At 37.1% G+C, this 144,179-nt stretch overlaps 2 protein-coding genes across 2 annotated transcripts; one reads left to right on the forward strand and one right to left on the reverse strand.

Annotated features, from left to right (window-relative positions):
* Positions 1-26,614: 26,614 nt before the first annotated feature.
* On the forward strand, positions 26,615-83,544 carry LOC145683485 (cytochrome b-c1 complex subunit 7-like). Its single transcript, XM_081754819.1, has 4 exons — positions 26,615-26,675; positions 58,012-58,071; positions 64,507-64,679; positions 83,355-83,544. The coding sequence occupies exons 1-4, from the start codon at positions 26,645-26,647 to the stop codon at positions 83,430-83,432; spliced, it is 342 nt and encodes a 113-aa protein (XP_081610945.1). The 5' UTR covers positions 26,615-26,644; the 3' UTR covers positions 83,433-83,544.
* Positions 83,545-110,187: 26,643 nt separating this feature from the next.
* Positions 110,188-135,084, reverse strand: LOC145683993 (cytochrome b-c1 complex subunit 7-like). The gene is made up of 4 exons (XM_081755761.1): positions 134,985-135,084; positions 119,998-120,057; positions 112,686-112,852; positions 110,188-111,024 (listed from the first exon to the last, which is right to left on the reverse strand). The coding sequence occupies exons 1-4, from the start codon at positions 135,016-135,018 to the stop codon at positions 110,947-110,949; spliced, it is 339 nt and encodes a 112-aa protein (XP_081611887.1). The 5' UTR covers positions 135,019-135,084; the 3' UTR covers positions 110,188-110,946.
* Between the last annotated feature and the right edge of the window lie 9,095 nt (positions 135,085-144,179).

The raw sequence follows: 144,179 nt of genomic DNA on the forward strand, positions 1-144,179 counted from the left end.
CACAGCAAAATAGCCTATCTTCTAAAACACAGCACAACACCACACAAACTCGTCAGCGCGCGGCTAACTTCAGTTGTTGCTCTGCAGGAATCGGAAACAACACAACAACGAAACGCGACGAACTGTTCTTTTATGTTCCTGATCAAGGACGCATGAGCCAGCAGAAGTACCAACTCACTAGGGTCATATCATATCGTGACCCTTGTAGCTATCAATCTAAAGAAAACAACTAGAGGAAATTTACCCGTAACAAATGCTTGCTTTAACTAAATAATTTCTTACACATATAAAAATTGTAATAAAATCGAATCAATATCAATAGGAATTACAAGACAAATTAGAAAATTTCGCAAGTAAAATGTTTTATATATTAGAAATATTTGGCATAAATTGAGTGATTATCGAATATTTTTCTCGAAAAAAAAAATCAGTTATTTGATCACATTTTGAATCTTAAGTTAATAAAGTTGGTGCCCCTGGTAAACATCTCGCTATTGGCTATTTCTTGTTGATCATATGAGAGGCATGAATTCATCTTGAACGTTCCCAGTTCACTGGGGGTCGACCTGCAAGTAGAAATAATAATAATAAATAGATAAGGGATATATTGACTGGTTTAAAAGATGACTCCAATGACTTTATTGTTAGATTAGTAAATAGTTGCTTCCTGTGGCTAAAATCCGGTATGAAAAACATGCGATTAAAAAATGACAACCAATCAACTCATATTATTCTAACACTCCTTAAAGCATGACTTTCACAACCCATATAAGATACTTGATCCAATTTGCATTCACAAACCGACTTTCAAAACCACTTATCTTTAAGCAAGCGTTTCATTTTCCAAACGCTGAAAAAAAAAAAAAAAAAAAGATATCTATTCATATTGGCACATATAACTACACTGCAAAGGAGCTCTATACTAAATTTATGAAAACATTTGCTATGCTAAATTAATTAACTTTATGTTTTAAGCAGGGACAGGATGTGGAATTGTGGAAGGTTGGGAGAATGCTTCTATTTTATTATTTTTGGAAGAATAGTGCCCACTAATAATTTACTAGCATGGGCGCCCGCACAATTTTTTCAAGAGGGGACAAGACGCACGCTCTCTCTCTCTGTCGCGCGCACACACACACACACACACATATATATATATATATATATATATATATATATATATATATATATATATATATATATATATATATATATATATTTAAAGGTAACGAAGAAAGTTCTGTCACTTTTTGTGGAGGTCTGTGTTCCATTGGCCCTCACACCATGAGTTGAATGCGAATGGAGATAAGTGTGAAGGTCAGTTGTTGGTATGGGTATAACCAACATATTACCTGGTTGTGGCAGTTCAGTTACACCGTGAGCTTGCGTAAGGACAGACTGTACATAGGACCTCCACAGAACATCATAAGGGCGTGAATGCTGTATGAGTTCAAACTAGGGTGAAACGCCGTTGCAGCGGGGTGGAAGATATGCCAGGACTTTGGTTAGGGTGTCGTGTCTACGCGGACAGTGCAGCGGTGGTTTAACAAGACTAAGGACAGTGACGAAACATTTGAAGATGCTTTATGTGCCGGAAGACCAACACATGTACAAAATGAGGATCTTCAGGCAGCAATTGAGGCGAACAGTGGCCTGACATGCAAGGAGCTGAGACTACAATTCAGCAGGGACGTAGCTAAGGGGGGCCCGAGGGGGCACCGGCCTCCCCAAATCTTGGCTTGGCCCCCCCAAATATTTATGTAAAATTATGGTATAATTTTTTTTAACCGACAATAAATGAAAAAAATATTCATAGTAAACTGAAATTATTCATACTTCTAAGAAAAGGTTATTTTCTTTAAATCGATTTATAGGCTATTTCTTAAACGTTAAGTGAATGGTAATAAGAGTATAAGATCAGTAACTTTGGGCCCTGGGCGTCATTTTCGTTAACACTGGGGGGTTCTTCCAGCCCTTAGAGTGATTCCAGCCTTATAGTCGCCTTGAGATGCTAAGGGCTAAAAATCTATACGAATGCACTTTTTATAACCAACTAAGACAGAACTGAAAGGTCGATTTGACTCAAAGGCTACGAGAATCCCTCTCCCCCATTGCTGAATTTTGCAACATAGTATTTTATACTTTAATTGTTTTACTAGAAGGTATTGAGTGTAGATTTACTTTCGTATATTTATTATATTTAACAACGATTCTGCCGAAACAGATGAGAAACTATTTAGACCCCCTATACAGTATGTACTGGCGCTGGCAACAGGCTGAGCAGGAAAGAGTCTATTTTTGTACTGAATGTGGAGTGCGCAGTGTTAAGTTTGCTATGTATGTGTTCTTGAAATTAAGTTAAATATGGAGAGGTTTATAAAATCTGGATATTTTATTTCACATGACTGAATACCTGCGAGACTGAGAAACACTTGACGAGTACCTTCAGCGAAACTGATAAGGTGCATGTTGTTGCTGAGGAAAATATTCATTCGGACAATGTTGATAAGGAAGAAGCTAAGGAAATTGCTAGCACTTCACAACAAAACATTCATGTGAATGACTTATTTTCAGAGGTCCAAAGAAACTGGAGAGATTTTGGATCTACAAAACCACGCATCTAGAGAAGTAATAACTGCCCGTCGCGAGTGCTTAAAACGTATAGTGGCGATTGTGATCCATTTAGTTCGACAGGGATTAGCTTTACGAGGCAAAGATGAAGATGACAACAGTTTAAATAAAGAGAATTTCTAGTAAATATTCAAGTTGTTACGACGTTTTGAACCTTTTATAAAGAATATGCAGCGCCAGGGAATACCACTTATTTGTCCCCAGAAATTCAAAATGAAGATATCTTATGCTGCGGCGAGGAAATCATCAATGTCATTATAAGTGAACTGAATGCCGCTGGAAAGTTCAGTGTTATAGCTGATAAAACACGAGATATTAGTGTTTCTGAACAACTTAGTGTTTGCGTGAGATATGTGAAAAATTCTAAAACGGTAGAGCACTTTTTGAAATTTGAGGAAAACAATTATCGAAACTTTGGCTTCTATAAGTGTTAATAAGGACTCAAAATGCATTGGGTAAGCTTACGATGAGGCGAGCGTTATGAGAGACCACATAGGTGTTGTGCAAAAGTTATTTCGCAAGTCTCATCCCCTCGCACTGTATATCCATTGCTATGTGCACCAGTTAAATTTAATAATATTTAATAATTGTAAAAGTGTGTTCGTTCGAACAAGCAAATACCTTTTGATTTATTGCAGACTGTACGTAACTATTTCTCTGTGTAAAAGCTTATAGACGATAAAGCAAGCTCAGATAGCGTTAGGTTTGGAGCAATCCAGTATACCTGGCCTTTCAGACATTCGTTGGTCTTCACATACCGGTATTTGTTCACTGAACGCTGTAAAAAAAGAATTATGGAGCTATAATCTCTGCATTAGAGGGTAAGGATGCTAAGAAGACTACTGAAGTATTGCGAACAAACTGAAATCATTCGCAACTGTTTCATGCTTGATTGCTTTAGCAAGATTGTGGGAATTATTAGTGGCCTGAATAATTTTCTACAAGGAGAAGATATTATCCTAGCAGACGCCCAGCTATCTATTTGTTCGGTTGTTGGAGCCATAAAAGAACTTAAAACAGAAGAAAATTCATTGTGTCTCTACACTGAAGCATTGGAGTTTGACACACAAAATGGTGAAGAATGTTTTAATCAACCAAAGAGCAGAGAAAAGCGAGATAATAGTATTATAAAAGGTTTTCTGGTTTCCGTTAGTATTCCGAAGAGATACACTATCGGGTAGTATTTCACTATCCAAAAGTACGTTTCAGAATCCTAAGGTACTCACGAAACAACTTGTATAGAAGGAGTTTGGCACCTTACATATAATTTGAAGTACTCACCAACTACCTTGTTGCAGAAGTACCGGAAGATTCTGAAACTTGGATATTTGGATAGAGCATATATTAGTTTCTAAGTGAAGTCTTGACCCGACTACGGTAGGTCCCATAGTTTCGGAGCTATGGACCTTTAGTTCTTTTTTTATGGTTTCGAGTGCTTATAACTCCGAAAGGAAGCATTTGTGCACCCAGGTTGGTCTATACTTTTTGTCCTATCTTTGCGTCAGAAATTACCTCCCAAACGTCGGCGTTGTTTTGAAACACCCGATATATATATATATATATATATATATATATATATATATATATATATATATATATATATATATATATATATATATATATATATATATATATATATATATATATAATTTAATGTGCAAATATGGCCCCCCCAAACTCAGAACTCTGGCTACGTCTCTGCAATTCAGTGTGAATGGATAAACCATTCGGCAGCATCTCCATCAAATTAGGAAGCACTACAAGTTGAGTCGATGGGTCCCACATGATTTGACTCTGGGCGGGAAGGCAACGCGAGTAGTCATGTTTCTTTGCTGTCTCGTCTGAGAAAGGAGCCATTTCTGGACAGGGTGTTGATATGTGATGAGAAGTGGGTCCTGTACGAAGCTGCACGGCAGCGTCATTATTGGTTAGCATCCCATGAACCGTTCGAAACATAGCCGAAACCAGAACTGCACCAGAAGAAGGTCCTCCTGTGTGTTTGGTGGACTGCTCGCGGCATCGTGCAACGGGAACTGCTACATAGTGATCAGAGCATTAATGGAAATGTGTACTGTCAGCAGTTGAGAAGTGTTAAAGAAAAACTTAAAACCCTGGAGTCAGCATTTCTGAATCGCAAAGGGGTCCTCCTGTTAGAGGACAACGCTAAGCCCCACGTGGCTAGGATGACCCGGGACATAATTATACGCCTTGGCTGGGAAACACTATTGCGTCCGCCATACTCCCCGCACATTACACCGTCCGATTATCATCTGTTCCATTCCTTGGCAAATCACCTTAGAGGACGCCAGTTCAAATCCCTAATAGAAGTACAAAATGCGTTTGATACGTTCTTCGCTTCACGGCCCACTAAGTTCTACCACGATGGAATCCATGGCCTTCCAGAACGTTGGCAGAAGGTCGTAAATGCTGATGGGGACTATTTTTGATCTTCGTGGTGTCTTAGGTGACATATCGTATTCGAAGGTGGTGGGTAAAAAGGCGAAGAAACTTTCTTGGTTACCGTATATATACAGGTGCGAATCCTAGGAGAGGGCTATAGGTGCTATAGCCCTGCTTGACGCTCAGGTATACATTGGATAAACTGGGCTTAAATCCTATTTTCTTTACACTGGATAAAGCGGCAAACTATGGTTTTGCCCCTGCTTTGATCATGTCCTGGATTCGCGGATATATATATAGAATGAAAGTCTAGCTTAGATGTCAATTTTCGAATTTGATAATTGCCGGAATGAAACTCAACAAAACTAAACTTCATTGTTATCAGCGCCACAGCTGCAAAAGAAAAAACTAAGTGCGAAATTATCGTTTCAACTCAACTGATGGATACTACCATTCGAAATACTTTACCATTGCATTCATCAGACTCAATATAATTATTACTGAAAAAAATATAAAACATCATACGGGCCAGGGGAGTAAGTTAAAATCTTGGGGATGGTCTCGACTAAATTTTGTTACTCCTAATCATATATTCGAATGTTGACTTTAAAAGCCAACTTTTGTCACCAGGAAAGCCTATAAACGTTAACTTTTTTCGAAAATCCAGGGAGGGGCAATTGCCCCCTCTTGCCTCCCTCTTGGGCGCCCATGTTTACTAGGGCTATTTTTTTCCTAACAACTAATATTGTAATACTAGTGCAAAACTTTTCTATATAAAAAAATACCATTGTTCTGTAAATACCATAAAACCACTTCAAATTAGAGGAATCAACATTAGTATTTGAAAATTGCTCCTACTATTATTCTAGTAGTTCTACATCACCATGGTGGGGTCGCGGCGGCTCAATGATAAGATATTCACCTCTACCTGGTGCATGGGGTGCTTGGTTCGATCCCAGCTTGCGCCAAGTGGCCTTTGAGGTGAACAAACATTGTGTGCGTGGATTTTCTAGGGGTCCTTCTATTTCATCTCACTTTCTTCATTCTATCATTTCATTGATTTCTCATCACCATCACCTGTAGATTTTTTACATCACGATGCTTTACGACTTGTAGAAAACACATTACAAGACTAGTAAAGAGAAATAGGCCCCTGGAAATGAACAAAGTGACACTATTGCCATTAGCTTGGAAATTAGTTACAGTAATTCATATCTTGTAATTAAAATGTACCGCCTATTAACATACGTATTCATGCGTAATTAATAAGTAAACTAGTGTTTAGTGATATCCCTAATATTACATAGTTTAATAATTATGGATGTTCTAATTTGTGAACTCTCTGCATCAAAACATTCCAGTACAAAGAGTTTCATTGCATACTAGTTTCCTCTTCCCAACATAAACACTTCGGATATTATGATTTTGCACAGTTAACAGAAATGTAGCCACTAGTGCTGTCGAAATCGGTTTTTGAAAAACCGAAAACCGGTTTTTGAAAACAGTGAAATTTCATAAAACCGAAATGTCGGTTTTTGCGGTCTCGGTTTTCAAAACCGCTTTTGCGGTTTCGGTTTTGAAAACTGCATTTGCGGTTTTCGGTTTCCAAAAAACCGGTTTTCTCAAAAACCGAAAACTGCGAATGTCACAAAAATTCGACAGCATTAATATCAAGTAACGACGAGAAAACAGCAAAGAATCTTTCCCATCTTCGGCTCACAGTTGCCAGATGGAGGGAAATTTCCCTCGGCGTAGGAAAAAAATGCTCAAAATTTGGAGAGGAGAAAGAAGATATTTTTTCTTAAAATGTCTGAAAGTGTAGGGAAATTCTTGTTGAGTATACTTTTACAATTGGCAGAATAAAAAAAATAATAAGTTGCAATTTCTCACAAAAGAGGCACGGCTATCGTTATTGGGAAGTAAAAAGATACAGAATAATATATGATCGGTGTTCCCTTCACGTATGAACTATTGCAGGTATCTGTTCCTGTTCCTGTTCCTGTTGCGCCAAATATGACGCAGAGAGCTTGCCTCCGTCTTGAAGAAGACCTAGCGGCAATTTACAGAAGTAACAACAAAACAGAAAGATAGGTCAAAGAGGGTAGAGAATAAACTCTCTGAAATTTAAGAGATAAGCGGTTGTCAAGAGAGAGCACTATGAACTACAGGAAAACATGCGAGTTGTAGAGAGGTAAAAGAGAAAAAAATTGAGAAGAGAAATCGGCGCCGTGAATAGAATAGAATCCAAATCGAAAGGTCCCAAACCATAAGTTGCATACAAGAGAGAGTAGAACTGGGAACGATAGAGAGAGTAAAGAGGACATGAAAAAAACAAATGATTACCTGTACCAAGGTCCACCCCACAGTCACAGCGGGGAGAGGGACGTTGACGGAGGCGATAGAGGTGAACGGGAGTAGGTGCGACACGAAGACGGCGTTGGAGTAAGATATGGATTTGAAAGGTGGAGAGGGATGTGGAAAGAAACCAAGGAGGGGAGGGGAGGGAAGAAGGGTGGTGCCAAGTAGCCAATACCAAGTAGCTGTAGGACTTTGGGAGTTATAATGTTTCCAACGCTGTAGATGACGAGAGAGGGAATGGGAGCGGTAAGAGGAGGGGGTGAGTTTGAGAGAAATCGGGTGACCAAACAAACTTCCAACACGTGCAGCGCAGTCCGCTGATTCATTGCCCACGACACCCACGTGACTTTTCACTAATAAAAAGAAAGTAGAATAGCCATGAGTGGTACGTAGAGCTACCAACGATTTGATCTCTAAAATAATACGGTCAGTTGTAGAAGTCCAAGGGTATGATTGTAATGTGAAAAGAAGGGATTTGGAATCAGTAACGAGACATACTATAGCATAAGAATGTTGAAGAGAGTGGCGGAGGGCAGCAGCTACAGAATAAGCTTCGGCTTGAAAGATAGTAGTAGAAGGAGCAATTTGTAACTGAAATGTTGATTGAGAAAAGAATCGTAGAAACCCGAACCGACACAGTCACGTGATTTAGAGCCATCTGTATATAAATAGCGGGTGTTGGAGGGGAAGTGAGAAAGCCAGGCATGGAAAATAGAAACATAAATGGGGTATCGGAGACCAATCGAAGAGGGAGGGTAAGGGAGAAGTTCGATATTGAGATCTAAAGGTGAAAGAAAATAATCATACAAATAAGGCAAAGGAGTCCGAGATCGAGAAAGTAGGGGAAGGAGAGAGGAAAGAGCGGTATAACTGTAATAAATAAAGGGGAGGGAGGAATGATAGGGACGATGATGAGATGAGGTATGTAGGTATGACAATAATTGGAGTTTGGGTAGGAAAACAGTGGAGGTCCTGGGGAAGCGAGAAAGGCAGAAGGTATCACTAAGGAATTTAACATATATTGTTAGAGGAGGAACACGTGCTTTCGTAAAGAGAGCTGTGGCGGCAGTAGTGGGTGGGAGTAAGAGGGAACGACAAAGAGTGCTATATTGTAGGGATTGGATGGTTTTAATACGTTTGACAGGTTTCGGGGAAAGGAGGAAAATGCCATAGGTAATCATAGGGAGGAAACTTGACGGAATAGGGTAAGAAGGTGACGAATGTCAACACTCCAACGGGAGTTACTGATTATTCGGAGAAGATGAAGATAACGGTCAGTTTTAGTTTGTAGGTATCGAAAGTGAGGAGTCCAGCGCAAAGAGGAATCCAAGTACATGCCCAAATATTTAACAGATGTGACCTGAGGTATTGAAACTCCACGGATGACTAGTTGGAGAGGGGAAGTAGAACGTTTCCGGGTAAACTGCACTAGATGTGTTTTAGTCCAGTTAACTGCAAAATTATATTTATCACACCAAAGGGTGAAGGATGTGAGAGCCGTAGTAAGAAGGTTTGAGGCGAGGGAAGGAGAAGAGGCTGAAGTATACACGACAATATCATCTGCAAAGCACAAAACACGAACAGTATTACCAAGATGACGGATTTGACGAGCGATATATAAATTGAATAAAAGGGGGGCTAAAACAGAACCTTGAGGAAGGCCTTGGGAAGTAAGTCTGGAGGAAGTATACTGATGACCAATGCGGATGTAAATAGTACGATTGATGAGCAAATTATGTATTATACGAATGAATTTAGGAGGAAGACTTAGTTGCGAGAGTTCGTCTAAAAGATAATAAAAGGAAACAGTATCATAAGCTCGTTCAAGATCTAAAAACACTGCAAACAGAGATTTACGTTGAGTGAAAGCCAACCAGATATCAGAAACCAAAGTAGTGAGACAGTCGTAAGTACAGCGCCCCACACGAAATCCAAACTGATATTGGGACAGAAGATTATGATGTTCCACAAACCATTGTATTCGATTTTTAAGAAGATGCTCGAAGACTTTTAAAAAACAGGAAGAAAGAGCTATAGGACGGTAATGATTAGCTACCCCAGGGGTTTTATTGGACTTTAAGATAGGAAGAACGACATATTCCTTCCAGAGGGGAGGAATATGTTCAGTGGTCCAGACAGTGTTGTATAGATGTAAAAGCTCGGATATAAGGGGAGGAGGCAGATGTTGAAGGTGACTAAACGAGACGCCGTCTTTACCGGGAGCAGTGTATTTAGGTTTTAAAAGGGCTATGGTTAATTCACGTAGAGAAAAGGGCGAATCCAGTGGCGTAACAGTAGGATCTTGAAAGAAAGGAGAAAACCAAATGGGAGGTAGCATAGTCGTAGCCGGGGCTAATTGGGCATGAAATTGGGAAACCCATGAGGAAGAAATATGTATTCCAGATGTAAGGGAACGAATCGGACGAGTAAGGGAACGATAAAAGAACCAAAGTTTAGAAGGTTTAGTACCGAAAGTAAGAGTAGAACAGAAGCGTCCCCAGGCTAAACGACGAGAAAGGCGGATATGACGTTTAGCAAGAGCTTGGGCACGTTGGTAAAGAAGAAAATTAGCTGTGGAACGGGTGCGAAGATAGGTTTGCTGAGCATGGAAACGTTGATTTATCCATTTTTGACAGTCAGAGGTCCACCACGAGGGAACGGAACGGCGAGGAGGAGGAGGGGAAATAGTAGGAAGGAAGCGTGAGTGGCGGATGCTAATAGCTATTTTATGGCGAAAATGGATTGCTTGGTAGTGGGAAGAGGTAGAAGGCGGTGTTGATGGTATGTTGGAGGATAGTTTGATAGTGGGTCCAGTCTAAAGAGGTGGAGAGGCGAGTAAAGGAGGGAGGAGAGGGAGGTACAGCCGATGACAAAAACGGAGAAGGGGGTGGGGGAGGAGGCGTGGATAAGAAGTGGGAAATGATCACTGCCGAAAGCGTCAGCGAAATCTTCCCAACGGATGAGTCGACTGAGTGAAGGAGAGCAGAGAGACAGATCAGGAGCGGAAGGAGATTCGGAGGGACGGGAAATACGAGTAGGGGTGCCATCATTTAGAAGATAACAAGGGGAATGAAAATAAACATCATACAATTCATTACCGGCCGTATTGGTGAATGTAGCCCCCCAGAGGGGATGATTACAATTAAGATCTCCACCAAGATACCACTGAGAGGGTAAAAATTGAAAAAGAGAAATCCAGTCAGAGGCTAGCAGATGAAGGTGAGGATGTACATACATATTAATGAAGGTGTCAGAGCCAACTCGAACAGCCTGACAATGTATCTCGGAGTGTTGAAAGGGGGTGGGAAGGAGAAAATACGGAAGCGATTTACGGATTCAGATGGAACTACCGCCGTAGCCATCAGCACGAATTTCATGAAGCCAATGATAATTAGAAAGGAGACGGGGAGAAGGAGTTTTAAGCCATGTTTCCTGTAGGAATATAATATCAGTTGAAAGTAGGTACAGAGTTTTTGGAGAGCATAAATCTTGTGAGTACAACTACGCAAGTTCCATTGGAGTATGGAGAGAAAGGCTACAGTTAAGAGTTGCATAATGAAAGTGAAGGTAGGGATTTTAGGACTTGTAAACAGGTATTCAATTCGTGGGAAGTAAACTGTGTCGGACGTGTTTCCAGAACTTGAAGGATAGTCTTAAGAGCACTAGAGAAATGGGGTTGAATACCACTCAGTTTGGTAGGAAAAGAGGAAGAGAAAGAGGAGATTCGAAAAGGTGAATGTAAAGTAACATCTGATTTAAGAGAAGTGTGCGTGGGCGACGAAGGCCTTGAAACAGGTGGTACCCGATCCTTAGAAGGATTAGAAGGGACGTGAGCAAAAGAGCGTTTCTTTCGGGGTGTGTCAGGAGAAGTAGAACCAACAGTAAAAACGGGAGGGGGTAGTTTTGCAGTATCTGCAAAGGATAACGGGAGGCGAGAAGGAGGGGGAGGAGAAGTAGAGGAATGTGTAGGGAATTGAGGCGAAGGAACTGAAGAGGGTGAGGTAGTATGCACGCGATGTTTGGCTTCGTGAAAAGAGAGGTTTTCCAGGGCCATTAGCTGATTGATTTGGATTTGGAAGGTCCGTTCGGGACAGGTACGGGATGTGGCAACATGCGCACCAGAACAATGGAGACAGTGAGGTTGTGCTTTACAGACAGATGAACTATGCCCCACTAAGCCACAATTGGCGCAATGGTGGCGCCCTTTACAATTTTGAGAATAATGACCAAAAGCACTTATAACATTGTTTCAGTTGGGGTATATAAGTGGCCACCGGAAGGCGCATGTAAAAAAGGGTACAATAATCGGGCAGAATATTGGTATTGAAGGTTGAAACAACTGTACTAGTAGGTGTTTTCGGAGATAAAGAAGAGGGTGTAGACGGGGGACGGGGAGGAAGCGCGGGGGATGGAGCCTCCTCGACCGCTGTAGAGGGAGGGTGAGAACTCGGATCAGGAGGAGAATTGGTACGAAATATACGCCTCATGTGCGTGATTGTAGCGGAACTCTTGATATGTGGCAGAAGATCAGCTTCACTAAGAGATAGGTCCACATTACGGATAACATCTTTGCGGGAAACTTGATAGTTAGGCACATAGGTTTTCCAGTTGTTGGCTTGTAATATCGGATTTGTAAGGAAGAGGTTCGCTGCAGAACCAGTATGAAAATAAACTTTAAGTAAGCTACGACCTACTTGTTTTAGATCCAATACGTCTGCAACACCATGTGTATGTAATAAACGACCCAATTTCATAGGATGTTGTCTATCAATACTGCCGGAATCCGTAACATGAACAATATAAGGACCCAAATGATGAGCAGCATAAACATTATTAGGAACAGCAGGTGCAGAAGTTGAATGATTTTCTGTAGAATCGATCACCATAGCATTAGAAGAAGTAGGAGTAGTAGTCGTCAAAGTGGCCTGGTTAGGCGCAGAATCATCGGAAGTTGCCGCCATCAAGGCGGAAAACAAGACTATAGAGAGTAGATAAGAACACTACCCAAAAAACTGACAAGGGAACACAAGGCACAGATACAAAGGACACCAATGTATATAACACACGAGGTCAAAAGTTCAGCACTCGTTGAAGCACTAGCACGAAAGAAAAATCAAACCGCACTCGAACAAAACTGCTGTCAGAATCTTGCAGGTGTCTGGGACTTGCGATAAGAAACCAGTCAACACATGCAAAACCACAACATTCACATTCATCGGAGTGGCAACAAATCAACAATAAAATTGTGTATTGCGATCTAAATTTTCTTTCTTTCTTTCTTTTTTTTAAGAAAGGGAGGTGGTATTTGTTGTTAACAAAAAAAGAGTGGCAGTACTATTTAAAAACAAGGTGAAAGAGTAATGATAATATAAAAGATCTCAGTCTAAGTGGATGAGATTTCAAATTGAATTTCATGAGTTGCATGTGTAGTGATCTTAAATAGGGATATACCTTATTTTCTATTTAGCTTAGTGTTGTCATACTACCCAATTTTTGCGGGTACCACCCGATTTTCAGTTCCATATTCGTCCCTCATTTAAACGTATCTTAATCACGAAAAACCACCCGCTTTTTGGGATTGGAGAAAAATCTAAGACGACTTAGTGGATTAAGTGTTGGTATATTCAACGTAAACCGCTACACCTCTGACAATCTTAACCCTGCAATACACATCATTGGTTAAAATCCCATGAACCAGATCCAAAATAGCTGAAACCACCAATGCAGCAGAAAGTCCTCCTGTGTGTTTGGTAGACTGCTCGCGACATCGTGCATCGGGAACTGCTACCGGCTGGAGAGAGCAGAACATCAATACGACTATGTACTGTCAGTAGTTCAGCGGTGTTCAAGAAAAACTCAAAACCTTGGATTGCTAAGGGGTTCTCCCGTTACGGGACAACGCTAAGCCCTACATGGCTACAATGACCCGGGGCACCATCCTACGCCTTGGATGGGAAACACTATTGCATCCGCCATACTTTCCGGACATTGCACCGTCCGATTATCACCTGTTCCATTCCTTAGACACTCACCTTAGAGAACTCCAGTTCAATTCCGTAGTAGAGGCGCAAAATGCACTTGATACCTTCTTCGCTTCACGGCAAACCAAATTCTACTGCGAAGGAATCCATGCCGAACGTTGGCAGAAGGTCGTTGATACTGATGGGTACTATTTTTATCTTCCAGGTACGTCTTAGGTGACATATCGATGCTCTAAGGTGATAGGTCAAAAAGCGACAGAACTTTTTATACATACTATATAAAACTACTGTATAAGTTCTAGTATCTCGTGTTCGGGAAGTCGGAATGTCAAAATTCCTTCAGATTCGTGTTCCTCGTGGTCTACTTTACAAAATATATAAAAATCATGTTGGGTTCAGTTTGCTTCCATGGTCACTTTATGTTCGAATATCTCGAGTTCCGACATTCGAAATGTCAAAATTCCTTCAGATTCGTGTTCCTCGTGGTCTAATTTACAAAATATATGAAAATCAGGTGGGGTCCAGTTTGCTTCCCTGCAGCCGAAAAGTACATTGGAAGTGTCATCAAAGAAGTAACTAAAAAAAAAAAAAGTGCGAAGGATCCCAGGTCAGTATTTGTAACACACAAGTTCACATCAGTACTTACGGTTTAGAACCCCCCCCCCTTTTCTGATTTTAAAATATTGCAACCCTAATTTAGCTGTGACTTGTACAACCATCGAACTACCCCTTTTTCACAGTGCTGCATATATTACCATAATAGTCTTGGAGCAAATAAAAAAGTTAAAACACAGACATAAATCAATACAATTGTCTCGATCGATAGATGCTTTCACAATTGTTAAAAGGTGTAATTAAAAACATCAAACATTGTTTCTGCTTTGAAAAGGACAAACATGGTTTCGCTTATAAAGCCGCAAACACGGTTTCGGGCGGCTTTCGCTTTCGAAAAGAGCTTTTGCGGTTTCGGTTTCGGTTTTCAGAAAACCGGTTTTCTCAAAAACCGAAAACCGCAAATGTCACAAAAATTCGACAGCACTAGTAGCCACCATTGGCGTACCTAGGATATTTTGCTGAGAATTGAAGGAACGATCGTCTGTGGTCCAACGGTATTCTAGAAGGACCAACAATGTTCTAGGGGGGCTTGACCCCATCTAGTTACGTCTATGGTACCCACGGAGAGGTAAATGGAAGCTCTGCTTCCCAAATTGAGTTCGTCCGATATGTGTTTATTAAATATATTTAATACTTAGAGCAAATGAAGAATATTTATAACAGAACAGGAAAGATTTTTTTAAAACCACGTAAACAGGTACTACATTCTTTTTAAAAATAATTAACATCTTTTCAAAGGCAATAATTATCCAAATACTGATTGATTATTCATTCTGTTACTCTCATTTGCCTAACTATATGCACACAGTTGCCAATTTACTCCAGTGTCCGAGTGTGACTTTATTTTTCTTCGAGTTTGTTATTATATAGGTGTATTTCTAAATTTATCGAATGCTCTCGGTAAGGTAAAGCATACATATTACTTAAAAGACTTGCATTATATGGTATGAGGTAAGGCGTGTAGTTTGTTTCAATTATATCTCTCAAATTACAAGCAAATTGTTGAGATTTACACTCAAAAAGCTGAATTTCGACCACCTTTATTAGAAGAAGTCACGATGCTCGATGTTGGCGCCTTTGCTGTTTCTATTGTGTGTGAATGATCTAGCACTGGGTATCACGGCATCCAAATTGACACTATAGGCAGACGAGATAAGTATTTTGGTAACTAGAAAAAACAAGAATTCGCTGAAAGAAATCAGTAAACAAGCATTAGAAGAAGTGTCAACGTTACTTTTCTTGTTCACGATGTCAGCAAAGGGCTAGCAGCCGTTAGAAGGTTGCGCCTTCTATGCGGCAAGAGATTTAAATAATTCACTGGATCTCAATAATTTTCGATGGTCTAAGGGATGGTCGTAAAGCTGAAGCAGGATATTCTATTTTACTTTCGTGAAAAGGGATTTAGGAATCACTTTAGTGGGTTTCTATTTTACTTTTAACAGTTTATCTGAAACATGGGAGAACAAAGTGAAAATGAGAAACACGAAGCGCACTGTCACAACACAGCACATAGGTGAGAGTTAGTAGAGCAAGTGAAAGTTATCTTCTGTCCAGGGGCAACTCTGGATGGGCAAGACAAACGGGTGCCCTGTTAAGACATGAGGTTCTTACTGTACAGAAAATGAGGGTGCTATATAATGAGGAACGATCGATGATGAAAATGCTAAAACTGCGTTCAAATCCAGATGATCAGGAGGGAGAGCATATCGGTAAAGTGCAAAGAGTTGCGACAAAGGTGTGTCCACTAGTTTGCGAGATGAATTGTACGGAATGTCTGCTTGCATTGTAGTGAGGAGTAATGGATACCGGGACTCGAATCTGCTAGTAATATACTTCGACCGCAAACCTTCAAGTTGAAATAGAAGATTAGGAAAAGGCATTACTTCATAAAGGTCTTGAGTAGAACTCAGAAGTTTTATTCTATAGGCTATCATATGGCATGTCTTTCAAGTATTTTCGGCTTTTCATAATAACGCTGAACTGCGGCTATCCATGCAATGAAGTCAGGACTGGTCGTAGGAATACTTTGTAGATGTTAAGAACAGTATTAGCGCGTGATTCCCAAGTAGTACTAGTAAGACGTTCGAGAAGATTAAGCCTATTATATACTTTCTATATTACATTCTGAAGGCGAGGGCGCCAGCGTTACTGAGCAACAATTGTCTATAAGTATTAAATGTCAATAAATCACATGTTACTGCTATTCATCACAGCAGGAACATTTCGAATATCCTTGACTTCTACTTCGGTAACAAAAAGATAACACACCAAAAATTACGAAGGATTGCGATTGAATGTAATCTCACTTTGGAAAAACGTCGCCTCTGCTATGCAATAAGTACTCTTAGGGAGAGAATATATCTGGAAACAGCAAAGGCCATATATTGCGCAACCTATCATACAGTATTCAAATATGACATATGTTTTGGAGTAATAATATCTTTCCTCCCGTTATTATTTTTGATCACAATATTTCCGAGCACAACTTGTAATCATATACTAACTGGCGCAAATACCGGGGGAATGAGGAGGACGCATCCCTCCAATCTTGGAACTGGGGAAGGGACTGTTCCCCCAATAATCCGATTTGAAATGTGTTTGTTGGAGAGAAATGTGATGATTTGTGTACGATTGCCACAAAGGAAAGTGAGATGAAATTGATGTCCCCCAGAATAAGCCTCAAATCTGCCCACCTCATAATGTTGAAGACAACTCTGCTCCCCTGATCCTCCACAGCATTGTTTTTCAACTTCATAAATATTTTGAACATCGCTTAAAAAAAAAAAAAAAAAAAAAAGATTATGGGAACGATCTTACCTCCCCCCCCCCCCCCAGGGTTGAAGACTGATTTGCGCTGCTGCTTATACTTGATTTTATCTACATACATTTTAAGGTCGATGTGCTGCCTGATACACCGTCAGAATAAAATCGTATTTTCTTGCATAGCCTCTAAATTATATATTTTCAAGTTTAACTTGTTCACGCATATAAATAGCTGTATTAGCTCATTCTGTGGTTATTTTTAATTTTCCTAATCACATATTCTAAAGCGAAGTTGATAAGAAACGGGGACAATGCATTTCTTTGTTTCAGATCGTTAAAAATACCGGAAGATGAGGCACACAGCTTCTCTTTTATTCGCATTTATTTATTTATTTATTTATTTATTTATTTATTTATTTATTTATTTATTTATTTATTGAGGCACTAAGACACACCTCCACTAGCTTTTAAAGCTTCTTGGTACTTCTGAATTGTTCCAGGATACTGTATAGTCCATCTATTTTGGCGAATGATGCGAAAAATCTATAATAAATTGGTGAATCGTCATATCATATTATTATTTCTTCTATTGTCTGTATGATGTACGTAGAATATTTGGTACAGTATAGACCTCCGCAGCAGTAGTTAATAGTTTGGCATAGTTAGGAATTGATCATTGTCCAACGTAGTTCATTAGCCAAGCAACAATTTCCCATCATTTATCCAATAACTTCGACCTTGCATTGCCATCCAGCTGCAATTTTACTTCTTTATTAGTGATAGGTTTTGTAATTGATTTTGTTGGTAAATGCTCGGCACAGCGGTCAATTGCAACATAGAGCCAACGTTCTACGGTTGGACCTACTGTCTGTACTGCTATGGCTACTACATTAACAAATTAGCAATGCATTACGACAGTTAATTTATAGTGACTAGTATTTTAAGCTCTTATTTCATGAATTATAACTTAAGTCATAAATACCACAATTACTACTAGTACGTATCAGATTACAGTATGCATAAAGGGTACATGGCAAACACACTATTTCACATTCATGCCACGCACATGTTTTAAGATCGAAATATATGTAACTTTTATATCGTAAATTCACATGAAATCATCTTTATTCAAGACTGAACAAAAATTGATTTATCTTTAAATATCTGTTACTACAAAGATTCGAAAAAATAAAATATTTCATTTTTACGTCCCACGATTGTGTCGTGTAAGCCAAATGGTACGGTAATGATAAGAATGAATCAAATGGTGGAATTAAGAAAGTGGGAGGAAACGGGATAACTTCTGAGAAAATCCACTCAACAGTGTTTGCCAACCACAAAGCTTACTTAGCGCGAGCTTAAATCGAAGCAAGGACTTCACGCACCAGAGATGACTACTCTACTACTGAACCACCGCGTCCCCCTACAGAGATTCGAAATAAAAATGTCGATAATTAAATAATAACATGTATTTGATGTTGCCTGTGAACAAATTCTACAAATACATAGATAGCTAGTTAAAGTCTTTTTATTTATAACGTCTCAGTTATGCCCTTTAGGATAAAGGGGACAAATGATTAATGGAAGTGAATGATGATGAAATTAAGTTTTGTGCTCCCTCATCAGGAATCTAATTTGGGAACATGTGCCAAACTGACGCTCACTATCTACTAAAAGTAGAGGGAGGATTCAATTCATTCCCTTACATTATAAGACGTTCTTGGTGTGCGTAAGGAACCCAATATACCTGCTTTAGTATTCTTTGCATTTTCTCCTTGTTTAAACTTCGCAGTAACCGGTATTGCGATAAATCAATTTTCAGAAATTCTTCTTCTCTAGCTAGATAGATATCCGTTGTCTACAGTATCGTATAAAGATATATTTATGTAATTTCACACGCTACCTGTACCGGACAAAGGCAGGTGTTTTCTACAGGGTACCTATGACGCAGGCCCGTAGCCAGCCCGAAAATGTAGGGGGGGGGGGCTCGGTGGAAGTTAGGTTGGGCCGATCCAAAAATATTAGTTCATCGCATATTATAGTTGATTTGCAAGCCTATCGTGAAAATTTTAGAGGGGGACAGTAAAAATTTAGGGGGCCTCCCCGTAGACCCCCTAGATACGGGCCTGCTATGATGTGGACCAATGCAATTGCGTTTTCTTTTTTGCGAAACATTCGAAAAATATTTCTTTTCTTGATATCTTCAAATATTGAAAAATGTTTGAAGAAATGTATTAAGAGATATTTTGTATCAATGTTTTATATTTATTTTTGAAATTAAATATAAAATCCCTATTTTAGTGGAAATTCCACTCGCCATAGAAACTACCTTTACGTGTAATGTAATCTTCAGTCCCTTCTGTAAATGCACGGAGATTTACGACACAGATATTATTGTAACGCTAAGTTGTACGACACTCTGCTATTACTAAATATGAACTGACAAAGTTGACGGAAACAGTCGTTCTTTTAGAAAAAGTGTTCCGGGGGACACTGCTGGTACTATTCTCCGGGGGAGAGCAGTGCCCCCCCAAAAACATGTCTGGAAGAAACACTGGACGGAAAGATACTGTTCTTAACGAATGATCTCATGTCTAAGATAAGATATGTGCTTGGGTTTCCCCGTAGAAAAACGTTAACATATCACACCGGATCTCAGTTGCAAAATGTAATTTTAACTTCTATGCTGACTATCGCAAATTACATTCCAATTATTGCGTCGCAATGACGCAACCTTCACAGAAGATAGCCAGTTGAGATTTTAATCAGAGTGGACTTCCCCTAAGTCCCTCGCTTTAATCCGGCCCTGATTTCGTATATCAGTCCGCATTGCACATCGACCTGGGAAATATTTTAGCAAGAGAGTTAAGGCCCGTATCGTGGGGGTGGTCAAAGAGGGCTGAGCTCCTGCAACTACTTTTATCCCTCCTGGAACTTGTTTTTTTTTTTTTTTTTTTTTTTGAATGCATATATGCACAGTGAATTGAAGTTAACCTCCCCTACCTTAGTGTTCTGCCTATACCCTGACGGAGTCCATTGAGAACATTTTGTTCGTGTCTCTTCACAAATCCTTTTTACGACATAACTAATGAATCAAATAATGCCAAAACAAAAGACCAAATCACACATAAGTTTTCGAGAAATTTGCGAACCACAACGCAACGGAAAGTATGCTTTAAGAAATTATAGGGCGTTATTCGGTAACGGTTTACGTGAACGCAAGCAAAATTTGAGTCTTAGTTTGCGATATTTATATTCATATTCATAATCGGTATAACAACGATATATATATATATATATATATATATATATATATATACCGGGGTGTGATTCATTAAGAACGTACCAGGTAGAGATGCAAAAAAGCCGGCTTTTTTGAATCGATGGTTTTTTTCACATAAAAAGCCGGCTTTTTTGGAAAAAAACCGAGAATTTTGGAAATTTTGGCTTTTTTCATTTTCATGATTTTTCTATCCAAATAGCTTTCTTATAGTATATTCTATAGTTAGATAAGATTTCCACGACCTGAATGCCATATTTAGCTCTGTAATTCACCATCAAGATGGATGGAGCACATATTTTGTTGTGCGAATTAAAGCTAACATGAGGAATGTAGTATTTGAGGGCAATTTTACAGGCTATTTAACTTTATTTTAACTTTTGAGTTATCGACATTTTTTCCTTCTCTAGGTCATTTTAATTTGTCATCCGTGTTTCATTTCTAAGAGCTTAGTACTCCAGCTTCTAGCACGAAAGTTAAGCTTACGTTTTTCTATATATCCGTCAAAGCATACGTTTTTCAATATGTCCGTCAAACCGTATTTCCACATTTCTGTTATACTGTAGTTGTGCAATGATTTAGCAATAATTTTTCAGATACAACTTTGAATACCAATTTATACAAATAATCAATAGCGGATTTAGAAAAGTACTTTGGGAGGGGTTTCTCTGATTGTTTCGTTTTCTAAAACGTCCTAATTTTATTTGGGAGGTGCTCGAAGTTTATGAGTACAGGCATAACTAATATTTCGTTTCGTTTATATGTTTAGCAATAATCTTCCGAATACAACCTTGAAGATCATTTTATACTGAGAATCAGTGGCGAATTTAAAAAAGTGTTTTGGAAGGGGTTTTCTTACTACTAATGTTTAGTTTTTCTAAACATTCGTAATTTTTATTTGACGGGAGCTTAAAGTTTATGAGTAAAGGCATAACTAATAGATATTTCGTTCGTTTTAGACATTCCACAACTTTGGGGAACAGGCTTCAGTCCGAAAGACCGATCCTCTAACCTTCGCAAAACTGTCACTGCTGGTAATTAGTAATAATAACGATTTAAAAACAATAAGAAAGGAAGTCGGCCAACTCCTACACTCCTTGTCGGCCAGTACACGCACTATTTCTACATTCTCAGATGGAATGAAGGAAGGCTTTGTCAGAATGGTTGAATGCTGGGTTGAATCCCGGACTTCCCGATAGAAGCGCAAAAGCCAACCACTCAGTCACGTTTGTTGTGCAGTTGTATTTAGCTTAACTTAAATATATTCCGTAGTCTTTTTTTTTTTTTTTTTTTTTTGGAAGTTCCGTAATGATATGTTGAATCCCTCTTTTTAAAAATTCAGAAAACTTGAGGACTGGGTAAACCGTGATGGTGGTCAAGGGCGCCCATGTTGTGGTTTCCAAGGAGGGGCAAGTATAAGCGACGTTTCAAAAATAGTTTCAAATTTTGCTGTAACTAATGTAAAAATCCTATTGGATTTTCAATATTCTGAAGTACATTTTCCTCTAGGGGGGGGGCAAGCGCCCTCTTAACCCCCCTGATGGGCGCCCTTGATGGTAGTTATAAAAAACTTGACTGTAGAATTTCAAGAATATACAGAACCAGATGTGCAGCCTTTAATTGTATCATATAAATCTAAGTATTTCTCTTATGTTTTATTTTAATTTTATTTTGTTTCAAAAAGAGGGTATGGAATATTTTGAAGTAAAAATACTACATACAATTTTGCTAGTTATTTGTGTATTTTTTAAAAGAAGTTTTTACTCTTAGGGTTGGCTTGTTTACACCAGCTGTTTTTTTTAATAACTGGTTTAAACTAAAAAAATTAAAACAAAAATGCGAATCGTGTGAACTTCATGGTGACGTTTCACATGTCAAACCATCTGCATTAGTCTTATTTCCTTTTCACCTTTTAATCAAGGTGTCCCATGTTCAATTCTCGGTCGAACCACCACCCTTCTTTCATGTGTAAACCAAGTACTCTTTCGGATGTCACTTTAAGCGAAAGTCTTCTCCTTGATAACCTCGGTATTACGTAAGGAAGTTAAGCCTAAACATACGAAACGAAACCAAATTATATTTCTGCATGCCTGTTGTTTTATAAAGAAGCGAAGTTTGCTTAAATATATTGATTAAAATTGGTAAAATTTATCGATTGCCTACTTAGCTTCCAACATTAGCTTGGATTGGACTTTCAATGATATCTACATACTAAATTTGTAATTTAATACCTCAGTTTTAGCGTACTGATTATAATACGTTGACCTTTAAATTTTACATGCAAATTAAATTTTACAGGATTTTCCGTTATTGTTTTACATTTAAAAGAATGACGGGATTTTCCCGATGGCTAGGGCGGGAGTTTCTCAATTTAAAAAATTTACTGACCGGACTTCTTTAAGCTTATGGGACCTCTTCCAGCATAACCCCGTTGTTGAATAATAACACCAAGGCGAAACAAACTTATTTCTGTGAATATGTAATATAAATACATAAAGCAAAATATCTAAATCAAAAAACCTGGTTTAAACCCCAAAAAAGCCTGGTTTAAACTGCTCCCCAAAAACGGGTTTTTGGCATTTTCAGAAACAACCATGGTTCTTGCCAACTCTGCTTACTTTTGTATATAGGAGGTTAAAATGTGTTTATTATATACATTGGTTAATCTTTTGGAATTCATAATGTAAAAATGTTGAAGTAAAATTGTTTAAAATGTCTTTTCGAAATTCATGGTTTACTTTCGAGGTTATTATCGGCATCAACCACTAATTAAATGACTTTCTGGGTTATAGAGAAGCGAAACAGTCTGCTTTATCGATTTAAAGCAGAATTTTGAAAAAAGCCCAAAATTTCCCAAGCAAAAAAGCGAAGCAGAAAAAACCGAGTTTTTTTCCAAAAAAGACGGTTTTTTTCCGAGCCCTTGCATCTCTAGTACCAGGCCTATATCGCAGCTAATACTGCACGTAGAGCCTTCAAACAAAAAAATGCATCACCAAATCGTATGTGTAGAATGCAATAAAAATAGTAGCGAGACCAGTGGCGTCTCGTGAATACCTCCAACGGGGGGCAACTTCAAAATTTGAAATGGAAAGTGGTATAACTGTTGGAATCGTTCGAAAGGACATTAAATGTCATGCAACTTTTAGAGGACAAACTTTGTCATATCCTTTCCCATTTATCCGCTAGAGGCGTTGTTGCAGACTTGTATCTGACTACCTGTAGGAGGCCTTTATCTCAGCTAATAATGCACATAGAGCCGTCAAACAAACGATTGAATTACCAAATCGTATGTGTAGAATGCAATAAAAATAGTAGGGACACAAGTGGCGTATCGTGAATATTTCCAACGGGGGTCATCTGTAAAATTTGACGTGAAAATCGGGGTTGGTTGTGCCTCCATTGAAACAAGCGCACAATGGGAGAAACGACGAGAGGAAACACCTTGGCATATTTCTTCCTCGTTGGCAGCAACACGGTTGCATTACTAGGTGAAAGTCGGGTGGTGCGATGGTGTTTCCTCTCGACGTATCTCCCATTGCGCGCTTGTTTCAATGGAGGCACAACGGTATTCACGGTATTCAATGGTATGAACGAGACGCCACTGGTCTCGCTGCTATTTTTATTGCATTGTACACATACGATTTGGTAATGCAATTTTTTTTGTTTGAAGGCTCTACGTGCAGTATTAGCTGCGATATAGGCCTGGTACGTTCTTATTGAATTACCCGGTATATATATATATATATATATATATATTTTTTATATATTTTGCTTTGCGTTGCAAGCCGCAAATTTTGTGCAGATTGATATGGAATGAGGCCCATGGTGATGAATCTGTACAATTAGTACTCAATATTGGTTAAATTCTTATTTTGGGCAGTACATTTTTAATTCTGGGCGGAATCAGTGACAGCCTATATTTGTAAGCCTAGCTCAAAGCATAGTTGCGTAAAAGGCCATTTAAAAAATCGAGGAAGAAATGTCTGAAGGAAATTAGTAAAAAATACGATCCTTTTTGTGATGGAACGTCAAATTAAGTATATCAGGTCTCCAACCAAGGGAAAATATATAGGGCCTTATGCAGAGTCGTTGTAACGCGTAATTAATGCTATACTAAAGAGTTTGACTAATATGTTTCCTGCAGTAGTCATGCTATTAGTATGACGCTAAACATACTTCAAAACGACTCTACATAAGACCTATAAGTATTTGTGGTATACCGTTATCTTTCGAAACTTTATTATGTATAATTTAGAGGGGCAGAGAATCAGGAGAATTATAATGATATAGGGCCTTATGCAGAGTTGTTTTGACGTATGATTAGCGTCATACTAAATCCTTGACTACTGCAGGAAACATATGTTAGTCGAACTCTTTAGTATGGGACTAAACACGCGTCAGAACGACTCTGCATAAGGCCTATAATGTTTATCTACATTGAGTACTTAATAATAGTTTTGTAAGTAGCCAACGAATTCGCTTTAGCAACATGTGTGGTGGTAAAGAGTTGTTGCTGCATAGATATTTGTCTGTAATTAACATACTTCTTACATACTCGCGCTTTTATTGGCAGCCAATATTTAAGTGGATTACCTGCTGGGACCGATGATTTGGTTCTTATCCAGCTCTCTCGGAGACCAGATAATATAGTGGGAAACGACTTATACCATGAGGGTTGATGTTTCATGATGGTCTGTGCACCTACCGACTGCAACGGGTTCAAACCCTGGTTGCGTTTCTAGTAAGTATCGTCCTTCATATCTTCGGCACTGCATAAGCACATAATTCACAAAACCAAAACTCAAGAAAATTATCAGGAAATGTGAGCAAGCACGAAAGTTTTCTTTCTCAGAAAGGCCAAATATTCCTGACAACAGTTTTATATAAGCAAAACCCAACTTTGGCAAAATCATTATTTTTGAACAGTGATTCAGGCCCGTATCCAGGCGGGGCACCCCATAATTTTTTACTAGCCCTCTAAAAATTTTCGCGATAGGTTTGTAAGTGGTTGGATCGCTCCCCCTAACATCTACCGGCCCCCCTACATTTTTGGGCCGTCTACGGGCCTGGTGACATACAGAGGGTGCTGATGGGAGTTCAACGTCTCCCGGAACTTTTAGGAAATCAACATTGGAATTGAAAAGATGTAAAATGTAGGTAAAAATTACGAATATTTCTTCATAATATTAAATATTTTCGTTACTACTGTACCGGTATGGCTAGAACATTAGAACTACCCATTATGAACATTTCACTTATTTTCTTGGTTGCTATTGTAGAAATAAAAAGATTAGGAAAGGAAAATAAAGCCCTCATTCTCCATTATTTAAATATAGGTAGAACTTGTGTAGTTTCAGGACTAAAGCAATTAAATATGGTGTAGTTTTACTGTACTAATCACAGATTGTAAAATGTACAGAAAAAATTGGGGAGGAAACCTCTAATTTGCCCATTTTATGTCGAGTGAGGATGTCAGCCCACGTCCCAGAAATTAGTAAATTTGAACACCGTGCATTCATAAATACCTCTTCCTAAAGAGACTCTCGCCGAAGGAGATCCACAACGACCTTGTCACGACATTGGGGGACAAGGCACCATCGTATGCCACTGTGAAGAAATGGGAAGCGAACTTCAAACGTGGGCAGTTTGGTCTGAATTATGATCCAAGGTGTGGTAGACCAATTTCAGTGACCTCTCCCGAGAAGATTGACTCCATTCACCGGATGATTCTCGACAATCGCCGAATCCCGCTCGAACAGATAGAGAACACATTGGGTATTAGTCATGAACGGGTGTGGAAAGTTATCCATGTAGACTTGGGTATGAGGAAGGGCGTGGCAAAATGGATTCCAAAACTTTTGAACGCAGATCAGAAGCGTGAACGGGTGGAGGCAAGTAAGGCAGTTCTGTCCCGGTTTCAAATACAGGAACATCCGCCTTATTCGCCTGATTTGGCTCCATCAGACTTTTATCTCTTTCCTAAATTGAAAATGTTTTGAAAGGGAACACATTTCAATGGCGCTGATGACGTCATTTCTCAAACGGAGGCCTGGTTTGCAGAGCATTCATCCGACTTCTATTTGTCTGGCCTGCAAACACTGCTGCAGCGATGTGATAAATGCATTGCACTACAAGGGGAATATGTTGAATAAAAGCACCAAGCTTTGCTTCCTATCTACTTGTATTCTTGGTGAGGCTGATAAGTTATCAGCCCACCCTCGTAGATTTAATAAATGGTCTAAATATATGTAATATTTTCTTTCTTCGACAGATTTTTCAATTACATGAAAAAATTCTAGCACATTATGATAAAAGATTAATGAAGTTCAAATAAGTACGTAATATGCACTTAACAATTCCAGCCCCCTACGAAAAAAATCTACCTACACCATTGCTTTTAAAGATAAAATTATATAAAATAGCGATAATTATATGATATAGAGCTCATTTCCAGCACAGAAAACATCTGATTTTAATTAAAAGATTCGAACGAACCCGCTTTAACAGCAGACATTGTAATTAAAATACCAATAAACGAAACTTCTTTTATGACACGTAACAAAATTCTCTGATATATACACTGTGAAAATAACTAATTGTGTAACCTGTAGTGAACATGGCGCAGGTGGCGAAAGGCGGTGTCGTTCGTAAGTAAATATGATAAAGTATGTGATTTAACTTGTTAATTTACACACTTAAGAGACCGTATTACTAAATATCAAATTACCACTTAAATAATCAGAATTATATTTAAGAACCTCCACGAATATTATTTATATTCTATACGAGTGTATGATCTACTGCACACTAAATAACAAAGTGGCTTTCAACCACAGCACGCACATTTTCATTTGCATATGGTGTCGAAACCGATTTTCATTCGTCTCACAACAATTTCATGAGGATTACATAGAAATGAACAATTCTTGAACTAACTATCGGCTTCGTAAGAAATTAACCGTTATACGTGCCAGCGGATTAGTTTGTTTATTGAAGTTTAGGCTCCTTTCAGCACCGAGGCTGTATGAGATGTGAATCTACAAATTAAGGTGGAATCCGAACTACGTTAACGCGTTCAATGTTCTCCCATCGGGAATCGAACCCGCGATTCAGTGGATTAGTTACTTAATCTAACGAGATTAGTTACTTAATCTGACGAGTCTAAAATGTTAAAAGTTAAACAATCACTAAGCTAGTAAACGAACGTTGTTGAAACTGATAGTAAGTAGAGTTGCCAATTGAAAGGGAATTTGGCTTGTGTGTATATTCAAACGCCCCCCCCCCAGTTCTTTGTCACCGGAACTGGAAGAGTCACTACTATTACTACTACTGCTACTACTACTACTACTGATACTACTACTACTACTACTATTACTACACTGCTACTACTGATACTACTACTACTATTTATACCAAGAACAGAACCCAACCAAACCCTGCGGGGCTTCTAACCCGTTCCTACTACTACTACTACTACTACTACTATTATTATTGATACTAACTACCACTACTACTGCTGCTGCTGCTACTACTACTGCTACCGCTACTACTATTACTACTACTACTACTACTACTACTACTACTACTACTACTACTACTACTACTTATACTAAAGCTTCCTTACCACAAGTTTTACATCTTAAATCTTTATAACATGCGATTCCGATTCATTATGAACTAGTATGAATCGTTAGAATCATTATGATTCGTTAAAAATCACTGGGGGTAGCGGGCAATACTCAATCGGGGAATTTTCTTTCTGCAGGGAAATTAAGCTCTTAAATTTATGGAAAAGCGGAAAATAACTTTTCAGCCCCGTACCGTACATATAAGTGGATTGTAATCCCTTGTGTATAAAATATATCGCTTGTTTATTTCAAGAATACCTCAAAATTCCTAACTTTTCAGGAGAAGCGTTTGAAGTTTCGAAACGCGATGGAAACAAATGGGCGCAAGAACGACACAAAGTGCTTTCTAGCGCCCAGTTTTGGAATCACATCTGTGAAATTTTTACCAGAGATAGACGTCAAGAGTAGCCTTCATTTTCTGCCCATAAGTCAATAAGGGCGATTTTTGAGTTGGGTTCTTGAAATACAGGCGATATGTTCGTGGTATATTTTATATTATTACATAGTGCTACGTTGCCACATTTCGATTTTTGACAAATAGATAGCAGTCTGTCGTTGCGTAAAAAGGCAAAAATCAAGAAGTATGACAGACGTTTATTACACCACTAAATGCATTTGTTTGAAATTTGTTAACGGCAATGCGAAAACTCCATCCGCTTAAATTTTTGAATCCCGATATTCTGTAAGCAACCTGAAAGATGGAACTGAAACGAAGCATTTAATACATTGCAGAAGTAGTATCTTTTCTTCGTAACCATAGAGTTGAGCACTTTATGGGTTTAAAAAGTGAAATAGCAAACACTGATTCTCTAGTAAGAATAGATAAATAAATAATAGGCTAATTGTCCCTTTTTCGAATAGGGTTTTGCCATTCGTCCCGAAAAATCGAATCTGCGTTCTAGCGTCCCAAAAATATTTCTCGGAACGCTCAAATGTCTCGGATTTCAGCGAAGAAGAAAGGAAGGGAATATTAAAGTTTGTTCTATTTTTTCACAGGCTTAGGTATATAATTATTCTTGTAAATTATTCATTGCAGCTTTGGAAAATTCAAGATTACTAATAAAACTCCAACTGACCAAAGCAGTATATATATTTTAAGATTATATATGTGTGTTACAGTTTCGGCTATGTAACACAAATATATAATCTTAAAACATATATACTGCTTTGGTCAGTTGGAGTTTAATTAGCAATAATTATTCTCTTCAACTTCTACCCATCATCAGAGGCTTCAGAATCTCCATAAGGTAACATGTAAAATTTAATTCGTAAATATCTTACAAAATACTGCACTTAGAAACTTGCAATTTTCTATACGGATACCAAAGAGCAATACAAAGGAGGTGATTATCTCAATTTTAAACTTAATGACTTAGATTAATTGTAATAATTACTTCCGTAATTAGGTAATCACTATTGCAGGTAAAGGATCAAAAGACCACTTTCATACTTCACAAATTATTACAGGTGAAATTCTTTGAAGAACATATGCTGGGGAAGGATGCATTGTGGCAATTTGAACAGCGAAACTCATGTCTATCCCTCCATTTTCATAATCATTTACGCCTTGAGCAGTTTCCCTTACCACTCCCCACCCCAGACGTGTTTCTGTGGTTAGAATGGATTAATTGTATGCAGGGGTGGCAAAAACCAAGTTTTCCTTGTTTGGTTTTTGAATAACTACAATTTGGTTTACCTACTCCTTTATATATTTACCATACCCGTGTGTGCACGTGTGTGAAAAAAAAGAAAGAAAAAGTAAAAGAAACAACTAAAGAACTGCTTGATGGATCATCACCAAATTTGGTCAAAATATAGTCAAGAGTAAGGAATTTTATTTGTCATTAAAACCACCTACCCAAACCGGAAGTGATTTAAATAAACCATTTCTGGTTTGAACTTTGATCACCATAGATCGAAAACGGCAATATGTAGTGAGATCCGGTTTTCTGCTTCGTAAGAATATATTTAATCTCTATTATTAACTCTACTACAACCTACAATGGTTCAAATCAACTATAATTTCTGTTTTCAATAAATATTGATCTATATACAGCAAAAACGGTAAAAAATGGATGAAAACGGTTTCTTCCAATCGAGCAGCTCTCAAGCGTCTCAGGTGTACCTTTCATCTCCTCTTGTGATCTTCAATTGAAAGCTCGGTTTCAATAGTGATCTCCATAGAACAGAAATGAAGCGGGTTTTTGCTTTCTGTTCAGCTTTCTAAAAATAACTATTATATTCTGTTTTCCAAAAGATGTGGAAATCAACTACTTCCGATTTTAACTTTGATGGCTATAGAATAAAAACTGTAATAGATAAGAAGCGGTTTTCTGCAATTAATTAGGCGTCCCAAGAATATATTTCGTATCTAGTCTAATCTCTCTATTAAAACCGGAAGTGGTAGAAATCTACTACAATTTCCAGTTTCAATATTAATTATGAAAATATCGTACTGCAGAAACCAAACTCTTTTGCGTGATGTACACGTGGCACTGCTACTTCTTTTTGAACCATTTTCTTTACCTTGTGGATAATCCTGGCCTCTATTTTTTAAATAATAAAATAAGTCAAACTCGAGGTCATATGTAAACTAGTTTTACAAATGATTTACCAGTAGAGCACAAATTATTTACTAGTCTGCCCATTCATTACTGTTCAAGATTACTGTTCAAGCCAAACCGAGTAGCGTGTCTGAACAAAGGAGTGAGTTAGGGAAGCTAATACATAAGATTATTTGCATGAATAAAACCTACTTTAGATTTGTAATAAGGGATAAGAAATTTTAAACATCTGAGAGGTTATTTGGTTCACACAATTACAGTTAAGAAATTGATAAGGGAATAAGATAGATTGGGCTAGAGCCTAAGTTGGGATAAAGCGGGAAGTATAAAACACATTTTTGTAATGAAAGTCTTGATTCTGAGCGAAAACAGCTAGTTGACCTTTGACCTCGAGTTAGACCGGTTTGCGGTCACTTCTTAAGATTGAGACCGAGATCAGTCGAATTAGCACCCTCAAGTTGCAGTTATTCATTTTTTTTTTAAGAAGGGGCCATGGCCACAAAACTTTTAATTTATTTAGATTACATATGGATAGAAATAAGTTTTTTCTAGCCCGTTCTTATGTAACAGGGGGGTTATGAAGGACGGGACCTACAGTTTAAAGTGGGTTACAAACCATTACTCGGTTTGAATCGGAGAGAAATTGTCCTCTAGCTGGGCTCAAACCTGGGACCCTTGCCTGATTACAAAAGTGACAATTCTACAGACTCATCCACGGAGAACACCTGATAAAGATATATTGTACTGATCTTGCATGTACTGTACTTGTGAATATTTTAAGAATCACTTTACAAGAAGAGAAAAGTGAAATCAGTACAAAGTACAGAAGATATCACTGCTCAACAAGAAATTGTTTATCTTGATGTTTTTACATTTACCGAATGATTTTCACGTGCTAATTACGAATCTGGTATTAGTTTTCCTCAAATGTCGATTGTTTGGAAGGAATTTTACAAAATCGTCTTTGTTCAAGAACGCCATTTTAGAGGAAGAATTTCAGCCTTTACTTCGGCTGTCCATAGATAGCAACACAGAACAAACTCTTGTGGATTAATTAGTAAGTTCCGTTTCGTAACATACGCGATCTATGACTACAAATTTTGAATACAGCATTTATTTTGAATGAAAATAACTGTCTGGAAAAAACATAATTTCTTATTTTTTCCCCGTACTTTTACAAAAAATATTAACTTTTACTTAAGTAAAGTCAGTAAATTTCTATATGATTCCACTTGGATAGCCAACTGCATAACTGCATCTTATCTTTCACCGTCATCCTATTTATTTCATAAAGCACCTCAATACCTATATACTCTTTCTTAACAAATAAAAGCAAAAAGTTTCCTAGTTGCACCACTTTTATATGTGTTCTTTTCTGCACTCATTTTAATATTTGCACTAATCTTGTGTTTAGATTTTTTTTATTAATCTTTGTTTTTGATAATTGCATATAGACCAGCATCAAATTCTTTAAACAACAGTGTACTAAAATCTGTGCCAAAGAAAGGGCGTAACCCTCTAATGGCTAGGGTTAGAAATATTCTTTGAAATGAAATAAATAAAGAATTTCCAAAATCCATAACCCTTTACTATTAAAAACAAAACAGCTGCATACAGTATTGAGTAACTATAGTGGTAACTATATTATATCAGTGGCATTTGATTTAATTTCACTAGGTGCTGTGTGGAAGATAAAATGTCTACAAGTAGGTGTTGTAAAATGTCAGCAGACTCATTTTGTTACGTTTGTGGATATTACATAAGCCCAAAACAACTGAAACGTAACATTGTGCTTGGAACAAAGTTCTGTGTTGCATATGAAGCTTACTTTCGAGTGCCCGTAGGTGATCAAGACAAATATTAGGTTCCGCATGTCTGTTGCGGTAGTTGCCGCTCTACATTAGAAGGTTACGGGGAACCAGAAAGTGTATGCCATTTGCTATTCCTCGAATTTGGAGAGAGCCTACTAATCACCATAATGACTGCTACTTCTGTTCAATTGACGTGACATACTATAAAAACAGAAAAAATAGGAGAAAAGTAGAATATCCCAGTTTACCTTCATCCATTGCTCCAGTTCCACACAGTGACGAACTTCCTGTACCAAAACCACCAGAGATATTGTCATTGGAAGGAGAGCCAGAGGAATCTTCCGATCTCGATATTAGTTTTTCGCATGAAACCAGGAAAAAGGAACCACATTTGCTTAATCAGCAAGAACTTGATGACTTGATAAGAGATTTAGATTTTCCCAAATCAAAGGCAGAACTTCTTGCTTCACGTTTAAATGAGTGGAATTTTCTCCTTCCAACATGTAAAATATTAAAACATAAAAATATAGGAAAAAGCATAAGACTTTTTCACAATTCTTTAAAATGGAAGGAAGTTTGTATTATTGTTATGACGTTAGTGGTCTATTTGAAGCTATTGGTTTACCACATCAACCAGAGGAGTGGCGTCTTTTCATAGACAGTTCATCTAGAAGTTTGAAGGCAGTTCTTCTGCACAATGGAAATGTGAATCCTTCTGTACCAGTTGCACACTCAGTCCACATGAAGGAAGACTACGAAAACGTGAAATTATTGTTGGAAAAGACTGAGTACCAAATATATAAATGGGATACTTGTGGAGATTTTAAGATGATCGGTTTTCTTCTAGGTTTGCAGAGTGGCAATACTAAATATTCGTGTTTTCTTTGCCTTTGGGATAGCAGAGCTGCTGACCGTCATTATAAGATGTGACCAGAAAGGAAACATTTACTTCCTGGCACTCACAATGTCATACATGAACCTTTAGTTGAAAGAGAAAAAATCTTACTGACACCACTCCACATAAAATTAGGACTTGTAAAACAGTTTGTTAGAGCATTAGATCCACATTCTGCAGCTCTTTCTTACATAAGACAAATGTTTCCACAGTTAACTGACGCTAAAATCACAGCTGGCATATTTACTGGCCCACAGATACGTGTGATACTTCAGTCTGAAGAACGTCAGAATAGAATGACTTGAGAGGAAAGAAGTGCTTGGGAAGCTTTTAGGGCGGTAGTGCAAGGTTTTCTTGGTAAAAATAGGAGTGAAAATTATAGGGAGTTAATAGATTCTTTGATTGACCTATATCGCAATTTGGGTTTTAGAATGTCGTTGAAATTGCACTTTTGTTTTCCCATCTTGATTTTTCCGTCCAAATTTGGGAGATTTGAGTGAAGAATATGGTGAACGCTTTCATAAAGGCATTGAACAAATGGAAAGAAGATACCAAGGGCGTTGGGACACCGCGATGATGGGAGATTAAATTTGGACATTGACATCTGATGACAAATCAGCTTCGCACAAGCGAAAAAGCAAGCGTGCTCATTTTTAAAAAGTTCTGCATTATGTGTTTGTAGTGAAAGTCTTATATATTTTTGCTAAGTTTTTTGTTTATTTTGTACGCTGTGTTCGTACTCCATAGTGACTAAGTTAATTTTGCATAATTTCTTCAGTGAAGCATATTGTAAGATAGCAATTAGCTCTAAATTTGTCGATAAAAATCAAAACCGGGCCAAAACTGCGGCTTAAATAGCCTAGCCATTTAATATTCACTTCTGCGTACGAAAAGTGTTAGAAATGTAATATATTTTAGTTGAAAATAGAGGTTAGGAGCTATTACACGGAAATGAAAAATGACTTTTTCATTTTTCTCCCCAACATTTTGTGTCGTCTCGTGAATACCAATTTAAAACTTATAGAATCAATTTCTGATCAAAAATTATTTGATGTAATTTGACTAACTCTACAAACAGTGTTGCCAACTCCAGAAATAAAAATACTTAATTTTGAGGGAAAATTAAGAATTTTCTCAAAATTTGTTGAATAAATTTTCTTTCGCATGTAATATTGCAAATAAACTTACACAGTTTAAAAGGCCTGTTCCTTTGCTTAAATAGCAAGGCATAACCGGTTGTGTTAGGGCAAATGGTTTCTTAGTTATTATGCTTTAACGAAAAATGGAGGAATAATTCAACAAATTACCCGATTTCTAAGGGTTAAAGACGAATTTTAAGGCGATTTTTGACATTTCAGGAAAACTAATGTTATGCACGTTATCAGTACCACCCAACGATATTAAAAAAAGAAAATAAATCAGATAAACATAAAGTTGGTCAAAATTTGTTATTCAGTGCATACTTTATTCCTCCAAGTTAGTTCACAGAGTCAAAAATTTAGCGACCTAATTTAATTTGCATATAAATATAAGAAGTGAATAAAGATATGAATCAATTGAGTTCACTCTGGTTCTGAACCATTTATATTATTTTATTGGTTTAAATCAATTGTTTGTTTAACATACACATACAAATTCTATGAACTTCAATAGGAAAATAATTTAGGATCTTTCGATAATTTTGGATAATTTTAGCACCAGTCGAGCTAAAACTCGACTCGACTCGAAACACGAGTCAAGTTTAGAGTAGAGTCAAAGGTAATTTTCTCGAGTGGAGTTCCGAGCCGAGTCACTGTTTTTGACGTCGAGTTTCGAGTGAGTCGAGTTTGATAAATGGCTCGCTCGTTCAGCTCGTTTTAACTCGTTTTGAAATAATGGCCTGATTAGACTGGAAAGCGAAAGCCATGAGAAATGTAAGCATTAGTGTGGAATACTTTGTGTTGCTCACGACAAGGAACACTACTCGCATCTCGTCTCGTCTCGATAACGAGACGACAATATTTTTTTATTTTTTATAACGAGACAGCCTCAAGTGTCATGAGCATCAATATAAGTATATACTGTAGCTCTTACTATCAAAGCTGAGATCTGTACGTTCGAATTTTTGAGCTCAAGCAGAAGCCCAACCCGAGTGGTGATGTCAATCGGCTCGGCACTCGGTTCAACTGAGCGAACAACTCGAGCCGGCTTGGTTCAGATGAGCCATCGGCTCGGCCCAATTGAGCCAACTCAGTTGAGACGAGCCGTCGACTGGGACAATTGAGCTTTTGGCCCGAGCTTGCTCGGTTGGGATGAGCTACCGACTCGGCTCAGATGAGTTACCAACTCAGCTGAGATGAGCCATCGGCTCGAGCCAGCTCCGTTGAAACGAGTTCATCGCCTCGGTTCGACTCGGCTCAACTGAGCCGTTTGCTCGAGTTGGCTCGGTTGGGTGAGCTGTTGGCTTGGCTCACTTCTCGGTTCGGCTCGATAGTGAATGAGCTATGAACCAAGCCGCTCGAGCCACTGACAACCCTAGACCCGAGCCGAGCAGTTTTGAACATGTTTGACCGGCGCCCTATAACTTTTAACAATTTTTGGCTCGAGCCTGAATACTTGCTTCTCCGGAACTCAAACCCAGATCCTCGTGAACAATGTCCTTGCCTCCTGAAGACTTCTCGGCGACCGAGATCGGAAGTCAACTAGTTTTTAGCATACAGGTACACCCCCGCCTACTTTCCTGGTTATACATGATGTTATAATAATAATAATAATAATAATATAAGTAGTAGTAGTATCATTGACCTATTATCTATGTTGGATACTTAAAAATAGTAATTGAAACTACACACGACTCGACTCGACTCGAAACTCGACCTGAATTCGAATCGAGTTGGAGGAATTTTTCGAGCCGAGCTCAAAAATGTCTGCTTCGAGTCGAGTCGAGTTTCAAAGAAAACTCACTCGTATCCATCCCTACAGTGGAATAGGTATAAAGTCCGTGACCCGAGGTCTCGCTATGTATATTCACAGGGTGTTCGAAAACGACATCAAATTACTTAAGGAAATTAATCCTTACACGAGAACATAAAATGAAAGTTACGGGTCACCGTACTAAAAACATTCTCGCTTAAATTTCTTAGGTTAAATCATATTATGTTGCTGTCAAATACAACAAAACTTTAAGGCGTTTTCGGAAAACTCCAAAATATTGCTCGAGTTGTTGCTTTCTTGTACCGTTACGACCAATTTTCTGTGGACAATATATCTGAAATAACGCAACTGTGCACCAAGGTTGGTCTATAGGCTTTTTCATGTTTTCATCCGAGGATTCACATCCCGAAGTTACTTCCTGACACCATGTGTATATATTATATTTGCTTATTTTCGAGTAACAAGATCTAGAAGTGTTCGAGGCCCTAGTTCCACTTATATTTATTACCATAATGAAAACTTTAAAAAATCGTTCACGTAGTCTAAATTATAGTGACACTACTATGTCCGTTCTTCATTAGCTTGGTTGGTTTGGTGGGTTTAGAGTTTAGTTTCCCTTTCTGTACCGATGTTATAAGAGACGTGAGCCTTCACTGGAATCCGAGTCCTTAGTGATCTGTTGATATTTCAAGGCTCTTCCGCCGGGTATCGAACCCGAGATCTGTGATCCAAAGGTGCGCGAGCTAGCCACTAAACAGACGAACGGGAAGGGTTATTGTATTTTTTAGAATGTTACCTATGTATGTTTATTCACGGGAAAGTTGGTTCATCGGGTTCAATCCATCGTTTCAATCTGTAGAATTTAGCTTGAAGTAAAGTTGATTTTTTTTTATTACATCCAGAAAAATATGTGTTGAATAGCTAATGTTGCCAGAAAGTAGAAGTAACTACCTGTCACAAATTTCAAATCCCAGTTACTAGAGGGAATTCTGTAGTTTGTATCCATGCAAACGTCTCATACAAACTTAGTGCTGCAAAGGAAAGCTAAATTTCAACCATGATCTGTATCAAATTGTTGATCCTCCTCTTCAAAGTATATACTCTCCCCTATTTTCTACTGTTGAAGCAGTGTTATTACAAAGAGTTGGAACGTACTAATATGAAATTAGTGGTTAGCAATAATTATCTAACTAGAGTTACTACTAATGAAGAAATTGGCGTTCTCTACCTGATCTTTGTTTTCGCAGTATACATCATACAGCATGAAATCGCAAGAAGCAAATATTTCAAATTGTCTTGGAAGCAAATATTCTTTCTTTGTAACATTTACAGAAAATCTATCCGCTCTGCAGAAACGGAAGAAAGAAATGGGATGAGGGTGGCACCCCGCGGCGTTCTACCACACCCATTGGAAAAGAACTTAAGAGGGGGAGGGAAATACCTGCCTGTCAGCAGGACATCTGTTCGCGAAGATCACATTGGAACACACAACCTTCAATATATAGTCCATTACAATGTTACTTTAAAAAGTTCATTACTCTTGATCTACGTCATTAAGCGTGAAAGTGAAACAATCATTTCATTTCTATTGCTTTTCTGTATACATATGAAAAATTTTAAGTTGTTACGTACCATATTTCGTTAGATATTCATGAAATAAAGTTTACATGTTACCTTATGGGGACTGAGAAACCAGTGGCAAAAGGTATAACATCACCTTAACGGGATGATCTACCTTTTCTCGGCACAAAATTTTTATATTGGGGGGGCCGCGGTGGCTCAGTGGTAGAGCGTTCACCTCTGGTGCTTGGGGTCCCGGGTTCAATCCCAGCCCCCGCCAAGTGAACTTTGTGGTGGACAAACACCGTGTGCGTGGGTTTTCTCGGGGTTCTCCCGTTTCCTCCCACTTTCTTCATTCCACCATTTCATTCATCACTCATTATCACCGTCTCCTTTAGCCTAACCGGCATAACCGTGGGACGTAAAACTCAAAGATTTCATTTCATTTCATTTTTTATATTGGACCTTATGGGGAGAACATGGCTACCGAATTTCCTCAGTTTCTAAGGAACTAGGTATCTCTAATGGGAAAGAAAAATTTTGCAGCATTCTACAGAAGTTTATTAACAAGTTGAAATACTTAAATTGTATATTTGTCTGCTAGTTTAGCAGAAATAAATTATTAAAAAATAAATAAATTAGTTTCTTTTTATACAAATTATATGTCTAACTTTGGAACCAATTATGGTAGAAACATCAACTTTTTTTGTTTTATTCCTTGAGAAGAAACGATTCTAATAGTTTTAATCACAACCATATCTGATACGCCAATTAAAAAATAGTATTTTAATATAAGTATTAAAGTCCACCTGTCAAAGTTTGACGAGGGTAAGTCACGCCCCACTCTAAGCTTGGCCGCGGAAAGGGCGGGGTTGGTGAAATGGAGGAGGAAGGGGGTGGATGTCTGAATGAAACAGGTTCTCGACCAGTTTCTGAGATTACCTGTCAGCTGCCAAATACTGTTAGCTTTATAGAGTTTGTCTCCCTCAATGGTTCCATACTAAGAGACTGGACGATGTGGTGTGAAGTATACTCTTTTCCCCGTTACCTCTGGATGGAAGTTCATCAAGATGCATTCTAGAGTGCGCGGGAAGAACAGTATATATCAGAAAACGCTGTTATTTTGGGGATTTTTTCCCCTTTCGGACAAATATTATAGCATACAGTAGTGGCGAAGGGAAGGGGGGCAGAGGGGTGCCCCGACAGGATTCCGACAATGTAAAGTCCAGGCCCCCCATATATAGGTGTCCGTAAAAAAAATGTCCCGTAAGTTTTTTTTAAAAAATAATGTCTTGGGAATATATTTCAAATTTGAGGTGTTTTCCTGGTAGCCGTCATTTTCCAATATGGCCGCCGCCCTACGTAAATCTCTCTCTCTCTCTCTCTCTCTCTCTCTCTCTCTATATATATATATATATATATATATATATATATATATATATATATATATATATATAAAAGAGAACGCACAAATCCTTTGTTCCCTCATCACGCTAATACGGCTGAACCAATTTCTTTCATTTTTGGGGGGTTATTAGGATTTGGACCCTAGATGGTTTTTATCATATCACTTTAATTTTTAATTACCAGTGTCTTGAGATAATTGACCATTCAAGTGTCCATAACGTACAAATCCTTTGTTAGTTCATCATAGGTAAAAATAAACGTATTTATATGCAACCCGCATGACCGTGTCACTCGGCGGGTTAACATAAATGACAGGCGATATAATGTTAACATTTACTGCAATCTACTATGGTTTTTATCATATCACTTGAAAGCGAAAAAGTAAAAATTATCTAAGTAACAAAGTTTATTGCGTTCCGGGGTGACCGCAGCGAAGCGGGGCGGGTTAACATAAATGACAGGCGATATAATGTTAACATTTACTGCAATCTTCTATGGTTTTTATCATATCACTTGAAAGCGAAAAAGTAAAAATTATCTAAGAAACAACGTTTATTGCGTTCCGGGGTGACCGCAGCGAAGCGGGTTGAACGCTGCAGGCCTATATATATAAAGAGAGAGATCGTGAACCAAAGCACTTAGAAAGATAATTTTGGTGTCAAACTATAGGCTTCTGAGTCCGATGAATTTAAATATGGCATTGTTTATTGCCACTTAGAAACCTTACAACCTGGCAACACTGTTGTCTAACGATTAACTGTACAAAGTTACAAATGCGTATACGCACGCATTACTCTAGGATGTAGCGTACTTCCTCAGGACTAAACAAAACCTACTTTTTCTGGTAGCTGTCATCACGACAAGACATATTTTACATGGTAACATGAGAGAACATTTGTCTAAATCCAATATGGCAGTCAATATGATGGCTAATTACTAGGCAACCAAGTAATGGACTTATTCAAATGCCTGTCAGTCCTAATTGGCCTAGAGCCTAGAGAATGGGAGAAAGAGGCAGGATACGGTCTCATTGAAGAAGCGTCTCCTGAGGGGGCGAGGGAAATTTAAAATACTCCATTTTTTAATGAAAAACACGGTTTTGCCTCCTTGTCCGCAGACAACACTGCACACCAAATGCTTTATAAGACTCTATAAGACATTCTCTAAATAGCCCTGTTAGATCCAACCTGTATTGTGTGTAAACCGTGCATTTTCACGGGGGAACAGCGGAGCAAAAGCCCTGTTTTTTGTGATATTTCTGGTTTCTCGTGCTTACTTCGCTAAGACTAAGCACTGTAAGCCAATCTCCAATTATCCTATAGCAGTGTTAATTTCAGATGATTTCCTCCGGAGGCACCACGCACAGGGAGGAAAGCGACTAAAAATTGCGTGCTCCACAGTAATTTTGCGAAGATCTCAAACACCCGAGGGTGAATTTCGTAGCTCTTGGGAGAATTCCCCCCCCCCAGAATCACCCCTGAAATCATCGCTGTCCTAGGGAGTTGAAACAAGAAGCAGGATACGCAAAAAAGAACAAACTTTCAGAGCATTTAAAGTTTAGGCTCGTTGCGCTAAGCGCCTTCTTAGGACGAGGATATGGGAATTGAAAAATGCACGTTTTCTTTTATTTATTTATTTATTGAAAAACATGTTTGCCCTTTTTTGTCCCCAGACAACCAAGCAGACGACACACACCAATTGTCTTATACAAAAATGTTGCCATGATAGCTCCTATAAGACCCATTTGGAACGCTGTCCATACTGTGCATTGTTATATGGGGACAAGGGAGCAAAGCCCTGTTTTCTTTGACTTTTTCGTTTTCCGCGCTTACCCCGCTAAGACTACGCACTGTCAGTTAGTCTCGATTTATCTTAAAGAGTTGAAACAAGAAGCAGGATACGCAGAAAAGAACATACTTTCAGAATGATGACGTCCTATGGGTGGGACCTACAGCTTAACGTAGGATCCGAACCACTTGTGTCTTCATCGGGAATCAAACAAGGGACTCCTTGATTATAAAGGATGAGTGTAACTATTCATCCACGACACACACATACATAAATACAAACATATATATATATATATATATATATATATATATATATATATATATATATATATATATATATATATATATATATATATAAAATATATATATATATGCAGAAAACACTGGATAGATTTCCACATCACCCGAGGGGTACTATCCATGATGCGTTACCTTTTTATTTTTACAATGGAAGGTTCCTCTGTAGGCATATGAAACCATTGATTTGCAGTTTCTGTATGCAAATTAAGCTACTGAGACTATTCACTAATGACATCCATGCACTTATTTACAATATTTACATTAGAATACGAGTAATATTTTGTAAACAGTACGTTATTGCAAATGTTTACTGTGATGAATTATATATGAGTAGTACAGGGGAAGAATGACGAATATCACATTTTTAGTAAGGTTTAGTTGTTAGGTTTAGAATTTTTTTTTCCTGCACCAAGATATATAACATGGGTGGTAACAATAAGTTGTAATCCACTCGTGGATGTACCCATGAGTGAACTACAACCTACGTTCACCATCCATTTTATATATTTTGGTGCGGAAAAAACATTTTCTGAACATAACCAAACCTGACTGAAAATGTGGCTTTCTCATCGTTCTTCCCATGTACTACTTATATTTGAGTGATATATGAATTTGTATATTTACACAAAGTGACAGTTTCTCACAAATAAACTTATGCTTAAGAATGCGTTACACTGCCCAGCACATACTTACAATATGCTTTATATTTGTGGCCACTAAATAGTTTTATTGTTACTGACACCGAGGTTCACATCACTACTTCCTTTGTACCTTTTTTGTGGATTGTCATCTGCCTTCGTGAATGGCCTCTTTGCTTCCCTGATTGGGAGCCCACGAAACACACGAGAATCAGCGAGCTCTGGTAGTATACATTTCATATAAAACCATCGCAGTTTTGGCACAAGGTCATTGAGGAAGTCTTCATTACGTTCTATTGTTGTAATGGCATAATTTTCATTCTGATTACTTGGTATCTCACTTGCTACAGGGATGAACACGAAAAGATCACACTTCTTCATTCCAGCACAAAGCATTTGCTGTTGAATTTGGTAGTAGTACGTGTGGTTTTTTGGGAGAAAAAAATTTCATTCTTGCGTAGCCAGAAGGATTTTATTTTTTCGCAAACTTCAGCGATACTTTCGCAAAATCGTGCACTGTAAGGTTCACGAGATACGGTTTCCAAGAGATATGGTTCTCCTTCATCTGGATAAACGACACCATCAGGACTTGCCCCTAGGAAGGGGTTTTGTTTATCTATGAATAGACCACAAGGAATAACAGAGACTCCTAGAACCTGTTCATATTTTCTTCGTGCTATAGCCTCGTGTGCTTTCCCCCAATTTGTCGCAACAGTGTTATATTCCTTAGGATACACCAGGTCCTTCACTATCTTTGCACAACTAGTGTTTTGTTTTCGCAAACAATCCTTTTTGAATTTGATGCAGTAATCCGGATTTTTCTTTCCTCAAACCAAGTCTCACAAGTAAACCTTACGTTTGGGTGAATTGAGTTGCTGACTGAGACACATATGAGAAAGTAGTACTAAATGTGGTCAGTATTTCAGTGAAGTTGTAGGTGCGAAGCTCCAGGGGTTTAGGAGATACAGCTACCAGAACATCACATGGAAGTACAGAATAGTCTTCATACAATTGGAGGTAAAAGCTCTGTAAGACTTCTTGTAACGACAAAAGGTGAATAACAAATATATAGGTACATATTAGGACTAGGGGGAAGTCATATAGTAAGGGTATACCTGACGGCGGCCATCTTAAAATCCGCCATTTTGAATTAAGGTTAAGTTTTTAAAATAGGAATAGGGTCATGTGATACATGATTTAAGGCGCAAATTTAATCAGAAGAACAATGGTGACCTTAATTTTGATTTACGCGCAATTGGTAAAAAGTTACAGGGAAATTAAATATTGTTGCAGCATAGCCTATGTATTAGTCCTTTACCCCACCTTGTAAATTTTGTGTTAATGATGATAATTAAATGAAAAGCAGGTGGATAAATATTAGGTCTATGGTAAGAGTTGCCTTGATGGCGGCCGTGTTCAAATCCGCCATTTTGAATCAGACAAAAGCTTTAAACAAAACGCATAACATTGACACCTTATTAATAGCAAATTTTACCATAACTCCAACGGTATAGCCATTTTTGATTTATCATTAATCAGCACAAAATTAAATGGATCGCTCCTTACGACTACTGCTTTGACGGAATTGTTAACGACAAATGTGTCAAGTGTAACTCGATTGCCTTTGTCAGGTGTGCTCACTGTGAGCAGAGCATTTGTGCAAGTCATGTACTCTTTTCTGAACTGCATATTGATTGTACTAGTTGAGGACTTCTTTGGAAGAAAGAACAAAGTTCAATTATGACTCAATTCCTCTTTGGTCATATTTCCTTAAATTAGCAACTTGTTTATGCGATAACAAATGTTGGTTAATGATAAAGCAAAATTGGTTATACCGTTGGATTTTTGGTAAAATTTGCTATTAATAAGGTGTCAATATTATGCGTTTTGTTTGAAACTTTTGTCTGATTCAAAATGGCGGATTTGAACACGGCCGCCATCAAGGCAACTCTTACCATAGACCTAATATTTATCCACCTGCCTTTCATTTAATTATCATCATTAACACAAAATTTACAAGGTGGGGTAAAGGACTAATACATAGGCTATGCTGCAACAATATTTAATTTCCCTGTAACTTTTTACCAATTGCGCGTAAATCAAAATTAACGTCACCATTGTTCTTCTGATTAAATTTGCGCCTTAAATCATGTATCACATGACCCTATTCCTATTTTAAAAACTTAACCTTAATTCAAAATGGCGGATTTCAAGATGGCCGCCGTCAGGTATACCCTTACTATATGACTTTCTCCTAGTCCTAATATGTACCTATATATTTGCTATTCACCTTTTGTCGTTACAAGAAGTCTTACAGAGCTTTTACCTCCAATTGTATGAAGACTATTCTGTACTTCCATGTGATGTTCTGGTAGCTGTATCTCCTAAACCCCTGGAGCTTCGCACCTACAACTTCACTGAAATACTGACCACATTTAGTACTACTTTCTCATATGTGTCTCAGTCAGCAACTCGATTCACCCAAACGTAAGGTTTACTTGTCAGTTAGGCTTTGATCACGTGTTTGTTCCTCAATTATCTTGATTCTTTCACTACTGACTGCCACCTTCCGTTCATAGTAGTCCTTACAGGGCCGGATCTGACACGCCGAGTTCTTTTATACAGCCCGCGAAATAGTCCGTTATTAAATTATCCGATAATTATTTCTTCTGAAAATGTCATATATTACCTTTTACAGCCCGTGACGACAGTAAGATTTCTATGATTCGGCCAATCCCTGTTCCTACTTGCAAATGCCTGATTTATAGCATTTACGCTATTAGTAAGCGCTACTGAGATCAATAAGAGTTGAATTATATTTTTGCGAGGGGCGCATTGTTATAGCATGTTTTCTAACGCACAAAGGGATGTTCTGAATGGGGGCAGCTATGTGTATGTTTAGCCAATGGAGCCATTTGTATCTTCGTGGCTTTGCACTCTAACTCCAAATAATAATAATAATAATAATAATAATAATAATAATAATAATAATAATAATAATAATAATAATAATAATAATAATAATAATAATAATATAACTTTTGCCTCCTGAAAATAACCAGATGGTAAAGTTATGGTCGATACATTTTTGGAATTCGAAGGCATTTTAGAATGCTTGTCTATCATCTGGCTATCAGAAATAATTGATCACCATTTTCTCTACATATCTATAATTTTCTTACAGGGTAGAAACGCCTCCTCGGAAGAGAGAGAGAGAGAGAGAGAGAGAAAAGAGAGAAAGTGGCCGAACTTGGGCTATTGAACGTGAGGACAGGATGTTTACATTCGCATTGACACCTGCTGTGAAAACGGTCCCTTCATATCTCTCGGGACGAAAACAGAAGAAAAGGGTGGGCGCGGATGCCTTACCCTCGTCAAACTTCTTGATAGGTGGACTTTAATACTTATATTAAAATACTATTTTTTAATTGGCGTATCAGATATGGTTGTGATTAAAACTATTAGAGTCGTTTCTTCTCAAGGAATAAAACAAAAAAAAGTTGATGTTTCTACCATAATTGGTTCCAAAGTTAGACATATTATAATTTGTATAAAAAGAAACTAATTTATTTATTTTTTAATAATTTATTTCTGCTAAACTAGCAGACAAATATACAATTTAAGTATTTCAACTTGTTAATAAACTTCTGTAGAATGCTGCAAAATTTTTCTTTCCCATTAGAGATACCTAGTTCCTTAGAAACTGAGGAAATTCGGTAGCCATGCTCTCCCCATAAGGTCCAATATAAAAATTTTTGTGCCGAGAAAAGGTAGATCATCCCGTTAAACGAAGCATTCGTTTCATTGGGCCAAAGAAAAAGTTTTACTGCTCAATCTTCTTGTTATCCTTAGTACTTTGTTCAATCTGCATCTTGCTTCTGAAATATTTTAATCAATAATCACTGACCGATATTTTTGATATTTTTCTGCTGACTATTCAAGAAACAAATAATCGTGAAAGGAAGCATCATACCTTGAATGAGCTAAAACAGACTCTGAAAGCCACGAAACATAACAAATCCTGAGAATTCTTTTTTTTTTAAGTGCTTACCAGGAGGATGGGGTAAACCATCTGCTGATGTTTGCTTAACTAGGAGGAGAAGATCATCAAAAACGACTAAAAATGTGATAACGTAATACTTGAACAACTCGATCTAGTGGAAGAAAGTAAATTAGCATATAACACTTCTTTTCATTTTAAGCATTTCAAAGATTCATAATTTAATAGTGTCCCGGATTTACATTTTTGAAATATGGCAACTCAATTTTCGAAAGAAGAATAAAAAGAGAATGCAAATGATAATAACGTAACAATTTGGATTATTAATGATGCATAACTTCTGAGTAATTGGAATTATTACTACATATCGCACAAATAGGGAAATTATCACATACTTCATGTTTTATGAACAAGTGATAATAAACCCGTTTTTTTTGTTTGTTTATCGATCATTAGGCCTGCCATATTTTTTTCATGAGAATACGGGACACCTTCGATCTCCCCATCCAACCTTTCCAACTCAATCCAATTATTTTTTCTCTCTTTCTTTCGTTCCCTGCAATTAATTGTACGGAGTGAAGATATGTACAGTGTGAAGATAGGCAACCCAAATAACACCCGCTCCAAGAATAATTATGCCTGGTAGAGTAGCTAGAACAGCAGCATGAAGTATGCCCCACCTGTTAAAAGAACTAATCGTAAAGGTTTTTGTGCAGGAGTGAGGAGAAACGCTGGCTGATGAAATGACAAAAGGGAGTGTTTGGATACTTATACTCACAGTAAACAGCACAGACCCGTACCCACGGGGGGCAAGAGAGGGCCGGCCCCCCCAAATTTTTCTTGCCCCCCCTAAAATTTTCATGGAAGGCTTGCAAAAATCTCGATTAATGCTATGTGTAAACACTAAGAATAAAATGCAATATAAAAGAGATTATACCAAGAATTTTTCCATTTTAACTATTTGATGAACACTTCTAAACATATTTTAAAGGAGTTAAAGTGTTAAAGTTTATCAGTCTTCTCGAAAATCGATATGAAATGACACAATACATATTGAAGTAAGTTTTTACGAAAAGAAGGAATACGTTCATAATACTTCATGCTACAGTTGTAATAGCGATCTGGGAGGTAGTAGACGAAGTGTGTAGTGCTTGCTGCAAGCCAAATCATAAAAACAGGAGCAGGAACAAAGAGTTTATCTTTTGTCGATTGCAGTAACGGCGGTAGGTTATTGTTATTCTATTGTGTAGTTGTAGTCAATACATGCATTGCAAAATCTTCGTCAACAGCAAAACTTAGATTAACTGTGGAACAATTAGTTGTGGATTGAATTAAGAGCTCCGAGCTCCGTTGAAGGCGATTAATTCTAGTAGGGTCCAAATTATTGTGGTGTGATATGTAAAACAAGAACTGTGGTGGAACATTCACCGAAAAAGTAATGGTTGCAAAGACTTTCATATGTTTGTTCTCGTAGAAGAATAAAGTTAAGCTAAATTACCCAATTAGATGAGTAACTGAGGAAGTGAACATATTTAACGTTTAAGTTTAAGGTTTAAATTCCGGGTTGTGGAGCCAGGACCAGTAAAAATTTGCAAGATTTAGAGGAGAAATTAAGTAGCAAAATGTTTTGTATTATACTTGGGGTGGGGGATCCCGTGGAAGTAGCTAGTTTTCATATAAAAACGTTGTAAATTGGAACTATTTCTTAGTCGTGTACGCGTAATAATGTAATTCAACATGAAAGAATCAGTGATGCTTTTACTCGATACTAGATGGGTGTAGCGTTTTACTTACATTGAGAAAAATCCGTTCTCCGGACAGTGGTATATTGTATATGCTAATATACGGAATCCTCTTACTTATTACAAAAATCAGAACGGAAAATACGTTATCCGTATGCTACATAGGCACTGCACTTAGGTGTTACATCATGCCGTTGCAGGATGTCTGATGTCTAACAGTCTTCATTATATTACATACATTTATACATACTTGTATATACATACATATATACGTATATGTTACCTTCGTCAGCTATATGTTATATATATATATGTCCATTTGTATATAAGATCCTGACCGCCTATATTGTTTCATACGGAAAATATGTATAGATGGAACACTTATACAAAAAGTATTATAAAACATGCGTTTTCAGTTATACGCTTGCTGTACGTTAAGTCCAGAAACTACAGGATTTACAAATGTAACCTACGATATTACGTATGCCGCATACGTTTTTTTTCAGTGTAGCTTTGAATAACATTATAGTATTTTTTTGCTGTTTTGGTATGTGTCTTCTTGGTATAGTGTGCAGGTGGTTGCTTTTTCACTAGTTTTTGTTTTATGATGGAACCCCAAAGGTGGTATAACAGATACTTTCCTCTGGAAGATATAACGTACGATATGTTTGCACGACTAAACTTGCAATCGTTGACGAAACAAGAAAACATTGTAATCCATCTGTTTTCTCCTTCTATATTACTAAGAATTCTTACATCGTTTTCACAGTACTCCAGCATTTCCTTTTGCAAATTAAATTGTTCTCCCAATCGCACACGTTCTTCGTGTCATGCTTCCAACAGGTGTTTTTCTTCAGTACTTCGCGATTCAAGGTCGTAGTATTCTATTCCCGGATAGGGTCCTACGTAATTTTGATTTTACAAAGTATTAAACAAATATGGAAATCTCCCTTCTTTAAATTTCCAGAAAGGCTTAATGTCTTCGGGATTTTTGATAGCTTCACCCCGAGGAAAAGATAAGAATCCCTGAAAATGATTTTATTATAAATAGAAATACTAAAAATCTTTTGACCCTGAATTAAGGTTTTTGGAATAATATGCTGGGATTCAATGAGAGATCTCAAACAGAAGATGCTGCCAAAGCACGAAGCATTATGTACCACTACTCAAATCTTAATAAATACGGGTCTATCTAGTAAAATATGTGTAGTAAACTCATCAATAGTTTGAAAAGAAAACGAATGATTACCGTTCTCATCACCACATGTTTTGCAGAGCTCATCAATGTTTTTGTTTATTCATTCATCTCAAACATGTCGAAGGTAAACTAGGCAAACTTCATGTTCCCACTCCTCACGCTCATTTTCCGGCTTGAGCGTGGTTTCTACGTCATAAACAATATAAAGAAACCTCTTGATATGAGTTGGTTTCAGTTTCTTCACATAACATGAGTGACATTCCTATACATGTTCACGACATGTACTAGAAAAGTATTCACCACATGTATGATGCGATTTCCGTCTTAAGTCATACAGGGCATTTGAGTTGGTGCAAACTTTAACATATTCACACACACACTTTACAATTGTATTACCTTTTAAGTGATTGTTAAAACATTCACCCCTAGTAAAGTATCTGTTGCATGCATTACATTTCATTTTATACATGTTAATATCGCGCTGATGACAATGTTCACAAGATGAACACACTACTGCGCACTTATGTGTACGAGTTATTTCAGCATAACCGACTGAACAACGTAAACAATTTCTACTTAAAAATTAAGTAATGCTTTTAATTGGTCGAAAATGACCAATAGTTCCCCTTTCGTCATAATAAATGTAAATGGGTTTTGCCCCCTGCTAATTTGCTCGTTGTACTTCTGTTTTTGGGTAACGTACTCTAAAGTCGCGTATCGTTTCCGGAACTTTTTTATAAATAATAATTTGATAGTTCAGACTCAAACGTTTTTGAAATAATTTAACCTCATTAAAATCACATCCATTTTTCCCTTTAACGCTAACACTTGCATGCGTGCAGAGGGCAAGAGCTCTTTCTTTTAATGTGTTTCGATCTGGGTCTGTTAAATGGCTTAAATTTTGACGGTTTTCAGTATGCTTAGCTATGCCCCAAACAACACTCTTTGGCAAACAGTTTGTCCGTATTGCTCCCTGAAAGATCTACTAAATGCTGAACTAAAAATTCGTTCAGGGGTAAATATTTGTTCAGTGAGGAATTATTACTTCTACTTTTTCCAGCACCAAACATCACGTTTACTATCTGAAAACGAAACAGGATATGTTCACCTAAAAGAAAGTCTTTATTACTATTTAACACTAGTAATGGAAGCTAATATGCGAATGTGCAGAAATATCTTTGCGGCATCTCCATGGAACATACATTGCCTTGTTATTCTTACTATTCGAGGAATCAATGTACATCCCAACAAAATCGTTAAGTGTCGCATCAATAAGTACACTATTGCGAAGTTCATTAGGTTTTCAATATAGGCCGCAGGAATTCTGATGTCTTGATTTCCCCTTGGCCTAACCGCAATTTCATGTCCCACCAAGTTAAACTTAGTGAAAATTTTTCTGCTTTCACGCACCATTTCGAAGTTACCTTACTTTCCCCTGTATTTTGAATATCTCTTTGTGCGCTACGTTCCACCATAGTAAAGTAGCCAGACGTCCCGGGCCATGGAGACCTCAGCCCGTAATCCCGAGTATCGAGTGAATATTGTGCACTTGATTGTTCTATTTCCTCAGCTACAACATTCACTTGATTTTGTCCAATTTCAGATAGTTCATTAAACAAGGCCTCCACATAGATGTTCCGTACTCATCACGAATCACAATATCGGAATTTTGATTCATATGTGTACCATCTGCCTCGCTAAGTAATTGTGCATTAATAATTTTACCAATTAAATTAAAATCTTGAAGTGTATTTTCCAAGGGTTGACTTTCTTGGTGGACCGAAGCTACGGGATTCTGAACAACACATGGCACCACATTATTAACCGACATAAATCGCGAACCATAATTACAAAATTTGGCTACCACCGCTGCATTTATCCTATCAACTTGTCCCTGATTAAAGTAATTTAAGTGTACAAATTTTCATGTACCCACTGGTACATGACTTGTTCACGGAAAAATCCATGTGTAAACAAATCAACAATATCGGCATTAGACATTACGTATTGTAAGATTACAGCCTGATCGTTTTGATAAAACTGAAAATGAGTCGAAAGCAAGCCTTTCAGTTCCCCGTAGTCTCTGGCGTTGCTTATCCATGATTCGCCACCAAGTCTCCAACACACGTTCCTTAATCTGCAGGCCTTCAATAACAACAGCCAGGTAAATCTCATCAATTTCATTGAAGTCGTTTACCATCGATTCGCCGAGAAATTCCATCTGTAAATGTACATAAAATAATTTTAAGTATTTTACAAACAAAATAAATAAATACAACATAAGCAATAGAATTTTCTTGAAAAATCATCAAAACAGCTATACTGTGCAAATATTAAAGTTCATTCCTTTAAAAATTAAAAAATCTTAATGTTTTCATCAGCTTAATAATTAAACTTGAAAAAATATAAATGAAAAATAATAATAAATACATGTTCGCCAAAATCGTTATACATAAATGAATTAAATACAAATAATTTTATTTCATTCTTAATATTTTTTCATTATTCAAAATACTTACATATAAAATCTAATAAGTATAATTTTCAAACAGCAAATCGTTTACATTAATCTAAATATTTCTTTCAAAATCATCGTTAATGACAATTCAATCTTAAATGATCGTTTATGTATAACATAAATTTACTTACGATTTAATCTGCTAACTGGTGGAAGTTTCAAAAAAATTCTTTTGTGCTTTCGGGGTTTTCTATCGCTACTTCTTGCGCTCTCTCCTGTTAAAAATCTTCTTTATGTATGTACAACTGCAACAATACAGTTGATATTATTAATTTCTTTTTGTTATGCTGCAATAGTTCTTTTTTGTATTAACTTTGATGTCTTTTCTATAATAATAATAATAATAATAATAATAATAATAATAATAATAATAATAATAATAATAATAATAATAATAATAATAATAGCTGAAATTTGCACACATGTTTACAAGCTGTGTCAGCACAAACAAAAAATTCCTTCCATCACTGATAAAACTTTTTACAACAGTGGGGGAGAAAAGCAAAGAAATACCGCGCCAATGAAAATACTGACGATCAGGGGGAAAATACCGGAAGAAAACAACAATCTTGATCACGTCAATCAAATAAATTTTACTAATGGTAGGGAACAAAGCTTAAAAATCCGCTTTTCAAAGAATTGTTTGATAAAGGACACAAACAACAATCTTTGTGCCGCCATTCAAAAACTTTACTAATGGTAGGGAAAAACAAATTATTTCTTCGCAATTTTTAGTATTTCCGGAACATTTTTACAACTATTTTTTAAACGTTCACAAATAGTGTTCTGAGTTTGTAACAAACGAATTATTTTTAGCTTCAAAATCTAGTATTTTCGGAATAATTTTACGAGTGTTATAAATAACACGAACTTTTGTACGTTCACACTATGTGTTCTTATAAGTTTCTATAAGAAACGAACGATTAAAATAATCGCAGCATAGCTGCTCTTAGGAATTTACGTAGTAAAATGAACGAACTAAAATTACTATGCAAATGATCCAAGAATATACAGAGGTTCCATAGAAAGCATGGGAATAAAATAATCACGCGTATAATATTATTGGAATACAATCATAGATTGTTCATCGAGCTTTTTACTATTTCAGTTCAATTTTAGTACGCTCACATTTTTAAGAGTATTATTGTAAACAATACGAAAGAACAAATAATATTACGAGCTTTTACTACGATCACAGTGTTCTTATGAGCTTCTTCATGAAGCGATCCAAATAATATTCCAAAGGAATTTTAATATGATCACACTCTACGAGTGTTCTATTAAGAAAAATAAACAGTTTCTAGAAGAAGTGATCCATTAAAAATAAGAAAGGACAGTAAGATTGTATTCATATTACAGTAGTTTATCACCGTCAACATTTTATTTCGAGTTCCATAAAATTATAAAACTGTATTAAATAACCGCATTAAGATATACTACGTCCTGTATTATGCACAACGTTCACATTAATACTAACTGCTAATAGGTAGGTATCCCGCCCACTGTACCTACAATGGAGTAATATAATTCCGATACGAATTAATATGCACTGTACATATTTGCTATACGTACCACACTTAAAAATCAAACTAATATAAAAATGTCGGGACATTTACTAATTCATACGATACGTATACCAACACGGCTATTTCCACTACGGTTATTTCCAATACTTCAATACGTACCAGACAAACACAAATATTTATTTACCGTGAAATTTTAACGTTTCCTAAGTATTAGTCAGTACATATGTTCACCACTGCACATGTCCTATAGTTTATGATATATAGCGAATAAAACGTAGTAAAATAAGTTTGCCGTAAATGAACCGCTAAGACTAATACAAAATGCTCTTCATTACCTACCACTACACATATTTCCTATACGTAAACACAAACAAGGTATAAAGCGTGCTAATATATGGTTGCTGTCAAAAAATAATCCGTTGACTTTTATACTCACTGGTAGCCATTATATTTATCTACCAATGCACGTATGTCCTATACTTCATGATATATAGCGGATAAAACCGAGTAAAATAAGTTTGGGAAAAAATCAGCCGCTGAGACTAATACAAAGTGCTAGCCAGCCATTGTGTGTACGTGCAATGGCATACTAATATATGTATAGTGTAAAATGAGCACGTAAGCTTAATACAAAGTACTAGTCGGCCACTGCGTATATTTCCTCTACATTATTACGTACAACGCAAAAATGTTAACATTTATTAATTTATACAGCCCGTATGCCAACTACTGCGCTTCTGTGCTGTTTTATTCCATACAGCGTATCAATGGTGAAACATTTTCACATTCACGTCAATACTAACTGACATTCGGTATGTTTGTTATGCATTGTTCATATCTGCTGCACTTCAATACGTATAACGCATAAAAACGTGTTAATATAAAATGGCGAAAAAGTTTCACGATTACTAAATGCTACCCGGGCACTGTGTATACGTACAATGGTCTACTAATGCTTTATTATAGTCACAGATCTATACTTTATTACATACTAATATAAACCATTCATGCCAATGCTAACTGACATATCAATACGTACAACGCATAAAAATCAAATTAAAATATACCAATACTAAGTGGTAGCCTTCATGTATATATCATCTACCGCCTCTATTTGCTATACATAAACAAAATCGGACTAAACTACATGATAGCCATCAGCCATGCCAGCCACTGCACGCCAATGCCTGTATTATGCAAGGTCGCCATGTTTTCTTTTTAACATTACACCTAGTGTATATTATGCAATCGCTGACTATTCTTTCTTATGCAGTACGTTTACTGATCATCCATAGGAACTAATGTATACTGTGTACATGGTACCACTCGCTAACATCAATAGTGTGTTACCTACTGCGCTTACTATCCGCTATACGTCTATTTTCCGCATCCATAGGAACTAATGTATACTGCATACAACACAGCATGCCTTGATGTTAGCTATTGCATTTATTAGGCACTGTATATTTATTTTCCACAATCGTAGGCAGTATTCTGTACTGTGTATAACATAACATGCCTTGCAGCTAATGCTGTATCATTCATAACGTTTACTAAGCGGTGTGCATTCATACGGAGTATTATATATTGTGTATAACATAACGCCACTTGACGTTGACAACCATCGCGTTTACTAACCCCTGTGCATTCATATGTAGTATTCTATATTGTGTTTAACATACAATCCCTTCCCAGTGTCATCCTTTCCGTTTATTAACCTCTGTGCGCCTATCTTAAGCATCTATAAGCAATAATGTAAGCTGTGTATAACACAGCACCTCTTGCCGCTGCCCTTTTGTTATCCAATGTCCTTACTAAAGGCTCCGCATCTATTTTGCGCTTCCTTAAGCACAAATATACGCTATATATAACATGCCTTGCCGCTGTCTTCCATTGTATTTACAATGCACTGTTCACCCATACGCAGTATTGTATGCTATATATAGCACAGCATCTATTAGTGTGGTCATTTATTGCCATTATTACTCACTTTTCACCCATACGCAGTATTGTATGTTGTATATAGCATAGCTTCCATTGCTTTGCACATTTATTGCCATTACTACTCACTGTGCAGTCATACGCAGTATTGTATGCTGTATAAAGCACAACATTCATTGACGTGGTCATTTATGGCCATTACTACTCACTGTGCATAAAACTTGGCAATGTTGGCTATCTTTGTTTTCAATCTGCGATTTTGCATGCCATAGGCGGTCCAATAGCGGTCATTTGCACAAATATCTCCCACGCACGCTTCAGCATAAAACGTTATCTAATAAAACATAATACGGTGTGCACAGGTGCCGTACCACAGCCATATGCGCAATGCCGGCGGTATTCACCGCGCGTAGGCGGCTTGCATATGCTTCATCACGGAATTTCCGCGTGCCACTTCTAATTTTTACACAACTATAATGGCGGATAGTTGTGTTCACGCAAAAAATTACGCTATTGCACCTACCGTCGCGCTCCGTACACTGCTTCGACAACTGTTTTCGTTAGTGAAACCAACTCAGCATAAAGCCATCATGTTTGTTTCTCGTACACAAAGTATATTCCGCATATCTCATACTTATGTAATCAGTTTACTGTGAATCAAGTGTAGTCCTGTGCTTTTTTCATTTCAACGTGTGCTGTTTCTGCTATACATTAGTATCAGCTACCGTAATGTAAAGTGTGTTAACCCGAAAATTCAGCAGTGTGTTCTGCCAAAACATAATCATGTCGGCATTAGGCGAGTAAAATGTTTCTTTTTTATTCTATTCACAATGTATAAATGCATTATGTTATTACTACTCATAAACTCGGACAAACGGACTAACACAGAGACAAATACAAAGATACATGTATGGTCTTCAAAGTATAACCAAAGTATCACCAAACACTACAATATAGTAACTTAAATTTCATCAAATACCATAAAAATACGTTACATAGTTCTCTCAATACTGCCCCGGTCCTCCCACATTCTCATTACACCCATCATCATTCAGTTATTTTAATCATACGTCTCCCGTTAAAATCAAAATAATAAATATAGTATACCGCAGCTTATACGCCACTGGTACTCCTTTTTTCCATTCTGTTCCTGAATATTTAAATTATTCAATCTCATTTTTAAAACTACTATATCTATGTAATTCAATACACCATTTACTGAATGAAACAAGATTAAAATACTCATTGACGGCCATATAATCTCTTCTAAAATGCCATATCAAAACAACAACTGGGGGCCTCACTTAACAGCAAATCCCCGCTGACCACTTTGTCTTCTAGTGCTAACCACCTTTCGCCATTACTCTTTGATTAACAAAATTCCCTCCTATTGACCCGCCTACGGTCACTTTTCCAATCACATCTATTCCCAAAGATCACTGTTATCTTGACTGTCTGACAAGATTCCTTCCATCTTAAAACTAGAAAAGTTCTCACAATATTATCTTACAAAAAGAAGAAATAAATTCATTTCTTTTTTAAAAAAAAATAATAAAGCAACACTCCATCCTATAATCACAATATAAGCTGTTAAGTTTCTAACCCAATTTTTGTATGCTAAACGATACAGATAAAGCTCTTTCTTCTTCTAACCTTTCCTTTTATCCTAAAGTGCTTAGCTTCAATACCCTTTGCAGTCCTATCCCCAACACCAAAATAAACATTATTTTACAAATATATCCAATAAAGGGTGAAAAGGGTATTTATCTTATTATATTTTCAGTATTCGCTACTTCACAAATATATCCAATAAAGGATAAAAAGGGTCCCCATCTCATCTTATATTTTTAATATTCACTTAATATGCAAAAGTTTCTTACCTTCAACGATGAAACACAGCCTTCAAATCAACAGAATAAACTATACAAAATATAACCACAGACAACTCAATAATCGTCGACACAAATCAAAATTACGCCGTCTATATGATTACAAGTTATTTATAAAGGGATATTTTCCACTTAAAATCAATATTAAGTTGGCTTCTTATCCAAAAAAAAAAAAAAAAAAAAAAAGAGGAGCGATTTATCTTCTTCCATTGCAAACTTACGTGTTTCAACCCACGTTATCCGAAAACTTCCGCTTCTCCACGCCAAACGAAATCAATATCTAATTAAGTTCCCCTCGCTTATTATTCACACTTTTAGATAATTGGTCTTCCTATTTGATAGTATAATCATTATCCAAAACTTCCCTTTGCCCACGCAAAAGGGAGTTATCAATAGGAGAAAAAAGAGATCATTCTGTTTCTGACTATCAAATCAGCCTTTCCGGAACTCTACTTCAATTAAAAGTATCTTACTCGATTAATTATCATACTACATTGCCCTCTAACAAGCTTGATACACATATCAACATTTCCTGTATCCGCTATTTATATCTACTCCAGTTCCGCAAAATAATAATTATAATTAAGAGGGAGTCACAGTGATAATTTTAACTGTATAATAAAGGTCTTAGTATGAAATCCACAGGGAAATCAACCGGATTTCCTAGATACATCCATGTCAATATCTACTGACGCTGAATCGACTGCAAAAATTCTAATGTCGATATCTCTGAGGGTTTTTGCTCTATGAAAGTCAGTATTGAACCCGGAATTAATAATAAATCTGAAACTTCTGGCTTTAGTAATGTGTTGTAGGTTGTGTGCAGACACTGAGTCATTTGAAGAAAACTTTGTGCTATCCGTTTACCGATTTTGTTCTATAGATAAATTTTGAAAACGGAAATGGCTAATTTGAACCATTTCCGGTTTGAATAGGGAGTTAACGGAGGAGAAGAAACCAATTCTTGAGGCTAAATTGATTACAAACAATTTCTTCTCGATATCTCTCATTGTTTTTCATCTGATACCTGTCAGCAAACGGAGAAAGCTGTTCTATAAGATTTCCGACACGTACGCACAGCACAGTTTGGAAATCTAAAAATTGTAAGAAACAGCGAGAAACGTCTTTTTTTTTTTTTTTTACATGGATTTGGCGTCTCAAAAAATGAGTTTCATCTCGGCTTTTATCTCCCTATTCAAACCGGAAGTGGTGGGAATCGTAGCGTTCCATTTCAACACTGATTACCAAAACAAAAATAGATAAGGACAAGCAGTTTCTGATATGGATTCATTACGGCAAGAATATGCTTCATATCTGATTTCATTTTTCTACTGCAGCCGGAAGTGATATACATCAATTAGCACTTCCCGTATCAGTATTAATATCCATAGAACAAAACAATGCGGATTAATGGCTTTTTAATATGGATTCAGCGTCCTGGGAACAGATTCTTTCTTTGGTATTATCCCTCGATTGATATCAGAAGTTATGGATGTAGCTGCTACAAGTTTGACATTAAAATCACATAGTCTGGAAGTCTACTGGAGGTTCACACTCTCAAAAGGAACTAACTTATTTAATTTATCTAAGTTGTAATGTTTGCAAAATTCAGTTATGACAATTTATGAAGGTACGCTAATTCTTTCCCTTTTTTTTTTTTCAGAACGTGCTTGCAGCGCTATGAAAAAATTTATATACAACTCAAGTGGTTTCAATCAATATGGTAAGTGTGATATGTACTTTAAACTGTGGCAAATTTAATTAACTTTTTTCTCTAACTGATGCACTCATTGAATTAGGCAAGTATGATAATTTATTTTCAATCCAACCACTGCTAAACAATAATGTGGCACACACCACACACACACACACCCACACACACACCCATAATATATATATATATATATATATATATATATATATATATATATATATATATATATATATGGATCCAGGATATGATCAAGGGAGTGACTAAACCATAGTTTGCCGCATATATATACAGGGTGTTAATGAACTATACCGACAAACTGTAAGAGGTGATTTCTTACATCAAAATAAGAGGAAAAGTTCATATGGATCTATGGCGAAAAGTGCATAGTTTCAGAGCTAGGGCTGTCCAAAGTTGTGAAAAAAAAATGAAGAGGCTCTATTTCAAATTAGAGCACTTGTGGATGGTGATCCTTGTCAGCGTAAAGGAAGTCACGCATAGGCAATCCAAAAATGCATATTTCTTTAATGTTCAATGAATGTACAGAGTATTCTATACAGGGTGAAATTCCCAGACATGCCATCAACCGAATTTTGAGATACGCTCTGATTTTAACCTTGGTCCAAAATAGGCAAACGTTAAGCCTTGATAGCAATGAACACGGAATCCTTTGGCGCGATGTCGGAAGTGTTAAGGATCGTCAGCAGCACGGTTTCTCCTACTCCGGAGAATGCATGCTGCAATGCTTTCTTTCACGCTTATAAGTGAAGAAAACGTGAAACATACTGTGACGAATTACATCGAATCACACTTTACTCCGAACACAAAAACACATGGAAACTGCCGGCTCCTAACACTTACGACTTCCCACGGAAGCATTGGATGTCCATTGTTGTCGAGGCCTTACCTCCTGCCTAATTTGGACCCTCCTTGAAATCATGGTATGTCTGAAAACTCTATTGGGAACATATTTAAGAATTACACCCTCTAGAGAATGCCCTGTACACCTATAGAAAATTGACGAAATATGCACTTTTGGATTGTGTATGCGTGGCTTTCTCTACACTGATAAGGACCACCATCCACAGTTTCTGGAATTCGAAATAGGACCTGCTGAAATTTGGCTTTTCACGATTTTGGATAGCCCTAGCTCTGAAACTATGCACTTTTCGCCACAGGTCCATATGAACTTTTTCTCTTATTTTGATGTGAGGAATCACCTCTTACAGTTTGTCGGTATAGTTCATTAACACCCGATATAGATAGATAGAAAAAGGATCTATATATTTTGTACGGGGTTGATAACATTAATAAACTTGAGCGCAGATTGATGCGCAGAAGCATGCCCTAGTATTCTGTGCTTGAACAAAGATAGAATCGTTCAAGTGCAGTCGCGTAGATGCAAGTAACAGTAAGGTGCAGCATGTAGCACGAACAATGTACAAACATTAGAATTTGCTTAAAATTTAAATGGAAATGACAGACAGAAGTTTTGATAAACCAACAGTCCTCGACTTACGTCAATAAGCCTCATGACTCTTTGCGCAAGTAGAAATTTAATTAAGTCGAAATTTTATAATAACCTAGGAGATTTGTAAATTTTATAAATATGAGAAACTTGTTACGTAAGTGAGAATTTACGTTTGTCGAATTGATGTAACGCGGTGATTATGGGGAGTACGCCATTAATCAGTCCATTTCATAAGTGTCTAAACTCGCCAGCATGACGCTCGCGAGCTCGAGACTCGCGCTCAACAGGGCTCGAGCTCAATAATTGAGCACGAGTAAGCCAGAGCCTCAATAAAAAAAGTAAGCGCGAGCGCAAATGGGTGCGAGCCCAAATGAGGGAAGTGAGTCCGAGCGCGTGAGTGCAACCCCCAATGAAATAAGTGAGCTCGAGCTCAATTGAGGGCACTGAGCCCGAGAACGAGTGAGCGCGAGCCCAATTGAGAGAAGTGAGCGTGAGCCCGAGTGAGCGCGAGCCCAGTTGAGATAGGTGAGCGCGAGCGCGAGTGAGTACCAATCCAGTCAAGGGAAGTGAGCGCGAATCCAGTTGAGAGGAGGAGCCCAGGAGACAGGTGAGCGCGAGCCTGAGCGAGTCCAGTGCAAAATAGCCATCTGTGGACTGTTGGTAACAATATCTGTAACAGAGAAAAATGGTCATGAAGACAAACAGTGTAATGAACTTGTTGCAGCAGACAGAAAATACAGAAGTGCATACGATAGAGAAAATCTGTGTGTATTTCTTATTGGTGTCTTCATATGAGAAAAAAATCAACAACAATATATTAACAACTGACATAATTTTATTTTGCTGAGCCTCCAATTAAAAATTTTAGAAAATTCCTTGAAATGGTGAGCCTTAAATTGTAACATCCTTCGCGCTTTGAAATTAGGACATTTTAAGTGAAATGACTCATACATAATCAGACACACAAGTAATGCGATAAGTACTTATTTAAGATTTCCAAAATGATTTTATAAAAGCTAACTTGTACTGGATCGAGAGACGTGGCAATTTTGTTGGTCAGAATAAAATGTGCTGTTCTTAAATTTCTTCGTAGAGACAACTCAGTCTTTACAAGTAGTGTTCTGCCTTATCCAGGGTGTTTACTAAAATTACAAACTGAAATTTCGTGACCTTTTCTTTCCCAAACCATAAAATTTAGTAACATTCTCAAGAGCGAATTTGGGTGCGAATTGGGTCAAATTTTCATGCATACGGTAGAACCGTATTTTGCTTGCGATTTAGTAGCGTCTAAAGCCGACCATAAACATTTTTGGTGGCGAATTTTGACGTTTAATAGAACAAAATTTTCCAGTCTATACTTACATTTGTACGGATAAAAATCGTGACCGAAAAGCTAAATTTCGTGACTTTTTCTTGACTTTCATGACTTTTCTGATTTCGTGACTTTCGTGACCGAAGACACCCTGGTTATCTTTTGCCCAGCTATATTGAAGAGTAAGTATGATTTTACATGTAAACTGTTAATAAAACTTAAATTTCGAAGTTCGTATTTTATCTGAAATCCGAATTTTCTCTGATTTTACTATCCGGAATCCAGATTATTAAAAAATCTGATTTGGCCATCCCTAGTTTGAACTTAGACGAAAAATGGAGTTTCAGGAACAAGGAATTACCAGTATATTGAGTTTAGCTTTTATATCCTGTTTTATGTTGTGGTAATGACAGGTATTTTTTTTATTTAACTGGGTGTATGGTTAACTGGCAGCTACAAATTTAAAAAGCAAGAACCAGAGCCATACAGGGTTTTCTGGAAAGTAATAGGACTGAGCCGATTAAAAAAAAAATATTGAGCCAATCGTTACAATTCTTTAAAAACTTTTAAAATAGGCTCCTTCTGCGTCGATGCAGCGCTGCCAGCGCGATTTCCAAACATTGAAGGCGTCACGGAAGTCATTCTCCGGAATAGCCTTGAGAGCCGCGGTGAAAGCTGCTTGGATCCCTTCTGTCGTCTCAAAATGCTTGCCTTTCATCGGGCGTTTCAGGTGAGGAAACAAAAAGAAGTCCAGGGGGCCACATCTGGGCTGTAGGGCGGCTGCGGAAGCGTTGGGATGCCGGCCTTGGTCAGGTAGCTGTTCACAAGAAAGGCGGTGTGAGCCGGGGCGTTGTCGTGATGCAGCTTCCAGTCGGCTCCGATGTCTGGTCGGACCCGATTGACCCTTCGTTTGAGTCTCTTGAGCACTTCCACGTAAAACTTGGCGTTGACGGTTTGTCCAGGAGGAACAAATTCATGGTGGACGATGCCTTTGATGTCAAAAATGACAATGAGCATCGTTTTCACTTTGGATTTGTTCATTCTTCCCTTTTTTGGGCGAGGAGACGCCGGCGTGTGCCGCTCGGAAGATTGCCTCTTTGTCTCGGGATCATACTCAATGATCCACGATTCGTCACCTGTGATTACGTTATTCAAAAATTGGGGGTCACTTTCACACATCTTCAAATTTTCTTTGCACAATTCCACTCGCCGCAATTTCTGGTCGTCAGTGAGCACTTTTGGGACAATCTTCACGCACACCTTGCGCATGCTCAAATGCTCCGTCAGAATTTCATGAACCACAGTTTTTGGTAAATTTAACATCTGGGCAATTAAACGAATACTTAGTCGACGGTCTGAGTTCAAAACTTCGCGCACACGAGTCACATTGTCGGTGTGTGTCTTCCAGCACGGTCTTCATCGGCGACCCCTTCCCGGCCCTTTGAAAAGGCCTTGTGCCACCGAAACACACCACTTCTTGCTAAAGCATCATCTGGGTAAGCCTGCTTGATCATATCAAACGTCTCTGTCGCAGATTTACCGAGTTTAACACAGAATTTAATCGCATACCTCTGCTCTAACGAACACTGCATTTTCGGCTTGCACCACTCACAGAAACACGTCGCGCAAAAAAGCCTGTCCTGACTCTCCGTGTGCTCGGAGACAACTGACCAGCCGCTCGTTCGTTAGCTAGAAACGCCCTCTACCGGATCCAGTCGGTGCGCGCACGCTCCGAAGTACAGTCATGGCGGAATAAAATCAGTCCTATTACTTCCCGGACAAACCCTGTATTATTCCGGAATTTGCCTGGTGGAACGGAGACTTCTTTGGAAGGATAAATGGTTTAAGTGCTACAATATGCGAGAACTGGTGGCATGGAGAAAGAATTTTCGAGTAATGGGAGCTGATAGAAGAAGAAATACGGCAGTATAATGAAGCCTGATACAACGCAACTACTTTTCTATTACAGTGCTAAGTACCGAAACAGGAGACAACTTAATCGGCTCATATTTATCGTCATTGATCGCCGTTTGCAAGAAACTTTAACAGTGGTGGTGAGTAGGCACGAGGCAGGTGAAACAAGGACCAGACGAACTCTAGAATTTGAAGAAGTTTTCGAACATTTAACCAAGAATCTTCAAACAAGCACACGGGCCATTGCCCAAGAATTGAACGTGGGTCGTGTGATTGCGTGGCAGATACTACATGATGCTCGTCTCCATTCTGTTCATGCACGTAAGTCCAGGCTATGGGCGCAGCTTATTTTGGACAACGACAAGAGCGTCCGGTTGTCTTTCACCTGTATGACTACCCCCAGCTTTTCGCAATTTTATGCTATTTACCGATGAGGCATACTTCACATGCGAAGGTATTTCCCTCCCGTAATAGTCATGTGTGGCTCGTGGATAACCCATACAATGTCCGATAGCGAAGATACAAAAAAACGAATTTCTGTAAATGTTTGGATAGGAATTGACAGGAATTATCTTCTCGTGCCTTACAGCTTACCGAGACATGTAACTAGTTCAGTGCACCTAGACTTTTTGCGGAATGCCTTACCACAACTGCTTGAGGACATTCCTCTTTAAACGCGAGTTGGTATGTGGATCCAGCAGAACGGTACTCTCCCACACTTCGATCGCCAAGCCTGCGTGTATCTTCTGACATCCTTCGAACAACAAGTGATTGGAAGGGGTGACTTTTCCCTTGGCCTCCGCGCTCTCCGGACTTGTCTCCTCTATACTTTTTTTTTTTTGTGGGGTTACATGAAATACCATGTATACAGAAGACAGGTGAACGCTTTGGAGGAAACATGGCACGTCGTTGTAGATGTTGTAATGAAGTTGGTTGCCAACATTTTGAACAGCAGTTGTAAGTGTACAAAGCAATAAAATTCCACATACGACAATTAATCTCGATGTTATTTATCCTATGGCTAACAGTACTTTGTTCTCCTCCTGACATTGTTGCCACTCTATGATTCGTAAGTTAAGCCCTCCTTTCATGATACTGCATAGCATGTTTTGTACCTAGTGTTTTCAAAAGCATATGCGATCTTATCAGTTGCTTAGCGTTTAGTACATTCATTAAGTTTTGGTGCACATTCACTTTATTTTCGTTCCCACATTTCCCTTCTACCAATTCGTTCATTATCATTAGTATGCATTTATAATCCACCTCCCTTACCATACAGGATAGAGTAAACTAAATATTTATTTCACTTTTTCTTAAAATAAACGGAGTAAAAATGATCCAAATAGGAGTTGATAATACATCTTAGCTTTTGAGATATATACAAATAGAGGAGAGAATGTATAGAATATATGTCTTAAACGAAGATACTAAGATGCTGGATGACGGTAATCACAAATAGAAAATTTTATTAAAGACTGTATATAGAATATTTCTTCTGTCATAGACTGTCTTTCTCATGTGCTTTTGCGTGGGCCGGAATGTCTATAAATGAAGTTATTTTGTTACAGAGGAAATTCTTTCCTTTATTAACATACTCGTATTTGCTACCATAAAAAGCTGTACTGTAATAGAATTCAGTTCAATTGTATATCTGAGGAAAACATGCATTTTACAGTTTTAAGGCTACTTCTTGAAAACATGTTAAACATGATTTGTTCTTGTAAATCAGTATGCAATTTTTATAATTCAGGTCTTCATATGGACGATTTATTGGATCCAAATTTTGATGATGATGTGAAGGAAGCGCTGAGAAGACTACCGGAGGAAGAGTTTGACAAACGGACTTTTCGGATTGTCCGAGCCTTACAGCTGGGTTTGGAACATAAAGTTCTTGACAGAGATCTATGGACCAAATGTGCAGAGGTAAGTTCTCCTTTAATAGCACTGTAAAACCTCGTTAATCCGGACTAGGAAGGAGTAAAGTGCAGATTGACTGAAATACCCTACAAGTACAGTAGCAAATGCATTAAAACTCTGTTTATTATGGTGCATTTAAAAGGCATAAGGCTGAATACATGTACAGTACTGTATTAACTGACATTACGTACACTTGCCTTCACGTAAGCACCGATACACGCCATGAACCCTGACTACTATGTCCATGTCGTTGTTCATGGGTAATGCTAAAAGTAGTTTAAGGATTTCGACTAATTGTAGCTCAATTTAATGTTAAATTTTGTTCAGAGAATCCAAATCTGCAATAAAAAAATGAGGGTTCACAATAAAGATTTTGAAGTTGACTTCCACTGTCAGGGGTGAGGATAGGAGTGCTAATCATAAGTCAAACTAATGTAATTTTTCCCTGGAGAATCTGAATATGCAATAAAACTGAAGATTCTCCTTTAAGATTTCAAAATTGACCTCCCCCCCCCCCCCGAAGTGAAGAGTTGGGGTTCATAATAGGTTAAGCTATTGCATTTCTTTGTGGAGAATTAAAATCTGCAATAAAAACTAGAAGTTCTCATTTAAGATTTCAGAGTTGCACCATCAAGAAGCGCACAAGGGTGGTCAATTTAGTATCATTAAATGACCCCGTTCTAAACAATCAAATTTCATTTACTTCTTTTTCTTTGATGTGATGTATAGTTTCCGAGATATTCCCGTAGATGGATTAAAAGGCCTTCGTGATGTACAGATGGTACGTTGATTCACCGAGAAACTGAAGAAAGGGATAGTTGACATCGTGGGTTTTCTCGGGGTTCTCCCGTTTCCTCCCACTTTCTTCATTACACCATTTCATTCATTTCTCATCATCACCGTCTCCTTTAACCTAACCGGCATTAGCGTGGGACGTAAAACTTAAAGATTCCATTTCATTTCATAAATTAAGCAAAAAAAAAAAAAAAAGTATAATGAAAATGAGTCGAAAGTGGATCGTTTTACCGTGAGAGGCGTTTAAATAGCGGCGAAAGCGTTGATATAATACCGAATATCTCAAGAAAGCGAACAGATATTACTGTTGGTTCAAAAGATTACACAAAATGTTGCAACCTATAAATACAATGACGTACAAATGGAAGGTGAGTAATCATCGGGCGATATGGATCCCTACAGGCCTACAGACAGATGGAGAATACACACATACACTCCTCATCTGTAGACATCTCCATCCCTCGGCGACCGGTCCCCTTGCACCTGTACATCATTGCATTTGTTGGGTATGACATTCTGTGTAATCTTTTGACCCGACATAGATATTTTTCTGCGCTTGTGAGATACTCGGCATTGTATCAGCTACTTGGCCGCCTTTTGAACGCCTCTCACGGTAAAATGGCGCCGCTTTCGAGCCATGCTCATTAGATATTGTTTGCTTAATTTAATGTCTACTATCACCTCCTTCAGTTTGTTGGTGGATTAACACCACCCTGTATATAAGTCAGAAAATTCAGGGATCCATTCCCCCTGGACCCATCCCTTTGGTACGTGAAATGAAATGAAATTAGATCTTTGAGTTTTACGTCCCACGCTTATGCCGGCTAGGCTCAAGAAGATGGTGATTATGAGAAATGAATTAAATGGTGGAATGAAAATAATGGGAGGAAACGGGAGAACCCCGAGAAAACCCAGGAGCACGGTGTCTGTCCACCACAAAGTACACACGTCGCGAGCTGGGATCGAACCAGAGACCCCAAGCACCGGAATTTACTTGGAAATTTGAAGTGATTCGCTAATTTTATAAACGAAATATACACGTTCTGAATTGCTTTATGTAGATGTAAGAACAACTTCTTACTTAACATCTATGTGAACATTTTATTATAACGTAACACTGACTACAATGATACTGCGTTAAAAAAGTCTGCTTATTATTATTCTGCTAACTAATTATATAATAATAATGATATAGTTATGCAAAACTAAAAATACAGAATATAAAGAAGCATTACACTACAACTAATAAAATTAGAACACATGAATTGCATGTGAATCAAAACTTGCTAGTAACTAAAATCGATACATGCTTTTTAAAGTCAGTTGTTCTAAACTCTATAATCAACGAAAGTCTAGGATACGCGAACTGATCTGAAAGAACTCCAATATCACATACCATCAACGAACTATTTTCTAGTAATAAAAAAGGCCCGCTCATCAGTCAAAGTTTACTCATATTAACCCCTTACTGTATATCGTTATTTACGGCACCCATCAAACATATCAGCAGTAATATTATATCTATCTATTTATCTCTCTCTCCCCAGATAGCACAGAAAAATTTTTACAAATGTTTAAAAATTTGCAAAGGCAAACTAAAAAGTTTGCAAAAAACCTGCCTTTTCAAATGAGAAAATTTGCCGAAAGTTCAATGCAAATAACGAAGTTGACGCTGGCTGAGTTTGCAGCAAAGTTGCCTCAGAAAATGAAAACATCTGCCAATACAAACGAAATGTTTGCGACTGCACAGCAAGAAAGTTTGCCAGGACTTTGCTGCAAATATTTTGTGCAAATTTTCTTTGACAAAATTTCCGAAAATGAGCTGATAAATTTGGTGAAAATATTAAAAGATTTGCAGCAACATTGCAGAAAGTGTTTTCACGATCGCAAGATCATGTTTGCTGCAAATGTATCAGGTAATATTTGCTGCAAATTTATAAAGTGAAACCTAACTTTATGAAACATCAAAATTTTTATAATGTGGATCCGTCTTTTCTTAGTGGCAAGCATTAAACATCTTTAGCTATTTGCCAAAGATAAGAAACTTACGAACGATAAACGCACAGACAAAGGATATCGCAATTTATCTATTTACTCAACGATCATATCCCTGTACTTACTCTCACACACATTCACAAAATAACGTCAGGCTGCCTGGGACAATAAAAACATCTGATAAGAGACCAGTGAGTTTATTTTGGAGTCCTCTGGTATATTGGTTTTTCTCGATTCTCATTTCCCGCTTGTTTTGTCACAGTTGATATAGCGCAGTGAATTCTGGGTACGATGCGCGCGCACTCGGTAATATCAGCACATATTTGCTTTCAGCTAGGGATGGCCAATTCCGGAATTTTTACTTTCCGGAATCCGGAAAGTAAAATCGGAAAATTCCGGATTTCGGAAAAATTACGGAATTCGGAAAAATTCCGGAATTCAGAAAAATTCCGGAATTCAAAAAAATTCCGGAATTCGGAAAAATTCCGGAATTCAGAAAAAATCCGGAATTCGGAAAAAATCCGGAATTCAGAAAAATTCCGGAATTCAGAAAAATTCCGGAATTCGGAAAAAATCCGGAATTCGGAAAAAATCCTGAATTCAGAAAAATTCCGGAATTCGGAAAAAATATTTTTTCTTTTTGTAATCCTAAGAATTTTGTTCAAATGCAAACGAACAAATTTCCTTTTTGTAATCCTAAGAATGTATGATGCAAGTTAAGCTGAAACTTACATCCTAAAGTATACACTACTCAATCTTCCCATGGTTAATGAGATGTAATCCAAAAGTACGATGTACTCCTAATATTTAATTTTTGTTTTACTGTGATATTGTCCAGAGGTAATACATATATCACACTGAGATAAACAACTTGATATAATGAAGATGTTATCATACGTAGTTTTCCAGAAAATCGTGAGAAACGAATTTTTGTGAAGTTAAAATATGCGTCGCTTGTTGCCAGTGTGATGCAATTGATAACTTTTATGCTGGAATAGTCATATTATTATTATTATTATTATTATTATTATTATTATTATTATTATTATTATTATTATTATTATTATTATTATTATTAATCGTTTTTATACTGTAAAAGAAAAATATGAACCGTTAAGTAGTAGATTTTATCTGTTGTTTCTTGATATCTTCTAACAGTAATAACAAACTGCTTGTAAATACGCAATGATTATCAAGGACAATGGCATATTAATGTAAGGACTACTCTACAGACTAGCAATAAACAATAAACAATAACAAATAAACAATAGTTGCAAAAAAAAAAAAAAAAGTAACTCACTTGGGCATGTCAGAATGTTCGGGAGAATATAGGGACGCATTGAGACTCTAGCAAAGAGCGTTGTTTTTATTACTCAAAGCGCCGTACGATGGAGGCATTAACGCTAATGTTAATGGCACTAATGAGCACTTACTTGCTCTAACGGTTAACCTCATTTTTGAGATGATTCTTAGAAGTGGGCGTGTTGGCATGCAGTTAGAAGACTTATATCCATTATTTTAAAAGCACACGTTATCTGTGGAGTACTAACGATTTGCGTCACTATCGAACACTAACGTAGCACTAGCGACGTTTAAAGTCGAAATTGGAGTCTGAAATAAGTGGCTTGTCAACTTCACGGACATTATATTTTCCTTGAATGCGAGAATTTTGCGCCCGGGAAATTTGCGCCCTACCACAAAAATAGGAAAAAATGCGCTCGCAATATATTTGCACTGGGATGTTTGCGCCCTACCGCAAAAAGAGGGGAAAATGCGCCGGCTATATATTTCCACTGGGATGTTAGCGCCCTACAATTCAACTTATTTTTATATTGTGTAAAGTAACTTCCACTCACATTTGAACTAGGCTTGCCTCTCATCGTCTCAGTGAGTTACTCCATCCGTTATAATATTCCGAAAAAATGAAAAAAATACAATTTTAGTTCACTAAAGGGCAATCCATACAAATACAATTTTTCATTATACTACAAAATTTACAATAAAAGTATAAATGACTGATATATAATTATTTATTAATATAATCAAAGAGTATAATTTAATCTACAAAAGGCTGTTTGGCTCTACCCAGATATCTCTGTTCACAATCCTTGCGAGTTGTTTGGCTTTTCAGGACACAAAATATAGAAAAGAAAATGTAAAGTGAATGTAAAATCAGTTCAGTAATATTATCAAGAAAACTATGTACAGTGTGTTTACTTGCTGGAATTACACTTCAAACACACAATTGCGTTCAGTCGTTCTTTCAGAAAAAATGTTCCGGGGGGCACACTTAGTATTCCGGAGGGGGGTCACTGTTGGTACTATTCTATTTATTATTATATTATAAACGTATTATTTTGGTCTCCTCCGAGGGGCACTCTGAGAGCTCTGGGGAGGCCAGTGTTCCCCCAAAATCATCTCTGGAAGAAGCAGTGATTGCGTTGATCCGTTGTGTTCTTTTGGCTTATATTGAAGTTTATTCTCCCCTTATAGCCACAATGAAAATAAATCACAAATGGCATGGTTGTGGGGGGAGGATTGTTTATGCTGTAATGTCAGCCCCTCCGAGCAAATGCGTAAGCTCCAATAGGTTCTTTTATTTCGCAGGGCTCAAACTTCCCGGTGGAGGTACATCGCAGGCGCAATTTTCCCTGTTCTTGAGGTAGGGCGCAAATTTCCCGGACGCAAAATTCTCGACACCGTTCGAATGACCTCGGAAGACTATATCTTTTTCAATACTCTTTTATATTTTTTTACTCGAGATTTCTTCATAGCTTCTTATTAAAATACTTACTAATATATCCTCATTTTATTGTCCTAACCAATCAATATGGGTATGTTGTCAGTAAAATATTTAGATTGATCGAGCCTCTGGTATGTAACCACAGTATTTCGTATCATCCCTCCATTAGAAATCTTGGCTAAACGAACCAATATATGTTGCCAATAAAATAGTTTAGAATGATTGAGCCCCTAGAAATAACCACAGTATTTCGTGAGAGACCCCCCCCCCCTTCCTATTACCACATTCTAGCAACGTGCCTGACTCAACTAATTCTCTACATTCTTTACCAAGCACACGTTTTCTAAAGCGGAAAATGCTCTCTAAATACCTAAGCTCATTATTTTCAGCAGATGCACAAATTGGGTAACATTCTATCTACATGAATGTTATATAGTCTATGTCGATTACTGGAAACCGCTTCTCGCTATCTATTACCATATTTACTATATAATGATTAACGTTAAAACCGGAAATGGTTGATTTGTAGCGCTTCCGGTTTGAATATTACATTCATCAGGGAACTCGATTCTTAACTATTGACTCTGTACATCGTGGCCAAAATTGATGGTAATCCATCAGATAGTTCTTGAGACTGTTTGTTTCACTGACGGACAGAATATATGGCTATAGAGTTTTGATAAACTAAATTCGTTTATGAGTGATGATGGAACAAATATAAGAAAGGGAACCAAGAGTAGGCCTACCACCGGAAAAATTTTCGAACACAAAATTAGCCATCGAAAACCCACATGTCCTGGGTTAGAATACCATAGATGAAAACTCTACCACTGAGTCATCAATCACCCGCTTATTAGTTTTATTAATTATTATATTAATATAAATTAATGAATGCCTGCTTATGTTAATTATTGAACAATTACATTGTATACTTCGTAAAGTCAAAAATTGTAAATTTATATTTACTGTACATACAGTGAGCGCAGAAAGTGTTCGTACACCTATGCTATTGAAACGAGAATGCCTGCGAAAAAGAAACAGAAAATTTAAGAAGTGTAATAACACACACAATATGAATAATGAAAACTAAGCTTTATGAATATATCAATAAAGAACCACAAAGACAAGTTTAATGGTCAGAAAGTAAATAAATTCCGTAGAAAGTGTATAGAGTAGACGCAAAAAGAGATCGTACACCTGACGTACGAATACGAAACAAAGATACCACAACTGGGGTTCACTAATATTCACCTGAGTATACACCTCTGTATAGCTTGAGGAATAACAGAATGAGTTTAGTTGTGAATAGGAGTGAAAAAACTGCACGGTGGGCTGTCAAAATGGGAAGCAACCGAACAGAAACAAATGAGGAGACAAGAAAAGTAATTATTAAATTGCATAAGAAAGGTACGTATTTGAGAAAGATAGCAAACCTTGTAGACAGGCCTCGTTCAACAGTACAAACAATAATTGCGATGTATAATGTTTCTATCACTGTGAAAAAAAAAAAAAAAAAAAACCTGGAAGACCAAGAGTGTTAAGTGAACAAGATAAACGTTACATTATTAGGAAAAGAAAAAAGGTTCCGAAAAGTAGTGCCGTGCAATTGGCAACGGATCTGGAAACACGCGGTGTTAAAGTATCAGCCAGTACAGTGCGGAATATTTGCAGGGTATCATGGTCGGATAGCCAGGAAAATGTTATGGGTGAACAAGACAAATCGTATAAAGAGACTAAAGTTTGAAAAAGAGTATAAAGATAAGGGATCAGGCTTCTTTCTGGAATAGGGTCATATTTTCGGACGAAAGTAAATTTAATCTTATCGAATCCAATGGGAGGCGTATGGTATGGCGCAAGGTGAATACAGAGATGAATCCTCAAAATCTCGTCCCTAAAGTAAGACACGAAGGAGGGTCCGTGCTCGTCTGAGGTTGTATGAGTGCCTCAGGAGTGGGTCGTCTCCACTTTATCGATGGAGTGATGATCCACAAAGTGTATAACATATTAAAGGCAAATCTCCATAATAGTGCGCAGAAAACAATTTATTGTTCAGCAAGGCAACAACTCCAAACATACAGCGGAAAATACTCGATTGTGGCTACTCTATAATACCTTGAAACAGCTTCGCACACCTCCCCAATCCCCAGACATGAACCCCATAGAACATCTATGGTCTGTTCTGGAGACAAGAATCAGAAGGCACAGCTTCTTTACTAAAGAAGGCCTGAGAAAAGCTATTCAAGAAGAATGGAACATAATCAGTCCCGAAGGTACAGAACTACGAACTACTACAGGTGAAATCAATGCCACGAAGACTACAGACAATCATTAACGCACAGGGTAATCCCACAAAATATTAAATAACGTAATATACTTTATAAGCATTAATTCAAGCATAAGTGTACGGTGACTTTTTGCGTTTACAGAAAAGGAATTCTCTCTTTCTTCTGAACAAAACAGTGATTGTCTTTGTTTGGCCTTTCTCTTGTATATAGAAATAAAATGTATGAATGTGTAGTCTTAATTCTGGTTATATATATATATTTCCACCTCCCGTTCTCATGCTAGCTGTTTCCAATATAAAGTATGCACGGTATACGAACACTTTCTGCGCTCACTGTAGGTATGTTGACAATAAGCGAATGTTATTAGAATATTTGTTGAGATTTCTTTTCCTTCACTGCCTTTCGCCTGGTTAAAAAGTAGTTTGCAGTGCTTTGGAGCAGCTGCAGGTGGGAACGCGATAATGTTTGAGACATACCGGCGACTTTTTTGTGTGTGAAAATAAGACCTTTCTCATAAAGCAGTAGCAATTGTCTACGTAAGTGATAAAGACATATCCAACTACAAGAAACTAATACAGTATATATATTCATTATTGTGTTTCTCTTTTAACAGCTACTACCTAGGGATGGTCAATTCCAGAATTTTTACTTTCCGGAATCCGAAAAGTAAAATCGGAAAAATTCCAAATTTTTTCTAAATTCCGGATTTTTTCCGAATGTCGGAATTTATCTGAATTCCGGAATTTTTCCGAATTCCGAAAATTTTCCGAATTCCGAATTTTTTTCTGAATTCCGGATTTTTCTGAATTCGGAATTTTTCCAAATTCCGGAATTTTTCCGAATTCCGGAATTTTTCCGAATTCCGGATTTTTTTTGCGAATTCCGGAATTTTTCCGAAATCCGGAATTTTTCCGAATTCGGGAATTTTTCCGAAATCCGGAATTTTTCCGAATTCCGGAAAGTAAATTTTCCGATTCCGGAAAACAAAATTTCCGGAATCCGGATTCCGGAAAATTTTGGCCATCCCCACTTTCAGCAAGGTTTTCGAAACAAGTTTTTTACAGAGTTGCAAACTGTTTGCGACGGCAGACTTTCAACGATATATTTTCAAAAAAAGATGCAAGTTAATTGAAGTGGTGAATTTATTTTTACAAATCAGCGAAAATTTGCAGATCATATTGAAAGCTTTAAATAAATATTAAGAAATTTTGCCTTCTCAAACTTTCAGATTGTTTGCTCCACTAAACGAAGCAAAAATTTGCCGCAAGTATTCGTGCTATCTGGGTCTTGTATATATATAGGATGACAAGAAATAACCCGTACAAAGTTTCGCATATCCTGCCAGAAATATAGTGTCCTGTAGCCAAATAAGTGTTGTTTTGTTGGATTCTTGTGTACCCTACATGTTTTCTTCTTTTCGGCTTCCGCACGAGGAATTTATTCTTTGTTTCACAATGGCAACCAAACGCAGTGCAACGCTGGAACTGTTTCGTCAAGGAAAGCGTCAATAAGAAATTGTTCGTTTGCTTGAGTTCTAGAAACGACAGTCTCGGACGCAGTTCGCGATTTCAGGAGCTCAGCCATGAAGGCGACCGTCCCGGAAGAGGAAGAAAGCGCACCATCAACACGTCCAAGAACCGCTAGATCATCATCAACGAAATCTGAGAGTCTCCGTGAGAAAAATCGCTCGTTAGACAAGGACCAACTGCTGATCGGTGCGACAAATAGGGAAAAGGGTGCTCAACCTCAAGGCTACAAACTCTTAAAAAGTTCAGCTCCTCATGGACAAAAACAAGCATATTCGACTCGAACGATGCCGCCTTCTCAAGCACCAGGCCACAAGTTCGCGATGGGAGCGCATTCTCTTCACCGACGAAAAGCTGTTCACCGTCGAGCAGACGCGCAACCACAAAAAATACAGGACCTGGTCCGCAAAGGCTCCCGGCATCTCAGCCATCGTCGAACACCGCCAAAATCCGCAGTCGGTCATGGCCTGGATCGCATTTGCGCAAGCGGAAAGACTCCTCTGGTGTTCGTGGGTCAAGGATCAAGATCAACCACGAGGTATACCGACGCGACATTCTCGAGACTGCAGTACTTCGTGTGCCAAGCGGCACTTCACCGATACGGAATGGACTTTCCAACAGGACTGCGCTCCGGCCCACAGGACGAAACGGACAACAGACTGGAGAACCCATTTCCCGCACTTCATTTGGTCTTCAAAATGGCCGCTCCACTAACCTGATCTCACCTCATGGGCTACAGTGTATGGTCGATTTAGGAGGCCCGGGCATGCACTACACGCCACAAAAGATTGGAGTAACTGAAGCAATCACTGCGCCGTGAGTGGAACCGATTGTCGCCTTAGAACTTGGGGCCCATCGCCGAACATTTGAAAGCACACTTGGACCGCTCTATCGCCGCCAAGGGCGGCCACTTCGAAACCGGCTGAACATGTTGTTCCTATATACCCATTCCCTTGGTATTACGTGTTGTTTTGCTAAATTCTTTCGGTTTAATAAAAGTATGATAACAAACATTCGTCCGGGTTATTTCTTGTCACCGTATATATATATATATATATATATATACACTGTGCAATGCAACTGTAAATAATGTACTATTATTGAAATGTTATACTGCACTGTAAAAAATTGTTCACTTTTGCAATGACCTTTGATCACTATGTTTGCAACAGAAGACATGCGAAGTATGTACAAAACGTGTGAGAAATGTGCACGACTCGCACCCTTGGAAATGTCTACACATTCCTCACACATTTGTACACTACACCAAAGTTTTAACGTTTCGCTGACTAATTTAAAACCTACTTATTTTAGCTGAAATAATATATCAAAGTGACTATATAATTGTCACTATAACCAATCAACACATTACACCTCCTACTTCTCTCCTGCACGCAATGTATATACATTTCCTGATTTAATCTCCTGAAAAAATAAAATCTTGTCTTTTTCTTACTTTGTTGCAATTGAAACACTTTTTCCCCAGAAATTGCAACATCTAAAGTCTTGATAAGTATAAACAGAACACCACTACACAAGAATGAAGTATTGAAGAAAGCATTAATATAATGTTATTAAGAACACACATAAACAAGTTATTAACATTTGGACAATAGCTTGATCCCAAATATTTGTGTGTGTGTGTGTGTGCGTGTGTGGTGCTATTTCAGTTTACACTAGAAATTTAAGTAGGGGAGAGAGGGGCAAGTGAGACACGTTAAGACAAAAGCGTCAATAACGTACATGTGGTAACCATTAGAAGCATGAACCTGTGAAAAAGTAAATAGTAGTGTCTGATGATATCTAATAAATAATGACAAAGTGATTGCTAATCTATTGTGATTTCATAAGATAAGAAAACAGAAGACATACCAAGAAGGCTCACCTGCTCCATCTAGTGGGGCAAGGGAATCCATCAATGTTTTCTACACTACAAACAAAAAAGAAAATAGTTATAATATGACAAAGTGAAATTACATGCAAACATATGAATTGTTAACATGTCACTGTTACTGATATAAGCATTACTAAACATTAAATGAATATTTACTGCGTTCTAAATGATGCTACGTTATTATAACCACCAGGGGTACACATTAGGCCTATGACTATCATCCCATAGTTTTCATCAGTACAACAAAAAAATAATAATACCCATACACACTTGCCTTTCTGTCCAAAGTAGAGAAGAGAGAAACTAACGACAATTGTCGCAAACAAAATTATCCTTGCCAGGTTCATTGTCAGTACACTCCTTATGCATCCATTGATTGCACTTCAAGTATATTATCCACTCCTCCATATTAATGTCGGCGTATTTTTCGTTACAATACACATAATGAGTTGTCTTCTTCAGTAACTGCAATTGAAGAACTGGGACCTTCATTAATTTGCACTTTCCTTCTTACGGTTTTGGGCTTGTCATCACGGTTGGGGTTCATCACGGCTGTGGAACCTTTCGTTGATTTTGCTTGTTTGGATTGTTGCCTGTCTTCCAACTTTTCTTTTCTTTTTCTTTCTTTCTTTCTTTCTTTTTTTTTTTTTTTTTTTATGGATCGTTAGTGATTACTTCAGACCTTTCACACTGCATACGTCTGCGCTTCCTTCTAGAAGCAATGTCCTTTTTGGTTGGCAAGGGAATATCGCAATAAGGGGAATGTACGAAGTACTCGGTCCTGCAGTAGGCCGATCAGTACCAACAGTCACAGAAGGAAGTGCTGCGCTGTTTCCCTGATGTTCTCGTACGATTGCTGGTGCTACTATCATCATCAGCTAACGGCTTCTGCGTAGCCCAAACAGCTGCAGCATTTGACCTTTCTTCTAAAGTCTGTCTCATATGATTCGATGCTTCAAAGTCACTGTCCTCAAAAATATTTAGGTTCATAGGAAATATGCCGGCTTCCTCGAACCCACTTACTATGCTTTTAGAAGTGAAAACTCGTAGAAATGCGTTCTTTATAATGGGACCTATATCATATTCACTTACTCTGTTTCCTGCATGGTTCGTCATGGGCGCATGAAGCAGATGGGCAAGTGCGTCCACCTATTTTATTCCTGGTCGCACTTGCCCCACCCTGCACTCAGTCTTTCTTTAGCGCCTGCTCACGAGGCTAGAAGTTCTGCAGTTCTGCCAAGCGTATATGTGACAACTCAACCTTCGTGTTATCACACATATTGCCTTATTACCCATCAAATCGTTTACAATCATGGTTATTCTGGACTTTAATATACTGATATGCTTATTTCAAATTAAATGAAAATAGAAATTTATTAATACTTGTTTCAGTGGCGGATCCAGGGGGAGCGATCGGGGCAATTCCCCCCCAGAAGAAGAAACTTTCTTATTTTATATATATAAACAAAACCCACTTCAGAGTTTGGAGCTCTTAAAAGTAGCTCTAACTAGCAGTATTACAACCCACCTCTCCCCCAGAAGCCCGTCCTGGATCCGCCCCTGACCTGTTCAGATTTCAATTTCGGGCAGACACTTGCACATCGACGTTCACTTGATAAACAACAGTCTCACACTGAATTCTAGCCTCGTCCAAGACATCACAAGTCATACCTTAGTAGCGATATGGGGGTGGACGCACTTACCCTCCCTGTCGCACTTGCCGCCCTCTCCCCTACTACAACTACTCAAAAAAAAAAAAAAAAAAAAACTTTAGATGCTTTGTCAAATTTGTGGACGAACTCATGGTTGTTGATATAAATATTTCCTGCCGGGACACTTCAGACTCTTTACTTTTAAATTCTACCCACCATCATCCCTCAGCTTTTAAGAAGAAGTATTTTTTTCAAATTCAAACGGGAAAATATTTTTGTTCTCCACCTTATAAAAACAACAAGAACCAAAATAAAATCGAGTACCATTGCACTCGCAGTTCACTCGCTGAATGTATTTGGAGCTGTCAAAATCTACGACAAAATCTTCCAGGTGCTTGCAATCAGTACATGTGATTTCCATAAGTTCTCTATATTCTGTATTTTTAATTTTATATAACAACACTGTTATTTTTATATAGTTGAGTTGATTTTAGTTTAGCGTCCCTTTCAGCAGCGAGGCTATATGAGACGTGGACCTACTGATTAACGTGGAATCCGAACCACATGAGCTCCCGCCGGGTTATTTTTATATAATTAGTTTAACTGAATAATGATAAGCAGCCATTTTTTTCTAACGCATAGAGATGGCCACGAGTCGAGCTAAACTCAACTCAACTCGGATTCAAGTTTCGACTCGAGTCAAAGGTAGTTTCGAGCCGAAAAATGAAATGAAATCTTTAAGTTTAACGTCCCACGGTTATGCCAGTTAAGCTAAAGGGGACGGTGATAATGAGAAATGAGTGAAACGGTGGAATGAAGAAAGTGGGAGGAAACGGGAGAACCCCGAGAAAACCCACGAGCACGGTGTTTGTCCACCACAAAGTCCACACGGCACGAGCTGGGATCGACCCAGGGACCCCAAGCACCGGAGTTGAACGCTCTACCACTGAGCCACCGCGCCCCCCTAGTTTCGAGCCGAGTTCCGAGCCGATTCACTGTTTTTGACGTCGTGTTTCGAATCGAGTCGAGTTTGATAAATGGCTCGTTCGTTCAGCTCGTTTTGAAATCATAGCCTGATTACACTGGAAAGCGAAAGCCATGAGAAATGTAAGCAGTAATATGGAAAACTTTTAGTGTTGCTCACGAGAGGGGGACACTGCTCGCATCTCGTCTCGTCTCTATAACGAGATGACAAGACATTTTTAGAACGAGCTCAGTTCAGCTCAGCTCAACTGAGCCGATGGCTCGAGCCGATTCCCTTGGGGTGGACCATCGGCTGGAGATGAGCAATCTGATCGGTTCGGCTCAAGTAAGCCGAGGGCTCTAGCCGACTCGGTTGGGTGAGCTGTTGGATTGGCTGACTTCTCGGTTCGGCTCGATAGTGAATGAGCTGCGAGCCGAGATGTTCGAGTCGTTGACAATTCTAAGCCCGGGCAGAGCAGTTTTGAACATATTTGGCCAGTGCCCTATAACTTTTAACAATGTTTAGCTCGAGCCCGAATACTCAACAACCTAGACTCTCAACCCAAATTCAGAAGCTCGTGAACAATGTCCTTGACTCCTAGACTTCACGACTACCGAAGTTGACAATCAACTAATAGTTTACTATTTAGATACAAACCGTCTATCTTTCACGTTTATACACAGTGTTGTTGTTATTATTATTATTATTATTATTATTATTATTATTATTATTATTATTATTAATAATAATAATAATAATAATAATAAAAATTGTAGTAGTAGTAGTAGTATCATTGATAACAATTATATTGTCTATGTAAGATACTTGAAGAGATTACTTGGAACTACACACAATATTTGGCTCAATTTAGTTCGGCTCGACTCGTAACGAATTCGAGTTGAGTTGGAGGAAATGTTGCAAGCGGAGTTCTCGATTCGAGCTCAAAGATGTCTGTTTCGAGTCGAATCGAGTTAGTTTCAAAGAAAACTCACTGGAACTCACTCGTGTCCATCCCTACGAGTAACGCAGTATGGCATTTTAGTCAGTGTTACATTATATGAAAATGTTTATATAGCTTTCAAGTAAGAATTTGTTCTTGCATCTACATAAAGCGATTCAAAACATGCAATACTACTACTACTACTACTACTACTACTACTACTACTACTACTACTACTACTACTACTACTACTACTACTACTACTACTACTACTACTACTACTACTACTACTACTACTACTACTACTACTACTACTACTACTACTACTACTAATAATAATAATAATAATAATAATAATAATAATAATAGTGGTAGTAATAGTAGTACGGAAAACTGAAGCAATAAGATTTTTTCACGTATTCAAAGTTTCGAACCTAAACGTAATGCGTTAGTAACGCGTTACTTTCGAAGTAGGGTAACAGAATTTATGCCCGTTTGGCCTTATGCCCTCAAAACATTTTAACAGACAACTGATAAGGATGTTATCTTAAGGCGGAACGGGAATTCCCGTTTGGCCTTTTCCCGTTTCGTCTTATAACATTCAAGGGAATTATTACTCCGTATCTGTAACAAAGAGGGATTTATTTTATTCTCAATAGCAACCTCCTTGCTATTTCAGACAAATTAAACTCAAATATCTTACAAGAACATAAATTTTATTATCACAACCAAAATAGCATATCAAGTTCCCATGCGGATATAATATGAAACAGCATCAATATATGAAATTACATCAATTTCACTGTTCTTAAGTCTAAAATAAGCAAGTATTATAGTATTCACCACATATGTAGAATTAAATATTTAAATAACAATAAAACAAACGTATAATTTAAAATACTATTCTACTTTATCAAGGTACATTTCTTATCTCATTATCATTTCTTATTTCTTATTTGAGGTACAAATATAAAGGTAACCAAAACAGCTCTATCTTTTTTTTCATTCAACACCTTCGAACATTGATATGTCACCTAAGACGTACCTGGAAGATCAAAAATAGTCCCCATCAGCATCGACGACCTTCTGCCAACGTTCTGGAAGCCATGGATTCCATCGTGGTAGAACTTGGTGGGCCGTGAAGCGAAGAAGGTATCAAGTCCATTTTACACCTCTACTAGGGATTTGAACTGGTGTCCTCTAAGGTGATTGTCCAAGGAACGGAAAGAATGATAATCGGACGGTGCAATATCCGGGCAGTATGGCGGATGCAATAGTGTTTTCCATCGAGAGCCTAGAATGGTGTCCCGAGTCATCCTAGCCACGTGGGGCTTGACGTTGTCCTGTAACAGGAGGACCCCTTTGCGATTCGGAAGAGCTGGCTCTGGAGTTTTGAGTTTTTCTTGAACATGATTCAACTGCTGACAGTACACAATTGCATTTATGCTCTGACCAGCTGGTAGTAGTCCCCGACAGGAGGACCTTCTTCTGGCGCAGTGCTGGTTTCGGCTGTTTTGGAACCAGTTCATGGGATGCTACCAATGATGATGGTACCGTGGAGCTTCGTATAGGACTCACTTCTTATCACATAACACCCTGTCCAGAAGTGGCTCCTTCCTCAGACGAGAAAGCATAGGTGTCTGCTCGCGTTGCCTTCTGGCCCGGAGTCAAATCATGTGGGACACATCGACCCAACTTGTAGTGCTTTCCAAGTTGATGGAGGTGCTGCCGAATGGTTTCTCCACTCACACGGAATTGTAATCCGAGTTCCTCACATGTCTGGCCACTGTTCGCCTCAATTACTGCCTGAAGATCCTTCATTTTGTACATGTATTGATCTTCCGGCACGTGGTGCGTCTTCGAGTGTTTCGTCACAGTCCTTAATCTTGTTAAACCACTGCTGCACTGTTCGCGTAGCCACGACACCTTCACCAAAGGCCTAGCATATCTTCCGGCACGCTGCAGCGGCGTTTGACCCCAGTTTGAACTCGTACAACGTACACGCTGTTATGACACTCTGTGGAGGTTCCATGTTCACGCTGTATTTACGCAAGTTCACGGTGTGACTGAACTGCCACAACTAGGTTGTATGTTGGATATTCCCACACTAACTGATTTTCACCTTATCTCCATTCGCATTCAACTCACGGTGTGAGGGCCAATTGAACACAGACCTTCACAAAAGCGACAGAACTTTCTTGGTTACCTTTATACATGGCTGCAAGAGCAATTGCTTCTGTGTGTGATATACAGTGTGTTTGTAGAAGACGCAAGTAGTCCATCGAAACAGTAGTAGAAGTATTATACAGTATATTTATTCTTATGTTTATTTCTGTGTATTTGTTCAGCTAACATTTTATTAAAATCTTTGCTAAACTATTGGTCAACATAGTCATAACATAACCACACTTCTCACTTGCTTTGAATTAAGGTTTAATTAAACTTAAAAAAAAAAAAAAAAATGACGCAAACAATACATTACTCCGAATACTTACTTTGATTATACGATGTTCCATTCGTTCAAAAGTGAATATTACTAGCCTTACAAATGTTTTGCAAAATTACACTAAATTTCTTTATAATGATTTGAAAATTCCCTTCTCTAGTGTAATGCGAAACGAGAAAAGGCCAAACGGGGATTCCTGTTTCGCTTTACAATCAAATTAACATACAGTATCTTAGCATAGCCTGAAGTCATGAAAACAGGCATAAGGCGAAACGGGAATACACCGGGTAACAGTTACTTTTTTGAGGCAAGTAACGTGAGTACATTTTAAGGGAAAGTAAAGTAACTTGTAACGCGTTACATTTTTACAAGTAACTTACTCAACACTGGAAAAAAATATACATATATTGTAGTTAATCATCCGAAATGTAACGCAAAAAAAAAAAAACGCAAACTAGATACGTTACTTGAAAATTTGTAACGCGTTACCGTTACACTTATTTCGGAAAGATATAACGCGTTACTGTAAACATTACTTTAAAAGTAACGCGTTACTTCATTTGCGTTACTACCCAAAACTGCCAAAAAGTCCTACCCGTGATGTCTTACTTAATGATTACTGCTTCGTGCCTACAAAGTATCAATCGTGCAGGTTTTACTACCTAATGATCACAAATCGATATTATTTTGCAGTAGAAATGTTATCCTTAATTGAAGACGATCATGACTATCCGAAACATGTTTCCCGGAAGAGATACATTTCAAGCAAGTCATTATGTGAACAGATAACACCGTAATTCGGAGTGTAAAGGTTTCTGACAGGATTTGCCTATCAGACAGTCCCAAAGTGAATGTTTGGTGTGTGCTCATGCGTGATAAAATCGTGTGCCTTTTTATTTTTGCGGAAGCGTTTCCTGTTTTCCAATTGTTGGATCATACCCCTATATTTCAACAAGATGTGTTCCTCCTCATTGGAGTGTGAAAGTCGTGCTTATCTTTATATTTTTTCCGGATGATGGATTGGTAGTGGTGGATCGACACCTTAGCCTCCCCGTTCTCTTAACATTACTCTTCTTGATTTTTCCCTCTGGGATTATATGAAGGACATTGTGTACGTAACACAGTACGCGTCCTTTCAACATTGAAAGAGATGATATTCAAAGCCATTGTATCGATCCCACCCGTGATGTTCGACAATGTGTGGGGTGAAATTGAATATCACCTAGATGTGCTACGTGCTATTATATCAAAGGTGGTCGCTGGAAATTTATAAATACGCAATAAAAACTTGATCAGTATGCCAACAATTTGCCACAATTTTCAAATTTCCGTCATTAACCTAACAAAAGTGATTAATTTTTATAATGTAAAAACTTTTCGGACGCCCTGTATATAGTAGGTAAATGATAACTTATTTTATTTTGTGGGTTTGTTTTTGCAGGATTGTCGTTATTTAGAACCATACTTGAAGGAGGTAATTAAAGAGAGACTGGAGCGAGAAGAATGGAACAAACAGTAAAATTCAATCTAAGAAAAGTTTGTTCTCAAAGTTAATACTGTATGTGTGTTCCAACACCTCTGATTTATAAGTAATGTATCACTTCAGCTCAAAATAAAGAATGGATCAATGATTCGTTTTTTTATTTAAGGAAAATCCAAACAATGCTCCTAACGGAACCTTACTTTGGGAACAATAACCATGTCAGAGAAGAAGAAAGAAATGGAGCTATCCCAGCATTCGCCTGATAGAACTAGGAAACAATAGCCGTCGGTTCCGAGTTTTAATTACGAAGCGATACTTACAAAGGCTAGATAACATAACCGAATGTGCAATATTTGCAATTCGTTATGTGTTTCCGTTCCTACTTTGCAACCAATTCCTGCACACGGCTAGAGTACGTTTGTTTTATCTTGGCACACTTCCCGCCAGTGCACTTGGTTGGCATTTAAAGTATTTTTCGCCATCACTCATGTGAACGCTTTACCCCAATAAACGTCTCATTAGTGTTGGGTACGTGACGTCAGTTGTCAGCCAGTCCATCAAATGAGGTCATTGCTGTTTGGTGGGTACTTGAAGTGCTTAGTTGCTACACGTCAACAAGTGTGTTTAGTAAAAACAAAGTACTCTAATAACATTAGCGTAACTTTTAAAACATATGCTCTGAATAACGTTATTCGCCGAAAAATTCTGCAGTTTGTTACTGAGTTACAGTTACCAATTGAATGGCATTATTCGACATACCTACCTGTTTCTTATCTGCTTCAGATAAAGATAAAACTGGTTTCAGCAAGTACCAGTTCTCTCTCTATCGAACAGGTCTGTGAAGTTGGCCTTCCCAAATTAGCTTACCCACTTTTATCTACATGAGCCGTTAGTTCCTCGTTAGTTCTTACTAAAGTTATGTTAGTTCCGTGATTTTAAAGAAATTATACACAAAAACCAATGGGTAGGCCAACTTCACATGTGAAGTTGGCGTATCCAACAAACTTTCCCACATTTTTCGGCACAAATCGTTAGTTCCTCGTTAGTTCCCGTTAGTTCTTGCAAAAGTTCCATTAGTTCAGCGATTTTAAAGAAATTATACACAAAAACCAATGGGTAGGCCAACTTCACATGTGAAGTTGGCGTACCCAACAAGCTTTCCCACATTTTTCGGCATAAATCGTTAGTTCTTGTTAGTTCTTACAGAAGTCCCGTTAGTTACGCGATTTTATACAAAGTAGAACATTGAAAAATGTATGGGTAGGATAACTTTACATGTGAAGTTAGCGTGCCCAAAAACCTTTCCCACATTTTTCGACATGAATTGTTAGTTCCCGTTAGTTCTTACAAAAGTTCCGTTAGTTCCGCGATTTTGTATAAATTAGAGCATAAACAAAAATGTGTGGGTAGGCTAACTTCACATGTGAAGTTGGCGTATCCAACAAGCTTTCCTCATATTTTTAGACATGAATAGTTAGTTCCCCTTAGTTCTTACAAAAGTTCCGTTAGTTACGCGATTTTATACAAATTAGAGCATAAAAAAATGTGTGGGTATTGTAACTTCACATGTGAAGTTGACGTACCCAACAACTTTCCCACATTTTTCATGAATCGTTAGTCTCTCGTTAGTTCCCGTTAGTTCTTACAAAAGTTCTGATAGTTCCGCGATTTTGTACAAATTAGAGCATAAACAAAAATGTATGGGTAGGCTAACTTTACATGTGAAGTTGCTGTATCCAACAACCTTACCCACATTTTTTGAAACGAATCGTTAGTTCCTCGCTAGTTCCCGTTAGTTCTTACCAAAGTTTCGTTAGTTTCGCGATTGTATACATATTAAAATATAAATAAACATAACTTCACATGTTGGCGTACCAAAGAAACTTACGCAGGTTTCTCGATATGAATCGCTAGTTCTTCGTTAGATATTATTAAAGTTACGTTAGTTCCGCGATTTTATCAAATTCTATGTAAACAAAAATTAACCCTTTGTGTTCCAGATGTCATTTTTCTACGTGCGTGCTATAGCATTTTATGACATGCACAACGATGTTACTGGAACTCAAAGGGTTAATGGGTACGCTAACTTTACATGTGGACTTGGCAAACCGAATCAGTTTACATGAATCGTTCGTTCTTTAATTACCGTTAGTTCTTACAAAAGTTACGTTACCGGAACTTTTTGTAAGAACTAACGTGAACTAACGAATAAGTAACGATTCATGTCGAGAAATCTGGGAAAACTTGTTGACCCAAACTTCACATGTAAAATTAGCCTATCCATAAATTATATTTATGCTTTAATTTGTATAAAATCGCGGAACTAACGGAACTTTAGTAAGAACTAACGGTAACTAACGGTGAACTAACGGTTGATGTCGAAAAATGTGGGAAAGCTTGTAGTGTACACCAACTTCACATGTGAAGTAAGCCTATCCTTAAATTATATTTATGCTCTAATTTGTATGAAATCGCGGAACTAACGAACTTTTGTAAGAATAGCGGGAACTTACAATGAACTAAAGATTCATGTCGAAAAATATGGGAAAGCATGTTGGGTACGCCAACTTTACATGTGAAGTTAGAATACCCACACATTTTCTTTATGCTCTAATTTGTATAAAATCGCGGAACTAACGGGATTTTGTAAGAACTAACGGGAACTAACGAGGAACTAACAATTCATGTCAAAAATGTGGGAAATCTTGTTAGGTACGACAACTTCATATGTGAAGTTAGCCTACCCACACAATTTTGTTTATGCTCTAATTTGTATAAAATCGCATAACTAACGGGACTTTTGTAAGAACTAACGGGAACTAACGATTTATGCCGAAAAATGTGGGAAAGCTTGTTGGGTACGCCAACTCCACATGTGAAGTTGGCCTACCCATTGGTTTTTGTGTATAATTTCTTTAAAATCGCGGAACTAATGGAACTTTTGTAAGAAGTAACAGGAACTAACGAGGAACTAAACATTTATGCCGAAAAATGTGGGAAAGTTTGTTGGGTAGCCAAATTCACATGTGAAGTTGGCCTACCCATTGGTTTTTGTGTATAATTTCTTTAAAATCGCGGGACTAACGTAACTTTAGTAAGAACTAACGGGAACTAACGAGGAACTAACGGCTCATGTATATAAAAGTGGGTAAGTTAATTTGGGTAGACCAACTTCACAGACCTCTATCGAACCCAAAGTTTTTTTGTGTGTTTTTTTAGCGATATGAAACGTATTGAAATTCTCCAATCATTTTTGAATGAGCTGACATAATTTTCGTTATAATGAGTACCACCTTTATGGCTTTCTTTTCTGTTTCGGTTAGCGTTTATACCGGTGTTTCTTCTTCGATTTTGATATTCATGGCGTTACTCTCGAGTCTCGAATAACGTTATAAACATTTTTGGCGTCAGGGGATCTAAGCTGGAATTAGAAAGAATCTCCAGTATACTAGTAAACCCCAAAACTTTCAGTCTATTTTTTTTTTTTCATATTAAAAGTTAAGTATATACCTTAGCCCTAGACATGTCTAATTCCTTTGAAAATATAATTCTTTTGCTTTTTCTGTATTAAAAAAAGAAGTACAAAGAAAGAAAGAAAAGGAAAAGAGAAGAAATTATCTAACACTGAAAAAATACAATTTACAATTCAAAATTCTTCACAAGGTTTTATTTCTTTCTGACAATACTGCCCGTAATTACTAGATATGTCCATTTTGCAACAGGGCTGCACTAACATCGTTGAGGTTCGCGCTTGCTCGAACTCAGTACCCACCGGAGATCGAACCCGGTATCATGTGTATTAGAGTCCCACATACACACTAGCCACTAAACGAGCAGGGAGAACACTTCATTTGTTTGTTCGTTTTTTATTTAGCAATTTAAGATCTCTTTCAAATGTAGACGATATATCAAATATGGTCTACAGCTTAATATGAGATCAGAATTACATGAATATCCACATAAAATCTATCTCTTGCATCAAAGTTCGAATATTAGTCATTTAGCCACGAGGTGGCCTTCATTATGATTCCAATGTATAATTTGATAAACGAAAATACTATTAAATGATGGAAGAGCGAATGTTTCCAAACTTTCTAGAACAGTGGTTCCCAACCTGGGTGGCTCAGCTTATTCGAGTGAGGGACATAAAGAGTGAGCAAGGGGGTGCAAACTATTGACACAAGTAATCTGTTGAATTGTTTTCAAATATATACTGAAAAATATGTAAGCAACATTTAAACAATTTATAATTGATTTACAAGGAGCCAAGAATATAAACAAAATTATGCTACTTCATATATTCAACCGACAAATATTTACGAATGTTGTAACTAACAAGAGAAGAAAGGGAGATTATATATTAAAGTGGAAGATGGTTTATACACCAATCGAAAGCACTAGTGAAGCCTATTACGAAACTGTAATAAAAAAAAAAATTCCGAATGTATATACAGTGCGAGTTATATGAATATACAGTGTGTCCAGAAATCCGTTGCCATCCCTAGAAATCAGAAACGGTGAGACAGATGCCAAAACAGCAAAACACGTGTTTGATCATTTTAAAAACGTATCAAAGCAAAAAGTGTTGTTCCAGGGCCACCCGCAGGATCCCAGACGGGGTCCAACTCAAAAATTGCAAGGGGGTAAAGTAACATATCAGATATAACAGGGAATTGAAAAGCTGTTTGGAAATGAAAGAAGACGGAATAAGTCTCGACTCTAAAATTACCCTGTGCAAAATGGCGGCCGGTCAAAATGTCAGCAAAAACGTCATTGTAAAGTCTATGCCTACCCCCAAAAACCTGAAACAGTGAGACAGATATCAAAACAGGAAAGCACGTGTATCATTATTTCAACAGTACAATGATTGAAAGTAAAAATATTTGTCCCAGGGTCCTCCGCAGGGTTCCAAACGGTGTCCTCCTCAAAATTTTCAAATGGCAAGGGGGATCAAGTAGCATATCGTTTAAAAGCTGTTATTACATGAAAGCGGATGGAACAAGTCTGGACGCTCTGCGATAACTCTGTGCAAACATCTTTTTAGTTCTTCCGTCTGTAGTCGGGTTTTAGTTTGTTTTCACTTTAATTATTGTACTCAACTGAATTATTGTACCCTACTCTGAAATTCTGCTCTTGTGCCAGTAATATCTAAATAAATAAATACAATAAAATAAAAGCAAATTAAGCAATAAAGAAAAGAAAAAAACATTTGACATTTTTAAGTATGGAACTGACTAGTTAACATATAATGTACAATAGTGAAACTTAATGCTCGTTGTTTGGATTATCAAGTAGAAAATGATTCAAACAAAAAGTTTCTTGCACCAGGAATAGCGAATACATGCAAGTGTCTAACAGTGACAAGAAGTGTCGATTGCAAAATGAAAAGTGAATGCGCTCGGAGAATCGAAATGAGGATGCACATTTTGACCGGCCTCCATTTTGCACAGGGTAATTTTAGAGAGTAAAAACTTGTTCTGTATTCTTTCATTTCCCAACAGCTTTCCAACGATATGCTACTTGACTCCCCTTGTTATTTGAAATTTTTGAGTAGGACCCCGTCTGGGACCCTGCGACAAATTGTACTTTTGAAATGATGACAAACGTGTTTTGCTGTTTTGACATCTGTCTCACCATTTCAGCTTTTTTGGGGTGGCCATAGACTTTACAATAACGTTTTGCTGACATTTTGACCGGCCGCCATTTTGCACAGGGTAATTTTAGAGAAAAAATGAAATGAAATGAAATCTTTGAGTTTTACGACCCACGGTTATGCTGGTTAGGCTAAAGGAGGCGGTGATGATGAATAATGAATGAAATGGTGGAATGAAGAAAGTGGGAGGAAACGGGAGAACCCCGAGAAAACCCACGCACACGGTATTTGTCCACCACAAAGTTCACTTGGCGGGGACAGGGATCGAACCCGGGACCCCAAGCTCCAGAGGTGAACGCTCTACCACTGAGCCACCGCGGCCCCCGGTAATTTTAGAGAATCGAAACTTCTTTCGTCTTCTTTCATTTCCCAACAGCTTTCCAACGATATGCTACTTAATCCCCTTACCATTTGTAATGTTTGAGTTGGACCTCGTCTGGGATCCTGTGGGTGACCCTGGGACACCTTTTACTTTGATGGGTTATACTTTTGAAACGAAGACAAACGTGTTTTGCTGTTTTGGCATCTGTCTCTCCGTTTGCGATTTCTAGGGATGGCAACGGACTTTCTAGATACCCTGTATATATATATATAACTCGTACAGTATATGCATTCGGAAAATTTTAATTACAGTTTCGTAATAGGTGTCATTAGTGCTTTCGATTGGTGTATAAACCATCTTCCACTTCGATATATAATCTCCCTCTCTTCCCTTGTAAGAAGTATCAAATTAAACACCACACAAACATACAAACACTGTGGTTTCAAGAAAGCCGGAAAATATTACAACTACTATTCTATAATGGTATGCAGAAGTCTTGCTGAAAATAAATCAGAATTGGTGAGAGTATTCTCTCTGATTTGTCGACCTTACTCGTATGAGTACCGTCGTATACTCTCGCCCCGGGCGCTAATTTTCCACGGCATGGCATTGGTGGCGCCAAATATCAGGTTAGTGTTAATACATTAAGGTCTTATATCAGACCACCACTTGGGTATGCCATTCATCTCACTTTTATTTTGTTTGTTTGTTCAGTTGTCTCGTTTTGCAAATAAAAATCAAAGGGAATTGTTTTACTAAAATTTAGATATCCACTGAGCGTAGTATTATTGGAAACAAGATGAAAAATCCATGAGTACAGTAACTGACACAGTAACGTAGCCAGAAACATTTTATGAAAGGGCTTACACATACAAATATGTTATTTTTTTTATATGAACAGTGCTCTAAAAATGGCAACTGGAGATACGAATCTGAAGGGAAATTAATATAAGTTCAAAACATGAAGTATTATGTATGAAATTGGTCGCAATCAGAGCTTTTCGATCGGAAGGTCGCCAATGGAGATTTCGTATTTTGGTTTGACGAAAAGCTTTTGCGTAAATTACAACTCTGCGAGATAAAATAGGGATCAACCTAAAATTTAGAATTGTCCTCATAATATACAGCAAAGCCTTATTTTAGTTTTTTTTTTTTTTTTTTTTTTTTTTTTTAACATATCGTCTGAAAAAGTCAGAGTACAGAATTCTAAGCCATCATGTCGTAACTAAGTTTATTTTAGACAAAATTCTTTCCCACGCTTTTGACATCTAAGATGGTTTTACCTTGCATATGTTCCCAAATGCGAATCTCGACTGCATCCTTTTCTACACTCTCAGCGCCTATAGTGTTTCTCACACGTATGTGTAAGCATGTATTTCGCGACATTTCAACATCGACTAATCTTTTGTCGGAATCTTGGCATGCATGAAGTTCTCACTGGTGTGACTGTTATATGCGTCTCCAAAAGTGATTTTTAATAAACCCCTTCCCACATAAAGGGCTTCTCCTCTGCATGTCTTAATGTGCCTTGGCTTTGAATGTCATTTTCCCACGCTTTCGGCACTTTGTAGCTCCGAAATTATGTACGTTGGACAAAAGTTTATTTGAACTTTTTTTCTTGTTTCCGTGTCAGGAATCATCCCTTAAATTTTGTAATATAGTCACGCGGTCACCCTGTATATATATATATATATATATATATATATATATATATCGCCTTCTTAAAAAGCTTAAATTAGGCCTAATATGACAGAAAAGTTTGGTTGAATTGGGGTTTAGCGTCCCTTTCAGGTATAAGGATATACTGTATGAAACGTGGCTCTACAGCTTATGGTGTGACCCGAAACACATGAACTTTCGCCGGGAATCGAACTCGAATCTCCAACAACAAAGGCGTCAAACGCACTATACACTGCTTCAGATCCTTCTTGAAACTAGGTCTTATTCTATATAGCCTCTCTGCTCACTACTAGAGTTAAATGCAAACGAACAAGTTTAAAAGAGCAAAAAAATCCACTCAAATCATATAATTCTAGAGAGTTTCCTCGCGGTGTATGGTTAGCGTACGCGTCTTTTGCACGAGAGGCTAGAGTTTGATTCCTGGTGGGAGCACATGTTCGATCCCACATTAGCCTGTAGAATCAAGTTTAATATAGCCTTCCTTCTATACGAAACGCTAAACTCTCATCAACAAACCAATAACTGTCTAAAGCGCTTAATCCAAGCAAGAAAACTTGGTATTAAACGGAAAGAGTACAAGTAAATTAAGACTCAAGGGTCGGTATTCAGAGAGAATTCGTTAATTGAATGTTAATCACAGTCCAGTTAGTAGCATACTAGTTCTTTACTAAGGAAGGTGCACTTTTTGGTATTCAGAGTCTACTTTGAGTACAACTAAAAAGATGATTTGGGTATGATTAGCATATAACCCCAATGCATCGGGTGAACAAATTAAATGTGTCAACTACGGAAAAGTAGATCAGCGCATGCGTAGTCTGTAAAAATGAAAACACATGAAATACGAAATGTTGTGTCGCACGCTAAACCGTGGGTAAAAGATTAGCCTCTGCTCTAGGTTAATTAGTCACATGTGATCAACTTTGCCATACTACGTTCTAATCAGGTACTCTGAATACAATTTTGATAACCATCCGTTAGTCAAACCCGTAGTAATGCCTTAATGAGACGTCAAAACGACTCTGCATAAGGCCCAAGGACTCTCGATATAAACTATCTGTGATTTGTCATTTTTATTATTATTTAAGTGCTAATAAGATTCCAGACAGAACTTAAAGAGCTTATTTAATGGGGATACAATATCTTTGGAAAGAAACTTCAATGGCTGGTTAGTTCAACGGTAAGTTTCATCGTCTATGACATGGAAATCATGGGTTTGATTCTCTGTGAGAATACATGTTTAAATTTTACATCCAACAATAGGTCTAGGTGAACACCTTAACTGGTCAGTGGCTAACACGCGAATTTTCAGCCCATGTAGACTCACGTTTGATTCCTGGTAGAAAAATCTGTCGTGGGTACAAATCCGAGTAGTAGATCGTGTTTCATATTAAACAATAATTTAATTACTTTATACTTTATTTTGCTTTATTACAATTATTGATCGGTATTTTCTCAGTAGGTTCCTCTTTTCGTCTCATACAGCATCGGCGCTGAAGGAAGAAGTTAAGTGCTAAATTGAGCAATCAATAAGTTTTAATTAAATGCAGTTTCCGTTATGATATTTTTTAACAACAAATATTCAAAATCTTTAAGATCTTCAAATCAATATTTTGATGACAAGTCGGGTCAAGGTCTAGATATTATAGGTAGTACTCTCAAACGGGTCGGGTCAGGTCAACTCGGGTCGGGTTATCGGGTCGGGTCAGTCGGGTCAGCTCGGGTCGGGTTGTCGGGTCAGGCTACTCGGGTCGGGTTATCGGGTCGGGTCAGTCGGGTCAGCTCGGGTCGGGTTGTCGGGTCGGGTCAATCGGGGCAGCTCGGGTCGGGTTATTCGGGTCGGGTTGTCGGGTCGGGTTATCGGGTCGGGTTGTCGGGTCAGGTTAGTCGGGTCAGTTCGCTTTGGTCAACTGAGTTTAGGTTGAGTTTAAACTCGGCTGGAGTCGAAAGCTGCTGTTTTTCACTAGCTGCCTATTTAAAAATAGCAATTTTCAATTGATTTTATAGAAACCATAAATCTATTTTGAACACTTGCAGCTAGTGTTTTTATGATAAATGCTTATTTTTCTAGTTGTGTGTACTTTAATTTTTAAATGTGGAAGATTGATTTTACCAATCGACTGTAATATTAATATCTACGCCAATATGGAGTCTGGATTTAGAAGAAAACTAGAAGTTGTTTAAGCAACGCCAAAAGAGATATTGGATATGAACGACCAAGCCCAAGCAGGGCAGCGGTGGCTCAGTGGTAGAGTGGTAGAGAATTCATCTCTGGAGCATGGTGTCCAGTAGCGTAGCTAGTTTTTTTCAGGGGGGGCAATGAAGGGCCCAAGAGGATTTTGAGGGGGACATCTCCAATATATATATATATATATATATATATATATATATATATATATATATATATATATATATGTGTGTGTGTGTGTGTGTGTGTGTGTTCAAGGTGAATGTTTCCATCTTTATTGTTCATGATTTTACTCTTTGGAAAACAGTGAAAATATAAGAATTTAGTACCTCAAACAACTAGGATTCATTAATGCAATTGATTTCTAATATAAGTAAATAGTTATTTAATCATGGCGTTTAAAATATGTGTAGCTGGTTGACTTAAGTGGAAGCAAATACACTTTTACAGGTAAAGAAAATAACTTATAGGTTCATGTCTCTACTTGAAGAGGATCTTTCTATTCGTGTGGGCAGCAGCAAACATATCCACAACTTGTTAAAGATCTAACGATTTAGCAATTTTCTTCTCAAAATAAAGTAACACTAAGTTTTTCAACCTATCATGAGTCATTGAATTGCGTATACAAGTCTTTAATCTTTTGAAAGAAGAGAATGACCTTTCACATGTAGCACTAGAAACTGATATAATCACAGAGATGATACCTAGCTTGTAGGTTTCTAGGAATGCGTTTTTGTAGATACAAAGAAGATCAACGAAATTCGTTAAGGAATCAGCTTTCGTTTTCTTCTCGTCTTCATACAACTTAATTGTTAGAGCAACCCACATTATGCTTTATTTCTTGTTTAATTATGCTTTTTTTAAATTATGCTTTATTGTTAATTTCAATGATTATTTTACATTAATCGTGTATAATGTATATTTATTATACATTAAATATTCTAAATATCTTGATCTATTTATTGATATTTTTTTGCAACTAGTTTCTCTCATATTTAATGAACTTTCTACTTAATTCATTGTAAAGAGATGTGCTTTGCTCGAATAATTTTTTTCTATCATTTGTGTGCGCCTTACAGGTACATATATACAGAAAGGGAAAGTAAAAGATGCCACCAAAAAGTACAGAAAGTGCTTAAGTTCAAAAAGTAAACATAACAATACAGTGACGACGCCAGAGGGGGGCAAGGGGGGCGAGCGCCCCCCTAGTAGCTACTTCTGCCACCCTGACTGCCACCTAGACTGCCCCTCCAGACTCGTACAATCTTTAAACATTCTTCACGTAGTATTTTATATCAGTATCATAACCAATCTCATTGACAAATTGTAGTCTACTTTCCATGAATTTACTATGTGGCAGATTAATTCTCAAGCTTTCTTCTTTGAGCGTCTGGGTATGCACGCATATTTCTGTTTTCTAATTTAGCCCCTTTTGAGGTAAATTTTAGTTATACTTCTTTCTTATGATTTTTAATAATTGTGCCTAGCGAACAATAGTAGATTTGGTCGACTTGTTTTCTTCTCATTGGATCAACTTCGATTGGAAACAAAAGAAAGGTAAAACCAGTTACGTAACTTGTTTGTATTTATCCAGGTTTGAAGTTTTCAGTTTCATATTTTGTTTTATTTAAAACTTCTTTTTTCTGAAACATTATTCTCGGCTTCCAATATTCAGAGGATGTGCTTATAACAGCTTAGTTTGCAACTACCAGGGCTTAATTTTTTGAAGGAGATAAAAAGAGTTGTGTTTTCCCTTCCTGCAAATGATGATAATAAAATTATGGAAGAAATTGATTCCCAATAAAATGTATTGTCAGAGTGCTGATCTTTAGTTAGTAATTGGTTTATACTAGTGCTCCTTTACTTATTTTGTTTCAAAGTACTGACGTGACGTCTACCATATTGACTAGGAACTGCTGAAAAATTCGTAGCCCAACCCAGAAGGAGTGCACGTGGATTGGTGAAGTTTTACTTCTTCTCTTCCCCCGAGAGTCAATATACTACCTTGTACAGTGCTCCAGCTTTTGCAGAAAAGTTAAAAAAAAAATCTAGATTTCCTCACACCACTGTTCTTAGCACTACCCCTATCAGATCTAAAATGGCGTCTTTCAAGTGTTATTTAAGTTTGGGAAATAAGTACACGTAACAGTTAGACGGAGCTAAATCTGCGGAATAAGAATGATGATCTAGACATTGAAATCCTAGATTATGCAATGTCAGTTATGTTCGCAGGGGCTTGATGGACAGGTGTATTCTCCTGAAGGAACAGAATTCCTTTCTTTTCATTTTCCGCAGCGTTGAACTTTGAATTTTTCTTTCAGTTTTGTAAGTAATGTATAGATTCTGGATTAAATATCTGACCATTGAGGAGGTAGTCTACCACTCCATACTTATACCAGAAAAATGTTCCAAACAGTTTCTCAACCTACTTCTGTGTCTTGAACTTTTTGGGGCGAGAGAGAAATGAGTGCTACTACTCCATTGACTGTTGTTCCGATTCAGGATCATAGTGGTACAACCATATTTCATCTATGGTTACTATTCGTCAGCGAAATTGACCAGCATTACGGTCAAATTGGAAGAAGACTTCTCTTAATGCCGTTACCCTTTTATTCTCCTGACATATATTTTGGGAACCCATTATGCCGAGAACTTGCGCATACCCAAGCCATTCTGAATTATGCTACCGACGAGTTCCAAAGAAATGCCCAGAATCTCTGACACAAGTTTTGCTGAGAAGGTAAAAACTGAGAAAGCGGGGTGCAGACCTCAGATTATAATAAATATATCGTGAGTTTACTATACACTTTAAAAACTATATAAATAATAACTTAAATTATTTTTGTCACACAAAAACTGGGGTGGGCAAGGGCCTCCGGCCCCGGGCTATATCCACCACTGGGTGAAATGCTGCAATTTTCAAGAATAATGTCACAAATTGTATCCATGATTCCAGGAAGAGTCATTGCTTTTAATCATCCTGGATGTAAAGCATAATTTGTTGAGAAATTGCTACGTTTATACTAAGCCACTTACTTCTTCACCACCATATATAACGGAGGAGAGTCCCGTGGTGTTTCACTGATTTCCTAATTAATTTACTTCGGTGACTTTCCTTGGTGGAACAAAAATGTTATAACAGTAAGGATCTGGATGTTCGTGAAATTATCTGTTTGGGCACACATAATCACTTCAGAGGCCTGAGAAACAATAAGAATTTCATTATTAATATGAAAATTTATATTTGTACATACAGAGATATGTTTTTCTAAACTACGGTTTCATTTTTCTACCTAGTACCTACACTCCTTCTGGATTGGACTACGACATTTTCAGCAGCTCCTCGTAAATTCTCTCTCTAGCTATATATATATATATATATATATATATATATATATATATATATATAGATAGATAGATAGATAGATAGATAGATAGATAGATATAGATATAGATATAGATATAGATATATATATAGAGAGAGAGATACGTAGCATATAGACGAATGTGTTACTTGTAGCATACGCGGAAGTAATTCAATTTATGTTTAGGCTTCAAAAGTTTCATTGAAAAATATTTCATGTGCAGACGTTACTTACTTGTTGGTTACAAATTTTATTTGAAATAAGTTTAATTTATAATCATATAGATCTAACAAAAACAGCAACGAAATACACCATGTAATGTAAAATAAGTCAAACGTAATAAATATATCATTTTTGGTTTGGCAAATAGCCCCCCCCCCCGAAAATGTATCTGCCCCTCCTTTGCCCCCCTAAGAACTTAAAGCTGGCGTCGTCACTGTAACAACATAACACATGGGCTGAAAAGTCCCGGGCCTAACACATAGATGGCGCTAGTTGTATTGCAGTCACCTTGTTTTCAGTGAATACTAACCTTCACAAGACAGCTGTGAGAATTTCATGATATTCTATTCATTCGTCTGTGAGTTATTGTGCTAAGAGTGACCCTACTTGTGTTAGTTTCAAAACAATGGATCAAAAACAATTTCGTGTTTTAATTTTACACTGCTTCTTGATGGGAAAAAATACCGTTCAAGCGAAGCAATGGCTTGAAAAGTGTTATGGGGACTCCGCTCCATCAGAAACAACAATAAAACGTTGGTTTGCTGACTTCACACGTGGTCGTAGACACACCGATGATGCAGAACGCAGTGGACGTCCAAATGAGGCAGTAACATCAGAAAACATAAAAAAAATCCACAAACTTGTTTTGAATGATCGAAAAGTGAAGGTGCGTGAGTTAGCTGACATCGTAAAGATATCAAAAGAACGTGTTGGCTTTATATTGCATGAGCATTTGACTATGAGAAAGCTCTGTTCAAAGTGGGTGCCGCGTTTGCTCACTGTTGACCAAAAACAAGAACGTGTTGATGCTTCTGAGCAGTGTTTGGCCATGTTTAAACGTAACAAACCGGACTTTTTGCGTCGATATGTGACCATGGATGAAACATGGATCCATCACTTCACTCCGGAATCAAAACGATCGGCATCTGAGTGGACAGCAACTGGTGAACCTCGTCCAAAGCGCCCGAAAGCACAACAATCGGCTGGCAAGGTTATGGCCTCGGTATTTTGGGATGTGCGTGGTGTAATATTCATCGACTATCTTGAGAAAGGACATACCATTAACAGTGACTATTATATAGCGTTATTGGAGCGTTTGAAGGCCGAAATTGCAAAGAAACGACCGCATATGGCAAAGAAAAAACTTTTGTATCATCAAGACAACGCACCGTGTCACAAGTCAATCAAAACAATGGCAAAACTACATGAATTGAACTTCGAATTGCTCCCACATCCACCGTATTCGCCAGATTTGGCTCCCAGCGACTACTGGCTGTTCGCAGACCTGAAAAAAATGCTCGCCGGTAAGAAATTTCGCACGAATGAAGAGGTTATCGCTGCAACTGAGGCCTATTTTGAGGCAAAAGATAAATCGTTCTACAAAAGTGGTATTGAAATGTTAGAGCGGCGCTGGACTGATTGCGTTGCTCTTCATGGAGATTACGTTGATGAATAAAGCTAATTTTGAACCAAAAAAACGGTGTTCTCTTCGTTAGGCCCGGGACTTTTCAGCCCATGTGTTAGTATGGAGTTCTTGCATACTATTCATTGTTGGCAGAAAAATTTCTTCTTTTACTTTTTTCTTTTCTCCACATCAAAGGATTTCACCCAAAAGTTTACAGAAATGAAAATAAGCATTTCATTGTTGCATTGTTATGTTCTCAATGATTTTGCATTGTAAATATTGGCTTTAAAAAATATTAACACAGTATGTTAAACTTTCAGTTAAAGAGAATTTTCCAAGAATTGTGCTATATATTTTAAATTATGCTTTATGCTTCATTTTCTAAAATTATGCTTTTAAAACTAGTTTCCCAATGTGAGTGCATTTTGGCGTTCACCCAGTGTCGTGACCATAGTGCTCTCAAACGGGTCGGGTCGGGTCAACTCGGGTCGGGTTGTCGGGACGGGTCAGTAGGGTCAGTTCGGGTCGGGTTGTCGGGTCAGCTCGGGTCGGGTTGTCGGGTCGAGTCAATCAGATCGGATCACGGTTCGGGTCAGTCGGGTCGGGTCGGGTCAGTCAATTCGGGTCACGGGTCGGGTCGGGTCGGTCTTCAACCCGACCCGACCCGACCCGTTGAGAGCACTAATTATAGGTATCACCTCATCACATTAATGAGATGAGGTTTAATTGTTTCCTTAAATATTTTTTCCAAGGTATAGTTTAAAATAACAACAATAGTGACTTGATGTATGTTTTCGACTTCGATTATTTTGGATGATTGGTTAGAGTTCAGATTGCATTTTCAGCAGCGAGGTTACATGAGATGTAGACCTACAGTTTGTGGAACACGAACAACTGTAGCACGTTACAATTTCAAATCTGTCCATTCGGGAATTTAACCTGGAACCTCGTGTACCAAAGACGCGCACCCAAGCCACTAGACTAACAAGTAAGGTTTGATTAAGCTTATTATTATTTCAGCATTTCACCATTATGTTCCAAGGCTAAGGGACAAGGTGATAATGAGAACAAACAAAATAGTGAAGAGCAGGAAAGGCGGAGAAACGAGAGAACCCAGAGAATACCCACGCACACGGGTCTGTCCACCACAAAATAGTAATAGTACCCAGAATTGAGTGATATTCGTTGAGTAAAGAAAAGACTACAAGTAGGTGACTCGTCATCGCGCAAGCCATAGTACTACAGACATAAATGTCAATTTTGGAGAAAATACTTTTTTCGTTACGAAAGTATGGGATAAGGAAGGATTTTTGGATATATCCATTCTAAGTGAGTAAAAAGTGATCACAATTTCCCCCCAAAAATAGTGTATCTCACGAATCACTGGGATTAGAGAGATGGAACTCGACTTATGAACTCCTTATTAAAATAAGGGAACACGTGTTTCAGAGTTTTCAAAAATTCCGCTCCAAAGGGGTACAAAAGTTTTTATTTTTTCGCTTTGTTTAATCAGAAAATACCGAATGTGAAGATTCACTTGTTGAGATCTGAAATTCAATATACAAATTTTTAATTTAAAACAAAGAAAAACGTATTTCAGTGTTTCTGAAAATTCCACTTCAAAGGAGGAAAAGTTAGGTACTTCTATATTAACCAAATTCCCCATTCTTTATTAAGGAAGTATCTAATGTGAGGATTCATTTAAGATGTGAAATTCGGTACATAAACTCTTAAGTAAAAATTAGAGAACACGTCTTTCAGCATTTTCGAAAATTTTGCATTTGCTTCAAAATGGGGAATGGGAGACAATTACTGTAAAGTGAAACTTCCCAACATTTATAGGGATTCACTTCAGTTCGAGATGTTAAATTATATATATAAACTCTTAAATAATACCAAGAGAACGCGTGTTTCAACGTTTTCGAAATTTTCGATTCTAAATGGAAATATTTAATATATAAGATAACCAAGAAAGTTCTGTCACTTTTTGTGGAGGTCTGTGTTCAATTGGCCCTTACACAGTGAGTAGTGGAGGTAAGGCGATCAGTTGTTGGTGTAGGTATATCCAACATATTATCTGGTTGTGGCAGTTGTTACACTGTGAACTTGCGTGAGGACGGAGTGAACATGGGACCTCCACAGAGCGTCATAAGGGCGTATATATTGTATCAGGTTCAAACTGGGGTCAAACGCCGCTGCAGCTAGGCGGAAGATATCCCAAGTATTTGGTGAGCACGTTGTGACTATGCGGACAGTACAGCGGTGGTTTAACAAGCTTAGGGACGGTGACGAAACACTCGAAGACGCACCACGTGCCAGAAGATCAACACATGTACAAAATGAACATCTTCAGGCAGCAATTGAAGCGAAAAGTGGCCAGACATGTAAGGAACTGGGACTACAATTCAGTGTGAGTGGAGAAACCATTCGGCAGCACCTCCATCAACTTGGGAAACACTACAAGCTGAGTCGATGGGTCCCACATGATTTGACTCCGGGTCAGAAGGCAACGCGAGCAGAAACCTGTGTTTCTTTGCTGTCTTGTCTGAGGAAGGAGCCAATAGTGGACAGGGCGTTGACATGTGATGAGAAGTGGGTCCTGTACGAAGCTCCACGGAGCCGTCATCATTAATTATCATCCCATGAACTGGTTCCAAAACAGCCGAAAACCAGCACTGCACCAGAAGGCCCTCCTGTCTGTTTGGTGGACTGCTCGCGGCACCGTGTATCGTGAATTGCAACCAGCTGGTCAGAGCATCAATGCAACTGTGTACTGCCAGCAGCTGTGCCGTGTTAAAAAAAAAAAAAAAAAAAAAAAAAAAAAACTCTTTAGCCAGCACTTCTGAATCGGAAAGGGGCCTCCTGTTACAGGACAACGCTAAGCCCCACGTGGCTAGGATGACCCGTGATAACATTCTACGCCTTGGATGGGAAACACTATTGCATCCGCCATAGTCCCGGACATTACACCGGCCGATTATCACCTGTTCCATTGTTTGGACAATCACCTTAGACGACGCCAGTTCAAATCCCTAGTAGAGGTGTAAAATGCACTTGATACCTTCTTTGCTTCACGGCCCACCAAGTTCTACCGCGATGGAATCCATGGCCTTCCAGAGAAGATCGTCGATGCTGATGGGGACTATTTTTGATCTTATGTCCGAAGGTGTTGGATGAAAAAGCGATAGAACTTTCTTGGTTACCTTTTTATATGGCGATAGAGTGGGGGTCCTCTCCTTAGTGCAGTATGTTTCATTTGGGACCCCAAATGTTTCGACGGTTTTAGAATGCATAACAAAAAACTTCGTTGCTCCTGAAAAAGAACAAAACTCGAAGAAAGTTGTCTTGCAACATTTTTTAAAATGGAAACAACGATCATTTTGTCATCGATATGAATCAATCCTCATTAGACAGCAAAAGCGAGGACATTCTTTAAACTATGAAAATGGGAAGTTGAAATTGAAATTGCTTATTTTATAAATTTATATTAATCAGATTCTACCAGGTATAATCTAGTGTTCTATGTAAGATTGATTCCAAGTTGCGAAACTGTTTCGTTGTATTTTATTCCTACTTTAAATCCCTTTTTATTGTATTGCAACGCTGAAGACTATTCAAACGAAGAGTAGGCTAGTCTTCCTCCTGGTGACAGTAGAAAGCGGCTAACTCTGTAATGATGGTAACACCCAACTGATCGACAGACCGCGTGTGGCCGCTAATGCCCTTTGACACTTTTACTGCTGATGAGAAAAATTAGTAATGTTCCCAAGTGAACTACAGAACAAGCTAGTGTATACACCACATTTTACCGCGGACAATACAGAATATTTTTCACCTCTTCCCCTTCCACCGTTCCATTCCTCTTCGTCTCTGCTATTGAATGCAAGTGAATAACACAAACACAGCAAAAGAAAAAATAAGCCCCCATAGAATATGCAATTTCCGAAACTCCATTATTTGCAGCCTAGGAGAATATTTATACAAAATTTAAAGATTCCACATCTTCGGAATATGGCGAACAACAACAACACAATAATAATTCCATTCCCATTACGATATGCAATACAGAAGATTGTTCGCTTTATATCCGACCATGTTTGATGGGTGCTCACCCAAAGAGATATCGCGCCGCCACCACCAATCATGTTCTATTGGGCTCCCAGCATTGTGGACTATCACATGGCATTGCAGTTTCCATTGCAGCAAGCCCCGGCGCAGAATAGGCATGGGAATTCTGTTCCATTCCTTCCTGTAAGCTTTCCATAGACCGTCCAGGGTACGCGGGCAGCGATGTTGAAGACGTTTCAACAGTCCAAATGCGAAAAAAAAATTGACTAACATCTAGGCTTTTCACAGGAATGTCTTCAAACGGAATGACACGAATTCCTCATTCATCTGCCATTTCCTGATAAAAACGCAGTGATGTTCTGGAGGTTTGACTCTAAGCCTTATCCATGTCCATTCCATACAATTGTGGAATGTCTCTCCGATAGATAGGTATCAGAATAGATGCTTGGAAGTATCTTACATTCACCTTCACGTTTTTGTTCACCTTGCGTATCATCCACTTACCCTCATATCCAAATCCCGTAACAACCATAAAGCCACGAAGGAAACTTTTCCTGCACCGATGAACAAAGTTGCTGCGCCCCTTGCCGTCAAAGTCACGGTATGTGACCATCAGTGGTGAGATGGACATATGATTCATCCATTGTGACAACTTCCATTTGGAGCGCGCTAAGTATACTCATGTGCAAACGTAGGAATAATGAGATTTCCAGGGTGTATTACACGGAGAAAACGGAGACCCAGTCATATATTGGTGGGATGTGGAATTCCTGATAGTAACAGACTGAAAACAATGTGAAACAAGGCACATAATGGCCAACAGGAACAAAAATGCACAGGTGCGCGGAAATCATCCATGTAATAAGGGTTAGGTACAGAGTCATCAGTAACGTGCGTGTTCTCCCCGCATTGCAAAACATGCATGCTGAGGATGAGATTATCAATAAGTAAGTGGGGTAGAGTTTGCTACTCTTGAGTCAGTGCTTTCCTTAGCTCAGGAATGGGTCTTGGGGCCACGTAAAGTCCTGCAACTCGCTTAAGAAACATGTCTTAATGTACTTCAGTCTGGTAATCGACTAAGCCAAACGAATTATCTAATATTCTGAGACTCGCTATCCATCAGAATATCCATTGTTATCCATTAACATGAAATCAGGGTCCACTGCACTCCGAAACAAACAAACATACTGATACAGGATATCATCTCGATACCTACGCCTGTGATGGTGTCCACCGTCGGAAAATATGCAGTAGTGTGAAACACCCCAGCATGATAATATCCTACACCATGATTGTTCCACCCTTGTAATAGTTCACTTCAGTCATGTTACATGGAAGGAAACGCGTTCCAAACTCTCTTCACTTGGTACACGTCGACAATCACTGGTGAGACTAAGCTGCGATTCATTTGTGAAGTTGATATGACTCCATTACTTCTGGGTACATGCATGATACTACAATTCAAACGAGTTCTTCTTTGGGGTGGGATCAATTGAACACATCCTACTAGTCGTCTGGCATACAGGCGTCCCTCAGTTAACCGTCTGTGTACTGTGAATCTTGAAATGCTAGTCCCTCTAGTAGCTGAGAGCTCTTAACCTAGACCTGAGGCGGTACTGTCTCTGTTGCGTCTGGCTGACTAATAAACTGTCTTCTTGGACAGTAGTAACTTTTGGGCGGCCTCCGCCAAACCTTCAATACAGATTTTCACAATATTGGCATCGTCGTCAGACCATTGAGATGACACTTTGCGAGTCACCAAATTCACAGGACATCTCCAAGTAGCTCTGGCCTCTCTCCGGTTTTCCGATAAAATTTTTCACGCATGACATCGTCAGTATGCTTCATTTGTGTTGTTCTCCTACACGTTCACTGGCAATAAGGTCGACTATACGGCTGTGTGTACGCTGTACGTAACTTCTCGAGGACAACTGCTCTCCTGCTGAAAGAATACCCGTAACACACCCGACGCCAATGGTTGCATACAGCGCCATGAAGGACTAACATAGAGCAAGACGTGTGTCAAGCAAGGACTCGTCCTATGATAAAATCAATGCATGTACGATTGTCTCCTACAAGAGTTTTAATGTAATTTTGTATTATTCGTAAGTTTTGCACATGAGTGTATATTTCATACACTTTTCTGCAGTTCGTCTTACGTTCGGCAATGTGACCGGTAGCAGGTGATGTATACGGCCCTTCCGCACACACTTCAACCTGAGGAGCTTGCGAATTCTTTTGTTCACAGTTGACGGTGCGAGATTGAATCTGTGGTCTACATTACGTTGAGTAGGGGGATTTTCTTGGCATACCAATCAACGGATCCCTCATAGCACTACGGGTGTCACTTTGCTCGCAGCTCTTCTCCTGGTGGTTTTCGTGGGTGAATATTTCGCAAGAAGAGCCTGTTGTGTGTAACGGAACATAATAACTTTCGCAGTCATCACCCGGAATGTTAATCCATTTTCCCAACACTGTTTTACAATGTGTACGTACGAAACTTAGCATGGGAAAGGCCCATTACGTAACCCTCCTAATACCGGTTGATTTTCGGCGCCATTTGATAACACTCACGCACCTACAATGTCAGATACAACACTGCTCCGCCAGCAAATCCATAGTTCTAGCATGTGCCAGGTGGCAGTACCGAATCAGAAATGATTGGATACACAGTGAACAACCTCCTGTACTTAACACCTCGTTTTATTTGCAGCTTAGGGTGCAGGGACTTCATACAAAATTCCAAAGTTCTGCATCTAGTAGTTTCGGATATATGGCAAACGGCCAAAAAAATCCCCCTCAGGATATGCAATTCCCAAACCTAGTCTTAAACTCGGCTTAGAGTACAAATAAAAATATATATACCAAGTTTCAAGGTTCTACGTCTAATAGTTTCAGATAATTGGTGAACGAAATAATAATATCTGCACCCCTCCTTAGGATATGTAATTCGTAAAACTTTGCTTTATCTGCACCCTAGGGTGCAAGGGGAACATTTCCACAAAACCTCAAGTTTATACGCCTAGTAGTTTATGAGATCTGTTGCTGAGTGAATGAGGATTTCCTTTTTTATATATATATATATATATATATATATATATGATTCATGAGGCCTATTTCATATGGGAAATTTCAATACAAGGTACAACTTTCTGGAACGAATTAATCTCCTAGATCGAGGCATTCTTTACGAAATACGAAACTCGCAGGAAATTCGATATTCTACTTTAGAAACAAGGGGCGGATCCAGGACGGACTTCTGGGGGGGGGGTTGAATACTGCTACTTAGGGCTAGTTTTAAGAGCTCCAAACTCTGGGATGGGTTTAATTTATATATAAAATAAAAAGAAAACTTTCCTCTTCTGGGGGGCGATTGCCCCCCCCCTGGATCCGCCACTGTTAGAAACTCACCTTTATCATCTACTCTCAGTTCATTGTTGAATGAGGTTTGTTGCATAGGAGGTCGTGCAGTGGGTGCAGTCAGCCACATTAACTACGGTCTTCATTTTTCCCCACAAGTGTTTTGAGTCATTATTATTATTGTTGTTGTTGTTTGGCTCCTGTTGCTTCCTGTAGAAAAGTCGATTTCTGACTACAAACTTTGAAAATGTCACTGAACAATTTAAAGTCATAACTCCATTCAACAGAAAAATATTGTTATAAAATATCATGTACTTCTTGTATTTTACCAGTTTGCAGTTTGAAACGTACTGAATCCGTGTATGCTTTTTCTTTAAATATATACATAAACGTATTTATTACATACATGTTAGTATTATTGTATTCTGTCTAATCCGTCTCCAACCTGCAATCATATTACGAAAATTCTGCGTCCGTTACTGGTCTGTTGATCATCCATCACAACCATATCATCTGCAGTAGTAGCAGTTTGTATTTCAAAGTCCAATTATTTTCTATTAAGCTGACCATTCTTTCAGTGAATCCTACATCAAACTGAGACGAAGATATACAGATTTCGCCATAAAGGAAGCCCAAATATGAAAGTAGTCTTTCTATCGTCACTGCAGTAGTAGCAGTTTGTATTTCAAAGTCCAATTATTTTCTATTAAGCTGACCAATCTTTCAGTGAATCCTACATCAAACTGTGACAAAGATATACAGATTTCGCCATAAAGGAAGCCCAAATATGAAAGTAGTCTTTCTGTCGTCACTCATTCAATCTGCTGAGCTAAGTAACTTATTTTCCTCTTTCTTTATATTTGAACTCGATTGGAGGAATAAAGCAGCAACTGACACATTATGAAGTGCAAGTGTCACTTGGGGTCACTTGCTGGATTGTGTAAAATGTTAGAATAGTATAATTGTATTAGTATGTAAAATTTCTATATTATATATGTGTCGGGGAAATTGGCCATATCTGGTTATTATTATTTATTCTATCTTAGTTCAATATTATATGTTAGGTGTATTTATAATTTAACATATTAATGTATTATTTATGTAATATTCTGTATCTAATTTAGCATATATCATACTTCTTAAATACATTTTTTTTACCTCTATAAAATTTCAGTTAAATAGATGGATACATTTAAGTCAACAACGTCTTTTTTCAAAGCTTCTTTTGGGAGTTCCTTCTCCCATAGTTTTTTAAAACTTCATTTTCCCCCCTCTCAGCAGTATATAAGACAGTGAAATTGGCTCGAGAGGGGGTGTAAAGCAGAGGTCTTGCTAGGACATTGAGGTTCCTCGGTAGAAGGCATGAAGCTGTATTAGGTTCTACCTTCTAGTAGGTTTTCAATTTTAAAGGGACTTCTTTCTTGGACAAAAAATAAGGTCCTGTGAGAACAAGGGATATAAAGAGTAATTCTTGTACAGATTCAAGAAATATATTTTTTGCTAGGGAATTAGGCCCTGCACAATAGGGAAAGGATTTGATCCTTGAAATGCTACATTCCATATTTAGGTGGATATGGCATTTAGATTAGTAATTCCCTGATTTTCGGAGTACGTATTCAAAACTGAAGCTGTATGCGGTTTTGGTCAGTTTTTAAAGTATTTTGTTCCTCTTGCAGGACACATTAGGTTTTATGAATACTCTGATTCTTGGGTTCATTTCCCTGAAGTAGACTCGTGAGAGGCTGCTAAGAGTGATATATCTATTTTATTTTAAGAAAATTAAATCTCCTATTTAAGGGAGTATGGTTTTTCCTACCCTTTACCTGCCAGATCTATTTAAGGATCTGTCACTACTATAAAGCAAACTCATTCTCCTTTCCTACTTATCCTTATAATAAAGCATTTAGATAGATATCCTTCTAGATCATCTCCTATATATGGGAGTAGTCGAACTAGGGAGGTAGGCTAGAGTTTTTGATGCAATGAATCAATGCCCTTTGTAAATTAAGGTAGACAGGAAATGCTTTTAATAAGGGCTAACCCTTCTGTCTGCCGCAGGCATATAACTAGAGAAACCTTCGCATAACAAAGAATTCTAAAACTACAGATAAATTAGAGAAGATAATACCCAGCAGGTATATCTCATGCACTTTTAAAGAAAGCTATTTTAAATAATTTATCAATCTCTTTCTAATAAACTTTTAATAGAGATAACTCAAGTGTTATGATTTCATATGTAGATAAGATCCTGAGTTATAAACCTGTTTATTAAGTTAATTACCCTAAACATTACTTATTTTGTTTTAAGATACGAGTCTGAATATAATTTATTATATTTTAATTTTTTTATTAAAAAGTTTGTCGAAAATTTTGTTCATTAGAGAAGGAAAGAGTCTGCACGCACAGACTAACAGATTTCTATAGTTACATACAACGTAAATAAGTTAATATTTTTTTTTATTTTCGACAAACAGAAGGTAAAAGACGATCTTCGGAACTCTAACTCATCGAAAGAGATCTTTTACGCTGTCCTCTGCCTAAGCGCAAGAAAGAAAGAAAAGAAAATTCCCAAATCATTACTATTTTCTTTGTGATTTTTATAGCATATTGTGATTAGGAATGGCCAACCGGAAAGTAAACTCGGAAAAATTCCGATGTCGGAAAACTACCGAACTTCGTAAAAGTTCCGGAATTTAGAAGATTCTAATATCGGAAAAATTCCAATTTTTTCCGAATTCCGGAATTTTCCCGAAATCCAGAAAGTGAAAATTCAGATTCCGGAAAATTTTGGCCATCCCTAATTGTGATTGTTCATGCTTCTGCTACTTTCTGCTTTCTTCAACTAGTGACTTATTTACGAACATTACAGACGCTATTAACATAAGCCGTCCCGCTGGTCTAATCGCTAGCGCGTTTGCTTTTGGTGCAGGTGGTCTCAGGTTCGATTTCCGGTGGAAAAACTCAAGAACTTTACTCACACAATCATTCACTTTCATTAACCATCTGTCTCCTATAGTCTTAAGAGCGTAAACATGAAACATTAAACTAAAATTTCATTTTATTTTTACGAACGTAACTAATCTAGTTAGCGAGCTACCGATGAATAAAATGAACTAAAGTTCTAAGTACTGTGCGAACGAAACTTTCCTCCTCTAGAGTTTGCAACCCCTAACTTGAACCCGGTTCACAGCAAACATTGGTCGATAGACTACATAGTTTGTTAGAATCAGAGCCTTGACGCCCAACTCCAAACTTATCACCGCCTTCGGTAGCTCGCTTCAGTAACTACTTAGTTCAAACAAGGTCAATTCTAATGGGAACTTCTTAATGAAGCGTGTTTTATACTAATCTAAATGATCTTAATCTGTTTATTTCAATTCACACAATTATATATATGCGGGACAGTGATACCACACATATTTTGCCGTATACAGCGCTTCGGTATCTCAAACCGTTCCGGAGATATGATAAACATCGCTGAAGTTTGCAATACCGCTTATATCATGTAATTGCGAGAACCTGTAATTATAGCCACTAAAAGCTATTGGCGTAATACTTTAAAAAAAGGGAAAAAAATTTTCACGAGAACCTGTAATTACAGCTACTAAAAGCTATTGGTGTAATGCTTTAAAAAAAAAAGGAAAAAACAATAATTTCCACAAATACGCCATTTTCAGCAGTGTTGTAAACTTTACAATGTTTATCTTATCTCCGGAACGGTTTGAGATATCTAAAACGGCAAAATAATTTGCACACCACACTAGACTAGATATGATACTTACCTAAGTATTTTTACGAAATAAATCCTTTCAAAAAATTCTAAATTTTCAATCCTTGTAACTGCGTTCCTATTCATTCGAAACAAGTAATACCATGACCATGGTATCCAACGCTAAGGTATTTTCGATGTGCATTATTCTGTCAATATCCATTGTGCTGTATGTATGATAAAAGTTTTTTCCAAACTTTGGATGTTTGTGACACTGTAACATCCTTAGTTTGCAACACTGAATAATAAATTTGGTAATTTAAAAAAAAACGTAACTTTATATTGGGTTGGCAACACTGTTCATCCGATGATGTTACAAAATACCTAGGACGTTGTTCCTCTTCCTATAGTTTCTTGGTGCAATATTTCGCTTCTCTGCCTTTTACGATTTCTGAGATATTTAGTACTATCACTATAAACGGACCACCCTGTATGTAGTTCAAAGGGAAGAGAATTTGGGAATAATTAACACTTCTGACAAGGGTATGTAGATTTATTTATTAAAACTAAGGTACAGTGTAACGGTTTCGACAACTTAACTTTATCTTCATTAGACAAAGTGAGTGAGTGATGAAGATAATGCTAAATTGTCGAAACCGTTACGCTGTACATTAGTTTTAATAAATAAGTGTATATACTCTGGTCAGAAGTGTTAATTATTCCTTTAAGTACTGTGTAATGGTTAACTGACTTTTGGAATATCCTGTATTTTAGTGCCGCTTTAACTATACATGTCAAATTGTGCACAACAAGAAGCAAACATCTGATTAGAGTACTTTTATTTCTTCTTGAACAAATATTTTTTTCTGACATCGGAGTTCACATTAACATCTGAGAGGTCTATTAACCTCTAGAATGTTGTTCTTATGTAGGTCAAGCAAGTTTTTCAATATTAAAAGGAATTTTTAGCTTCGAATCGAAATTCTGTCCTTAATTCAGTAAAAATTACAATAACTTCTAAAATTGTAACAAGCATTTTTTTCTTTATTTACAACTTTGTCCTGCAAGTTTATATTTATCCAAAATACTGAAACACACTTTTACATTTCCAGTTCATTTTATAATACATTCTATTGCTTTTACGGGTATTTCGTCACTAAACTAGAATTCATTCATTGCCAATAATCTGATACATACAAGTGAATTGAATTCACAAACACAACACAATATACTTGAAGACCTGTAGAATAACAGAACATGCAATAACAACTGCAGGACTATAATTTACATGTACAATTACTGACTGACTATTATTCTCAATAACTAAATAATGTCAGAAGGGTTAACAGCCAAAGTGGGCCATCTCCATTTTTGAGAAAGCTTAAAATCAACAGATGAATGTCGCCTCCATACTTGTATCTTAAAAAATCTGCCTGAAGATATGAAACTTTTACAGGTGACAAGCGTGATACAATACAGTAGCATACAGTATTGTCTCAATTTCGGTCACAATCGGATATGACCCATTCTGACCCCAACTCTTCATTTCATGATCTAAAACAGTCTATGATTTAACAAATATTAATTCTTATTCCACTCTTCACGTTCCGTTCTTTCCCGGATTACTTGATCCAAATATGGCTGCAAGTATCTGTTGTCCTGAAAACAAAGAATAAAAATAACATAAAGCTTACATCTGATTGTGCTTTACTCGCTGAATAATATAAAACCTTAGTTCTTTACTATCTATATATTCTGAGAGTAAAGAACACTAATAGTTTAAGGCTAGGTACTGAAAATACAATACTCGAATTTGCATAATCAATAATCGAGCTTACTCTTCGCGCTATAACTCAGTGGCATATAGGTGGGATGTTAGATAACACACTATCTATCTATCTATCTATCTATCTATCTATCTATATATATATATATATATAGCATCAAACATGTAAGTAACTTCGAAATGTATTTAAGAAATTTAAGTACGGTTCTCAGTTACTTCTAAAAAAAATCACTTTCTTGATACGTGAAAGACAACAGTACTCAAATTAATTATTTCGTTTCGACGTTGTTGAAGAGAATAATATTTTGGTTGGAGCTGAGCGTCCCTTTTCAGCACCGACGCTATATGAGACGTGGAACTACAGTTTAAGGTAGAATCTGAACTATCGCAATAAGTTCAAACTTCAACTCTTTAAACGGGAATCGAACCAAAACTTCGTGTAACAAGGCGCGCGCAAGTGCTATTAACTATAGCAAGGGGCACGTCAAGAAAATAATGTGTAGTCAACGATTATGCACTTTTAGTGGGACCGAACTGGTATATGTATGAGATACTTCGGCCACACTTTCTCAATTAGCACATCTTGTTATCCACACACTACTGCAATCATGGCATCTAAGGACACCTGCAGGAACTTTTCCAAGTGGGAAAAATCGGAACACACAAACGCAGTTGCCCATACACACAGAGCTTCATGCACGCGTACACATAGCACTTCACGCAAAACCTGCGTTTAGGCACATTGCATAACTTCAATAATTACAGTAAATATACTTCAGTACACCATAGTATTTAATATAAATATAGCAAATATAACACATACTATACTGTGTTAATTAATATATTTTAATTTGTATTTCGAAGAACTGAACCCCCTTCGAAAATTCAGGGATAGGCAATTGCTCCCTTGACCCATTCTGCGGGCGGCAATGAGCGCTTTTACATATACTTATATAGGTTATTTCCAATAACATAATGTATGAATTGCAATCGAATACCCAGTACTTATAAACTACGTGTCATTACGTAAAGAAGTCAATAGAGTAACACTCGAGGAAAACACAATTCAATTCAGATAGAACAAAACGGATACAACAAGCAAATCAACGATAAATGAAATAGAAACGCACTATTGCTGTTGATGTGATTTTTTTCATCTCGACTTCCTATCGAATTATGAAGTACAATAATAATAATAATGATAATAATAATAATAATAATAATAATAATAATAATAATAATAATAATAATAATAATAATAATAATAATAATATAGTTACATAACAATTATTTCGTGACTCTGATACTTCCATGCATTATATCTGATGTTGAAAATTAAACAAAATTAAAAATGTGAACACTATTTTCTTATCTATTCTAGTTAAATGCAACTGTGCGAAAAAATTGGCAATGTAATACCAACTCATGTGAATTCCAAACAACAAAGCCAAAACAATAATTTACGAGAATTGAAGTTTTTATTTATATTTAATAAACATTCTCGAAAATGCTTTACTACAATATTTGGTATTACCTCTTCATATTTAGTCCACTGATCTTTTGGGAGAATTTGCTTATTCATTGAGAGTTGGAGAGCTCTTGAAATTCTGAAGGTGCGCTCATCTTTGATGGGTTGCGGTAATCGACGAAGAGCTTCCTGCACGTCTTCAGTCTCATAGAGGCAATCGTCGTGATGGAGCCCTTGAAGAACAAACAAATAACATTTCGCATTTTAAATTCGTTATTTTAAATTTTAAATGAAAATGCAACGTTGCCATTTACTACCTGGACCCACAACATAAGTGAATGAAGTTGCTGTCTTTTACGCTAGCGTGTCAATGACCAGCCCCCATTATCTATCTTACTTCATTTCTCTCCCAAACTTATCTCCTTTGCGAATTAATTTTCCCCTACCGAATTTTGAAACCACTTTTGCAGGTATTTATTTGTAAGTATTCTAGAACAGTGTTTCTCAAACTATGTGTAGTCTTCGAGGTCCTCTTGGAATGAACATTAATAAAATAATAATAATAAAATCCAAGTGAACAGCATATCATACCATAATTCAGGTTCTCAAACAGGAATAGATTATGTAAATAATAGACTATACAATGTAATAAGGTGAAGATTATATACATTCTAATAGGCTATCTAGATGCAGTATTCTAAAATATTCTTGATAGCCTTCACTTATTTTAAACTGTACGTATATACAGGTTGTTAATGAACTATAAGAGGAGATTCGTCACATCAAAATAAGAGAAAAAGTTCATATGATCCTATGGGGAAAAGTGTATGGTTTCAGAGCTACGTAGAAAAGCTAAATTTCGGCACGCGCTATTTCGAATTCGAGAAACCGTGGATCGGCAGTTCATAACAGCGTAAAGGAAGTCATAAATATGCAATCCAAAAATCCACATTTCATGAATGGAAATGGGTGTGCAAGAGATTTCCTATAAGGTATAATTTCCAGATAGGCTCTCGCCATAATTCTAAGATATTCCGGATTTTAAGATGGTCCAAAGTAGGCAAAAGATAAGCCTTGACAATAGTGAACAGGAATAAAGAATTGAATTCTTCCTGGCGTTGTGATTTTACTAACAAGGAAACCGATTCAAGTGTGACACGAAATTGTGGTTGAATTTATGCGCAACGGAGGTGTTTTTGTGGACAATGAACTCTATTAGACGGATAAGCTCTCGATCTTAACCGTGCACTGATATTTTGTGGAGTTTCGGCTATGTTGCGAGTGAATATGTTTGAAAATTGCATTTAAACGTTACGAAAGATGCAGCAGAGAGAGTGGTGCTGAATGTTGAGGTGAGTGGATTAGGTTTTACTCGGGGCCGGAAAAAAAGTGGGGGGAGGCTTTGAGGAATAAGACAAGTTTTTTCGACTTTCCTTCCCGAAACAATTTTTTAAAACCAATATCTGAGTAGCAGTTAGTAATTGCCACAACAAAACCAACTACGTTATTAGTGTTCGTTTTGGTGACAATCAATGCTTTAATTTAAATCAGCATCGCCAGGAACAAAATTACGAATGCTATTTCACATTGACATAGAGCTGCAAAGAGACAAGTAAATCTTTTTAATTACAAACGGCCGCCAGTTCGAAACCTCATTGTTGAATTATGTTGATGTTCCTAATCGACTAAGGTATTGCAAACACACATTTTTGTTCCAACTTTGATTCGTATCGTTTGATAATTGCAGAAATTACGATTATTTGGAAAGTTTAACGACTGTCATTTTCAGTACTTTTATGGATCGTTCCGATTCTCACTCTCGACTATTATATAGTAAAGCGCGCTTTGGACCATTTTCCGTTCCGATCGGTTAATAATTGTGGAAATTATAACATTTGGAAAGTTCGGACGGCCAGCATTTTTTTATTATTATTTTTTATCCTATTTGACCTGATGATGCTTTTATTCGATTCAGCGTACAAAGAAACCTATACACAGACACCTTACACGCCTATTTCAGGCAACAAGAGAACTACATTATTTTCGCCTTCCACCTCTAAAACATTCTTTCCCTAGAATTTTTATGGATTCTTCGGTTTTGTAACCCTCACGTTTAAGGCGACGTATTACTAAAGTAGGAATTCTTCATTTTTAAAAGTCTCTTTTACTTGTACTATCGCTACATATTCAAAAATTCCCAAAATATCGAAATATTCCAGCCTTCCCCTTATTCCTCTATATCTCCGGAACGGTTGAGATAGAGGGTTTTCCCCTCTAATGGGTTTAATTGTACACAAAAATACTTCGTTTGTGCATAAACTCGTCCACAATTTCGTGTCACACTTGAATCGGTTTCCTCGTAAAACTTCTCGAGCTATCAGCCAGGTGAAGGTATTGACATCCAACGTTTCGAACGCATTGTATTCAAGGACTATAATGAAGAGATCGAAGATGTAGGAATGTTTGTATGGTGACTATTTAGGGGCAGAACTATGAATGGGCGCTTATGATTGGCTGTGGGCAATGCTGGCTTCCGACTGACTGTTATGTGGCTACATTTTTTTTCCCCTGAAAAGGGCCGACCAGATAGGGCTGGGTTGCTCTACCGAGACTGTTCCTGAGACAGTTATGGCTTCCGTTATTATTCTGTCCCAAAAATTGCTGTACTTGGCTAGATGGTGGTATTTGTAAAATCAATTCTAGGCTAGGCTATGCTCTGCTAGGCCTGACTTTTCGGGTTGCTGAAGTCTTATGTAGCTGTTGTGTTCCAATATGAAAGTAAAGGAATTGTAATCAATATTATTTTAAAAATGCAACTATGCCAGTAACTTGGTTGGCTGGATTAAAGTTGTGTCCCTTTCAGCAGCGGGGCTATACGAGACATAGACGTACAACATAACGTCGGATCCTAACTACATGAACTTCCACCAGGAATCGTATCCGAGCCTTCCACGCCAAGGACAGTCACAAGGGAGCTCTATACTGATAACTGGTATATGTTTAAAAAAAAGTTAGATAAGGTTGACTAGTAAAAGTGATCCCTGCGTGAAAACAGTATGGGAAATGGTGTTTTAAAGTATTTACAGCCAAACACCACTATACTCTATGATTCTCAAGAAAGATGTCAGATTAAGTATTCAGTTGTCATTCTTAAAATTTCACGGACAGATCCTTATCATGTTCTATCTCATAAAAAAATAAAAAAAATAACAAAACTGCATTCTTAGTTGAAAATACACTACCCTGACATCACAAATAGACACCCAAAAATAATACTGTGGCCACTGCTGCGTACCAGTGCACAGAAGGAACTACTCTTGATGCTGGAATTCCCACTTGTCAGGGCGTAAAATCTAAATTCTACGTACCATTATATTCAGTAAGTTATCGATGGCATCCTGTAACAGGTGGTGCTATTCGCCAGAGTTCCCTAAGTAACTGTTGTTCGTTTCCGGATCTGTATGGTCATTGATATATTGTTGTTTTTAGTTGTAGATGTCGAATATCTATCGAACTTAAGTCAAGTCCAAACCTATGAATTAATCCTGCCTCTTCCTGCAGAGGTTAGCTTTGCTCTCGACATGGTGCCTACTATCCTTGAATTGCGGGTGTCCCGAAACCTTTCGCCTGTTTCAAAGAAGGGTAGCAATCCATCTTGCCATACCTCGATGCATTTCACAGCATTCAAAATTAGGTTCATACAACCATCTTTCCACATGCATCCCACCAACGTGACTGTTCTCTAGTCGTATTTTACCATTTTTATCATAGGTGCAATTTTCGTTAATCGTGGTTGTCAATCTCTTCCGTATCTACTACCGACAAGTTCGAAAATTGACAAAATCGGCTCTTATAGGAGAACGCAACATGGTTCCAAAAGTTTTGCTTGTTGCACATGGCAATGACTCAACTGTATCTCTGGGCCGCGGTGGCTCAATGGTAGTGCGTTCACCGCTGGTGCATAGGGTCGCGGGTTCAAACCCTGCTCCCGCCAAGTGAACTTTGTGGTAGACAAACGCCGTGTACGAGGGTTTCCTTGGGGTTCTCCGGTTTCCTCCCACTTTCTTCATTCCACCATTTCATTCATTTCTCAATCACCGCCTCCTTTAGCTTAGTAGGCATAACTGTGGGACGTAAAACTCAAAAATTCCATTTCATTTCAATTGTATCTCCGTGACATTCGTCGTTTTATAAGCAGAGGCGTCTTTTTTGTGATAGTCGGTACATTCACGCACTTTGCTAGTACCGCTGGACGATTTATACTGAACTGCCCATTTTCGGCTGCGATGACATTGGGCTGGGTTCTTGCATTCCGAGCGACTGCACGTTTCATACGTGGCGTTGTTCCCGGTTGATCTGATGTTGAGTCCACTCATGTCTTCCTGTTCCTTTCGTACTAAAAACAATCCTGTTAATAGCTGCTAACGTTACACGAACAGAACACTAATGGTGCGCTGACCTCTACCAACTTCCAATACCTAATTATGTGACCTCGAGTAACCTTCAACATACAGAATACCTATCGGGTGTCACTTGGTCTTTCCATAAAATGGTGTTACCATGAGAGTGCCTATAATACTTACTTATGTCAAGATACTGTATGGTAAACAAATCTTATTCATCTATTTCAGCAGTAGATTACGTTTCTTGTTGCTTCTTTTTTTCTTTAAGATATACTTGTAATATACTAACTTCACTTCTAGATGTAGTATTTCGTGTGGGAAAGAAAGTATAATGCCCAAACCTACATCACTAATGTAAACTAATCCAGACAAATATTAATTCGTTGATTGAATTAAATTACAATAACTGACAGTAAAACACCTTACGATTTTTTTTTAAAGTTAGTTGAGCGTACTGAAATATAGCGGTGTCCGTATATATATGTTCAACAACTTACTTTGAAATTTGGTGAATACGTTGCCTCAAATGTGACAATACAGTTATTTCTCGTTTATGAACTATACAATAACGATCCATTCTCCCATTTTAATGAAATTTCGTCTTTTTTTAATGGGGTAAATGAACATCCCCCTTTTTTTTTTTTTCGATGTGGTAGTAGAAACAGTCAAGATATCTATTAAAAAAAAAAAGACCTGTTTTGATCACATCTTTCCTTCATTCTGAAAGAATTATGTTTACACTCCTACAATAGGTTTCATTTTTTAAGTATTTTAAATTACTGTATTGGTCTAACATGTTAATGCCATTTTTCTAAAATTTCCATACTCTCCTTTCTTTTTATTTTAACAATAAATAGTGACTTTTAAGAGTTCAAAAATGTTGAATGTTGAGGACGAAAAATGAAACAGGCTGAAACAGAGCAAGGGAAAAGGTCATATAAATTACTCTTGAGAAAGGAATAGATATATCAAAGTTCCAACAAAATCTGAGGGAAGAAATTCAAATTCATAGAAAATGATCAATACTCGAAAAATTTTTCAGCAAATAAATATTTCAAGACACTTTCCATGTATTCTGTAAGTTTTATAATTGAGAAAACAACATGCAAATACTGTATATAGACACGTTGCATACACATATAAAATGAACGTTTACAAGGTCATATAAAGATAAGTAATGGAAAAATAATTTATCAATACTAGATAATACCGAATATAATACTTAATACAATAAAACACTTAAAATATATCACTTTTTCACAAATATCCAATGAACTATAATATAACGTATGACATTTCTGTGTAAATTTGACTTTCTTCGGGATGAAGTTTATTCATAAAAGGTAGACTCGTTCAGGAAAAATACCAGATTTTTTTAAAAATGATTTTTAAAATTAAGGTATCATACAGCACTTTTAAGTCCCAAATGCTATCAGAGCTGGTAATCTTGATATTTCCAAATGCAACTGCCTTGTTCGCACAAGGTTAAATTGTGCAATCCAACTTATCAGCTATGTTGTTCAAGTTGCATAACCACAATCCTGTGGGTGTCTGAAGGTTGAATACTGCCTTGAACCCATAAAAGCAAGCTCTATATATAGGGTGTCCGAAAGGAAAAAGCGTCCTTTTGGGAGGTCATTCTAAGCCAAAAATTCCTATGTGTCCTATTCTCAATGGTTAAGGAGCGACAATTCTAAATAATTCTCTTAAAGTTAAGAGACTAATATTCACACTTTGTCCTAAAACAGATTCAATCAAAGTAATCCGCGCAGCCTTCTGATATTTTCTTCTTTTATATAAAAGAGAGTATCATTATTGAAAACAGGTTTCTGGAAAGTAAAATTAGTGCTTTCCACAATGAATACAATAAAATAATTTAAAATCGTGTACGATTCATTCTGATTAATGAGTCAATTTGTTTTTGTGTAAAATTTCAATACTGATCTCCTGAATTTTTAGAAATTGTTTTTCATATTGTCACTTCACACAAAATACACTGAAAAGACAGGGAAAACGTGCAGCCATCTATTGACGATCATTCATTTAAATTTTTTGCATGCCAATGTTTCATTTTTGGAAAACTTTTAAAAACAGTTGAAGATTTCCCTGCGAAAAGTCGTAAAATAACAATTTCGTGTCTCTCTTTATTTCCGACTTCTTACTCTACCTTTACAGTACTATTATCAATTCCAGCTTAGATAAATACAAATTTTCGTATCTTGTCGCTGTTGAAAACTATGATTGGCTATACGTCACTCCTACTATCTCACGGGGAGGAGCAAGGTATACAGTGAATTCTCAAAAGTTTGTCTTGTGCGAAGTACTTGCAACAGAGAAAAGCTCCTAGATTTTTTTTTTTTTTGGCTTTTTTTTTAAATATTAAGTAGAACTTATTACACACATTAAGCACAAGCTGCTTTTCATCTCTACGTAAAGGTTTCACTTGTGTTTCACATCAACACTTACGGAGCCAGGATTCATATCAGTCGTCTTTCCGACGTGAAAGCAGGACACACATACACAGTTAAATTAGTGCCATAGTCATCGCACATGCTTAACTGTAATATATCTATTATTTCATTAAACATAATCAATTGCAGTGTTATTACATTTTTGACACCTATAAAAATGTCATAGTTTTACATATATGCTTGGTTCATAGTAAAAATATTAACTAGAATTTTTTAACTATTTTGCGGAGAAGTTCAAGCATCGGTAGGTAAGCAGCAAATCAGTGTGCTTCAGTTGCACGTGGCTTTATTTATTGCGGCTTAGAGGTAACAGCAAATCAGTGTGTTTTAGTTGCATGTGGCTCTGTTTATCGCGGCTTAAAGATAACAGCAAATCAGTGTGCTTTAGTTGCACGTGGCTTTATTTATCGCGGCTCAGAGGTAACAGCAAATCAGTGTGCTTTAGTTGCACGTGGCTTTGTTCATCGCGGCTTAGAGGTAAGACGGAACAGATAAAATACTTACCATATTGATTAAAACCGGACATATTGTACACCCATTTCCTCAGACCTTTCGAAAACTGTCCTGTAAATAAAGAAAAGGTTATTATTTTCTTTATTCTTCAACACATAGTTTGTTTATTAAGAAAGAACAGTCACACTTCCTAAAATCATTCTCCTCATACTTGTATGTGATTCAGATCCCATATTAAGCCGCAAGTTCATGTCATACATAAGCTCGATGTTCTGGAGTTTAAATTCCAAAGATTTATTTATTACTGATTTACAATTTTCAATAAGTTTAGTGGTTTTTAGTGTTTTCAACCGTTATAACATGCATATATTTACATTAATAAATTCATTTGTTTGATTGTAGTATTTTTACCCGCTATAAAAATATTTGAAATTGAAAATTAATTTCAATAAATAGCACTCAAAGATGAATGTGCGAATTTCTAATAATAAACGTTAATTAGGACCAATATATTCTTTAACAATAGCTAGTAGACTAGTATTTAAAATTTCAGCGACAATGAATATTGTAATCAAATGTTTTACCAATTACTCTGAGGTAAACTTGTGTTTTATAGGAAAGCACACTAGCCAAGCCACATATAAAAATGTGAGATAAAGTTTCTCGCGACGCAGCAAAAACCATTGGTGACGATTCTAAATAAAAATTGCTAAGGTTTTTTCAACTAGATATATATATATATATTTATTGTAACTGCTGAATAATATGTGCCTGTCCGAGATAATTGGGCGATTCTTCCAGAAATTTTCATCTAAAATTTCCCAGCAAGACCTTCCCTGAACTTCAGATCTTTCATCTCATGAATAATAATAATTATAATCATCATAATAATAATATTAAACTAATAATAATATATATATATAAAAAAAAACTAGAAAAGCACTGAACGTTCTCGCTCCAATTCCTTAAACTAAATCATGTTATGCTGCAGTTATTAATGAAATATTTTCTTGTGAAATACGAACAACATTATAACTTTTTTATCTTCTGTAGTAACCGTACAGCAAGCAGGCTACTTTCTATACCACACTGATAGGCCATTATTTTCACGCACAACAGTGAAAAAAGGTGGCGGCAAATGAAAAATCTCATAATCTTTCTCAGCACATCATTAGCAAGGTAGCTTTTGTGAAGGAAGAAAAAAAAAACTTATGGTTGAACGACCCCCCCTCTCCTTTCACTTGATGATTGGACATGGAATGACCATTAAGCCATATATTAGGGTTCTTATGAAATAACGAAATGTTTGTTTATAAAATACCAACAAAATCGCATGAGTCGTATTTGAGAAAACTATATATATATATATAAAATGAAATAAATAAAAAAAACTCATCCCTAAATGTAAACTATCCCTTGTGGATATTTTCATGGAAGCGACTTACACAACATTATAGGAATATTAATGAATTATTTATTTAAGAAAATCCTCTCTGAAAAGAAACTCACTTCAAAAGTAAACTATTCCTTGTGGATATTTTTCGTAAGAAGTAATTTATGCTCATTACGGAAATATGCTCATGTTTATTTATGAACAAAATCGCCTGAGTTTGTTTCCGAGAAAATCATCTAAAATTTCAATATGAATGAGGTTTGTGCCTGGGATGTTTCATATCATTTCACTTTGATAGAGCAACGTAAGGGAGGGGAAGAAGCCAGAGATATGAAAAAATCAATATATATAAAAATAAAAGTGACTATATGTTCGTGAGTTAAAAACTCTTGAACAACACGACCAATCTCAATCAAATTTTGAATATATATGAGGTTCAAACCTGGAAAGTTTTTTATTATTTCACTTTGACAGTAGAACTTAGCAGAGGGGGAAAGAGGAGAGGAAATATATAAAAATGAATAAAACTTAATAACTCTTCCAACTCCTGACCGATCTCGATTAAACTATCAGATAAGATTCGGGATTGGGATGTTTCATCATTTCACTTTGACGGTGCAACGTAGGGGAGGGGAAAGATTATATATACAAAGACACAAAGACAGTAATTTCATATATATATATATATATATATATATATATATATATATATATATATATATGAAATTACTGTCTTTGTGACTTCATCACTCTTAAACTATCCGACCGATCTCGATCAAATTTTCGATATAGATGAGGTTCAGACCTGCCATATTTTTTATCATATCACTTTGACAGCCCACGGGAGGGGGAGATATTTAAAAATGATCGAAAATAACCGATATTAGTGTCGAATCTATAGAGTTGAGTTGAGTTGATTTTAGTTTAGCGTCCCTTTCAGCAGCGAGGCTATATGAGACGTGGACCTACTGATTAACGTGGAATCCGAACCACATGAGCTCCCGCCGGGAATCGAACCCGGGTCTCCCACGCCAAAGGCGCGTACGCTAACCGCTTAGCCACGAGGGAGCTCGTCGAATCTATAGAATTCGGGACCGCTGAGAATAGTGACACTTTCGATGCTGTTTAAATCCAAAATCACCCCACAACTTGGGGAGGAGGGGGTATATAAAAATGATTGAAAATGACTAATATTAGTGTCGAATCCATAGTTTTCGGGATCGCTGAGATGAACAATGACACTTCTAATGCCGTTTACATCCAAATTCAGCCACGGGGCTTGGAGGAGGAGGATATATATATATAAATGATCGAAAATTACCAATATCAGTGTTGAATCCAGTTTTCCAGGTCGTTGAGATGAATACTGACACTTCTGATGTCGTACAAATCTAAATTAAGCCATACAACATGGGAGAGGAGAAGGAGAGATAAAATGGATATCGGAAGGCGTTTTAGTAAAAGTTACTGACTAACGGAACGGACTTTTTTTTTTTTTAAAAATTTAACCCAGCGAAGCGGGGAACTGATGCTAGTTTGTTTATATATATAGTACGGGGCAGAAACACGAATAGTAGACAAAAGTGATGAAAAAAGACTGGAAATTTTCGAGTTATGAGTGTGAAGAATGAAGAGAATTAGATGGGTCGAGCGGAAAATGAATAAGAGGATGCTCGAAATGGTGAGGAGAAAATAATAATTTTACCTGTAACTGAAAAGAGGGAGGGGAAACTGGTTGGGGCATTGGCTCAGAAGAAATTGTAGGAGTGACGTGTTATAGGGTATAGTGGCAGGAAGAGAGGGGCCCAAAGGAGGCTAGAGCTCATAAACGGTATTTAAACAGAAAAATTCGTAGGTAAAGATGAGGGGGTTAGCTGGAGACCGTGAAGCATGGAAGCTTCTCAGTTGCGGCAAGTGACCTGCCAATAATGGCAGAATACCTCTCTCTGATGATGATGCTTATATATATATATTCTTCAAGGCTGATTTTAAGCATTGAAGCGTCTTCCTGGTTCTTAGACCGCCTCGCCAAGTCTTATGTTCAGTTTTGTGCATGGGTAGATTGAGTTTAAGATTATAGGAGACGCTCAGGACAACTGCATTCACCCAAGAAAGCGCTAGACTCGAACAGGCTGAGAATCACTGCTTTAGACGAAGTGTTAACTGCCTACCAAATTTTGTTCAAATCCAGCCAGTAGCTACCAAGAAACAATGTAACACATACAAGCCGATCTGAGTCTCTATTTTTAGATGATGGGCTACTTGCCAATTAAATTTGATTCAGATGCAGCCAATAGTTACCGAGAAATAAAGTACTATATAGAAGACAGAACGAGTCAAACGGAGCTTCTCTCTGTCTGAACTTGGCCACAAAATATAACGATTTTTATTGCTCAGGCTATGGGCTACTACTTGTCCACCAAATTTCGTTCAGATTTGCCCAATAGTTGCGGAGAAATAAACTCCGTATAATGACGAGTTGAGCCTGTCTCAGGCGGAGTCCGGCCAACAAATATAGCGATTTTTATTCCTTAGACCATGGGCTACTTCCATACTAAATTTCATTCAGATCCAGCCAGTAGTTACCGAGAAATAAAGCAACACATGCAAGCCGAGCTGAGCCTCTCCCTGCCGGCAGAGTTTTTGTTTCTTAGACGAGGGCCACTTGCCAACGGATTTTGATTCAGATGCGGCCAATAACCGCCGAGTAACAAACTACCATATAAAAGGCGACACAATCCGATTGGAGGCTGCCCATGTCCGAATCCGGCCACCAAATATAGTGATCTTAGATTATGGGCTACTTAGGTAACAAATTTGGTTCAGATCCGGTCGATAGTTACCGAGAAATAAAGTACAGGAGCAGAAAAGTACATGAATTAATCTCAGCAGATTACTGATTCAATTTGTCTTTAAATAAAATTGTAATATTCACCTCTTGAATTTGAATTATTGTGATCTTTTTCTCTGCTACAAGTAGACTGTAAAGAAGAGAACATGCTGTCATATACTGGCAATCGATTCGCCTTCACACTCCTCTTAAACGTGGTAGTGAAGTCGTAGATAACCTGTGTATTACACTATCGAAATCGATCATCATAACATAAATTACTGATAAAATGCTAATATATTATTGCAGAATGGCCGATTAAAGATATTTGAATATGTTAATGCTTTATGCACTTCCCACCTTAAAGGAACAATTATTCGTTAACAATAGCATGTACGATGGATGCTGCAACCACTGACATCTAATGTAAGGTGAATCAGAAAGCAAATCGCAGGAAAGTTTACCCCTTGCCTTACAGTGTTGCAGAAATTCACGTGATTTCGTGTGTTACTCTCCATTTGTGACACTGATAAAGCATGCTTAATTAGGTGGATTGGAATTTAGTGTCAATTTCAGCACTGAAGTTACAAGAGACGTAGAACTACACTTTAAGTTATCATTCGATTCACATTAATGAGTTCAAATTCCAAGTTGTTCTCACTGGGAATTGAACCTGGGATATGCCTTATAGGATAAAGGAGGTGGATGATTAATAAAAGTGAATGATTATGAAAGGAATAGATGGAATGAGAATGTGGAAGGACATGGGATAACCTCGAGAAAACCCACGGACACGATGTTGTCCACCATAAACTCACATGGCCTGGGATCGAACCAAAGATCCCTCGCACCAGAGATGGGCACTCTTTCACTGAGTACTTGTATCTGATTCTTCGATTGTACTTAACATCGTAATATCTATAATATGTGATATTTACTGCTTTTATTTGCTTATTTTTTTTTTTTAAAAAAATAACTAGTTAACCTATTACCGATTTTTACAGGGTATTTCAAGACAACACCGACAACGTTTGGGAGGTGATTCCTGACACCAAGATAAGACGACAAGTAAAGACCAACCTGATGCATAAATGCTTCCTTTCGGAGTTATAGGCTGCCGAAAACACGAAAAAATGAACTTTAAAGATCCATAGTTCCAAAATTATGGGACCTACCATAGTCGGGTTAAGACTTCACTTAGGAACTAGTATGTTCCCTATCCAAATATCCATGTTTCAGAATCCTAAGGTACTCACGTAATAATTTTAAGAGAGGGAGTTAGGCTAAGGGCATTTAATTGGAAGTACTCACTAACTACCTCTATAAAAATGGTTGCGGAAGTACCTTAGGATTCTGAAACATGGATTTTTGGATAAGGCACATACTAGTTCCGAAGTGAAGTCTTTACCAGATTACGGTAGGTCCCATAGTTTTGGAGCTAGGGACCTTTAAAGTTTATTTTTTCAAGATATCAGCAGCTTATTGCTCCGAAAGGAAGCATTTGTGCACCCAGATTGATTTATACTTTTAGTCTTATCTTGGTGTCAGTAATCACCTCCCAAACGTTGTCGGTGTTGTTTTGAAACACCCTGTAAATATGTGTAATAAAAGCATCGTAATGCAAGGTATTCATTTCTTCTGTAACAAACGGATGTTTTTTTCTTTAACTTACGTTCTTTGCCATTATAATTTTTTACAAAATATTCCAAGGCGGCAATATTGAAAATTTATCACTAACCAAATTATTAAAATCATGAGTGGAAACACTAATTTCGTTGACTATATCTGTAAGATATTTACTGGAAGGTTTCGGCCATTTAAGCTGTGGGCTTATTCACCATTGACGTTACATAAAGATTCAATCACTTCATAAACACAATTTCCACTTACAGTGCAAGTGTTCATAATTGGAAAGAAACCTCTTGTTGAACTGATCGTTATGTAAAATTTCCTACGGAAAACTGTCTGTTTCCAACTATGGGCCCTTGCACTATGGATAAAAATTAAGTTATTAGATCTTCATCTAAGTTTTCTGGTGAACAAGGAACCAACTTAAGCGGTCAAAACCATCCAATAAAAATCTCAAGTAATCAACGGAATCAGTATAATAGTTTGATTATAATGCGCCAATTTCAGTCTTTAAATAATTAAGCATTAGCGATATTTATGTATAAAATTCCTTACAGATTAAGAATCCGTGTGTCACCAGACAATAACAATAAAAATTAATTAAAATAGTCCTTAAATGCATTCAGAACCTTTGCTGCCTTTATATCAATCGTCAATAACTATCCTTCTTGACCAGAGCTTAATACACTTATTTATTAGAACAAAAATTAAATGTTTAAGTTTCAACAATTTAGTGTTGTCTTCATTAAACACTCACTCATGGCATAAGCGTGTACCTGATGAAGACAACGCTAATTTGCTGCAACTATAACATTTTATTTTAGTTTTAATACATAAGTGCATTAAGCTCTGGTCAGAGCGGGTAATTATTGACATAGTTAAGTTCAAGAGGCATAATGGATGGATTTTATTAAACCAATCGTGTAGATATTTAAATTATGCTTCTAAAACGCAGAATGACAATAAATGCTATAAAAACGAATACTCCAATCTCGGAGATCTGTCTTGTGATCTGAGTACTGTGGGGACCAGTGCGAGCGACAGCGGCTAGTTAACATTGAGAGCCAAGGCACCCAAGCTAAATTAGTGGCAATATTTGCAATCCTTATATATATATGGGTGATTCTACGAAAAAGGGAAATTTTCACTTGAAAAATTTTTGTTCCGTTGATGGTCGCCTATTTCGAAAAAAATATCAGATGCACTTACTACTACTAAGTACATGTTAATTAGGTGTTCAGCAGAGCTGAATCGTTATTGGTGTAGTAAATAAAAAATAATAAACTTTTCAGCATCCACGGAGTTGAGACCATAGGTCACGGAGTTGAGATTAGTTAACACGGAGTTAAACATTGCTGTGGAGTTGAGAAACGTGATACATCTAGGTGATAAGTTTTGGTTTATAAGTGATTAAGCTTATAATTTACATAAAAATTGAAATAATTTTCCAATAATTTTTGTAAGTTAGAATTATTCTCCTTATGTTGAATAAAATTCTAACAAACTAGATGACACGTAATTTGTTATACAAAAAATACTCCAGAAAATACTGCAAACATATGAAAATATATCTAATGAAGGTTCCAAAATTGAATATATATATACGTGTGTGTGTGTGTGTGTGTGTGTGACGTAAATAAGAAAAAAAGAAATACACATACACTTATCAAATATTGAAAAATTACTGCGCTTTCAATATGTTGACTATCATATGGAGAGGACAGACGTTTCACATAAGCTTACGAAACAAAAGAAGTAGTCACTAAACCTGTCTATTGTCTACTTCATTTGTTTTCTGAGCTTATGTAAACCGTCTGTCTTCTCTGTGTGATCAAGTCCACACGTCGAAAGTGCAATACTTTTTCAACATTTGGTAAGTGTATTTGTATATTTGGTATACATATATACAAGGTGTTTCAAAACAATACACACATCGTTTGGGAGCTGATTCCTGACACCAAGATAAGACGAAAAGTATAGACAACCTGGGTGCACAAATACTTCCTTTCGGAGTTATAGGCTGCCGAAAGCATGAAAAAAATGAACTTTAAAGGTCCATAGCTCCAAAACTATGAGACCTGCCGTAGTCGGGTAACGACTTCACTTAGGAACTAATATGTGCACTATCCAAAAATATGTTTCAGAATTTTGAGGTACTAACGAAACAATTTTTATAGAGGGAGTTTGGCTACGGGCGTATAATCTGAAATACTCACCAACTACTTCTATAAAAGTAGTTGTGGAAGTACCCTAAGATTCTGAAACATGGATATTTGGATAGCGCACATACTAGTTCCTAAGTGAAGTCTGACCCGTACGGTAGGTCCCATAGTTTTATGCTATGGACCTTTAAAGTTTTTTTTTTTTTTTTTTTTTTTTTTTTTTTTTTTTTTTCAGCAGCCTATAACTGCGAAAGGAAGCATTTGTGCACCCAAGTTGGTCTATACTTTTTATCTTATCTTGGTGTTAGGAATCACCTCCCAAATGTTGTCTGTATTGTTTTGAAACGCCCTGTATAATGCACACTAAATGACAGTGTAAGGCACTCATCATTTCTATTTTCTTTGGATAATTCGATGTTCTTTGTTAAGTAGCCCTCATTTTCCACTCCAATGAACTAAATGTCTTGAGGAAACAGGGAAGGGCTGTTCTAGTCTACACAGAATGACAACTGCCAACGCTTTTTAAACGCCAGGTTTAGTAGGCCAGGAGAAATTCCTCCCGATCCGCGTCATAAAATTGACTGTCCATACATTACCCTCAGACTCTTCGACAATCCCTGAAAAGAAAACAATTAGCTGATCATAAGATTGAGACGTCAAGAGGTTAAAAACAGATACCATCCATCTTGACTTGACTGAAGTTTTACCTCCGGCTACCTGACAGCCCCAAATCTGAACTTCCGCGAAACACTCCTTAAATGGGCTAGGACCCACCAGCCGGCCTTTGAGTATGAATGACACGTGGTCAGCGTGTCGGCTCCTACGGCCGTTGTGATGGTCTGCGCGATCAGGTTTCAGTACATCTCTACTCAAATGATTTTTTCAATTGTCTCACTGTGCGAAGTAAACACCATTATTTTTTGAGCTTCCATCGGGAAACAAACCCAGGACCACGCACGAAAGGCGAGCGTACTAGTCACTAGACCATAAACGAGCTTTATCTCTATCAATATATTGAAAGAACAAATATTTGGAAGAGCATGAGCATAACAAATACTATAGGATTATCAACTCCGTGAACTTGTCTCAACACCGTGGATTCCTTAGTTTTCAGATGGACATGGAGTTGAGAAAATCGAATATAATTTATCTTTACCGGCCCACTTTTTAACCAGTACATGTGAGTGATTGTGTACGAATTTTCTACGTTAACGCTTAGATTCCTCAAGGGAAAGAAGGTATATACCATACAAATACACTCAGTAATAAATACCATGGTGTTGAGTATCAATTAATATACGCACCTGCTTACCACACACAAAAATATTTTTCCTATAGCTTTTAACACATGCACACAACTTTTTCTGTTCTTCAGTCAAACATGTCTGCCTTGTCTTCTTGTGGGTGTTGCCAATGTGGACGACCATGCTATCTGTTGAGAGCAATGATATTTTTTTTTCTATTGCCATGGAGTTGAGACGAAATAGAGGTGACAGAAGCGAAGCATAGTCAAGCTTTCGAAAATAATCGTTATAAAGGTTTACTTTCCACAAAACCGAAACATTGAAGTGTTCTCTTCCATTTAATTACCATTAAATGATGTTTTATTTGCGACTTCAGTTGTAATTTATTGATTAAAATCTGTCAACTGTAGTCTGTGACAGCTCACGGTGTTGAGAAACTGGGTAATAATTAATTTTTTTACATATGTTTCGTGTTATATTCGCAAACTGTTATACATGGCATACCTACTTTGTGACGGTTACTACCAAACAAAATAAAAATGAGGTGATTCATTCTAGTAGTAGTTTGAAGAAATGCCGGTGACAGAAAATTTCCCTTTTTCGTGGAATCACCCATATATATATATATATATATATATATATATATATATATATATATATATATATATATATATATATAGCTGCAACTTAGAACAGAAATTAGAATTTGATTTGTGGAAACTATGATTTCATTTCTATCCTCATTCTCAATATGCATATTTTTACTATCTACCTACTTTTTGACTTCCTTTTCCGTTTCCCACAATATCAAAACTATTCAACATACACACATACGGTCACTTCCTGTTATTAGTGTCATGCAATTGGTGTGTGGTTCCTTTACGTACAATTATTACTATTTATTTACTTAACGCCAGTTATACTATAAAAAATGGATGATTAATGAAATAGGGGGTCAAAATCAGGTAAAAAAACATCATGTTTACAGGAAAAATGAGCCGATGTCACGTAAGGGTAATTACTAAAATGATTAAACCTAATATAACTAATATAACCTAATCTAGCCTAAACTATCAAAACATACAAAATATAAGAAGAAAATACGGGTTTTAAGCAAAGAATTCTGGCCCCCCAAATCCAATAATCCTATTCTAACCTAACCTAATCTAAACCATCAAAGAATACAAAAAAAAAAAGTATATTGCAAGAAAGTACAAATTTTAAGCAAATGGTTCTGGCCCCCAAATTTCAAAAATATGCCATGAAATGGAATGAGTTGGGAAAAAATAGTGAAATGAGAATATGGGAGGAAACAAGACCGAGAATCCATGGATATTTAAGGAATCAAACATGGGGATCCTCGTATTAAAGGTAAGGTATTTATTACTGAACACCTTGCAACTTTCGTGGCGTTTATTTCGTGACGGGGACAAATAGTCTCGATGGTGACGTCCTCATTAAACCTCAATCCATCAATCTAATGTTTATTATAATTTTGTACTCAGTCAAAAACACCTTTCTACGTATACAATTTTGTACATTTAGACAAATAGTTATTGACATCCTCAGCACAGATCTATAACGCCTATTGCTTGACGAACTACTAGGATTTTTATTTAAAGTACACTGTTTTGATTTAAATCGATCTTTTAAAATTTAAATCACAATTTTCTCCTCGTATACCGTAAGATAAGTCGCGAAGTGAAGAAAAAACACTAGGAATTAGTATTAAATGTTAATTATGCCATTTAAGTGAAACCTATTTCAATTCCAATGAATTTTAAGCGCTAAGGAAAAAGTGCAACGTTTATTAACATAGCACTTATTTTTCACAAAAGTTATTAATATTTCACAGGGATACGTTTTTAAAAAAATTCGGTGGTCCAGAACTAGCTTGCGGCACGAAATACGTATAAAATATGTAAATTTCTTCCAAAGTTAGGTAAAATGTACAAAAGTTTTAAGTTTCGGAGAGGGGATCGGACCCCCCTAAATACACCCCTATTATCTGGGAACAAACAGACGCACACACACAAGGATCTTCGTCTTGTACCAAGGGGGTTCAGAATTCGAACTTTTGTGGGTACTGAAGTGGTTAGAAATCTAAATTAAACTCTACGTCCCTAACAGAGTTGAATGCGAACTGTATAATCAGTTGGACACGCAACTCAGGGGGGTGGACACCAGAACATTAAGGCAATTCATTTACTTTCACTTCAAATTAATTTATTTCGGAATTTGACTTAAATCAATCCACTCTGCGAACATCGCCATGGATTACTATTTTTCTGTATCTGCAAGTTATACACTTCTAGCAGGGTTGGCAAAAACCATGGTTTTTATTAAAAAAACAAAAAACCCGGTTTTTTTTTGGTTTAAACCAGGTTTTTATGGTTTAAATGATTTGCTCTATATATTCATATCATATATGGACAGAAATAAGTTTGTTTCGCCTTGATGTTATTATGCAACAACCGGGTTATGCTGGAAGGGGTCACATAAGCTTAAAGCGGAATAAAAACCGCTTCTCGAGTTACATCCGAGAAATTGTCCTCCATTTGAACTCAGAACCAGGACTAATTGGCCACAAATGCGATACGTCTGCCGACTCACTCACGAAGGAATCCTGATAAAAAAAATACGTTGTATTGATCTTTACATGCTTCTTAATATAACTGTCAAGAGTCATTTCAGAAGGACAAAAAGATAAACAGTTGCACAAGTGAAACCATTACACAGAATTACATATGAACAATTTCAAAGTACTACGGAGTACTGAAGAACTAATTTAACTCAAGCTAGTTAACAACGACTTTTATTGGTCCAAATTAAAGAAATACACCGACTTAATCTGCATATTAATAAGAAAAGTGAATAAAGATACGAATTATTTGAGTCCACTTTGACTTAAACTCATTTATACATAAATAGATACCAAAGATACTTATTTCACTAAATGCCTCTCGTGGGGTCTGTATGACCCCCCCCCACACACACACACACACAAAGTACGGCATTTTCGATGTATTTTATCAATAGTAAACATTGAAACGAAACAATATTTAGAATTTTTCTTCGATTGCAATTACATAACAATAATAACAACTACAAAAAAATCACAAAATAAACATTTATAAACTTGTAAAAAAAAAAAAAAAGTTGCTTTTGTAGTATAATCTTTTTGAGTGATGAATGGGGAATTTAAGTCTGAATATAATACGAATAATATACGGGAGTGAAACGTGAACCCACAAATGTGTGTTCATCAAGATTTTACAAACACTTACACTTTTACGAACATTTTTTTGTTTTTTGGTTTAAACGAGTTGTTTTTTTTTTGAAAAAACCAGCTGGTTTAAACCAGCCAACCCTGACTTCTAGTAGTCATTTAATTAATTTATCCTGTAACTTTATAACTAAAATTCTACTTTCGTTTTGTAGGATACTAACTGAAGACGGTTTTGTAAAATTAACCTCAATAGAGATCTACAAATGGATTCACTCGAGCAGACGGTTCTACCAAACAGAAAATTTATACGTAAAACACGATGTGGAACATTTTTCGTGAAGGTGTGAGTGATAATGAAAGTATTGTACGTGTGTGCTCTTCCACTATTCTCGCTTATACGTATACCCACTGTCGCCGACGCGCCTGCTCCCTGCGGACAGACACCTAGCCATTGCTTGGATACCCCTGTTGCACTCCTGCTCTGACTCGGTTAGGAAACATTCGTGCTTTTTAGTGACCACCTTGCATAAGATGGTTTGTTTTATGCACTATTTTTATACCATACTTCTACTGTATTCATATTGAATTCTTCTGAAATCAATCTGTAAGTAGTAATGAAGCTCCTCATTTTAAGTGCATACTCTGCTAAGAGAAATACAACACTTGAACCTTACCAGAAAACGTAAGAAATGTGTCAAAATTTGGCAGAAGCGTCTGATCGAGAAATGCCCTATGAATGTATTTGGGGTTAAGTTCCAAAGATTATTGTCCGTTTCTAGCAAAATTTTGAAAATTTACCGGGAAGAAATTAATTTGCTTGTTTGTGTGCTTGATAATATATAAAGAGAGCGAAAGTTATGCTTATTCTTTTCTATAAGAGGCTCTAAATATGGAACTGTTAGGCAAGCGGAGGGAACTACTTGGCGCAAGGTTACTGCATCGTAGGATTGTGGGAATGTAATGAGCATATGTTTTGTAAACATGGCTGCTGGTGTACAGACATTCAGCCCTGAATGTTAGGTAACAGTATTAGGTTTTGAAAAATAAGGTGATAATCAAGAAAATCTATTAAAAGTAAGTGAAAATCATGGGTTAATAAATCTAAAAATAAATCGCAGAGAATGTAGTAAGCAAATATCTGCAAAAAAAAAAAAAAAAAAAAAAAAAAAAAATGGAGAAAGTTATACTTTTCAATGTAACGGTAACGTAACTTAACTAACCCGCCTTCACTCGCTCGGCATTACTATGTGAATTGAATATATGGAGGTTTGATGAAGTAAATTAAAGTAAAAATTGATTATTTTTAAATTTTCGCCGCTTTGGCTTAAGTTTAGAGTTGCCCCTCCAGTCTGAAGGTGCCCTTGGACTTTGCAACATACAAAAAACAGTGCTTAAAGTATTAAAAATTGTTATATTTCAATTGACTTCAGCACTTCGTGTGCTTCACAAAAATTTAAAAGGTTTTCTTCATTATTTTTGCGCATCCGTTACACCTGTTCGCCATATTTTACAACCACCATGCTGCTGAAACCTTACGCACCCAGCAATTAGTACTAACTTCTACATATCTTTTCTCGGGCATATATTCCGAAGTTGGGCGTCCGATTTCGCCACGTTTCTTCGCTGTTATCTCCTTCGCACACTTTCTGCAATTTGTTATTAGGTTCATTAATCCGTGCTCTTCACAAACTTTTAAAAGATTTTGCTCGTTATCAGTGTATTGCTTCACAAATGTTAAAACTGTTAGTTCATTGCCCTTGTACATTCGCCATGTTGATAACATAAATGCTCGTTTCTTACCCACAATGCAACTGTTCGGTTACCTTGCGCCAAGTAGTTCCCTCCGCTCGCCGTATAGTCCCATGTTTATAGCCGCTTATATATAACAAATAAACAGATTTTTCGAGACTCTAATATATTATCAAACACACAAACGATCAAATTATCCATATCTTTCTTGTAAATTTTAAAAATTTTGCTGGAAACGGACGCCCAACTTTGGAACTTAACCCTTTTCTCGTATTAAACATCACCCTCCTGCCGAACTTACATTCCTAAACATCAAATAAAAACTTCAAATTATCATTTCTTACCTCATTTTTCCTGATTTTTATAAAGCGGAGGGGTAACTCTAAACTTAACCCGTAGCTTTTATTACGTTCTTGTCCAAAAACTAGGCAAATGAACCTCGGAATGAATTTCGATACATCACTTAAGTGCAAGGGTCTATGAGAAATGTATTTCTAATTATCCTGGTGTCTCATCACCAACTTCATTGTTCTTACTTATCCACTTGAACGGATAATACACTCAACTATTATAAGTAACTTAATTATCTCTGTAACCTATAGCACATATAAATAAACATGCTCTACATTATGCTTGTAGCAGAAAGTTACGTGCAGGCACCCACTGAGCAATGACTTGAAAAGATACATGAATCTCGTATTGTCGGCAACATTTCATTTTATCAACTAACCCAAGATACAATTAATTCTAAAACATTTCAGTGAAATAAAATGTAACACATACGAAAAAAAATATGTATTACCTAGAACACCAGGAGCTCTGGAGGCAGCAGCCATTTTGCCAGATTCAGCAGACGCAATGTTGCCAAAACCAAGCACAAGTTTCTAATAAAGGGCGAAAGAATATAATAAAAAATTCGGGGTTATAGTTTTTCAATTCCATTTTTTTTTTCTTTTTAGTATCACATTTCCTACTCTTTCTTTCAGTTTTCTAATTGACATGATTTACATTGCTGTTCTTCATAGGCTTAATTTAGCAGCTACATCATGTTATTTCAGCGTGAATTCTAGGGAATGGGTCATTTATGTCCTACAGTTGAAATTTGCTTCATACTATGTATGATTTTAAACAAATTCCGCTTTATGCAGTGTCGTTTTGAGGTATGATTAACGTCATACTTAAAGCCTGACTACTACAGGAACCTTATGTTAGACGAACTCTTTAGTATGGCACTAATCATTCTTTAAAATGACTCTACATACGGCCCATTGTCTTCATAATTAACTACCGATCTCAGCATACAGGGACGTACGCAAAAAATTATCTCGGAGGTTCAAATTCATTATGAGGATAAATTATAATAAAATTTGTAAAATAATCATTAAAATTAGACTATATTTACAGAAAAGTCGGGATTTCGCGGAAGAGGTCCGGATCTCCATGACCTATCTTTTCTTTACGTCCCTACCAGCTGACATTACAATGTTAAACTGATCATTTAGAAAGTGAAAGAGTACCCATCAGTGGTGCTGGTGTAGTTTTGGCGCACCACACTTTGGAAGAGTTACAGGTGAAATTGAATATTTTGAATGAAAAGATATATTCATAAGGAACATATTTCTGTAGGCGACAAAATTTTATAGAAAGTAATACAGCTGTATTTCAGGTTTACAAGTGTAGGGTTACTAGTGTAAAATCATTACAAGTGCTTTACGGTGGATAAAATAAGTGAGTGCATATGAAAGATGACTCTATTAGATGTTATTTTCCGCTGGCGGCGTATTTCTGCACAGTGTACAGAAGCTGTATTTTATGTTTAGAAGTGGAACGTTACTAGTGTAAAGCCATGACAAGTGCTATTCAAACTCGCATATTTGCCAAAATCCAGTTCTTTTTCACTGTCCTCGCTTACGTGTATACCCAGGGCCGTGCTGGGATACTAATGAGGGCGGTGGACAAGTCTACTAAAAGGGCGCCTATACAAACGGGAATATATATATATATATATATATATATATATATATATATATATATATATATATATATATATATATATATATATATATATATATATATAGAGAGAGAGAGAGAGAGAGAGAGAGAGACTTTGAAAGAAAGTATAGGTGCCATTTTATATCAAAATCACCACCAAATTTGTTTTAGTATTAACGTAAACAGCTAATCTCGAATCGAAATCCTCTTTACTACAGAAAAACTTTTTAGTTCCTGTAATAACATTTCTGTCAAATAAAAACTAAATGTATCAACAACTTAATATAGCACGCCTATAGCCGCAGGAGGCTCATTGCCGCGCTTACAAAAGCTCTTCATTGATTTCTGTCCTTAGAAAACTGAACTCAGTTTCTATTTTATATTTCAATCTCTGTGAGAACCATTTTAATATTGTCCTCCCATCTGTGTTTCGGTCTTCCTAACGGTCATTTTCCTATTTGGATTTTCAGTTACAACTTCGAAAGCGTTTCTAATCGATTCTGGCTACATAAAATGACCATTTGAGCCTCCTAGACTTGATGACCCTAACAATGTTTGGTAAACGGTATAAAATTATGCAGTTCCTCCTTATGAAGTTTCCGCCTTTCCCCATTCCCATTCATTTTGGAGTTTTAATATTGGTTTAAGAATCTTGTTTTCAAATACTTTCAATCTGCGATTTTCTCTCAGTCAGTTACCATGTTTCGCAACCATACAGCACAACAGGCATGATTATCGTTTTATATTTTGAGCTATAAATTCCTCAACAGAATTAGCGACAACAAAAGATTTTTAACTGAATAATAGCACGAAATCCCTGCTTTCAGTTGGCATCAAATTTTTTAATGATTATGGTTTTGGTCTGTTAATAATGATCCTAGATATTTGAAAGTATCCACTTTGTCGAAAGAAAATATTATTTGGTATTTTAACGCATCAATAAAATGCAGTATTACGATCCCAACAAACTTCTATTTATTCAGTTTTCTCTGCATTTACTTTTAAGCCTATATCCCTGCAAGCGTTAATTAAGATTTATGCATTCCTTTCTATTATTCTATCATTACTTACTAAATTTACATCATCAGCATACGCCATAACCTGGCAAATACAATTCAGCTCTAGGACCTGATTGCTTTCTTTGATTTTCCTTATCGTGTTCTCCAGAACAAAGTTAAATAATAGTGACGACAACGCATCTCCTTGTTTCTGGTCATTCTCAACGTGAAAGCTCGTGAACAAGAATTTCTCTACTCGAACCTTACTTTGGTTTCATTTAAACATATCGTAATTAATCTACCTTTTTCGGTATTGCAAATTCTGTAAGCATGTTGTACAATGTTTCCCTCCTACCAGAGTCTAAAGTCAATAAATGATGTGACAGGATGTGGTATTCTCTCATTTCTTTTCAAGCATTAGTCGAATGGTAAATATCTGGTTGATAGTTGATCGACTTTACCTAAATCCGTTCTGATAATCTCCAATAATTTCATCTGCGTATGGAGTCAATCTTGCTAATACAATGTTTAAGAGTCCGCGGGACTCAAGTGACCTTGACAAATCGAATATATCAGCCTTCCTCAGTTTCTCCTTGCAATACAAAGTGTTTCCTTATTTTGGCAACAGATGGGGTTGTTGCTGAAATGCCGCCAAAGCAAATGGCACCCCTCCTTTTCCTTCTTTTCCCCTGCATGTGGTCAAAGTTGGACAGCGCAGGAGGGGGTGATTACGGCTGCAAATGAGACAGAAGAGTGAAATTCCTTGTTTTGGCTAAAAGAGAAACAGAACTGAAGAAAAAATAAAGAGGGACTAACATGGTATCAGCCCTCAGCCCCGTGTCTAGAGAGCCACTCAATAGTAAGACTATTCATGGCTTTGGATTAATTGTTTTAACAAAAGAGACACTGACCAAAGCTTAAAACTTTACTTTATTTTAAATTATAATTTGTAACTGTTTCGGATATCTAGCATATCCTTCTTCAGACACGATCGAAATTAATGAAAATACAGACATATATATAAATGTTGTTATAACAGAGTTTAAATTCTTTCTTATTTATAATTTAAATATATTTATAATTTAAACAAATTATAATTTAAAATAAAGTAAAGTTTTAAGCTTTGGTCAGTGTCTCTTTTGTTAGAGCCACTCAAATATCTACAACGATCACAAACATACCATAGAGAACTAAAGCACTTGTCGCCTGTCTCTTTCTCAAAGAATTCTACCTATGGTAAATAACAGAATAGTGCGGGAAGAGTCTGATATAAAATTAAGAACCATGCCAATATTAAAGAAAAAAAACACGGGACAGTCGATATTCTAATTTATTTAGAGCCTTCGTGGTTAAAAAAAAAACTTGGAATTGAAAGGCAGAAAACCCAGGCAAAGATCTGAGATGTATTGACAATGTGGCTCTTTTTTAGGGGAATCCATTTCCTTATTTTCTTTCCAAAATATGACCACCAGATTTACTCTCTCACCTTCACATTCGATACCGGTCGCCGACAATCCTGAGTTTTTCCTATCACAACAGGAAAGGGTCGCAATGTTACATTCAGCCTTGGGGACCGGCTTAGAAGGACAGGAGAGAGCATATGACCTGCTTGGTGTTGGTTTTTATTTGGGGAAATAGACCACTTCATTAACAATAGAATTAAAAGATGTCACCTTCTTCAGGAAGGTACACTCATGTCCAAAATTATTGTCGCATATCTATAGATATGTTGTTGTAGGAATATAATTTGATAACGAATTCATCCAATATTTCTTATAATGTTAGTATGTGTACAATCGACAGAGACATGTATGTGGCAAATTTCATGTCAAACGAGCAGTAAATAAGAACAATAAAACGAAAATAAAACTTCCGTGTCCATTTAGCAACATTTTGTTTTACTTATTCTAATTTTCGTATTTATAAATATTTTCCTATGAAATTTACCACATATACATTTCCCAATTGCACACATAGTATCAGTATTAAAAGCACCCAGCAAAATAATTATTACATTATACTCTTACAAGAAGACAGTTATAGATATGCGACAATCATTTGGACATGAGTGTACAATGACATAACAGGTATTTGTTTCAAACATTGAATAAGTGTTCGTATAAATTGAACTTATTTCCTAACGTCATAGAACCAAGAACTGTTGCAGAGCGACGTAAGTCCGGTGACAATACGATATTCCATTGTTACTTTCAACTTTGCAATATATCTATTTATTTTAAAAGCAGATTTTAATATGTTTTTATTTTCAACTTCTTTATCCTAAAATAAATAATAGTCTTCAACCAGCTCTGCTTTCCCTGGTTGCATATTACTTTAGGATTTGGAAAATGTGTCCAACGAATAAAAAAAATGATAAAACACCTTTTAAAGACATTCTTTTGTTAATCAATTCGCATTAAAAAGTTAAAAATAATTTTGTTTATGCAAGACTAAATATAAAGAATGGGGCGCGTCATTTTAAGAATTTATAAAGTAACTTTAAGCCTATGTTAGAGTGCATCTCATTTTTTTTTTTGTTTTTTTAGTCATGCATAAACAAAATTGTTTTTTACTTTTAAGTGCGACTTGATTAATGAAAGAATTTCTTTAAAATGTTTATTATTATCTATTTTATTATTGTTAATGTTTCCATCCTTGGCATAGGGTGTTTATTTTGGTAAGGTATCGTATGATGCGTTTCTATACTACTAGGGTATATTAAAATTTAGTTTTTTATGCGTTATTACATACATTAAACAGCACTTCTTTTTTTTTAAGAATTACTACCGAATATAGAGTGTTTAATAAGAGGGAGACAGATTGAGGGTACCAAACACCCCTACCGTTGATTGAGAAATATTTAGGTGTCGACACTGATGAGCAACATCTACATTTGAATTTGAATGTTTTATGGGCTTTAGACAATTGATTCAGACCGGGATACATGGGGGACGGAATGTTGGAAGCAAGTAGTTCAGTCCCTAGTTTGAATGCCTGGAATGAGTAAGGACTCTTCCCCCCTTGGTAAAACCTACCAGAATTGGAAGCAATATCAAAGAAACACTGCTTCGAAAAGAGAGAGAGCAAACATGCATAAATAGATAGTCAGAGTCGGATTTAGGTTTAGTGGGGCCCCAAGCTGTTTAATGTAATGGGGCCCTTTATGTGTCCAGATGAACATAGGCACCCTACATACAAAAATAAAGAAACTAGAGATAATTTAGGAAGCAGACTAGCAGAAGGAGCCCCATTAATTACATGGAGCCCCATGAATGTAAGCTACACAGTAGGAAGCACTGTTGCTACGTATATTTAAATTTAATTTTATTTTTTAATTTTCTTATATTGTAGAAATGTATATCCAATTTTTCTTTAGATTTTGGAGCCCCCAAGAGAGCGGGGCCCTAAGCTATAGCTTGTTTATCTTATACGTAAATCCGGCACTGTAAATAGTATACAGGCGCGGATCCAAGAGTGGCTATAGAGGCTATAGCCCCCCCCCTTGACGCTCAGGTATACACTGGATAAAATGGGCTTCAATTCTGTTTACTCTGGATAAAGAGGCAAACTATGGTTTAGCTCCTCCCTTGATTATATCCTGGATCCGCCACTGTATATATATATCAAGGCCGGCCTTGGACCGATTGCTCCCAATCGGGCCCGCGATAGAGTCGTCTACTCTACTGTCCAGTCTAATCTACTCTCCAGTACAGTTTTAACAGTATATTGGGCTCAAAGCAAACAAGTGTGTTGTGGTCCCTATGAGTAAAGTTTGCTCCTAATACATGCCATTATGTTCACGAGGCCCCCAGTCAAGTGAATCTGCTCTGCTACTCTCGGTTATCAAGTATACACAACAGCATATTACAATACAGGTATATCCATGGACTCCACAAGGGAAGGTATTGCATCTCCCTAACAAGTAAATGAATAGTTTATACTAAGTTTCCGGGCATAAGCAAATATTTTCTGAATTTAATGCTGCAGTAGTTTCTTTAGTTTTTTTATGTTTATAACTTCTGTTGTAAACATAGATAGGGCCTATTATGTCTAGGGAGTATCTTGCACACCTTAACACTCCCCTAAATTTCCTTACACGCATCCCTGGGCGTAAAAATATTGTTTTCTTTGAGTTTGTGTAAAAATGTTTATCATTATTCTGGGTGCACACCTTTTTTATTTTGAACACCCCACTAAGTGAAAGTTGCTGGCGTTTTTACTGATTACGTCATGTGATACTACCGAAATGGTATCAAATAAATCAGCCTCAGTGCGAGCTCTTTGCACATCCTTTCTCTTATTATATTTATATTAAAAATTCAAAACCATAAGACAAACTTTGCCCTCTCCTGCGAAAAATCCCGTGGATTTTTTTTTCTTTTGAAAAGTGGTCAGGAAAAGCGAATGTATACTAGTGCATACTGAATATGTGGTTGCTTATGAAGGTTTGTGTTCTAACTAGAAGAATCCAATGGAAAATATGTCATTCATCTGTAATCAGTTCCTTGAAGTTTGTAATCCTCTCATCACCATTTCATTTTGTCTACAGTCGATGACGATTTCAAGCTGATTATACCTTTCATAAGTAGCTACCTATGACGTTCTCACTAGCGTACATTAGGTTTCCCTGACTTCAATTGTTTTCAAAAAGATACAGCTGTTAAGGAATCTTTGAACCAACTAATTTATATCAATGTGTATTTCAGTATGTCTTACAAATATAAACTTATGGAAATATAGACTGCACCACTGTATTTCTCGTAAAAGTCTACCCCAATTTGATATATTACATGTAACCGCCTTCCTATTAAAAAGAAAATAGAAGTTAAGTGAGATACAAGATGGCAGCCATAATAAGCATACCCTCAAATAGATGCCTACTTCCCCCGGTGTCGGTTAATGTGGTTTTGTTTTCATCCGTTTACCCGTTTTACAAATAAAACGAAATTTTCAAATTTAAAACGCATTGTAATTGCTTGTTCTGGTCAGTCAGGTTTTTCGCCACTGCGGCCATCTTTATGGACAGAAGCACTTTAAATTTTGCTTACGCTCGTTTCTTGATATTCTACACTTCTCTGCCAAGTTGGTCAAGAAACTAGATTTCGACATCGATAAGTTTACTTGTAAGAGATGAAAACTATGAAATACTGGTACAGAACCTTCTTTAAAAATTGCGAAGCACAAGGGTGAAACATGTATTTTAAAAATTCATTCACTGTCTGTATTGACATTTGAGTTAGACCCTATATATAGGCTCAACAGACCTTGGTGCAAATTAGTTATAACCCCGGTGCCCCACAAAATGTTCCCAATCGGGCCCCGCACCACCTAAGGCCAGCCTTGATGTATAAAATATGTGTGTGTCTAGTATTGTAGGATGGAAGCTGATGAAAGAGCTCTATATTATTCTTGATTTTTTTTGACATGTAAATAAAGAATATTTCGGGGATTAATCTATCCTAAAGATTATAATAATGTATCTTATCTTTTCTCTTGCATGTATATTCTCAGTCCTGCAGGAAGTTTTCATTTCTTTCTTGGAATACATAAACGAAGACTTTGGTTCGGTTTCTTCTTCAGAAATCTTTGTCGAAAAGTTGACTTCCTAAATTACTTCTCATAGAAACCATCTAGAAATACACTGTACTGCTGAAACAGAAACCATCAACTAAAGAGGTCATAAATTTTGCCATTCCTCGTGTTTGAAGTTCCCGTTCTTCACAATGATTTCCTTCCTCCCGCCCCTGTTAAGAAGTTCAAAGTAGGTTTTCAAAAGGACTGGCTCCCGCTGAGAAGGAAAGTGGGATGAGGAATGACTACAGTGCCATCTAGCAGTTAGACGGCCAAGTACGTGAACACGAAAAAATCTGATTTCTGATTTCTGTAGATTCAATGATGAAGGATATAATTTCTCACCGATTGTGTAATGGATGTATTTGAAAACAGCGAAAAAATAGTACAGTAGCGCACAAATACAAAGATAGTACTCCATTCTCAAAAAAGTCCGAAGTTTTTAGCTCTTTTCCTTACTGTAAAAAAACAGAAGAATTTCTCCCCTAATTTTGATAATTTTCTTATGGGAATTTGGATTATAATTATCTGTATTTATAAGAAGAAAATATCACGCACAGAGTTCAAATTGCACCTTTAAAATGATATGCATCATATTGAGTGAGCTATTGAGACATTTTTGCGAAAGAACGAAATGAAACCATGATTTGCCTAAAAAATGGTTGAGATCCCATGTTAAATTGAACACCAATATTCCGGCCGCTGTGGCGCACTCCTTCTCCCTCTTAAGAGGATTTATTGGATGTTGACAGAAGAGAAATATCTCGATAACTATTAAATTTGTTTTGTTGCTTTTCTTATGAACTGGAACAATGATTGATTCTCTTCAATCTTGTGGTAATTCCTCCTTGTTCTAGATAATGAGTTTGTGTATCTTGCTCTACAATTTTCCCCCTCCAGCTAAAATTAAGTCAACCAGAATTTCGTCTACAGCCGGAGATGTGTGTTAATTTTTTAAATAGCGATTTATATTTCTGTCTGTTAGGTTCTGGAATATACGGTTATGCTGCATGCATTTCACTTTCTCCACGCGCATTAGTTTTGGCTATGTGTTAAGCAAATCGTCAAAGAAATCTTTCCATCTATTTAAGATGCTATCTGTATCAGTGAGAACTATTCCTTTAGGTTTGTTTAATATATAAGCACGAAGTTGATAGCCTTTCTTAAGTTCGTTGATGCATTTATATATGTCCCGAATGTTTTTGTTTTCACTATTATCTTCAAGTTAATTAATTCTAACTTTCAAAAGTTTTCTTTGTTCTAAAAGTTTTAAAAGTTTTAGAAGTCACTGCCAGATGACAATGGAATTTTATGTAGTTATTTCGTTCGGATTTTGTAGCCAACGCAGTTTCTTCTGTTTTCTCTTCTCTGCTACTTTAGTACATTCCTGGTTGAACCATGAATGCGTGCTACGTATTTATGCGTGCTCCAATATT

This window comes from Thermobia domestica, chromosome 4, assembly GCF_964235325.1.
Source record: "Thermobia domestica chromosome 4, izTheDome1.hap1.1, whole genome shotgun sequence".
In the NCBI taxonomy this organism is placed as follows: domain Eukaryota; kingdom Metazoa; phylum Arthropoda; class Insecta; order Zygentoma; family Lepismatidae; genus Thermobia; species Thermobia domestica.

Coding starts and splice junctions, on each gene's coding strand:
- LOC145683485 (XM_081754819.1), top strand. CDS start 26,645: ATGGCGCAGGTGGCGAAAGGCGGTGTCGTTC. Junction 26,676..58,011: donor GGCGAAAGGCGGTGTCGTTC/GTAAGTAAATAT, acceptor TTTTTTTTTCAG/AACGTGCTTGCAGCGCTATG. Junction 64,680..83,354: donor TATGGACCAAATGTGCAGAG/GTAAGTTCTCCT, acceptor TTGTTTTTGCAG/GATTGTCGTTATTTAGAACC.
- LOC145683993 (XM_081755761.1), bottom strand. CDS start 135,018: ATGGCTGCTGCCTCCAGAGCTCCTGGTGTTCTAG. Junction 120,058..134,984: donor CAGAGCTCCTGGTGTTCTAG/GTAATACATATT, acceptor CTTTATTTACAG/GACAGTTTTCGAAAGGTCTG. Junction 112,853..119,997: donor GTCCGGTTTTAATCAATATG/GTAAGTATTTTA, acceptor TTGTTCTTCAAG/GGCTCCATCACGACGATTGC.